This window comes from Macaca thibetana, chromosome 2 (assembly GCF_024542745.1).
Source record: "Macaca thibetana thibetana isolate TM-01 chromosome 2, ASM2454274v1, whole genome shotgun sequence".
In the NCBI taxonomy this organism is placed as follows: domain Eukaryota; kingdom Metazoa; phylum Chordata; class Mammalia; order Primates; family Cercopithecidae; genus Macaca; species Macaca thibetana.
Window position 1 is genome coordinate 81,716,096 of NC_065579.1, and position 144,179 is coordinate 81,860,274.

Sequence of the window (144,179 nt, forward strand, 5' to 3'; positions counted from 1 at the left end):
CTCGCTCTGTCATGCAGGCTGGAGTGCAGTGGCATGATCTCTGACTCCGGGTTCAAGCGATTCTCCTGCCTCAGCCTCCAGAGTAGCTGAGATTACAGGTACATGCCACCATGCCCAGCTAATTTTTGTATTTTAAGTAGTGACGGGGTTTCACCATGTTGGCCAGGCTGTTCTTGAACTCCTGACCTCAGGGGATCTGCCTGCGTTGACCTCCCAAAGTGCTAGGATTACAGGCGTGAGCCACCACACCCGGCCTCAGAAGTTAAATAACCTTTGATAAAATAGAGCATCCCTGACAACACCATACTTTTTATTTGTTTGGTTATTTATTTATTTATTTATTTAGAGACAGAGTCTTGCACTGTTGCCCAGGCTGGAGTGCAATGGTGTGATCTTGGCTCACTGCAACCTCTGCCTCCTGGGTTCAAGTGATTCTCCTGCCTCAGTCTCCCAAGTAGCTGGGATTACAGGCACTGGCCACCATGCCCAGTGCAGCCTCATACTTTGTCTTTATACCTGCAATGGGAATGTGAACTGACCACAGTTATAAAGAGAAGGAGAAGATAAACAACTTCATATAAGTGCTATTTGAACTAAGTCTTTACAATGAATTAGAATTTGCTAACCAGAGTATGTAGAAAAGAAAAATCCAGGCAAAAACAATGACATAGGCAGAGTCTCGGAACTGAGATCGAGAAGGGCATGTTCGGTAAATGGTGAGAAGTTTCTTGTACATGGACTACGGAGGATAGGCAGAGAAGTGGAGAGACACAGACAAGTAGGGGTAGAAATACAGGCCTAGAAAGATAAATTGGAGACATATTATGTATCATAGTTAATCATAAGAGCAGGGGTGGCAATTTGATTGAATGTATGTGGAAGAATTATTCACATATATATGAATAATCTACTGATTGGGAGTAATTAAGGTGGAAGGTAGAGCAGATGGGGACAAACCCTATGTTTTTGGGAGATGGATTATGGGGACAGTTAGCCAAGAAAGGGAACACTGCAGTAGAAGCAAGAAGTAAAATTCATTTTGGATACATTGAATTGGAAATTTCTATGAGGCACCAGGGGCAGTTAACATTTGGATATCTTTTTTTTTAGGCTCACTATCTTTCTGGCTCATCCTACTCAGAATCAGGAAAATGTTGTTAGATTCATTTTCCGTGGTCTAAACTTGATGTCTGAAGCAAAGGGAAACTTGTCTGAAGTGAGGTGAACAAAAATGCTTGTAAACACTAGGATTGTGTACCTTTGGAATACACGAAGGACAAAAATCATTGAGAGTTTTAAGACTAATGACATAGAACATGAAAAGGAATATAGCTCTTGCTTCTCTCTGGCCCTGGGACTCGTGCAAGAGATGACCAGGTAGGACCAGGCTGAGGGTTCCTCAGCCATGTGTTTTCTCACTGTCAGTCCTCCAGGCCCACTGGGGCATAGAGGTGTAAGTCAAAGATTGGCTTTAGAACCAACAAAGGAGCTTCTACAAGTTATGGCTGCCTGAGTCTGGACTTATTAAATGAGATACTTGAGTATCAGGATCAGGAGTATGCTTCCAAATCTCTATAGGTGGCAAAAATGATAACATTTACAATAGCTAACATTTAGCAAACACTTCTGGCAGTCCCTTTCTAAGTGCTATGAATAGATTAATGCAGTTAATCCGCCTTACAACATTGGAACCATGATAGATTCGTTCTAAAGATTTACCCACCAGGGAGGTAGTTTGCTCTATCTCACTCACATCCACTTCTCTTTGCCATAGAAGGTAAGTGACCTTGTGAACATTGTTTGCACATTTTTCTCATATGTGAAGAATATGTAAGTGCTTAGTCATAACATAATTCTTGTGGAAAGTAATAACCACAGAGTGAGAATAATAACATACTGCAGATTTATAAGCACTGCTGCCCTATTGTATTTTTCAAAAAAAAACATTTGTTCAAATGCCTGCTGTGTATTGGACAGCATGCTAAGTGCTTAGGATAAAAAAGTAAAGTAATATATGGTCTCCCTGACCTGGAGGAACTAATAGAAAAAAAAAAAACACCAACTTTTCATTTCATTTGTCACCAACATTTACTCTGCTCTATAAATTTGTATCCCCAAAGGGTCTCATTTCTCTCATGTGACAATCCCATCAGGGAAGAGTTTAAGGTCTTTTAAGACCTAAATTAATTCCTTGATACAAAAGTTATCTTCCCATCACCCACATCATTGCAATTATGACTCCTTCCTGGCTCCTTCTCCCAATAACAAGCCCCAAGACATCTATAGAGAGGAATTAGAAATTATATCAAATATAATAGAACCAGATTGGGAAAGCTAGAACAAATAGAGTTCTAAAAGACAAATATTGATGCCAATCAAAGTCTTAATCAGGTCAAGTGACTAAATCAGTGAAAGTAACCAAGAAACAGAAGGATTATGTAAAGCAAAGTTGGAAATCAAAATCTAGTGAGGCACAGTGGACCAGACACCCAGATAAAGGAGAGAAGCCCCTTAATCACAGAATGGAACTTGAAGACGAGGATTGGTGGGCAGGGGAAAATGAAAAGGTGTAGATGCTTTCTTTATGATGGTTTAATGCAAATAATATTTAGTTTTGATAACATATAGAAACTGGGGGAAAGAATAGAATGCCAAATTAGAAAGTGAGGATTCAAAAAATATTTTGCAAAACTGGGTATTTCAAATAAGAGTGACCAAATGGCAAAAAGCCAGAGTTGTCTCAGAATGCAAGGTCATCGATTTTTTTTTTTTTTTTTTTTTTTTTTTTTTTTTTTGCTATTTGCCCTTAATTAACTCTTGAGAGGGATGAACTGTTTTGAAAGTATCATGATAACAAGTAATCGGACTTTTCCTATTGCAAAAATATGACTAGAATCCAATAGGAAGGTATCTTAGGAAAACAGATTTCATCTCCATATAATGATAATAATCCTAATATGGTAGTTATGTTTACCTATTCAAAAGTATTAGCTAAGCACCTACTATAAGGTGAGGTTCTGCTCTAGGTGTTGAGGATATAGCAGTTAATATAACAGACAAAAATGTCTGCTCTCAGAGTTCTACATTCTAGTGGGGTGAGACAGACAATAAACGTAATGAGTAATTTATAGCATGGTTTGAGGGGTGAATAAGTGAGATGGCAAAAAGTAGAGCAGGCTAGGAGTGTCTGGAGTGCTGGGGGCAAGGAGTGATTGTAATTACATAGAATAGTCACTGGAGAGGGTAAGAAAGCCAACCATTCTGATAACTGAAAAGAGCTTTCCCAATGGAAGCAATGGCTAATGCAAATGATAGAGGCAAGTATGGAAGATTAATAAGAGGATTGGCGTGGCTGGAGGAGAGAGAGGGAGGCAGTGGGTGGTGGCAGAGGAGACTAGATGAAGGAGGGAAGAGATGGAGGAGGAGAGAGGGCAGCTCACAGGTCTGTGTGTTTCCAAGGAATGTGGAATGAAATGAAGAGACACTGGGGAGTTTCAAATATAAGAATAATGTGATCCAACTTCCCTTTTAACATGATGGCTGTAAAACTAGACCATGGGAGACAAAAGTGGCAGTAGGAGTGTCAGATGAGAGTTACTGAGGGTTTACTAAGCTCCTGATCCAATGCTGTAGATTGTGCATCAGATTCAATCATAAGACTCTGAAGAATGCAACTACATTTTACAGATGAGAAAACTGAGGCTCAGAAAAACAATAGTTCCAGATCCCACTGCTGATAAGGTCTGTTGAACTCTTAAAATCATACCCTTAGGTGTTTTCTGTAACAACATTTAGAAATCTATCAAATTAGTAAATATATAATCATAAATTATGACTAATGTTCTAAAGGAAAATGCAAAGTGTGTTATAAAAATGCATAAAAGAATTTATATGGAGAGGTTATGAGAGGAAAGGCTTTGCAACAGAAGTGACAATTAAGTTGAAACCCGATGAAGACAAAGTTATTCAAGAAAAGAAATAAGGAAAGATTATTTCAGGCAAATGCATTAAGGCAGCAAAGAGATTAAACTTCCCAGGAACTGAGGAAAGGCCAGTGACATGCAGAGGAGAGTGATGAGGCATGTGGCAGGACCAGTAGGTAGATGCCAGGTCATGCAGGGTGTGATTTGCCAGAGTTGGGGTTTGAATTTTACTCTAAATGCAGAGAAGCTATGGGTGTGTTTTAAACAGTGAGTGGCATAATTTGATTTGAGTTTTTCAGGATTACTTTGGATTTGTTAGAAGAGGGGTTGTTTGCTCCCTTAAGCTATTCTTTTTCCTAGGGCCATTTTTGGGGGGCTTGGCAGGCCCTAAAGTTAGGACAACAAAATTAAGAAAGAATTTTTATTTTGAAGAAGAACCAGAGATGTTTCTAGGAACAGTAAAAGAAAGTGCATCTTGACAGTAGGGAAAGTCTTCTAATTGATGTTCACCTGCCCTCCCCACTTCCAACCACCAGGCTTATTTTGATAGATGATAATAACCCATAGAACCAAATGAGTATCACCTCAAAGTAGGAAGTGAGGAGCAAACATGGAGAGTAGGGATTGGAAGGATTAAAGGGAAGAGAAGACATGCATAATAGGATAGTTTTGTAATGAATAGGAAAGACATGCTCCCAGAACAGCAGCCATGAAAAGCAGAGACAAAAGCACCCACAATTACTGAGGAGCCATGGAGGAGGATGAGTTGAAAGAGTAGAGGAGCCGTTCTCCTCTACTTTACTGTAGGCCCTACATGGATTGGATGATGGTAAAAGACAATTACTTAAATTAAATTGAAGGCTTCTCAGGTAATAGCAACTACAACAGAAACACTTATTGATGTTACAGTATCGATCATTACTTTGCTAAATTTAGCCAATGTCCAAAGTAATTGCCCGTATTAACTCATTAAAACTCACAGCAACACTGTGAGGTAGGGACTCTTAGAGTCCCTTTTATAGAGGAGTTAATAGAGGCACAATGAGATTAGGGAACTTGCCCAAGGTCTCTAAATTGGAAAGTGGTGTTTATGTATACATCATACTTTCTATTCCCTTTGCAACATCATTATAGTTTTTCCTGCTCTTTTTAGTTTCAGGATTCATGTCCATTAATGGGTTGATTTTTTGAAGTCACACAGCTTCATTAGCAAGAGATTCTGGATAAGACTATAGTTAAATGTAAAGTACAACTGCAGAAAACTGTGTCCTTCACAGCCCTCTCTGATTTGCTTCCGCTCCACTTCAATCAGTTGTGGGAACATGGCTAGCTCCTCAGGGATAATGATGAATTACTAATGTAATTGTGTATTTCAAAGACCAGTAATAGTTCCAGTGCCAGGCAGATGATACCACTCTTACATATGATTGTTTTAGTTTTGACTGATGTTTAATCCTATTTTTATAGTTTTCAGGAAATGTAGCTTTTTTTTTTTTCCCAAGAAATTGTACTACTTAAGATCAACTGATGAAACCGTGGAAAATAGCTGCCATGAAAACAGTCATTCTGTTAGGAAACGTAGAGCATAAATCTGAAATAAAGATCAAGTTCCTCTTTTCCTTATTAAATCATAATTTTGTGCATTGGTTGAATGCTTCCCTGAGTCATTGTGAAATTGAGCCACTTAATGATGTGGAAATATTTAGAATGTTCAAAAAGGAAACATATTACAAGGGGCATCAGCACCTAGAAAAATGTCTATCTTTCATTTCTACAATTACAATTTTCCAATTACAATGTTTTTGGTAGAGATTTCTTATATATTTGAACCCATAACCAATATATTGATTAGAGGTCCATAGTGAATACCACGATACTTGGGTAAGATTCCTGCATTCTTACCCAAGTATCATGGTATTCACTATGGACCTCTAATCAATATAATTTTATCAACAAACATAGCCTCTATTATGTGTAAAACAAGCGCTTGGTACAAGAAAAATAGAGACAACAGATCCTTAAGAATGGCAGAGGGCGAGTAGACCAAGCAATATAATTCAAAACAAATGAAGTAATGCTTATAAAATATGTCGAAAGAAAAATCTGTGAGGCTGCAAAGAAAGTAAGGTTAAGAAGCATAAGGATTTCCTGAAGGAGGTGCTATTGAGTAGAATCTTGAATAGTGATCTGGACTTCAAGTGTATAATATCTGGCAAATATTAAGTCCCCAAGAAATATCGGCTATATGACTAAAGTTAAAAATCTAGTCGGGAATAAAAGAAAGGAGAAGGTTTCAGGGTTCACGAAATGACAAATGGGGATAGTATTTCAGACTGAGACAGATCCTTCGCTGCTCACTCACTCCTTCTAGTAAGAACTTACACCTGTAGTAAGACTTTGAAGAAAGCTTAATTGAAATACATGTTTTGATGGTCAGCTAGTGAAGAAACAATTGGCTGTTATTTGATACATTGAAGAAATGTGGTGTTCAGAAGGATTTGTAGACATAATTTAGAAGATATGATTATTTTCTTTGTCTCAGGGGATGGTTTTACCCTCCATTCAGCTGTGCAAGTGGGATTCCTAGAAATGGCCCCTGGCCCCTGTTTTCCAGGCTTCCATGAGCTCTGTTGATATTATGTCCTAATGCTGCTAAACAATCCACTCTTTTGCATCTTTACCACCTCCAATGCAGTCTTTTCTCACTTTGACTTTTAAAAATTCCTTCTTCCACATCCACCCATGCTCTTTCAATTATGTTTTCCACATTGCAACCAAAGTGATATTTTAAAATAGCCGATTTTTTTTTTTTTTTTTTTTTTTTTTTTTTTTGCTAAAACTTGCAAGAGGCTTCTCCTTAACATGGTATAAAACTCCTCCAGGATTTATTCCCTGCCTATAAATCTGGTCTTACTTTACACCATTTTCCTATATCATTATATGATTTCTTTCACAGGACTAATCACCATTTACATTTGTATATTTTTATGTGACCAATTTCTCCCTTTCTTACCAGGGGAATCCATATACATACTCTGTGAACTCTGATTCTTTGTCCCAGTGGTGTGATTCTCAGAGTTATTTAAACATTATCGCTAGTTTTAAGATCTGAAAGGAGGAGAAGAAAAAAAGAAGTTCTCATTGAGTGGTTACAGATTACATGGACTAATACCTGCAAGAATTCTTAAAACTGTGCCTGACACATAGTACATGCTCAATAGATGAAAAAACTACTAGTTATAGAATGTAAATTCTATCAATACATGTATCAAAATTTGTTTGGCATATCAGTGCTTTGCATAATGCCTAACACAGTTGTTTAATTCCTCAATAACGCTTTGTCGATTAAATAAATAAGGAATATAAACATAAAAGTGAACATTTGATTACACCATGTAATACTTATGAAATTAAAGCTATAGTATGGATATCTGAAATATTGACAAGGGAGTCCAGCTAATTTCTGTTCTGGAGCCTTACAAGATGATGATCTAGGTGTAAATCCTTAACCCACAGGCCAAGAAACACAAATTTTGGCAGTATTCTGATTAAGCTGATTTGGTGATGGTTTTCCACAGTTAGCGTCACAAGAGATGGTTATTAAAATAATATTTGTTTTTCTTTAAAATTAGATATTTATTATTTTATTTTATTTTTTTGAGACAGAGTCTTGCTCTGTCACCCAGACTGGAGTGCAGTGGCACAGTCTCTGCTTACTGCAACCTCCACCTCCTGGGTTCAAGCGATTCTCCTGCCTCAGCCTCCCGAGTAGCTGGGATTACAGGTGCCTACCAACACACCCGATTAGTTTCTGTATTTTTAGTAGAGACAGGATTCACCAGGCTGGCCAGGCTGGTCTCCGACAGCTGACCTCAGGTGATCCGCCCACCTCGTCCTCCCAAAGTGCTGAGATTACAGGCCTGAGCCACTGCACCTGGCAGAGATATTTATACAATGTGAAAAACAATTCATATTTTGGTTAGCACATCCTTTCCTTTCTAGGAAAGTATATGCAAAACCAAATTATTATAAGAAATGTATTCACTGATCCTGGAATAAAGGCAAAGGGAGCGGTTGGATGGCCTTTATAATTAATGACATCAGGCTTATGAAATTGTGATCTAGCTCTCTTCACTTTAGGGATACAGCAACCAATGAACAGAACATCTCTTCCTGGATTGTTCTGACTCAGTCTTCATCTTGGTGATTGCACGTTTTGCTGGACATTATGTAGGCCACTTGTTTGTATTCACATCTTCTTTCTTTTTTTTCCCCTAAACCATTATTTAGATTCTACTCGCTATGGCTAGATTTAAATCCTAAGGAAACAACTTAATCAATTTGTAATAGACTTAGGCATTTCCCAAATTTCTCACAGTTCTACTGATTTGTTTCAGTTTGGCTTTGTTGTTGTTGTTATTTTGTTCTCACCTGAGAACAATGCTCTCACCTGAGCGTTCTGGAGTCATTTACTGATGCCCACAATATGCCAAATGTTACCCTAATGCTCAAAAAACCTGACATTTTAAAAACACCTTCTCATTTCAGTTTTGGGCTAATTTTTATGTAGAAAGCATTACTTAGGTGTTGGTGTCACTGTTGTTTTTAATTTTTACTAATTATGACAATCAAAGAAACCTTTCAAAATTCAATTTGGGGAGGTTTGTAGAATAACTGAGAAACACAAGAAACAGTGTACTGACTTAGTGGCAGCATTTCAGATATACCTAAACTGGAGATTCACTTGCACAGAACCTCAGAGAAAAGCATGGATGCTACTTTCTTTAATTCATGGTCAGTCACAGAATTGAATTTTTTAAAAAATAAAATGAATGTTGCCTTGTTATGAATAAACCTTCACAAATTAACTTAAACCTTTTAATTTTCCTTGCCATTAGATAATAGGAAGAAATGTCATTTCATATTGTTAATGAGTATTCATTTATTTGAGAGGTGGCTTTAAAACTAGTGTTAGGTATAGTAAAATTTCCATCTATTTGGACTAAACAAGGAGAGGAAGCTAGTTTGAATTTAATAAGAGTCCGAAATAATTTTTATTATTTCCAAATGTAGTGGTGACTAAATCAGGCTAACTCCATGCCCTGTTAACGAGATATAGCAAAGGATTTGTAGTTAGCATATTGATTGCCTTAAAATGCCATTAATATCTAAACACGAGCTCAGAAGACGTGTTAAAATAGTTATAGAAACAAATAGAATTCCTACTATTGATTTTTCAGACCTATTTTTCAACATCACACAAAATTACATTTTGTCAAAGAACCATTTCAAATTTTCATAAGTTTCAGATTTGTAAGGTATAATTAAAAGCTTTAAACTAATTTTGTAGGTGGAAAGTTTAAGTAGTTTTTTTTTTAAATAGTAGCTTCGTGTGTTTAATGATCTTTTGGATTTTTAATGCCGGAACATTCCTAATTACGATTACAATTATGGGCTCAGTTAAAGTTGAATGCATGATTATGTGGGAGTATTTCAGGTAATAAGTTGGATATTTTAACTCAGTAATTGCCAGTGATTAATTCTATTTTTTTTCCTAGATTGTTTTTTGTTTGAATTTGAAAAGTTAGCTTATTATTTCCTTGAACTGTAATTGCCTCTAAATTATGCACAAGGTTTTAAGTTCTGAGTTAATTATATCCTAGTGCATTCTTTTAAATCAAACTTAGAACTTTCAAGGTGCACACATCATAAGAATCCGTAAAGTCCTTTAACATGTGCCTGGATAAAAAACTGCCATGCAAGATTGATGACAGTAGGTTTTCTGAAGTTCTTTCAATCCTGTGGTGCCAATCATTAAAGGCATTAGAAATTCATCTCTATTGAAGAATTTATGGAGATTCAAAAAATTAAAATTATGCTGCCGAGTCTCCGGTCAATACCTTTTAGTACAACTTCTTTGAAAAACAACAAGCTTCTGGTGTGGATTATATTTTATAAATGTAGGTATAGAAAGCATCAGGACAAAACCATTTTTTTAAAACCTGCATTCATTATATATCCAGAACCCAAAACCAAAATAGCTTCAAAAAAAAGCAGAGTGAGAAATCTTAAGGCAAAGTTGGGACATGTTATGATGATGTTACAACTGATACCTAAAATAAGTAGGTGACTATAATGAAATGTCCTTTACTTATCTGTTTATTTATTCATTTAAAAAGCAGCATGGAGTTCTTACTTCAGAGAGTAAGTGGAGAAAACTCATTCACTTTCCATTCCTTCTGATTCTGTGTAGAAATAAGCATTGAGATTTTTAAAGTATAAACCCTAAATAACAATATGAACCATGAGACAAAATTGGGGCATGAGAAGGGAGAGAGATAAATATATTTCTGGAAGGCTGAAAGCAGTTGGAAATATATTGACATGTTTAAAGGCAAAATGAAGCCAACTAAACTATATTTCCCAACATGCACAATGAAATTTCAGCAGAGGCAAGAGTCTACCTTTGAGGGTAAAGGCAAGAGAGATTAAAAGACTAAAAGCATGCGGCTAATTGATGCTGTCTTTTGGACAGTTGCTCCCCTACACATCTACTTTTAACTCTTCTATAAATGAAAAAAGACATGATGCTACTGGAATCATGCTTACCAGTAGCATCATTGTTGATAATGTTGATAAATTTTAAAAAATCATCCATTTGGAAAAACAGTTTTAAACACAATTTTTGAGACTTAAGTATTGATCAAGAGTGAAAGCAAAATAGATATTTTTAGACTGTAAGAATCCATAAATTTTACTTTTCCTTTACCCTTTCTGAGAAAGTTATTTGAGGAGGGTACATCAGTAAAATAGAGGATAAAACTAAGAAAGAAGTGTCATGAGATAAAGGCACTAGCTTTGGAATGAGTAGTGGTGATGTTAAAATGAGCGCCTCAAGGCCCGGTGCGGTGGCTCACGTCTGTAATCCCAGCACTTTGGGAGGCCGAGGAGGGCAGATCACGAGGTCAGCAGATCGAGACCATCCTGACCAACACGGTGAAACCCTGCCTCTACTAAAAACACAAAAAAAATTGCCGGGCGTGGTGGCGGGCACCTGTAGTCCCAGCTACTCGGGAGGCTGAGGCAGGAGAAAGGTTTGAACCCGGGAGGTGGAGCTTGCAGTGAGCTGAGATGGCGCCACTGTACTCCAGCCTGGGCGACAGAGAGAGACTCCAGCTTAAAAAAAAAAAAAAAAAAAAAAAAAAATGAGAGCTTCAAAGCCGACCTGGCAACTGGACCTAACTACTTAAAGGGTAAGGGATGGGGCAGAAATTCGTATTCAGAAAAAGAACCTTTCCAGTGAAAGTTAATGATAAAAATAAAGCCTTCGTTGGACACATTTTGATGAAATCACAGAACACAAAAGACAAAAACGTTCAATACTCTTACTCCTTAACAGAAAAAACAATCCCTTCATAAAGTCTTCTGCTTATTTCTACAAGCCTATCTCTGGATATGCATATCTAGTTACATAGTTTTAACTAGTCATATTCCCTCTCATGTTTTGGGTTCCTGCAATGCTAATGCTAATTGCATTTGTTTATGCCACGCTGTCTGTCTACTTTTCTTTTATCAGTGCTTCCTAGATATGTCTGGAGACTATACTATAGCTAATGACCACTTACCATTTAATAGCAAGCTCAGTTGTTGTTAGCTTGAGTTACGCATTCCTCACACTCAGGTTGAGAATGACATCCATTTTCTGTTTCTCCATCACTCCATCTTCTGTAGTAGTGTCCAGATCATAATATATTATTAACCTCCATCAGGGTTGATATCAGTTCTTGGAGGGCAGGAATTGTGTCATGTTTAACAGTGAGGTCCCAGTGCCCAGAATAGTGCAGACACATAGCCAAGGCACAACAGAGGCTTATTAAATTGGAGTAACCCATTTAACACAAAATAGTCAGAAGTAAATTCATTTTTTTCCCTGAACGCTTGTCTGAACCGCCCAGGGCATGCTCCAAACTCTACAACATTGGACCCTTGCTAGTGATCTTTGGTAATGACAAACGTTTATTTAATGTACCTGCTCTATCTTTCCCTCAGAGGGAGACTGAAGCACATTCTTTTAAGTTAGTTAACTATTTTATTGCAACTAAATCTTTGTGTAGGAATACGGTCACATGCCAATACATAACTTCTCAATGGAGGGAAATGAAAGAATATATTTCTTTGTCTTTACACTACAAAATTGTGGAGTTTTCTTTTTTTTCTGTCATGTCCTAGCAAAGTCTTGACAAACGTTAAAAAAAAAATATATATATATATATATATATATATATAAAGGATGTAACTTTATAAAAGTTAAAAAAGAAAAAGTGCAAAAAAGAATTATAGAATGTATTTAAAAGTTGTTAATATTTGATGACATGTACCTAATGTTTATTAGAAAAACAACACAACAGCACCCTTGTAATTTCCTGGCTATCAGCCTCAGTTACTGGGCCTGATTGGTTGTGCTTCCTGCTCCATTCCTAACCAAGGTGTAAAGGTCTGATAAGTAAGCTTGTGCAATTCTCTTTGTCCCAGTGAATAAGCTTTTTGTTAGACACTCACCCACAATAACATACGAGCATGATAATGATCAGTCATATTTGATCACTGTGGTTCATTAAGTCTTAGCAAGTCATTAACATGGGAAATCTGCTTCTTAAAAGAATTCATATTATTTGGTCAAGCGCTCAGGAGAAGCACACAGAATTAAAGCTATTAAATAAATAACTGTTCTGATTGATGGAAAAAGTTTCCCAAAACAAGACCAAGAGGGATTTTTCTCACATTCACCTTTGGCCCTGCTATCTAGAGTAGCTTTGACTTTTGCCTGCTCTTACCCAATAATAAAAATTCCTTAAAGTGATACAGATCTTGACAGTTTACAGATTGCTCTAAAATACATTCTCTTGGGTAACTCACTCAACACCTCTTTGATGGAGGTCGTTTTAATCATTCCCTTTTTATACAGGGACAGGTTAAGGTCTCCAGAAGATAGCTTGGCCCACTTGACTCAAAAACTTTAGTGTTGAGGTGCAAACTAAGACAGGTGATTCCAGAAAGAGGGCACTTTTCCATGAATCAACACTGAAACCAAGCAACTCATGCTGTGCCAGTGGTGGTCAAACTCCAAAGGACTGTTTAAATTTTAGATACTGTAGTATAATACACTGTAAACTATTGGTGAAAAGGTAAAATCATGACTCCTAAAATTTCTTGCTCCTGTGACATGTCTTGGAATGTTCAACCTGTTATTGGTATAAGAGTGGAAGACGAACAACATGCATCTATCAAACTCTGCCACAAGGAGGAGAACCACATGACACTAGGGACGTACTTTAGTCTTTTTTTTTTTTTTTTTTTTTTTTTTTTTTGAGATGGAGTCCCGCTCTGTGTCCCAGGCTGAAGTGCAGTGAGGTGATCTCGGCTCACTGCAACCTCCGCCTCCCAGGTTCAAGCGATTCTCACTCAGCCTCCTGAGTAGCTACGATAACAGGCATGCACCACCACACCTATCTAATTTTTGTATTTTTAGTAGAGAGCAGGTTTCACCATATTGGCCAGGCTGATCTTGAACTCCTGACCTCAGGTGATCCTCCCACCTTGACCTCCCAAAGTGCTGGGATTACAGGCATGAGCCACCATGCCCAGTCATTAATTTACTCTTAATGGGACCTCTGTGACCAGGGTGCAAGTCTTATATTTACTCTGTGCCATAAGAGAAAAAGTAGATTTACTTAGAATTTCTGATATTACCTTAAAAATAGTATTTCTACCAAGGGCAATATTCTCTGTGCACTAATTCTATCTCACATTTATTTTATTGGCAATTGCATGCAACTTCTGATGGAAACATTTATTTCTAGGATTAGTTTGACCAAATTAAAAATGCCTCTAATAGAACAGCTTATACTAATAGATAAATCTCCCTTTCACTTCAAAACCTACTGCTACATGATTTTTAAAGAGCATTTATCAGAAACCCCTAGACAATCCTCCAACTTCAATTGAACCAATTAATTTTATGCAATGAAAAATCTGAAGGAAGTCTCTTGACTGCCTTTCTGACACTTTATATCCTGTGATATTTCATTTTTAGCAATAAGTGATTGAGAGCAACAGACATGGCTTTTTAAAAAAAATGGTATGTGGGACTCCAACCTACATTTTTTTTTTATTTGTTAGCAGTATTCTTCTGCCTAACACCCACTCACACTTTGAAGCCTTACCTCATTGTGTCATAACAATGATGTGCCATTCTTCATTTGGAAAATCTGAAAAAGAAATCAGGTTATCTGAAGAAAGGAATTAAAAATATCCATTACATAGTATAGTAGACTCTTTGGAGGTTTTTATGAACACAGCTTAGCCACAAGTATCTTATTTGATTGGGTGAGTGGGCTTTAAAACCTAAAAGTAAAATGAAAAATTTTTTACATTGTGATGTTGACCCACAAAGTACATAAAACCATTTATCTTTTTCAGGAAATATGTATTTTTAAGATTATAAAAATATGCTTCTCCGAGTACCAAGAAACGTTATGTTTCTGGTTCTGATGGGTGTCAGTTAACATAAAGAGTATCTGTCTCTCTCAGATCTTTGCCTTATAAAGGATGGAGTGCTTGTTATTATTATGTGCTGTTACTGAGCAACTTTTCTATTTTGGTTTCAGTTCTTCATAACTTATTTTATAAAAGCAATGAAACATTTTTATTTTATAAAAGCAATGAAACAATGAAACATAAAAGCAACGAAAAATAAGGTTTGAGGGGCAGATATTAATATTGAGCTATGTGAAAGCTTACAATACTCACTTACTATCATCTGTATGTATTCCCATACTTACTTCTTTCCTTCAATAAAGATAGAAAAAGTGCCTGTTCACCAACATTAGACTAGTTCAGTCACTGTGGGTCTGAATCACATTTCTTTCCACTAAAATTAGCCCTATCACATTCTCTCACCCATCTTTAAGCATTTCTTCTTACCAGTATTTTCCCCAACTGCCTTTAACCAATTCTAATTTCTCAATTAAAGCCAAAAAGGGCAACTAATTCCTTTTCCCATTCTAGTTCACCTAACTTTCTCCTTTCTTTTGCAGCTAATTTTTTTGAAAGAGTACATTATATGCTCTTTCCAATGCTTTGTATATCATTTACTGTTTTAAAAGTTTGTCTTTTGTGTCCTGTAATTTCATCAAAATGTGTTTAGGTAGGGCCTTATTTTTATATATTCTGTTTATATGATGTATCGTAGAGCTTGTATTTTTCTCATACATGGATATAAGTTATTTAATCAGTTATGGAATATTCTCAGCCAAAATCTAATTGAATATTATCTTGCATCCATCTATTTATTCTCTCTTTCTGTAATTCCTATTAGATACATTTTGGACTTCTGATTCTGTTCTCCATCTCTCTCTACGACATTCTGGGTGATTTCCTCAGATCCTCAAATCTGACTTAGGGTCTGTGCTTAAATTCACCTTCACAGAAAAGCTTCCCCTAAAACCGTATCCAAATAACACCTGCTCCTTCAGCACTCTTTATAGTCTTTTCCTAATTTACTTTTTCTTAGCATTTTTCACTTCTGCTTGCCATTTAACCATCTTATGTTGGTTTATGGTTAGATTTATTTTTAAGCTGCTTTAATAATTTTAAATAAAATATTTAATAGTTTGAAGTTGTTAAGTTTTGATATCAGACTAATATTGGCCTCATAAAATGAATATCAAAATGTTTCCTCTTCTTCTATACTCTGAAAAAGTTGTTAAGTTTTAGAACAAATATTTGGTAAGATTTACCAATTAAGCCATCTGGGCCCAGCAGTTTATTTACTGGAAGAGTTTAACTCTGAATTCAAGGTCTTTAAGATATATGGAACTATTCAATTTATCAATTCCTTCTTGAGAATGTTTTGGTAATTTTCGTCTTTCAAGGAATTTGCTAGTTTAAGTTATCAAATTTACTGGTTGTGATGGTTAACATTGAGAGTCAACTTGATCGGATTAAAGGACGCAAAGTATTGTTTCTGGGTGTGTCTGTGAGGGTGTTGGTAAAAGAGATTAACTTTGAATCAGTGGACTGGGAGAGGCAGACCCACACTTAATCTGGGTGGGCACCATCTAATTAGCTGCCAGCACTGCTAGAATACAAGCAGGCAGAGGAACGTGGGAGGACTAGACTGGCTTAGTCTCCTGGCCTACATCTTTCTCTCATGCTGGATGCTTCCTGCCCTTGAACATCATACTTCAAGTTCTACTCTTGAACCTTGGGCTACCAACTGAGAGCTGCACTGTTGGCCTCCCTCTTTTGAGGTTTTGGGACTCAGACTGGCTTCCTGACTCCTCAGCTTACAGATGGCCTATTGTGGGACTTTACCTTGTGATTGTGTGAGTCAATACTCCTTAATAAACCCCCCTTTATACACATCTATCCTATTAGTTCTGTCCCTCTAGAGATCCTGACTAATACACTGGTACAAGGTTATTCATAGTATTCTGTTATTATCCTTTCCGTTTCTGTAGAATATATAGTGATGTCCCCTCTTTATTTCCTATATTGATTTTATTTTTCTTCTCTCATTCTTTTTCCCATGGTTTTGATAAGTTTGGCTATATTTTTAAGTGTTATTGATCTTTTCAAGAAATCAGTGTGGCTTTATTGATTTATTGATTGTTTTTATGTTCTAGATTCTAATTATTTCTGCTCGTTTGTATTATTTGAAAAAATTGTAAAATTTCTTTTCTTTTTTTGTGTTAGATTTAATTTGCCCCTCTTTTTCTAGTTTGAAGAGTTTGATTCAAAATCTCTGTTATTTTCTAATGTCCACATTTAATAATATAAATTTTCATCTAAGCATTGCTTTAGCTGAATCTAACACATTTTTGTAAGTTAGATTTTCATTTTTATTTAAATTAAAATCTTTTCTAATTTCCTTCGTGGTTTTCTCTTTGACTCACATGACATTATGTTGTTTAAGTCCCAATATTTGAGAATTTTCCATATATTTATTACTGGTTGTTAGGTTAAAACTTCTGCGGCCTGAGAACATACTGTGTTTGATTTCAATTCATTTAAATATGTTGAAGTTTATTTTATGACACAAAAGATGGCCTATCTTTCTCAATATTGCATGTGCACCGAAAAAATTATGTACACTACTTTTGCATGGAAATATTCTATAAATTAGATCAAATTAGTTGATAGTATTGTTCAGGTCTTTTATAACCTTACTGATTTTTTAAAAATCAACTTGATCTACTGATTTCTGAGAAGGAAGCACTGAAGTCTCCAAGCATAATTGATTTGTCTGTTTATCCTTCAGTTCTACTGGTTTTGTTTTAGAAATTTATATTCTTTGTTTCTGGGTATATCTGCATGTAAGATTGTCATATCTTCTGGATGGATTGTTAATTAATTATTTATTCATATGTATGTTCCTCGTTGTCTCTTGTAATCTTTCTAGATTTGAAGTCTACTTTTTTGGTATTAATATAGCCACTCTAGTATTATTTTTATTGATATTTTTATGAAATTACTTTTAAACCTTCACTTTTAACCTATATATGCATTCATATTAAAGATAACTTCTGTAGAGCATGTAGTTGAGTATACCTTTGTATTCAGTCTGATGATATCTGCTTTTTAAATGTGATTTTTGGAATGTTTTATTTGACATAATTATGTATGCAGTTGGATTCAAATCTACTACTTTGATAATTGTTTTCTGCTGGTCTTGTCCATTCTTTGTTCTTCCTTTCTTTGCCTTATTTTGGATTATTTTAATTCCATCTTACCTTCATTCATAAGAAGGCTTAATAGTTACATGTATTTTTCACGATTGCTCTAAGGTTTATATTATACATTTTATGTTATCATTCTCTACATTCAAATAACATCACATTTTTTAATGTAAGAACTTTACCATAATCGAATTCTAGTTCTTCTCTTTGATCCTATGAATTATTATTAGCATATTTTGCTTCTACACATGGTACAATATATTGTTTCACTTTTTGCCTTAAGCAATCAAGTATCCTCTAAAGTGAATTTTAAAAGAAAAATATCTTATATTTGTGTTCATTTTTACTGTTTTTAACGATTCTCTTTACTTTGGAAATCTAAGTTTTTATTTAGTACCAAAGTTTCTGCCTGAAGAACTTCCTTTAACGCTTTTTCTAGCACAGGCTAGCTGGCAAAGATTCCTCTCTGTGTTTGTTGGTGTGTAAGAAGAATCCTTGTTTTGTCTTCATTTTGGTATGTAAGAAGAATACTTGTTTTGTCTTCATTTTGAAAGGTAGTTTTATTGGGTATATAGTTCTGGGTTGACAATTTTTTCTTAAAACACTTTAAAGATATCACTCTTCTGTCTTGTCTTCTGGTTTGCTGCATTCCTACATTTGTTTCTTTGCATGTAATGCTTCTCTTTCCTCTGTTTGCCTTCAATATTTTTTTCTTTAATTTTAAGCATTTTTGACATAATATCTAGGTGTGTGTGTCCTCTGAGCTTCTTGGACCTATGGTTTGCTTTGTTCATTTAATTTGAAGAGTTCTCAGTCTTTACCTTTTGAAATATGTCTTCTACCTCGTTCTGTCTTTCTTCTATTGGGACCCCAATCACACGTACCTTAGGCCAATTGATACTATCTCACAGCTTTTGGGTGCTCTGTTCTTGTTTTTCTTTGTTTGTTTTCTTTCTTTTCTGTTTCATTTTGGGCAATTTTTATTTACCTATGTTCTAACTAACTGATTGGGTTTTCAGTAGTTTATGGTCTGCTGGTAAGTTCTGTAAAGGAAATCTTCATCTTTGATAGCATTTTCTCTTTTTATTAGCATGTGTATTTGACTTAAAAAAAATCCTAGGTCTCACTGTGTGATGTAGTTTGGATTTGTGTCCCCACCCAAATCTCACGTCAAATTGTAATCCCCAGTTTTGGAGAAGGGGTCTGCAGGAAAGTGATTGGATCCTGTGGGCTGATTTCCCCCTTGCTGTTCTCATGATGGTGAGTGAGTTCTCAGGAGATCTGGTTGTTTAAAAGTGTAAAGCACCTCCCTCTTCACTCTCTTACTCCTGCTTCTGTCATGTAAGATGTGTCTCCTGGTGGGGCAGGGTGGCTCACGCCTGTAATCCCAGCACTTTGGTAGGCTGAGGCAGGTGGATTGCCTGAGGTCAGGAGTTTGAGACCAGCCTGGCTAACGTGGCAAAACTCTGTCTCTACTAAAAATACACAAATTAGCCATGCATGGTAGCGGGCGCCTGTAATCCCAGCTACTTGGGAGGTTGAGGCAGGAGAATTACTTGAACCCAGGAGGTGGAGGTTGCTGTGAGCCAAGATCACACCACTGCCCTCCAGTCTGGGTGAAAGAGCAAAACTCCTTAAAAAAAAAATGCACCTCCTTTCCCTTCTGCCATGATTACAAATTTCCTGAGGCCTCCCTAGAAGCAGAAGTCTGTATAGCCTGCAGAATTGTAAGCCAATTAAGCCTCTTTTTTTCTTCCTTTTTTTTTTTTTTTTTTTTTTGAGACGGAGTCTCGCTCTGTCACCCAGGCTGGAGTACAGTGGAGCGATCTCGGCTCACTGCAAGCTCTGCCTCCCGAGTTCACGCTATTCTTCTGCCTCAACCTCCCAAGTAGCTTGGGCTACAGGCGCCTGCCACCATGCCTAGCTAATTTTTTTGTATTTTTAGTAGAGACGGGGTTTCACCGTGTTAGCCAGGATGGTCTCGATCTCCTGACCTTGTGATCTGCCCGCCTCAGCCTCCCAAAGTGCTGGGATTACAGGCGTGAGCCATCGCGCCCGGCCAAGCCTCTTTTCTTTATAGCAGTGCAAGAATGTACTGCCTCCCAGGCTGGGGTGCAGTGGCACAATCATAGCTCACTGCAGCCTCAAACTCCTGAACTCAAGCAATCTTCCCACCTTAGTCTCCTGAGTAGCTCGGACTACAGGTGCATGCCACTATGACTGGCTAATTATTTTAATTTTTTGTAGAGATGGGGTCTCACTATCTTGTCCAGGCTGGTCTCAAACTCCTGGTTTCAAGTGATCTTCTCACTTTGGCCTCCCAAAGTGCTAGAACTACACCACTACCTGGCCTATACTTGATTTTTTAAAGGTAGTTTCTATCTGTTGTAATTACTATTTGTTCCTATATATAATCTGTCTTTCCTACTAGATTCCTCAACATACTAATAATGGCTATTTTATTCATCTGATTGCTTTAAAATCTGGGTCATTTCTTTGGTTTTGTGGATTGCTTTTACTATTAACAATTTACAGCTTTTGTTGGGTTTCATTTGTGTGCCTTGCAGTTTCAATTGAATGATTCCATTGTGTGAAAAGGAATTATAGGGTCTGAGGTTAATAGTATTTATGTCTGGAAAAGGATGTGCGTCTTCTTTGGTGAAGTTCTTAGCATGGTGAGTGGATTTAATATAGTTAGTTGTTGATCTGGGCTTGGATTATTTTCCTTGGAAATGCTGTCCTAATGTAGCACTGGCTTTAAATCTTCCAGCATTTGGCTTCCATTAGCGTGTGCTTAGTGTGGTGCCTGGGGTCCTGGAGGATCTTTCTCAGGGCTTGAGTTGTACTCTCCAGTTTTGGTAGAACGACCCTGCATGGCTGTGCCACAAAGGGCGATTCTCTCCTAGCTCTTGATACTGTTGTTGCATGTTAGTCAGTGCTAGGTTTGTAATGAAATGATGGCATTTTTGTTTTGTTTTACTTTCCTGGTCAGTTTTAGGCAGGATTTGTGTGCCTGAGCCTCAGGGGTGGAGATTTCTCTACATCCCTGTTCTTCTTTTTCATCCCAGCCAAACACTGTTTTATATTTTTTGGTGGTCTTAGGCAGGAGTTTCCTGTTCTTCTTCCAGTAATGACAGATCTCTTTGTGTTATGAGTGTAGGATGCTAGGTTCAAGACATTTCTTGCCTTTCCCCAACATCTTAGTACGTTTGGGGAGCTATAACAGAATGCTATAGAATGGGTGACTTACAAACAACAATTTATTTCTCACAGTTCTGGAGGCTGGGAAGTACAAAATCAAGGTGGCATCACATTCAGTGTCTGGTGAGGGTCCTCTTCCTGGTTCCTAGAAGGTCATCTCCTTTCTGCATCCCCACATTGCGGAAGGGTTGAGTGATCTCTCTAGGGTTTCATTATGAGGACACTAATTCCATTTCTGAGTGCTTTACATTCATGATCTGATTACTTCCCAAAGACACCATCATGCTGAGGATTAAGTTTCAACATATGAATTTTGAGGAGATACAAACATTCAGTGTATGGCACCCAACTGGAAGGACTTTTTCTTTTACTTCCATCTCAGTAAGAATGGAGGCTATGTCCTAAGGATGATAAGCTTTTCTACTCCTTTCCCAATAAAATGTTGGTTTTATTCTACTCCTATACCAGAAGCAATGCATCTTTACCTATTAGCTGAGAGTGAGAGAATTCATTGCCCTTCTCTAAAATAGTAAGGCTTTTGTTTTGTAGGAAAGAACAGTTCAGGGAAGTAGGAACAGCTCTGGCCTGGTCACTAGTAACTGCCAATCATCTCCTTTATGCCTGTGCCACTAAGTGGCACTCTGCCCTGTAACTTGCTCATCCTCCAGTCTTTCTTGTAAGCATCTGATAGAAGTCTGTGGAATAGAAAATGTGAGTGTTGGCTTCCCTACATCTGATTCTACCAGCTCTTCTAAACTTATATGCTTGTCTAAACTTATTTGATTGCCTTATATCATGAATTGAGTGTTGGTATCTCCCAAAATTTCATACTTTGAAATCCTAACCCTCAACATGATGGTATCAGAGGTAAGTACTTTGGGAGGTGATTAGGTAATGAGGGTGGAGTCCTCCTGAGTAGGATTAGTGCCTTTACATGAAGAGACATGACACTTTGCTCTTCCTCTATTCTCCACCACATGAGGATACAATGAAATGAGAGCCATATGCAAACCGGGAAAAGTATTCTCACTGTAGACTGGATCTGCCAGCACCTTGGTCTTGGACTTATCTGCCTCCCGACTTGTGAACAATAAATGCTTGTTTTATAAGCTGTCCAATCTATGGTATTTTGTTATAACAGTCCTAATGGACTTAAGATACCTTGCGATCTCAGTTTTCTGATGGGCCAAAGAAAAGTCAACATTTTGTAGATTATATGGCTTTCCTTTTTAAGGAAAAGAGCAATATTTTGCATCTTTTAACATCTTTAAAGAAAAGCAATCTTGAAGTGAATGCCAGTACTTTGGCAGGTGCTTAACAAACTTCTGAAACCATGTTTTCACTGTTTCTCTAGCCCAATCACCCCCCCAACTCCTCCCCTAAAGCTTTTGCTCCCCTTCATTTTTAAAGTCTTGCCAGAAGAAACACTGCCCAGATGGTGAGTGGAAAATGTAGAGGAAGGCTCTGTGCCTCATATAGCCGGAACTATAAACTTGTAAAGACACTGAGTTTTACTTACTTAAATCCATTTTATTTAAAATGTAAATAGAAAATATTTTCTTTCTATTTTGGACAATGTAGTAGGTAGCTAGCATATCAGTAAAACTACAAATAGGGCAAGTGCCAAAGAAGAGCAGGTGGAAGACAACAGGAAAGGTAGGTGTTGACTCAGCCTCACTTATATGATGTAGAATAATTTGGGAAATTGCCATTAGGTTAGGCAACTCTCTCTCTCTCTCTGTCATCACTTTCACATGTGTTAGAGAAAGGGGTGATTTGGTAAAATATGTCTTCAACCACAAAATTTGACAGTTTTGCAGAATAAGATATCTGATATTCAACTCCACAAATGTGGTAACAAATATAAGTGACATTTAGTCCTCTTAATAACATGAATAACACTCACACACAGAGCTGGATTTTCTCCTGGAAAAGATAAGCTTTAAGTTTTACATGAATTTGTTAACTCTTTGCAACTAGACATGGAGGGCACTTGGTTTCCCAGACAATGTGTTAGGAATGGGAATCCTATGTCTGCCAAACCTATTTGAACTTGTTGCCTTGTTGTGAATCTCTACTAGATTATTTGGCATCTCATCCACAATTTTTTAATCTTATAAATGAGAGATTCATGTAAATGTTGAACTTAGTCTGAAAGAAGAAATATTGAAAGGGCAGCCAGGGAGACTGAGAGCAATGTCAAGAGGCAAAATGAGGTCAGACTTATTTCCTTATCTAAAAGGATTTTATACATCAGAACTTCAGGTCTCTTTTCACCCTGCCTGGGGAAGCTCTTCAGCTTGTCTTTAGGGAGACATGCTCTATCACTGCCTCATGGGTGGACTTTCTTCTTACAAGAGCTGCCATGTGAAATACTGGGCTTGGGTTATCATCACAGCTTCTGTGTTTCACATACATTCTGCCTGAGTTACAGCAAATCAATTTCTCTAAAGGGATCATCAATCCAAGACTATAGGAGCAAGCAAATTCTCCTTGGCAAGTCATTTCTAATTATCAAAATGTTCCAGATAAGTGATTACTTCTCTAGGAATGTTCTAAATGTGAGCTCATATGGAGAGGTTTGTGTCTAGCATGGAAGGGATTTTTATTGATCATCTAGCCTTTAGGAATGACCATGAAAGCTCTATTTTGATATCTACTGTTGTGAACTGACCTAAAAAAATTAGATGTAAAAATATTAGCCTCCTTTGAGTAGAAATTAATAGCCAATAGTTTTTACCTGCTCTTATACCATCTTTCTAAGTAACTGAAAATAAAATTCTTCTTCAAATATAGACATTTAATAGCAAGTATACACAACATAAGCTCTACCAATTCTTGGCTTTATTGGTAAGCTCTACCAATTCTTGGCTTTAACTTTTGTGTGTGTGTGTGCTAAGACTGTACCAAGGACGGTAGATTCCCCTGAAGGCAAATGTAGCAAGTGCAATATGATTATAGCAGTAGGACTCAGCTGATGTTCTAGTTAGACTTGGGTGGCCAACCATCCCCCAATCTAATGTCTGGACAGAGGTCTCTGTAGAAATCAAATCTAGGGTGCAAATCTTATAGCTAAATTTTGAAAGGCTGGTTAGATGCTTAAACTATAGTCTTACAACAGACTAAATGCCTCTAACATAGTTTTTGCCCTTATTTGAAAAAATCACTAATCACTAATTTCAACAATGGAAATCTATTGCTAATATTTTGTTAACCTACAAAGGCTACAGTGTTGACTGGCCAGTAAAGATACTTAAAGCACTTGTAGTAGCCACCTCTAGCATGTGTCCCTTAAATTATGCATTGATTTATGCTCATTTCAAATTATTCATCTTTTTATTTCAGCAAGTGTCTGTCTTTGAAAATAGTGAACGTAATGCGTGGTGGATAAAAGGAAGGCTTGCAGGTAACAGTTAGTCTGGGCAAAGGTAGATTGAGGTCAGCTCTTTAGAGTGGGGATTTCACTGGATCCTCTGAGGAACCTGCACTTTTCATATTTCCCTAATAAATGAGGAAGTTTAGGGACTTTATTGCCTTTGAACAATCTATATAAGTCATAAATACATCTTTTTCTTTGATGTAAGGGAATACTAAAAGCAAAAAATACTAATAGTTCTCCAGCCTAAAATCCCATTTGGAGAAAGATAGGCATTAAATATTGATCTGTACCTTCTGCAATCCAACCTCTTTGAATTCTTGTCATAAAAGCAAACCTGGAACTATTTTTGGTGCATTATTTTAATGAAAGAGATCATACAAACTCCTATTAAAGATTTGGTCAAAAGAATCGCATTTAAGTTTTTTCCTGGCCTCCATAAAAATTCAAATTAATTTCCTGTATAATCTACATCAACGAGGATATAAAGAAGTTAAAAAAAAAAAAAAAACTCTCAAAGAAAGATTTAATTGTGTTCATCACAGTAAACTTACATAAACCAGGATGTGGCTCAGTCTATTTTGAAAGGATTTTCAGCATTAAAGATTAAAACAAAAAGAAGCCTCTAGTTAACCTTCAATTAACCATAGCTGCCTGGTACTTTCTATTAATCAAGATTTTATTCCTTCTCGCATTATTTTTATGACATCCAATTTTATTTGGTTTCTTCAATATATTTCTCAGAGGTGAAATAGCTCTATTTTATGGATGAAAATCGAATCAAAATGTGGAAGGCTTACTGTGACCTTCATAAAGTCATCTCCCTGAGGTTTTCTTATTTTTAAAATGACAATAATGAGGTGTACTCCAGTGTGCTGTGTAGGAATGGAAGGAAATCATTCAGAGAGGCAAGGTAGCATTGGAAAGACTAAAGATTTTGGAGTCAGGTAGATGTAGTTTTCACCACTATGAAAACGTGACATTGGGCAAGGAATTGACATTTATAAGCCTCAGTTTCCTTATGAATAAAATAAAAACATTAATCCTCATTGGGACATTGCCATGTTAGATGAAGTAATACTTGCAAAGATCTTAGCATATAAAAGGCAAAATAAGGTAGCTTTTTTTTTTTTTTTAATTGAGAGAAGACCCTGAATATGACTACAAAAAAGTATGAGAACCAGTGTTAGACCTTGTGTGTTTTAATATTGTCTTGTGTCTATCTGGAAATGTTTCTTTCTCTGTAGTCAATATCCATATCATAAACATGTATTGTATGACTAGTTTCCCTCTTGAAAAATTCTTAGCCTATTTTTGTTTTCTTTTAAATCCTGATTAAGGATAAGGTTAGGCTTCTGTGAGTTCTTGTCTCACAATTTTGTTCCTTTCAAAGTAGCAAAAGAATTTAGGTGCTTGGGAGGAAAAGTCATAGTTGTATTTTAAAGCAGTGGTTCTTAAGTCACTTTGAATCAGATTTACCTGGAAGACTCTTAAACAATCCCAGATTTAAGGTCCCCATTCCTGATTCCGTAAATAGGAAGTACATTACTAAAATTTGTATTTCCCTAAGTGATTTAAAAAATTCTCTGTAATCATGGTAAAATAACCTAGTATAAAATTTGCCATCTTAACCATTTTTAAGTGTGCAGTCAATGTTAAGTAAATTCTCATTGCTGTGCAACCACTGCCATCCATTTTCAGAACACTTACCTTACAAAACAGAAACTCGATTTACATTGCACAATAACTCTCCGTTTACCTCTCTCCCCAGCCACTGACGACCACTATTTTATTTTCCATTTCTATGAATTTAGCTATGCTTGGTTCCTCATATAAGTGGAAGCATACATTATTTGTCTTTTTGTGACTGGTTTATTTCACTGAACGTCATGAATTCAAGGTTCATCCATGTTGTAGCATGTGTCAGAATTTCCTTTCTTTTTAAGACTGAATGATATTTCATTGTATGTATGGATCACGTGTGATTTACCCATTTATCTGGTGATTACTCTTCCCCAAGTCATTTTTAAACTATGAAATACTTCACAAATTTGCATATCATTTTTGCACAGGTGCCATGCTAACTTTCTTTATATCATTCCAATTTGAGAACACATACTGCCAAAGCCAAGGACTCCAAATTATGTTTGAAATCACTGATAAGGCAATTTTTTCAGATGCACATTGGTGGGACATTAAATCAATCTAATTTGTTGACCAGTATTTTTTAAAGACATGGAATAGAAAAAAATAAAATAGGTAAAAATTGTAATAATAGGGAAATGTATTATTTTAAGTATTGTATTTCTGTTTGTGTGTTTTTGTGGGAGAGAGGGGTTATGTGCACTAAATCAGGACATACTAGCTGTTCTCGATTTAAAAAGTATAAAGGCCACCTGTCCAGAGAACTAGAATGTAGAATCTAGTTAGATGATATGTAAATTAACATAATGCTCTCAGCTCAAAATGTGTAGAGGTACTATAGTCATGATTTTACTTTTAAGATACTTAAAAATAAGATTGAGGATTCCTGTAAAGGCTGATTCCTGGAAGGTCGTGTCACGTGGAACCTCTTAATCTCAGCATCCGGAGCTCCAGGACGGGAAAATTTCAAGTCAGATAGAATTCTATATATACCATTTCTTTGGAACCTTCAGCCTCCAGATTCCAACATCATGACCTCAGTTTCAACACAGTTGTCCTTAGTCCTCATGTCACTGCTTTTGGTGCTGCCTGTTGTGGAAGCAGTAGAAGCCGGTGATGCAATCGCCCTTTTATTAGGTGTGGTTCTCAGCATTACAGGCATTTGTGCCTGCTTGGGGGTATATGCACGAAAAAGAAATGGACAAATGTGACTTTGAAAGGCCTACTGAGTCAAACCTCACCTTGAAAACCTTTGTGCTATAGAGGCTAAACCTGAGCTCTGGTGTGTGAAAGGTTCCAAGAATCAGTAAATAAGGGAGTTTCACATTTTTCATTGTTTCCATGAAATGGGAACAAACATACATTTATAAATGGAAAAAAAAATGTTTTCTTTCCAACAAATAATGCACAGAAAAATGCAGCCTATAATTTGCTAGTTAGAAAGGAGGTCAAAGAAGTAAAATGGCTGAAATTTACATAAGTAATATTTCATAATCTTAGAATTCTCTCAAAGCATGTGAAAGAGGAAGAAGGAAGTTCTTGCCCAGAATCTTAGGAAATCACCACTCTTTGGTTATAATCACTGCCTCCTGAATCGTTGAGGAGACTTTTCTCCTTTTTTTTATTAGATTTTTTTTTTTGTTGTCTCCCAAGTTAATATTATATTTAGGTATCAGAGAGTCAGCCAAAAAGGAAAACTTTTATCTCTGGGGAAAAAAACATTTAGAAAAGTGTATTCAGTGTATCTAATACTGAAATGCAGAAAAAAATCTAATGTTAAAAAAAAACTATAGACATTGACATGGAAGAGATTTAATGTTTTGAAAAAAAAACTTTATATTAACCGAGTAACATCCTCCTGATGAGAAGTACTATATTAAATATAAACCCATTATGTTATAAAAAAAATAAGATTGAGAACAGCCTTCTATAGACTGATGTGGACTCCATGCTTCATCATAGAAGTCTGTGTATTGCTTATTCATGAATCATTTTCATAACATTGTATTAGGAGTTATATATAAATTTGGCATCACTTTGATACACTAAGCTTTTATAGACTTCAGAAGTAGATAAAGAATTGCTAACAGCAGTAATGGAGAGGTGTGAATGCCACCAGCAATTCAAGATTCTGTTCCAACTCAGGAAACATACTATCCCAATCAAAATTAATTTCCTCCCCCTTTGGCATTTTTCTCAACCATATGTAGTTTTAAAATTATTGTGGTGACTTTTATCACTCTTTTGAAAATATACAGGATGTATTTATCTAAGATAAACATAATTTTACTTAGTATGTTTTCTGAAATGATAGCACACAATATGTATCAGAAAATAAGGCAATTATATGATAACTGTTTGTGAACTGTATTTGATTCTGCCAGATTTTATGAAAGATATATGTTTAACATATGTAAATGTTTATATTAGATCATATGGAATATAATTCTCATATGCCTTTTAAAGAATTACAGAATTCCTGTTCTTCCTCAGAAGAGTGATTTCCAAAGTGTCTTAGATTTTTGTGTATGACTCCACTTCAAATCCTCTATGACTTGCATCATGCTGTATCATTTGACCCAGCAATCCCATTACTGGGTATATACATAAATCATTCCATTATAAAGATACATGCATACATATGTTCACTGAAGCACTATTCATAATAGCAAAGACATGGAATTGACCCAAATGCCCATCAATGATAGACTGGATAAAGAAAGCGTGATACATATACACCATGGAATATCACGCAGCCATAAAAGGGAACAAGATCATGTCCTTTGCAGGGACATGTATGGAGTTGGGAGCCATTATCCTCAGCAAACTAACACAGGAACAGAAAACTAAACACCCTATGTTCTTAATTATAAGTGGGAACTAAACAATGAAAACACTTGGACACAGAGAGGGGAACAACATACACTGGGGCCTGTCCGAGGGGCTGGGGAAGGGAGAGTTTCAGGATAAATAGTTGATGCACGCGGGCCTTAATGCATAAATGGTGGGTTAATAGGTGCAGCAAACCACCATGACACACGTTACCTATGTAACAACCCTGCATGTCCTGCACATGTATTCTAGAACTTAAAATTAACTTACTTAAAAAAAAAAAGACCATAATATTCCCAAATAAGTGAAGTTACTTATGTCTCCTGTTAATTCACAGAGAGAATAGTGGCATAGATGGATGAATAGATAGATAGATAGATAGATAGATAGATAGATAGATAGATAGATAGATAGATAGATGGAAAGTTAATACATGTAAAATAATAACACCTAAATATAGAATTAAAACTTCAAAAATTATAGTAAATGGACATACAATTAGACTTTAAATACATAATGAGAGTTATGTCCAGAACTATAACACTTAGCAGTCTGTAAGAACATTTTACATTGTCTATCTTTTTTGGTCCCCACGATTCTGTGAAAAAAGGCCAAACTATATACATTTTACAGAAGAGAAACCAGGTACCAACATTAACAACCTTGCTGAGTTGCAGGCCGTGGTTACATCGGAGTCAGGAACTGATTTCTGTGGAATAGCTCCAAGTCCAGATGTTATCCTACTAGACTGTGTTTCATGAGACAAGTAGAATTCTTCCCTAAGGTTTAGTTTTCCTTAAAGTCCTTCCAGTTTCAGAATGAGACACTCTTGGCCAAATCATGAAGAATTTAAGAAAGTAAGAAATTATTGATAATAATCATAAATTTCTTCAAAACTGCAGAATAATAATAACTTTATTCTCTCTCTATTTTGCAAACCTACTCTCAGCAGAGATTTCAAACTTGGATGATGCTCAGAATCAGCTTCAGGGCTTTTGGAAGACAGTGATTTCTGGGCGGCACCCCAGACTTAAGGAAGTATTGCCCAGGAATCTCTGTTTTTGTAAAGGTCCACAGCTGATTATGATGCTTAGCTACGTTTGAGAACTGCTGCTTTAGAAAAATATTTTAGAGTAATTTTGGTGGAAAACCTATCAGAAAAATCAAATAGCAGACAGTACATAATGTATTTACATACCATAGTCCACAGTTCTGAAAGAAGTGCAGGTTTTGTGTAGCCAGAAGTTTATACCAATCAGGGAACCTTTTTTTTTTTCTTTTTTTTAAGAAAAAGAGAACATAATTATGAAGATGAAATTAGTTTTTAAAAAATAATATTTACTAAGGATGAGAAAAGTAATCACAATAAATTATACATTTTAAAGAAGCTTAAACCTACCACAAACATTATTAATTGCCTAATGCAACACTGTGCTTCACAATATCCTAGAAATTGCTCCACATTATTCAACAAATAACTTCCTTATTCTATTAAAGGAAAGAATGTCCATTGTGTAGATCTACCATAGTTTATTCAACTGCTGTCTTATAAATGGGCATTTACATTGCTGCTAATATGTTTTGATGACAATGAATGATCGTGTGTGTGTGTCTGTGTGTGTGTGTGTATGTATCTTCATAGCATTGGGTGTGCAACAGAAAAAATCCTAAAAGTGGGATCATTGGGTCATAATGTGAATATATATGTAATCATTTGGATATTGCCAAATTTTATCCCCTAAGGTTTGCACCAATTTTCTTTCCCACTAGCAATATATGAGGGTGCCTGTGTTCCCACAGTCTAGCAAGAGTATTGTTATTCTTTTTAATTTTTACTGATCTGGTAGGTGAGAGGTGGCATCTCAGTTTTGTTTTAATTTGCATTTCTCTTTTCTCATATCCTTGGTGAGGTTGAACATCTATTCATATGCTTAAAGGTTATTTTTATATCTGTCTTGTGAATTGATATCTTTTAAAATAAAGAACTGAAATATTCCAGGGTTTTCCTCCCAGGTGTAATAAATATACTGCAAAATTCTATATGCTGATTTCTACCTCCATAAAATACATTTCACAGTTATTGTAAAGACAGCAATTATATAATTGAACTGTGAATAATGATTTGTTATTTGTTATTGAATGATACATCTTAAAGGTATATATCTTAACTGCCACAATTCATAGCGAGCCCTAGAGGAGGAAAATAAATTGAGCCAATTCCATCAATAGGCATTGGCAATTGTAGTGACATTTGTTACATTATTTCTTACATTGCTGTGTTTGGCCATTCTAGTACCACTGTTTGAAATAATTTTTACAAAATCTAGAAATGTTCCACTATTTCATGTCATGTTGTGCTAAAAGGGACACGGAAATATGCCTCAAACATCATTTCAGTGTTCTATATCAGCATTTACTTGTTTTTATTTAAAACTATCAATTGTTTGCTATTTATTCAAATATTTCCATTCTAGTAGTTGCACAAATACTTATGTGCAAATGATGCAAATGATGTTTCATGTTTTTGTGGTGTGTGTGTGTGTGTGTGTGTTTGTATTATCAACAACCTACATGTTTTTAGTCACAAATATTACATTGTTCCAAACCGATCTGAGAAGATTGGTTGTGAAGTGGATAAGAATAATAGCAAAATGTTTTGTTTGTGAAATTAGAATCGAAAGGGCAATTTTATCTTATTTTATTTTAAACTTTTAAGTTCAGGGGTACAAGTGCAGATTTGCTACATAGGTAGCTTGTCTCATGGGGGTTTATTGTACAGGTTATTTCATCACCCAGGTATTAAGCCTAGTACTCATTAGTTAATTTTCCTGATTCTCTCTCTCCTCCCAACCTTCACCCCTTAAAAGGCCCCAGTGTGTGTTGTTCCCCCTCTGTATGTGTTCTTATCATGTAGCTCCCACTTCCAAGTGAGAATATGCAGTATTTGGTTTTCTGTTCCTGTGTTAGTTTGCTAAGGATAATAACCTCTAGCTCTATCCATGTACAGAAATACCATTTGACCCCACAATCCCATTACTGGTTACATACCCAAAGGAATATGAATCATTCTGTTATAAAGACACATGCATGCCTATGTTTGTTGCAGCACTATTCACAATAGCAAAGACATGGAATTAAGCTAAATGCATATCAATGATAGACTGGATAAAGAGAATGTGGCACATATACAACATGGAATACTATGCTCCCATGGTATTAGTATGCAGTCAAAAGAATACGTATCTTGTTGTCATTCAAAAAAAAAAAAAAGAAAGAGAAAGGGCAGTTTTCATAGTCTCTTTTTCCATTTGAAGAAACTGTAGTGCCAAACACAATTTTCTGCAATGTTCATCCAATAGAAAATCAAGATAAATGATATGAATCATATTGTGTTTTTCTAGAAAATGTTCATATCGTCAGAATGATGCAATGGTAATTATCTGGGATAATATTCTAAAAAAATAGTAAATATCCCAAGTTTTTTAAAAGTGAAATTTTCTGATTTCATGAATGCAGTTTGTCCTAATGGGCAGGCCATGGTTGTATTTGTTGCTTCTGAGTTGGGAAATTGATATGAATAATGTTTTTTTTTATTCCCGCTGTTTTGCTCAGTAGTCAAAATCTTCATTTAGTAAAGAAATTACATGATCAATTCAAGTTTTGTGTTTGACAAAAACAATATTCCTTCTCACTGTCATTATTTTGATCCTTACTTTTCATTTAAAAATATTTTGTAATATTTTGCTTTAAAAATGTTATATAATTTATGTTCATCAGAAGCCTCTTAAATTTATTGTTTTCAGTTTTTAAACAGTTAAGCAGGTAATTTCTTTGGGGTTTTAAGTATTTTCCTTTTAGTTTTTTTCCTTCTTTCAGCTCAAAGGTATTTTCTATTTCAATTATGATTCGATGTATTAATTCACATTGATCGCAAAAATTAGAAAATAGTAATATGGTTTAATTCAAAGTATACAGAATGTGAATATATATTCTTCAAAATGTAAGTTAAAGCAAATGCAAAAAGTTGAAATTGTAAAAGGAGTTTCATGTTATCAAAATTGTTCTTTCAAAAATATTTCAAATTTCCATTAAAGTAAAATAAAATTCATATTTAATATAGGTTAGAATTTTAAGTCAAAATGATTAACACCTGAATTTTAAAATTTAACCTTATAAAATATTTTTATAAATAAAACTATTTGCAATTCTATTTGCCCATATAAAGAATTAGTAACCTGTTTTTATATACATATATTTTCAAAAATTTATAAAAATATAAATTATTTAATATTGTAAAATATTTCAATATTTCTCAGACACTATATGCACCTGTTGCAAATACCATGATGATTTGATGGCAATTACAGAAACGTGATTTAGAAAAACATGAGAGATTGATAAATGACACTTGGCGCTAGTTGGAAACTATTTCACATTCTACCAGAATCTATTTTATTCACATTATCTGAGGGGAAGAATGAATTTTTATTGTCTTTTATCTGAGTGCTGCCACCACTCAACTCTTCCTGGTATTCCCTAGCAGGGTCTGTTCCCTACCTCTGCCTCACAGCAAACATTCATGGAATTTAAGCCCACTTGCTTTTTGTTTTGAGGCCAAGGTGAAGAGCCCTAGAGAAGCATTCTCTGGGACCGAGCAGCATTACAGGAGCAGATCTTTAGCCTTAGTGTTACAGGTTAGTACATTTCTGTTGTATGTCGCAGTGCTCCCTGAAGTGTGGGACTCTGAGAAGGGCCCCTCTCACCTGGGTCAAAGCCTCATCTTGAAGTATAAAGGGAAAAGAATATTAACAGGATTATTTTGACTCCATATACTTTATTAATACCATATGTTTATCACAGTGAGTCTTGAATAATTGTTCTTCCCATTTTACCCAAGCCCTCTTTAATGTAAAGCAGGATTAGTCCCATCTGGCCATCTTCGTTCACTAGATTACATTCCTGTAGCAAATGTGAGTACATTTGCTTTGAATATTGGGAGAAAGAAATCATATTCAACAATCAATGTTTCTTTTTTTTCTGATAATTAACACAGTAGTTTGGAAACAAATATTTTGTGGAATATTTTATTAGCTAATCTGAGCTACTTTCATGCTCTTGATCTAAAAGGTATATCAACTAGGCAACTTACTTTGCTTAGAAATAAGAACAAAGAATGTATTGATATTTTCTCTCTTTCAAAATTCCCTGAGACTTTATATAAAAACTGAACCACTTTACTCTTCTAAAGAACTATGAAAAGACAAAAATTAAAAAATTAAAATTCCTTTTTTACTTAAGATATATTCAGGACAACAAGCTGAAAGGCAAGATTAAAGGCAGTTCATTATTTCTTAGGACGTTTACACAGTGCGGTCATTGATTTGGGTTCAAACACCTGGCTGGGACTTATATCTTTCAAATCTTTCTCTTCTATCTAGAACAGTTAATTAAACAGTTTCCACTTTTGGTGATATTTATAAATGAGTCACTGCTTAAAAGGATTGACTGATATTGATTGAGAATCAAATCTCCAAGAGATCTGCCATTTCTACCTTTTTCCACGCTGCAGACTCACTGGGTGGCTCAGTCGCCGATACTTATATTATTTTAAATTTATAATATTATTCCTAATTTGAAAAAGTTCAGAATACTCAGAATCCAATGTGTACTGAAAATCAGTATTCATGTGCCCAGACTCCTGCTGGATTGAGAGCCGGGGGTTGAGACAGAAATGGAACCTGGAGTTAATATTACTGTCACGGTAGTAGACAGAACAAGTAACAAGCACAGCTAGTCCTTTCAACTGAAGCAAAGAGGCAGGTAATAACTATTGGTTCTGCTGCTCCAGAGGCCAGCAGACTAATCCCAACCTGGAATGAATCTTTGTGGGATCCCTTGTGGTCCCTGAAGTTCAGGGGAAGGTTACTTATGCTAAAAGATTGGGGAAATTATTTCATGGTACTGTGCCTGTCATTGACTTGAGCTGTTACAAAGCTAACACTCTATGACCAATTGCTGCTATAGCAATCGTCTGCAGCAGCCACACTGAATTCGCTCCAAAAGTTGATTCACCACAATGCAAATCAAACAGGAATGAATGAGGCAACCAATGTACCTGAGGTATACTTTAGGAGGCAGCACGAAGAAATTAAAACGGCAGTGAAATTAGATTTGGAAGACATCAGTTCAATTCCTGTCTCTGCACTTAGCTATATGATCAGAATAAGTCGCTCGACCATCATGAGCCTCAGTTTTCCTCATCTATAAGATGGGAAGAACAATAGCTATTGACCTACCTATCATGAACTTAAGAATGCTTTATGGTTCCCAGAAATGAAATGTGTAACTTGAAAGAAACAGAGACATACACAATGCTATGTAGTTTCTCCTACGGTATTTCCATGTAAATATTGTAATAATAGTAAATGTATCCTATTTTATATTATGGAACACATAATATACAATTATTATGAGCCATATGAAAATGAGGTATATAGAGTGATGAAAGGAAAATGAAAAATGGTCAATACTACAGTTTGCACATAGACATGACATATAAATTCTGATGAGAAATAATTAAAATTAATAGTTAAAGGAATGAAGTTAAAATATAACTCTGCAGTCTTAGGTATAGTTCTTACTTTCAATTAATTCACTGGCATTCTGTTTCCTAAAAATATTTTTCACTTCATTGAGAATAATGCTCTGATAAAATATTAAATAATGATAATGACACTCAGATCTTCCAGTGTTTCCTGTGCTGGCAACTTCTAAATAAATGAAAGAACAAAAACAAAAAGAATGCTTTATAAACCTTAAGTGATAAGGTTAAGTGGTTTTATTTTTCTCCTGGAAGTTATTTGAGGGCAGGAGTTGTGTTTTATTCAATATGAAGTAGATTTTGTTGTTGTTATAAGTAAACTTATTTCTGGCAATTCTAGTGTCTTCTTGTTAAGTATACTCTCTTTTTGAGGCAATTGCACCTCTTCAGACTTATTCTTATACTGGCTTTTCCCATCTTTCAATGTCCGCTTTGGAGAAATATACAACCCTAGCCTCTTATATCTTGATCATGACACAGGCAGACACAGGCTGGAGATAGCTATATATCTATATATCTATATATATATCTATATAATGGAGCTCTCTGCATAAGCCAATAGGAAAGAAAGAAATCCTAAGGGAACCATGTTTGAGGAAGGTGTCATAGGCCAGGCCCTCAATGAATGTCCAATGATTAATGAGGGTAGCAAATTCATCCTTAAAATTAGTATGCATTGAAGAAGGTTCTAGAATGTCAAACCCCATTATGGCAGTAATAGCAACATGTTTCAAGGCAAATTATCAGTCTGAAGTGGAGAGATGGTTTGCTTTAAGATCTAGGCCATGAGCAACCATAAATTTTGTGTGGGATTGAGTTCAATTTGTAGTGTGCAAAGTAAACCAAAATTTATTTTACTTGTTTTCAACTTAATGTTTGGTACAATTGTTTCCTTTCAACATGTTCTTGAGTTTCTAAATTATAAAATTTGCTGCTATTTTATTTGCTTTTAAAATATTCACAGTTACTCTATTTATCAAATCTGTTTTCAAATTTAATTATCTTTTGGTCTTGAATTGCATGTTGTCTCAATTAATGTCTCCTCCCTATACCTTTTTTTTTTCCTAAGTTTGTTGATAAATATTTTATTATTTCTTCTTCTCTCTCTCTCTTTTTTTTTTTTTTTTTTTTTTGAGTTGCAGTCTTGCTCTGTTGCCCAGGCTGGAGTGCAGTGGTGCGATCTTGACTCACTGCAACCTCCGCCTCCCGGGTTCAAGCGATTCTCCTGCCTCAGCCTCCTGAGTAGCTGGGATTACAAGTGTGCACCACCATGCCCAGCTACTTTTTGTATTTTTAGTTGAAATGGGGTTTCACTATGTTGGTCAGGCTGGTCTTGAACTCCTGACCTCGTGATCCGCCCGCCTTGGCCTCCCAAAGTGCTGGGATTATAAGAGTGAGCCACCGTGTTCAGCCTTCCTTCTCTTTTCTCACTTTAATTTTTACATATCATTTTGTAGGAGGCTTTGATTTTTTTCCAGTGGGGAAAGTTCTATCTCTTATACAGGTTGCTCAGTCGACTCACAATTATTATTGTCTAGCTGATATTTTGGTTAATTTGTTCATTTTTCTAAATGCTATATAATTTATATTCTTTCCTTATTACTTCCTTTTTATACATGGATTACATTTTGTATAGTTTTACTTTCTTTTGTGATTTTGACTTGCTAAAGTTTCATGTTTTATAATTTTGAATCAAGTCACCTTTTGTCATCCTATATTTCTGAAATCATCAAACTCAAGAATTAAATGATACATTTAAAAATATTATATAATTAAAATAAGAAATTTATTTTACTTTAATTCCTTCTTCCTCTCTCTACCATTGCTCTCCTGATGGTTCCCTTGCTTCACTTTATAATATGTTTATGTGTTATAATTAGGACCCAGATAATTATCATAGAATATCACTCTTACATTAACCATCTTTTATTTTAAGAAATCCATTGATATTTACTTTATACCATATATTAAAATTGTAACTAGATTCAGCTCTATGTTTAACATGCTTGAGTGTTTATCACAGTCTTTTTGAACAGAAGCATAGCCTCGCATTCTTATGTTGATCACCTTTCAGTGAGTTGAATACACCTTCAATAATTTTTTTCAAGAAGAGTCGAGTGATCTATTTCCTGAGTCATTCTATATCTGAAAGTGTGTCTCTACTGACTTCATCTATGATGAAAAACTTAACTGCAGATGAAATTCTTTGCAAAGAGATTCCCTCCTTCAAATATGAGTATATATAACTTTATTTTCTTCTCTATTTATTATGCAAAGAAAAAATTGGAAGCTTTGTTCCTTTTTGTTTTTTAAAAATAGTAGGCAATTTTTAAAATATAACTTTTACTCAACAAGCATTTACTGAATGACTAGTGTAAGCCTCAGGCCAAGCTCTAATCTTGTCACTGGGGACAAGGAGGGAAAAAAACATACAAACATTTCAGTCCTCAAGGGGTTATATTTGTTTTTCTCTTAAATGCTTACATGATTTTAAATTTGATTATTATATTTATTTTCTTCTTGAACATGACTTGTTTGAGCTATTTGTTCATAAATTTTGCCTAGAGTAAAGTGGAGGTAGTTTGCTTAAAATGACAAAGCAAATGTATTTTCAGCTTTGATCTGTGCTTTTTACTTATGCCTAAATTTTTCAAACTCTCTCCCTGAGAGAACCTATGATCCTTAGTTGTGTTTTTATTTTATGTATCAGTTTTCCTAACAAAATTTGTAGAAACCGTAAGGTTTTCATTTGTTTTTGCATTCTGAGAGGGCTCTAAAAATTACTTTATAAAACTCACTAGAGTTCTGAATATTAATTTTACTATTCAATATTTTATTTTCAGGTTTTATCTTTGCTGTTGCCGTTCATGTCATTGCAATTTTTCATTCCCACATTGAGTCCTCTGTGTACCTCTTCCTATTATTTTTTGTCTGCTGATTCATTTTTGCCTCTTTTAGTCATTTTTGTCCCTTTGTATTTTGATATTGAACTAAAATATAAGTACAGAAAAGTGTATTTATCAAAATATACATTCTGATCAATTTTTACATTCTGCCCACACCTGTGTAATCAGCTCCGAAATCAACACTCAGAACATCACCATCTTTCAGAAACACCCTTTATGTTCCTTTCCAATCACTGCTCCCCTCAAAAGTTACCTTGTTGTTTTTACATATCATAATATTTTCCTATATCATTTTTTTTAAAATATAGGTGCCATGTCTATCATATCCTGGGGGGCATATAGAATATTTTTCCTGAATTTTCTCCAGGGTCCTGCAGTCTCTTATCTTCAGAGTTATGCTCTTTTACTAAATTTTCATGATCCTTCCTTCCTTTCTTTCATCAGTAATTTATCATAGCCTCAGCTCCCACCCTGCCTTGTTTTGAGAATATGAGGCAACAATCATCTAAAGCCAGTTTGCTCAGATAGGTTAGGCAGATTTCCTGTAGTTCTCATAAGCACCTGCTACCTGAATCCATTTCTCAGGTCTTCAGCTGATTATCTAAAGAATTTAACTGTTAGTCTATTGTTATCTTGCTCTGCAGTGGTGAGATTTTTTCACTACTTCTACTCTCTCTTTCTGTGATGTTATATACCAATTTAAAGACTTAAAAAATAAAAAACAATTATCTGCACCCTGCTAGAAGTCAGTTTTTAAAGTCCTACCTGCTATGGTTTGCTTGTTGAAGCCACAGCCACTGAGGTATATTTTGTCTGCATTTTCTATACCACTCAGCTTTCAGACCCACTCCATCAACTTGTAGTCTTGATATGGATGTAGAAAGATGGGAATACTGCAATGATAGTACCTTGGTCACTTCGAATGTGATATTCACAAAGTAGTGAGAAGCTTGGCTAATTTACAATCATCTAGCTTCTTTCTACTCATGTATGGTCCATCCACAAGAAACATCAGCATTCACCTGTAGTTTCTTTGAACTCTCAGGCCTCATCTCAGATCTGCTGATCAGGATCTGCATTTTCACAAAATGTCAGAGATGCAGATTCTTATCAAATTAATGTGATTCCTATGCACATTAATCTTAATCTGATAAGCACTGACCTAGGGAACTTTTGAAGAAACATTGATGCCTGGCCTTATACCAAGGTTTTTTTGTTTGTTTTTTTTTTAGTTAAGCTACATATTAGTGTTGGATTGCTACTGTAACATATTACCACACACTTAATGGCTTAAAACTATACAAATTTATTATATCACGTCTCTGTCTGTCAGAAGTCAAGAAGTCCAGTGGACTCAGCTGGTTTCTTTGCTCATTCTCAAGGTCCATATGACGTTGTTGGCAGTGCTGTGTTCTTTCCTGGAGGCTCTCAGAGGCAATCTGCTTCCAAGCTCATTCAGGTTGTTGGTGGAATTCGTTTTCATGCAGCTGTAGAAGGGAGGTCCTTGTTTCTTTCCTGGCGGTGGCTGAGAATCATATTCGACTTCTGGGGCCTCCTTGGATCATGGCCACTTGGTCTCCAAAGCCAGCAATGATGGATTGAGTTCTTCCAGTGCTTCAGGTTTCCTTGACCTCCTTTTCTGCCCTACTTCTCCTGTTTTTTCTTCTACCACATTATCTTTGAATCTTCCGCTTCTCAGGGCCCATGTCATTACACTGGCACACCTGGATAATCCAGGATAATCACTCTGCTTTGAAATTAGTTGATTAGTAGCTATCCTTAATTGTATCTACAAAATCCTTTCACAGTAGTATGTAGATTAATGTTTGATCAGGTGACCAGGCATGGCAATGTTGTGGAGGGGGAGGCAATTTTAGAATAGTCTATCAACCTCAGGTCAGCCCCATGGGCTTCCAATATGTAGCTAGGATGGAGAGCCACTAGGAGAGACCTTGGACTTTTTATCTAGGAAGAGAGAAATGGGTGTTTTTTTCTACCTTCTTTCAGGAATATGAGAATGCTCTGTTTTTAGGAAGTTAAAAAAAAAAAAAGAAAGAAAATAGGCACTAATTTTTTTCTCCATTGACATTTGCCTTATTCTTGGAAAGAATGACTCTGGTGGTTGCCTGTAGGTGTCTGCATTTGGATACCATCGCAGACTGTGTGTGGGTGTGTGCCTAGACTGAATCAGGCAAAGGCAGTCATCATGCTAGCCTGGTACCAAATTAAGCCAGAAACCTCCACATCTTATTGAGGCAAAGATTTTACTACTTTAACTTTGATTTTTTATTTTTCAACCAGGAAAATTCGGGCTTGAAGAGATTAAAAGCTCTTGCAGAGCATATATATATATATAGGACCACTTGGTCTGCTTAAAAAATAAATCCCTTAACATTTACCTTCTGGGGAAATGAGCTATATTTTGTGCAATCCACTTTTATTTCTTTTGAATCTCAAATACATTGTTATAACTTGAGGGGCGAAATACATATTCCAGTCTAAAATATACACTTTTAACAGAGCTGGTCAAATTTCTGCAATGTTAAGGGATGTCTGAGGAGTGGTGAAGTCCTATACGCATTTTATGGAGTCGTTATTAACAAAAGAGTGAAAAGTTAGGTTTGAATCCATTGCAAAAGTTCAGAGTATCCAGACTTTGCGTTTCCTAATTTAGAATCAGTACTGAGCTACTTTCATTCTCCAAATCCCAGAGACAGAATTTCCAGAGAACCATGTGCATTTTTGCCTTTTAAGACCTCTGAAAAAACAGTGAAGCCACAGGCTCCCCTTTTCCACTTGGAAGTCCTCTGGTAATGGCTTCGTTTTGGTTGAGCTTTAAACTGGCATATTTAATGAGCACTAATTCTTGAGGATCAGTGGTAACAGGGAAAGGGGAAAATTAAGACACTTAGAATCCCTTGATAATCATTTTAGCCATAGAAAAAAATTATTCTGTTTCTTCCATTCCTGGTTCTTCAAACCAGTCCTTTTCAGGCATGCCCAGCCTGCTGTAACACAAATGCTAGATCACGACTTTGGAATAACTCGAAAACTTCTTCTGATTCTTTTATTTCTGAATTATTTTGTTTTACTCCTTTCTCTATTGTCCTGAATGTTGACTTCATAATTTACTCTTGGATTTCAGCCTCTGGTCTCACAAAGTTAATTGATCTTTTTGACCTGCTCTCTTGTCACCTTGGACCTTGGAACTATTGCAGTTATACTTATTTATTCCTTTGGCTTTAGTGTCTCTTATTTCTTGGTGTGGATGCCACACTCTGCTTATTATTACAACAGAACATCCCCTAATGGTGACCTGACTTAGAGAGTTTTAGCCATTCTTACAATAGTAAAAGTGAGAAGATATTCAGTCATTGCTGACCAGTGAATTGAATTAATAAAAGGGAACTAAGTTTTATCACTTGTCTCTACTAAATACTCCTTCATTATTCCACTAACAACACTCAAAATGTAGTGTGTAAGAATAAATGGTTCAGAAAAAAACTGCTTGGATAATCATGTAGTATTATTGGCTGTATTCTATTTAATGAAGATATAGTCTATCCTAACATTAACACTAATTCCTAAAATCAGGCTTTTAGAACAAGAAGAATTTTAGTGACTCAGTGAACTAGTCTAGTATTTGGTTCATGAGGGTTCCTTGAGATCCCTGACTCCTCAAGGGGCTACCATAGGAAGTTGGGGTAGGATAAAGATGGATGAGTAAAGATGGAGTGAGTTGGAAGAAGTGGAAGAACACTCACCCTGTTTAAGCAGCAGAATCTCAGCCATTATCTGTTTTGCTTATGTAAGTTCCAAGAAAGATTTTGGTTGAACAAAAACGACTGTGATTTTTAAAATATTGACAATCGTGGATCTGTTCAATTCATCATTCTTCCCTTGAGGAAATAGAGGCTCAAAGAGATTAAGTGGTAAGATTACAAGAAAGCAAAAGTCACACAGTTACTGTCAAATCTCTAACCAGATTGCAGGACTCTAGGCCCCCATGCTAGTACTCTTCCCGTTGACCCACAGGCTGCCTTCCATGGAATGGTTTCCATAACAATGAAATAACAGTGGTCATAACCCTTATACTGCTCTGGGTAACCAATAAATAATGATACATGGATTTCATATTTACGAATTGCTAAAAAAATTCTAATTTCACATTTATATCCCAAGGCTAGAGTACTTTTATTGATTCTTAGAAATTAACATTTCACGGTTTTTCATTCCGTAAACATTTTGGTGGAAGATGAAAACAATACCAAGATGAATGACATGTGTTTCCAGGTCTTTAAAAGTTCATTATTTTATGATAGAATGTCTCTCAGAGAGAAAAGTAATCACAGAACCCTGGAATTACAGTCACTCAAGATTGAAGGGCAGTTCAAAACAACTTGTTTTAATATGATTTAATCAATTTGATACAATTTAAACAAATGTTGCATGAATGAATGAATGCTGTTAACATGAAATCTTTTAATTATATTATCTCAGGATTGATGGTAATTTTTATATTAATACTTGCCTAAAGCAGCCATAGGTATGAAATTATAAAAATGAAATTGTATATGTATTAGGAAGTAAATGCCATGACTTTATACACTTCCATTATTGGAAGTTATACATATTTTTCTTAACTTTTTCTCTATTTAAAAAAAATCACAGAAAATAGCGTATGATTGTCTCTAAACCGCATTTCATATTTCCAAATATATGAGGGCTTAATCTTGGGTCACTTACTATCAGTAGTTAATCTATGCAGTGAATTCCTAAGTAGAAGAAACTCACTTTGTTAACATTGTGTATATATTCATATATGCTATCTTAAGTATTTCTATTACACTAATTCACTTATTTATTCACAAAAATTTACTCAGATCTTGCTATGTCCCAGCACTGTGCTAGGAACTAGATTCCTGGCCCTCAAGGAACTTGTAGCCTAGTAGGAGGTGCTTCTGTTTTCTTCCTCAGACAAAAATAGTAAATTGTGCATTGGAAGAAAGATGGTCTCAACCAATGATTAATGTATAAATACATAATTTAAAAATGCTTTCATTATGAAGCAAACATATTATTCTAGGATAAAATAAACCATGGATGCCTTTTGAATTAGAGGAGAAAACAGTTTTTTGCTAAAAAAAAAAATATAGGGATAAACCCTACAAACTAATATAAAAGCCATAAAGATCCAATTTAAAAAATAGGTATTATTTAAAATGAAATTATGTGTTGGATAGATTTACCAGCCACTAAAGTAAAAGTAGGAGCAACAGAATCTCTGCAACTCCAAATCAATATATTTCCCTTCTTAGTGAAAGTGGCAAAGCGGGCATCATCAACTCATTTTCAAACTTACACATAGTAATTTTGTTTTTGATACTTGCTCTTCCTCACCTCCCTAATACAGCATCATCTAGATTGTATCAAAGTAATCATGCACAGGAGACCACTTTTGAAGGAGTTATGGGGCTTCCCATGAGGGGATTCAAGCTGATCAAAGGAGGGAAAATGATACATTGATTGGTTTCATAATGACATTCATATATCTAGTGACCTTCTATCATGCAATATGATCTCTTTTTTAAAAAAAATGCAATTCTTTAGGTAAGTGTGAAGAGAAAAAAGAAATTAGGTATTATTAAGGAGGCTTTTCAACATGGTATCACCTAGTCAGAGATTTAGGTCATGACAGTGGAAATAACTTTGAGCCCTGGTGCACTGTGCTGCTCTTAGACACAGTCAGTGTGCAGATGTGCCCTCGGCTGGCAGACAGCAAGGTCTATAGTTCAGATTGTTTCAAGAAGTCATAATGAATCCACAAGAGCCTTGTTCTTTATGACAGAAATGTCAGCTCCTAGAAAGTCTCTTAAACTGTAAAGGACACTTCATTACATGGAAGAACTGACTTAATATACTTTGCAAATAACTTCATAACATTCAAATTTGAGAATCATTTTCACTCTTTTATTCACAGTACATAGGGAAATTAGCTGAAATATTTATCTTTGCTCCTCTCTAAGTTTTGTAGCACTAGTCTAAAACTAATTAGACTCTGGAAATTAAATTCTGCATGCATGCCTGTTTTTTTTTTTTTCCTCAAGGAGTGTTACTTGTAATGCAACTTCCTTCCTTTAGCAGAGTGGCCTTTTTAATTTAAAGGATCTCAATTTAGGCTTTTTAAATGCCAGATGTATTCACTTTTTAATGTATATCTGACAGGTATTTCAGAAAAGAGAAAAGAGAGGGAACCAATCACCAAAATCAGTAGGTATTCTAATGAAGCATGATCCACAAAGTAGCTAGAAAGATTTCCTGCTATTCCAGGCCAGTAGGCAAGTAGGAGACCTCTCAGAGATGTCCCTCAGACCCGCTTGCTGCCTCAGGACGTGAGGTATGCTATGGGGCAAGTTCAAGTTTATATTAACCCATAAATTCAGGGCAAGTAGGTTACCTTTCTCTCCTGAAAAAGAGTCTCAAAGTATATATGTCTGCATCACTCGTTCCCTTTGGAATCTTCCTTTTGGCATTACTTGATCTGATTGTGGGCTTCTCGTTTTGTATGACATATAAATTTTGGGCTACTCCCCAAAAGAGGGGACCTTATTGCATTAGGAAGGCTCAGCAGTGTGTTCATTAGGTGAACTCTGTTCTAAGCCCAAAGGGAAAATTCTTTCTTTCCTTTGATGCTTTCCCCCACCGGGGATTACTTTTGGCCACCCCTTGGCAAGATCTTGAGGGCCAAAATTAAGATGTGGATCTGTCATAAAGTGTTTAAGAAAGGTTTTTTTTTTTCCTTTTATTCTAAGTTTTAGACTAAAGGCCTAATATTTTTATTGTGGCTTGCAAGTGATTTGACCCATCTCACCTGAGTTGGGAAATTTAGGGAAGGATTTGTGGCCACAGCAACACAGAGAATGATATTTTGTAGTAGCATGTCTGATATTCAGATTTCCCTTGAAAATCTGGTAGTAGAAAGACACTTACCAAATATTAGAGACATGGAATCCCAGCCACCTTTAACTTTTCCTTCAGAAACTTGGCCAGTATGCATTTTCTCCATTTCAAAATGAAACAATGACAAAGCATGTTACCATAAACTACATCAAACAAATGCTTGGTTGATCTTAGGGTCAGTTTGTACCAGTGAGATAAGGCTGTTTGGTTATGAGCATGCATACATGTAGAGATTTGTAATAAAATGTATGAGAAAAGATAGAGAAGACACTGGCTCTATATTCTATTCATTTATAACCTACTCATAAGCACAGCTGGATATAAGAATAGAGAAAGGCTGAGAAGCCAAAGCTAGAAGCATCATCAAGTTAAAACAATGGCACATTTTAATTTATCCCTTTACTCAATCAAATATTTGTGTGCATTTTATGTAAGGACAATGTATTGATCTTGTAAACAATGCAAAGATAAATTAGACATGATTCAAGGAGTTACTTGTTTAAAAATGAAATTAAATATTCATACAAATAACAAAACTAGTATTTTAATTTTCTAAAAGGGAAAAAATGACTTCTATCTCCCTGTGTTGGGTGGAGAGTTTTGCAATGCTTTGTAAAGAAGGGACTTGAAGTAGGTCCTAAAAGCAAATAGAAAAGCGGCACTTACTTAAAGAGAGCATATGTGAAACCTGTTTGTAAATGAAGAGAACATTTTTGGCGTTTAGAAAGTTCTGTTTTGTTGTGCATGGTAAACAGATTTCTAAACTGGGCACGAAAATTTTTGCTTTCTAGGGTTCATACCCTATGTAATCCTATCCCTTGAGTATCAGCAGAGACTTAGCAAATATGATGGATGCCATTCTGTGATTGGTTTGTATTATACGGAGAGAGTGAAGGGATAATTAAGTCCCTAATTAGTTCACTTTTAGTTAATCAAAAGAGATTATGCTGTGTGGGTCTTATCTAATCAAGTGAGTCCCATAAAAGTGGGTCTAACAATCAGAAACAGAGCAGTACAGAAGCACTCTTGCTGATCTAGGAAAAGCAAATCACCATAAATATTTCAACCGAGGGGAAATATGTTCTGCCAATATCCATGTGGATTCAAAAGAGGACTCTGAATCTTAGATGAGCTGCAACTCTGACCAGAGACCCTGAAAAGGAAACTCAACTAAAGTGTGTCCAGACTCTTGACCCACAAAAGCTGTGAGATAATAAGTGGGTGGTGTTGTAAGCTTCTAAGTATGTATTAAATTGTTACATAGCAACAACAAAAAATACACTCAAATATAGATTATATCACGGCCTTTAAACTGAAATACATGTGCTCCTGCTGTAGACTGAGGCTTTCCAAGGGTTCACAGCCACAGATTTTATGGAATCATTTCTCAGATACCTAACACTTATGTCTTTCCTGAAACTGACCTGAAAATGTGTTGGTTCTCCTTTCTTACCTCCTCTTGAACAATCACCCTTCTTCCATTTTGACAAGAAAGGTCACATCTCTTTCACTCTGATTTACTAGTATGCTGCCCTGTGGTAAAAATACTCTGTGATACCAAGCAGAAAACAAAAATGTTCGAAACAACCAAGGTCTGCAAAGCCTCCAGTAATCAAGGTATCTTCGGTCTGTGGTTGGGCTCCATATCTTCTTCCCATCTTATACATATTTGGGTTGAGGCAAAGCTTGGCATTGGAAGCAGGATATGATGACTTGGATGAAGATGATAGGAATTCAAAAATGTTGTGTAATTGGCCAACAGAGTTGGTGATGGCACATTTTGTTTAATAAGCAAGCTTCTTTCATCTTAAATGTTGTTAAATACTGCATTTCTCCTGAGGATTGGTTCTGATGGTAAGAAGTACTGAAGATTGTGACATCTTATTTTATCTAGACAAAAAGTCATGACAATGCTCAATATATTTCTCTACTTTCGAGTTAGAATAATTAAGATTCATAAAAAACATGCTGGTAAATACCAGTCTCTTTAAAGTGCTTTCTTCACACTTTTGACAATCTGTCTTGAGAACTTGGTAGATGATTTCAGCCACCTGTGTTTCTCTCTGTATCCCAGGGACATATTTTACATGATTTCAAAAAAAGGGAGAACTAACTAAAACTTTACTTCCAATAGCTTATTACATATTTGAGTAAAAGAAACACATATGAGAGGCAATTTAGCCTATTCTATTTCACTGAAAATTTACTCAGACTTCTAGAAGATTATTGCCATTTACTTTTGCCAAAAAATTTCAGATTATTGACTACTTTAATATTTAATGCTTTGTCTCTTGTGACCACAGGGAAAAATACATCTGGATGGATAGTTGTTTCAGAAGCATATGAAATGATCAATAAAAGACTTTCAAGTAGAAAACTACATTAAGACAAAATTCTGAGGGAGAATAATGAAAATGTGAGTTCAAGGAGAAAAACGAGTTATGTAAAAATTCTGACTGTTAAGATAATAAACGTTTAAGAACATTTAAAATAAGTTATAGTGGTTATCAAACTACTATACTATTTAAATTTCATTGAGTACTTATAAAGTAATATAAAAATATGGTAAATTATTATAATGTTTATTAAAGACATAAATATTTAGAATTACATTTTTGTAACTTTTTAAACCCACAGTAAAATTTGTTCAATACCAACTTAAAAATGGATGAGGTTATACATGGCTTTTAAACATTATTTTAGGAGAGTTGTGAACAAAATTTCAAGACCAAAAAGTGAGAGAGACAATGTTCGAAAGTCAATTTAGTGCTTAATTTAATCCACGGGGATAAAGTGCATTGATTTTATTTCATAAGCAATAGGAAGCCAGTGACAGTTTGGGAAATACAATGATATTATTTTGTGTAGGATGCCTTGATTGAGTTCCTCATAGGTGCCATATGCTCTGCAAAGCTCTGTGGTCACAGTTGTGTGCTTCAGGAGAGTCTGGGTGATAAACAAATCAAACTTCATATTCTCAGCAAAAATTTCAGCATTTAATTAATTTGGGAAAGATAACTTTCTGAATTATTTTCTGTTGACCATATGTTTGATTACCCTTATGGATGCACCCAACCCTTCTGAACAACACTGAGAACAATATCAAGAGCTGACTTACCCAGGGGGCCAGAGGTGGAAGTGAACAGCTGTTTCCCCCAGTCCTCAATTCCTGGGCAGCCAACTGGGTGAGTAGAATATACCAGACATGTTAGCTAAACACCTTCACAATTTATTTCCTATACCATTTTGACCACTATCAGTGGAAAAAGCAGGAGGTCAGCAGTACCCAGAGCTGAACTCTCACCTCAACCCTTTTATACATACACCAAATTCTTACTTTTCATGATGTCATTCCCTGTGGCACAGATCCCTTCTATACCTTTCCTCCGACCTTTCATGAAGAAGTTTATGAAGCCAAGTATTTTATTGCCTCGAATTCATTGTTTCTATTTGTATATGCTTTTTCTCATTATAATATCCAAACATGCTATCATTATAATGGATAAGGATCCCCATAGTCACTAGGAAGATAACACCAGCGTTTCATGCTCAGTCAGGCTTTCCTCTTTATTACATAAAATCTATGTGCTGAGAGCATCCCGCTTTTGCAAATGCAAATGTTCTATGGTGTAACCTTCCTTATCCTACCTCTCCAATAGATTTTATTAACTTTACATATAATCCAGAATTCATTCTTTCACAAATTTTATTTTTGCTAAACCCCTCCACACCTTATCAAGTAGTGAATTCAGCCTCTGAATAAAGTCTCCTTTACAAAGGAGATGATTGTAGTGACATTCAACTTATTTATTAGAATATGGTCTACACACCCTGTTGCTTAACAGAGAGCTATCATGGTAATGGAAAGAAAGAATTTGGAAGGCGTTGTTGGTAAAAGCAGCTGGTAGACATTGAGTTTCTCCATGAAAAATGAAATAAATGAGTCCAGTTGCCTTGCGTGATTTTAAAAGGTATGTTTTTACTCCCTATGGACCTAGAACAGAAGTATGCATCTAGAAGTTGAAAAAATAACCTGAGACCCTTTAAAGAAGAAAACATTACTTGAATGTGATTAAAACATGACTGACTTCAAATTTGGGCAAAAGAGTTGTTTCTACTTATGTAGGTCAGGGCTGTTTTCTACATTGGATGCTTTATTAGTGAACAGATTGATTCTTCTCTGGCAGATCCTCATTTGTCTCTTAATTTAACATCAGTCTAATCAAATATTGGTACCTATCTATAAAAAGCCTTCAAGGAAGATTTGTTCACACTCAGCTTAATGAAATAGAATCGTTAGCATAATTGGTTTGTTTAATCACAATTACATATTTTCCCAGAAATTTTCGATGTCATTTGTTGTTCATTTTTCTATTTAAAGATTCACACATTTTCTTATTTCGGGCTGAATATCTAGACATGAAGAAAATACAATGAAATGGGTTATTACCATCACAATCAATGAATTGCCACTTGTGGTTACCAGTATTATTTTCTGACATATGGATCCTAAAAGATTCACCATGCATGATATAAAGAAGATAGAGTTGAATTATTCTCAGTTACTAGATCCCAGAAATCTTTTAGCATCATCTTTTAGCTAGTTATACTTGACAAATCTTTTTCAAAATAAAATTTGGTTTGTTTGCATAAAATGGATATGTATTCTTGCTTCATACTTAATTTTGTGCATATTGTAGACCAGAGTTTTGCATTTTAATTGCCTATTCGTTATAACTGATCAACTAAATAGATCCTCCCCATGTTCATCCCACTAATTGCCTACTCACTTGCTTGTATAAATTGTCTATACGTTTATGTTACCATACGATGAATAAAAAGATTTATTTTCTACTCACCGGATACAAATTGTCACAACTATAGTTGAATAGTTAAATAGATATGACAATAAATGATATTTTATTTTCTAAATTCTAGAATTTAATTTGTCACTCAGTAAATAAAATATTGTTTTACTTATAGACTTTATTAAGGAAAACAGCCCAGGATTTGTTTACATTTTGCATAATGTTACAATCAAAAAAATCAACCAGTACCAATTAATTAATTGATAATTACTTGATTATTTAACAAAAAATTACTTGAAAATGATCCCCCACATTTAATGAATGAAACAAATAAAAATATGGCCAAATCCCAATGCAACGTCATAGAAGGCAACAGTGTTCATAAGAATGAAATTTTATTACTATGCATATAATGTATGCAAAGTATAATTCTCAGAAGCACTAGTTGAAACTGGGTTTATCAAATGTGAAGAATATCACAAAATTGAAGATAGTATGAAAAGAGAGACAATAATATAGGCACTCCATTATCATTCTTTCACTGGGTCCTAGAATTTTCTCGAGCTGCTGGTCAGGACGAGAGAGGAATGGAGACATAAGAATAATTGCTGCTTGATGGAAAAATATAAGACCTGTGAGCACAGGCTAGCTGAACTTTCTTTTCCCCTGTGCCGCAGCAAAATAATATGCCATTTGGTATTTTCCCTAGAGATAGCAAATGATCCATGGACAGAAAGCAAACACTTGTTTTACAATAGTATTTATTGTGAAACATACAGAAAATATTTATTCCAAATTTTATTTAAGTAATGGTTTGCTTTATAGAACAATGTAAAGGATTGATCTGTATCAAAATTTGAAACACTGAAACAAATATCATTGATGAAATTTTTGTTTTATAGTGTTTAACAGAATAAATATGTTATTTTATGTTTTTAGGCAGAAAAATATTACCAACGAATATATGTTGTGAATAAATAAAATGGCTCTTCTGATTCTTCCTCTGCAGATTGGCATCCCAGAGTTATCTTGGTCAACTAAAGACTTAACAATGTGATTTTTACTTTTCCTCTGTAATTATTTGGATGCATGGCATTTACATGTGGATTAGCTTATGGAAAGATTAAACATAAATGTTCTAATAGCTACTATTCTTATGTATGGATTATTTTAATATTTCTTAGGGTTTTTATTTATGTATTGTGCCATGTGAATTAATGTTAACAGCCTGGTTTTTTAGTGACTGATTGTTAAGGGCCATGTTCTGAGTAAAGATTCTAATTTTTGGAAATAAATATTACTAGCTGCCTGTTGATTTTTCTAAATTTTATTATTGAAAAGCACATCTTCCTTTTAAGCAAACTGAAACCCCAAAATAAAATCCAAAAGTCATTGCTAATCCTGAGCATCTAATAGGGCTCCTTCATCTAAACATTTGGATCAGTTTTGTATATTCAAAGGCATTTCTGGGGCTGAGTTCATAAGGTGGGAGCTAAAGAGTGCTGGATATTATAGTGAGAAGCTGGAGTTAGGAATAGTCTGAGAAGGATGGATTGGGCAAAGGAGAAAAAAAATGAGGGCTAAGGGAGAAGAGAGTCAGCAATATCACCAAAACTGGATGCTCCATGGGTTCACATATTTGGTGAAAACCCAGTTGCAGGCTAAACAAAAGGGCTCAGAAACAGGAAAATCCAATGTTCAACTTTCAGTTCTTGGCCTTATGTATATAAATCCCATGTTGATTTCTAACATTTAATGATGACTTATGTTGATATAAAAGCTTTCTGTCAGTGCCTTTCTTTATTGGCTCCCATCTTTTTGTAATTTCTCATTTATTTTTTGTTGACAAATAATTATATATATTCATGAAGTGTTTAGTGATGTTTCAACACACATAATGTATAGGGATCAGATCTAGGTACTCTGCATATACATCATCTCAAAAATTGATCATTTCATTGATATTTATCATTTTCTTTACACCTATCATATTCTATTTCTAGCTATTTGAAACTATATCATATATTATTATTACCTATACTCATCGATTGTACATTAGTATAGAACACTAGAACTTATTCCTTCTATCTAGCTGTAATTTTGTATCTTTTAACAAATCTCTCCCTATCCTTTCCTTCCCCCATTCTTCCCAGCTTCTAGTATCCTCTGTTCTATATTTTTCACTCCCATGAGATACACTTGTTTTAGTTTCCACATATAAGTGAGAACATGTGACATTTAACTTTTTGTTTCTGGATTATTTCACTTAATATCATGTCCTCCAATTCTATGCATGTTGCCTTGAACCACAAAATTTAATTTTTTGTGACTGAATAGTATTCCATTGTGTATATATACCAAAAATTTTAAATGCATTTATCTATTTTTGGACACCTAGGTTGAGTCCATATCTTGGGTCTTGTGAATAGTCCTGCAATAAACATGGGGGTATAGCTGTCTCTTCAGTATACTCATTTCCTCTCCTTTGGATAAATGCCCATTAGTGGGATTGCTGTATCATAGGTTAATTCTACTTGTAGTTTTTTGAGGAGCCTGCATACTCTTCCCATAGTGGCTGTACTAGTTTACATTTCTGCCAACAGTGTGTAAGAGTTCCCTTTTCTCTGCATACTCGCCAGCATTGTTTTTTTTTTCCCCCCCAGTATTATTTCTTATATTTGTCTGCCATTTGTATGTCTTTTGAGAAATGTCTGTTCAGATCATTTGACCATTTAAAATTGGATTGTTTACCTTTATGCTGTTGAGATGTTAGATTTCCTTATATATTCTGTATGTTAATAGTCAGATGAGTAGTTTGCAAATATTTTCTCCCATTCTGTAGGTTGTGGTTTTACTTTGTTGATTATTTTCTTTGTTTTTCAGAAGATTTTTAGTCTGATATGCTCCCATATGTCTGTTTTTGCTTTTGTGGCCACGTTTTTGAGGTCCTATTCATAACATCTTTTTCAAGATCAATGTCTAGATGTGTTTCCCATGTTTTTTTCTAGTAGTGTTTAAAGTTTCAGGTCTTAGATTTAGGTCTTTAAGCTCTTTCGGGTTGATTTTTGTATATGGAGAAAGGTGGAAGTCTAGTTTCATTCCTCTGCATATCCAGTTTTCCCAGCACCATTTATTAGAGGCTATCCTTTCCTCAATGAGTGTCCTTATCACCTTTGCTGAAAATCAGTTGGCTATAGACATATACATTTAACTTCTGGGTTCTCTGTTTTGTTTCATTAGCCTAAGTGTCTATTTTTATGCTAGTACCATGATGTTTTGGTTACTACAGCATTATAGTATTTTGAGGTCTGGTAAGGTGACCTACTGTGTTCTCTGCTCAGGGATGCTTTGGTTATTTAGGGTCTTTTGTAGTTCTATAGAAATTTTAGAATTTGTTTTCTATTTCTGTGAAAAATGTTATTGGTATTTTGATAGGGATTGCATTAAGTCTGTAGATTGCTTGGAGTAATATTGTCATATTAACAACATTAATTATTCTGATCCATGAGCATGAGAATTTTTTTCCATTTATTTGTATCCTCTTCAATTTTCTTTAGTCAGTGTTTTGTAGTTTTCCTTGTAGAGGTGTTTTACCTCCTTGGTTAAATTTATTCGTAAGTTTTTTTATAGTTATTGTAAATCAGATTGCCCTCTTGATTTCTTTTTCAGCTAGTTCATTGTTTGCATATAGAAATGCTTCTGTATATTAATTTTGTATCCTGAAACTTTATTGAACTTGTTTATGGAGTTCTAAGTGCTTTTTGGTAGAGTCTTTAGGTTTTTTTTTTTTTTTGTATGTAAGATCATGCCATCTGCTGTTGGCTTACATTTTAACTAATGACCATAACTGAGTGCCATGTTTGTGTTGATACAGAGAAGAAAAGTCACAACATGCAGAAGACATCCTAACTCTTTTTAATGTAATTGTGTAGGAACATGTAGACTCAGAGGTGAGCATGAGAAACAGTTCTCATGCTCCCTAGAAATTTGCAGAAATCTTTGATGGTACACTGTTCCTTCCTCAGGGCATCAGTAGAGAAAGGGCTTGAGGCAATCATCCCTCATTCTAAAAAGTTGGGTAACTGCAGCAGACACTGTTTCATCAATATTTAAAATTATAAGGAATAATGATATAAACATGTTTAGGAAAATTGAATTCTACTCTCTGCAGTAGCCACAATCTTCCAAAACAAATCCTAGCCGTCGCATTCTAGCATTTTTCCTGTCAGAAATATGCATTCCTTCAACAGTTTGGTAAGTAACTATTACGAGTCTACTTTATACCAGAAACTGTATTAAGTTCTGGAAATGTGAACATGAATAAAATTGTCACTACCCTTAAAAACTTCATAGTTCTGTTTTTCTTTCGGAGAAAAACATATAGATAATTACAATGTGGTGTGATATAAGAAGAATAGAGTTATACATAAACTGTGGTAGGTATCCAAGAGAAATAGAAAGTAATTATTACTGTGACCACTGGCAAATTTTTAGAGTAAAGGCAGAATTTATTGGGAACTTCAGGTTCAAAATGTGGGGGACTGCAGCCTGACCAACATGGAGAAACCCGTCTCTACTAAAAATACAACATTAGCTGGGCGTGATGGTGCATGCCTGTAATCCCAGCTACTCGGGAGACTGAGGCAGGAGAATCCCTTGAAACCGGGAGGTGGAGGTTGCGGTGAGCCGAGATGGCACTATCGCACTCCAGCCTGGGCAGCAAGAGTGAAACTCCATCTCAAAAACAAACAAACAAACAAACAAACAAAAAAACGAGGAGACTGATAGCTACTTTTAATTCTCGTCTGTTCTCAAGTCTCATTGAAGTGACCTAAGAAATCCATAGCAATCCTAAAGAGCTGGGAAGGCTGCCATGAGAAGATCAGGAACTGTGGAAATACTAGGAAGGAAAAACTGATCAGTTTGGATTGGTGTTGAGGGGAGCTGTAGTAATTGAGAGACACCGCTGAAAACATCCAGTGCTGCTTTTCCTAAAGAAACACTGAGAGATGGTAGGATTAGTAGAGTACGCAGAGCCTGATGTTCAAGCACAGGAAAACTGGCCAGTAAGTCACTGAAAGATTTCTAGGCCAGCAATCACCCTTTACAGAGTGCCTACATGAAGTTTTTGCCTCCAGATTATAGCTATCAAATATAGATTTCTAAGTAAAATAGTCTACCACAGTGGACTCCCAGTTGGGCAGCAGGCCTGAAAAAATAAGCAGGACTGGTAACTCCTGTCTTTTACAGTTTATGTCATGAAAATATCATGGGCTTGGAAGGAAGGTCATCGGTCCCTGTGCTGCATTTTCCTTCCCACCTTCGGCTTATGCAATTTTGAGTTATATTTACCGACAGACGAAAAGTGATTTTTCGCAAGTGCTGAGGAAACATAAGCTCCCTATATGAATTAATTCTAGATGCTAATGAGTAACTCTGAGGAAATAACAAAAAATCACTTCAAACAAAAGGAGGTCATAATGTAAACACATAACTAATCTCTGAAGAGACAGTTCATGCATAAAATGAAACTTTAAAATAAGTCTACTTAATATTCTTAGAGTGTTTTATGGGGAGATCATATCCAAACATAAAGTTATAAACATAAAGTGTAATCTGTTGATGGAGGGAGAATAAAGAATTTTAAAAATTGGAGAAATTAAAAATTATTATTATTTATAGAGGGCAGGAGAAAATTTGAATAGCAAAAGGGATATGGCTGATAGCTAAACTATTAATCTAGAAGCGAATATATTAAGAACAAGTGCAATAATACAGAATTATTATTATATGAGAAAAGAGACAAAGAAGACAGATGTAAAACATCTGATGCCAATTTAACAGAAAATCTAGAAGACAGTATGTGAGGAAGAAAAAATAGTGTAGTAAGAAAAAAAATTCAGATCTTCCTTGAGACACAAAGAAATTTTCCAATATTTTAAGATAATATTGTGGAAGAGGAAAATAAAAAATATAGATTTAATAAACATTGGTAAAATTTGTGAATTCCAAACTATAAAGAAAATCTAAAAGACAGAAGAGGATTCTTACAAATGAATTATTAGTTAAACTGGATGCTAAGGATTATGGCAAAATGTCTATAATTTAATAACAGGATTTTGATCTTAGAATTCTATACCAAAATATAACTAAAAATAAAATCAGTATGCTACACGAGCACTTATGGGAAAAAATATTCAAGATAAGGATGCAGTAAAAAAAACAAAAAATGAATTCAAGAGTTAGACCTTGGGTATAAAAAGCAGTGGTGAGAGAAGGAGTCAGTAAAACTTCTAATTAAATTTTGAGTTGCTAATAATTTGGCTATGAAATTTTAAATGATTGTTAAGAAGAAACTCCTGACATATGTGAGACAAAGTAGATAGTAAAATTACTATTAATAGGGAGTTAGAATTCTACATAATATTAACAAAATGTGGGAGGATGGGCAGGGAAAATGACTACGCTGAGCTCATGGGGGTTTTTTTGTTGTTGTTTTGTGACACATGTTTTCACTCTGTCATCCAAGATGGAGAGCGGTGGTGTGGTCACAGCTCACTGCAGCCTTAGCATCATGGACTCCAGTGATCCTCCCACCTCAGTCTCCCAAGTAGCTAGGACCACAGGCATGTGCCAAGATGCCAGGTTAAGTTTTTAATTTTTTATAGAGACATGGTCTCCCTATGTGGCCCCCACTGGTCCCAAACTTCACACTCAAGTGATCCTTCCACCTTGGTCTCCCAAAGTCCTGGGATTATAGGCGTGAGCCACTGTGCTTGACTGAGTGCCTGCATTATACAATAGCTAGAGGTTGTGCATAAATCGTTTTTGCAATTAAGAAGAAACATTTTAAACATACTTTTATAAACTTAAGAAAAACTATCAATATAAAAAGAAACAAGAGAGTACTTCCCTATCATTCAAATAAACAAAAAAATGTAAAAAAAGAAACTTGATCAAAATAGAAAGTTTGGCAGGAAGAAGGTCAGCCTTGATGCCAAAATAAGGCAGAAAAAACTCAGAGTAATGCCATTTATGAATGCAGAGATAAAATTTGAAATATTAAAAGTTAATATTCGGAGTAAATCAAAGTTAACGAGTTCTAGTGTTCTTACCACTGTAGGCTGACTGTAGTTAACAATAATATGTATAATTTCAAAGAGGAGGATATTGAATGTTCCTAACACAAAGAAATAATAAATGTTTGAGATGAGGAGGTATGCTAATTACCCTGATCTGATCATTGTACATTATATGTATCAAAATATAACTTAGTACCTCATGAGTATGTATAATTATTTGTCAATTAGAAAAATACAATTTAAAAATGTTAACAAAAACTAATATTATAATATAATCATGATTTTTATTTCAGAAATGTAAAGTCAACTCAACAGTAGGAAATATATTAATATAAATTCCTACATTAATATATTGAAAGAGGATAAAATCAGTTATGTTACTTTTCTGAATCACAAAGACATTTATGTTTGTAATTCTGCAAAGAAACCAGGAGAAAATTGCCTTAAAATTTGTATCTATACCAACTGCATCAAAACTATAGCTATAAAGTTAAGAAACACTTCAGATTTCCATAAACAAAATCGTAAAGCTAAAAGAAAATACAGTAGGAAAGATTTGAATTGTCTAAATTAATTGCTCCTTAATAGAAAGATTCAGTGTTGTAAAGATATTATTTATCTCAAATTATTATATAATCTCAATGCAATTTCTGTCAAAATTACATAGGACCTTTTTTCTTGAACTTTAAAATTTTATCCTAAAGTTTTCTTTTTTTGAAATGAAAATATTATAATAGCCAAGAAAAAATCAGATTCATCCACTTATTCAATATTATGTATAGTAGCAAAAAAGTCCTAAAGATTGATTACTCAATTATGAAACATTGTGAAAAAAGAATAGTCAGTTATTGAGACATATTATATGATCCTATACAATAAGGAAAATGGGAACAATTTTAGTGATATATGTAAAAACAAAATGTCTGTACTCTATAAGGGCAAACATAAAAATAAGAATATATGAGGACAAAGAAAGGCAAATGCCATGAAAAAACAGTGTGTTAGAATTGAACATAACAACACTTCTTGGTCTCAAAATATCTAATATGGTTGATGTGTCATCTCGCAATATAACAAATATGAAAAATACAGCAGGTGGGATGGTAAATAATTTATATACTCAGAAAACATTAAACAAGAACTTATTTTTCTTTTAAAGTAATTGGTTTAGAATGCCTTCTTTTTTATCTAAAAGAAAGTGATATAGAATTACCGCTTGTAATCCTAGCACTTTGGGAGGCCGAGGCAGGCGGATCACGAAGTCAGCAGATCACGAGGAGGAGATTCATGGTTAGAGACCTGGTAATTTTCTTTCTTTCTTTCTTTCTTTCTTTCTTTCTTTCTTTCTTTCTTTTTTTTTTTTTTTTTTCTGTTGTTTCTGTTTTCTTGAGACGAAGTCTCCTTCTGCCTGTCGCCCAGGCTGGAGTGCAGTGGCACGATCTCAGCTCACTGCAAGCTCCACTTCCTGGGTTCACGCCATTCTCCTGCCTCAGCCTCCCGAGTAGCTGGGACTATAGGTGCCTGCCACTACGCCCGGCTAGTTTTTTGTATTTTTAGTAGAGACGGGTTTCACCGTGTGAGCCAGGATGGTCTCGATCTTCTGACCTCGTGATCCGCCCGCCTCGGCCTCCCCAAGTGCTGGGAATAAGTGTGAACCATCGCACCAGGCCTAGCTTTTGGCTCACGCTGAGCTTGCTGTTCATAAAAACCTGTTGGTCTTTTTCAAATGAATTACTTAAGTTATACTTCATCTGTTCTGCGTTTGAGAAATCATTTTTAAGGCTCAAGGGTAGGCCTAAAATATATCTCTGATTGGCCGGGCGCGGTGGCTCAAGCCTGTAATCCCAGCACTTTTCACGAGGTCAGGAGTTCGAGACCATCCTGGCTAACACGGTGAAACCCCGTCTCTACTAAAAAATACAAAAAACTAGCCGGGCGAGGTGGCGGGCGCCTGTAGTCCCGGCTACTCGGGAGGCTGAGGCAGGAGAATGGCGTAAAAACCCGGGAGACAGAGCTTGCAGTGAGCTGAGATCCGGCCACTGCACTCCAGCCTGGGCGACACAGCGAGACTCCGTCTCAAAAAAAAAAAAAAAAAAAAAAAAAATATATATATCTCTGATTTAATCTTATTAGTTTTTAGTCTGTCAAAAGAATTTTAAATATTGATTGCCACTCTATATGTTACCTGGTTAACTCAATTTTTAGTTATATGTAAATTTAATTAGGATATCATTTATGTCTTCTCTCAAGTTAATAATCAAAATATCAAGTTGGTCAGGATCTCATTGCCATATCACTAGAGCAAACTAGGCTGGCATGATAGGGATGGCTGTCTAGCTAGCTACAGCCTAGCTAACTGTATTCTTGTCCCATCCATACTTTATTACTGTAGTCTCAAAAATATCATGAGAGATTTTGTTATATCTCTTCCTAAAGGAAAAATACTTCATCAGTAGGAAGGCTTTCAGATTGCTGTTTGCTTTTTTAAAGCCAGCATAATTGTCCTTTTTGAATAGCCTTATATGGAGTCTAAATTTATGAAGCATAGCATGGTGGAGCTGCTGTGTTTGAAATGACAGTGGAAAGACGGAAACCTACTCTCATCACACCTGTTTCTCTGAAGCCCTTCCTACCTCTTGGCTGCTCACAAGCCTCAGGGATGCAAGAAAAACATTTGATGACAGTGATTTATAGTGTCCCATCATATTTATCAGCAGAATCAGCTCCACTTTCAAGGAAATAAGGCCAGCTAGGGAGGGAGTAAACTAGGTGAACACATGCTCATGCTTGAATGCCCACTGTTCTATTTGAAGTACTCCTTAAAAGCTGTTTAATACTTTTATTAGGTAATACAATAAAATACTTTTATTTTATTAATAAAATTGTACTAGCAATACTTTCAAGTTTACTAATATATGTGTGTGTGTGTGACATATATATTCTCCTTTTATAATAGTTGAATTATAATTAGTACAAAGGCCAAATCCTGGTGTCTGCTATGTCTTCTTACAATTTTCAGTTAAAATATTTTGAAAGATCAAGAGACAAAAATTGCAATGACATGGGAAACTAAAAATAAGAATAGACCATATGCTACTCTATGAAGGGAATTTCCAATGACTTTGCATGCACATTCAGTTGTAGACACATTCCACTCACTGTACCAGAATTGCACAGACAGCTGCATCTCCTATGTCTGCTCTTTTGTGACTTAAGGATTACGTTGACCAGAAAATCTGGCAGCCGCTCTCATCCTGATGCACAAGAACTTCCATGGAAGATAATTTACTCATTATCCTAACTCTAAAACATACAAAAAGGACAATTCTACTAAAAGTCTTTTTTAAAAAGTGAACATCTACTTGTAAAAGCACATATTTTGATAATTGAAAAAAATTGGAATTATGCACGATGGCGGGGTATAGGCATCTGTAAATAAATAATTTGCGATGATGCATAGAAGCCCAGTATATACATACTAGGTGCATGTTGTTGTTTTCCCCTTTTTCATGTAAAGCCAGACAAAACATATTGTAATATAGCTGCAATTGATTTGGGTGATACATTTTTTATTAAAACAAGCTTTTAAAGACATACGCTTTTGAATTTTACTTATTTATTACCACATTTTGGATTTTATTTTCCATCTTCGTGTGCTGAAACTATTTTTATGAGTTTACTCCTTTGGCATTACATAAAAATTGGAAATTGCATTAATGTAGAATATTCAATATTCAAATTTCATTCAGAAGTTACAATTTACAATTTATAACATAATCAAAAGTAGAGAAAGGGGCAAGTATTGCATAATATCCTGCGTTATGCAATTATCTCAGGAAAAGTCTTGTATGCTGGTGCTGGCTGAGCAAATAAGAATCATTTAAGCCGTTCTCAATGATAGATGTAATTTTGTATGTACTTTCCTTGTACAAAAAGAACTACAGTACAGTCTGACTCTTTATTGTACTAGTGCAGTAGTCTCTTAGTACACTGGAACAAATGACATGACTCTCTATCTATCCATCTGCCTGCCTATCCATTTATCCACACCAGGGGCTGCATACATTACCCCATTCTGAACACATTTCCTCAGAGAGCTCTAGAAACAAAAGCGGTAATTCATCAGTACATGTAGACTAAGTATCTGGATACAAATAACTGATGTAATCTTTTGTAAAATAAAGCATCAGAATAAAGGTCTTAAGGATGAGTATATAGGGTAGTATTAAACAGGATGACATGGGGTTTATGGAAAGGTTTTTCAACATTAAGGCAAAGAAGAACTATCCTGAAGAATCAGAGAACAATATGTTTCTGAAAATAATTTTCTGTGAGTATAAGAGTGAAATGTTTAAGAATATTTGTCTTACTTTCCTACGAAAAGTCCAGTAACACAGCCAGTGTGAGATAGAAACAGGGACTGATATTAGTATCTCTGGCTACAAACAATAATTCTGACATGGGTTCACTTAAGCAACTTTCTCATATACCTAGAAGTATGGAAGCAGAGTGGATTGTCACGTAGGCTCATTACAAAGGTCAACTTGTCATCAGGGCTTCTGTGTTTTTCCAACCTCATTGTGTTGGTTCTCTGTTTTCAGAATGATTTACTGCATGATCGTGAAGGCTTATATGAAGATGGCTCAACACTTTCATGTATCTCTCTGTCTTTCTTTCTTTTCTTTCTTTCTTTCTTTCTTTCTTTCTTTCTTTCTTTCTTTCTTTCTTTTTTTCTCTCTTTCTTTCTTTTCTTTTCTTTCTTTCTTTCTTTCTTTCTTTCTTTCTTTCTTTCTTTCTTTCTTTCTTTCTTTCTTTCTTTCTTTCTTTCTTTCTTTCTTTCTTTCTTTCTTTCTTTCTCTCTTTCTTTTTCTTTCTTTCTTGCCTTCTTTCCTTCCCTCCCTCCTTCCCTCCTTCTCTCCTTCCTTCCTTCCTTCCTTCCTTCCTTCCTTCCTTCCTTCCTTCCTTCCTTCCTTCCTTCCTTCCTTCCTTCCTTCCTTCCTTCCTTTCTTCTCCTTTTCAGAGTTTTGTTCTTGTTGCCCAGGCTGGAGTACCATGGCGTGATCTCGGCTCACTGCAACCTCCACCTGCCGGGTTCAAGCGATTATCCTGCCTCATCCTCCCAAGTAGCTGGAATTACAGGCACCCATTACCACACCCAGCTAATTTATGTATGTAGTAGGGATGGGGTTTCACCATGTTAGTCAGGCTGGTCTTGAACTCCTGACCTCAGTAGATCCACCCACCTCAGCCTCCCAAAGTTCTGGGATCACAGGTGTGAGCCACCGCACCTGGCCCCTAAGTCTGTTTCTTAGGAAAGCAAAACATTATGCAAAAGCAGTCAGTTGACTGTTTTCACACTGACCTCAGTTGGACCATATGAAATTTCCTTAGGCAATTGCTGAATAATCATGTAAAATATAAACAACTATGTAACTATGTAAAATAACTATGACTTGCCTAGACAAATTATCTGAGGAGGTTCTGAAATCCATTACAGGGCCATGGAGAGGGGAAAAGATGGTAAAATAAGAGGTTATAGAAGAGAACTCCCTAAAATAGAAAAATTAAAATCCACATTGGAGACAGTAAAGAGCAGGAATAAAACTGCAAAACTTGAACAAGTAATAATAAACTTAAGAAGCTCTCCCAGTGTTCTAAATAAAAGGATTTAAAACTTTAGAAAATTAAAAATATAGAAAGCATAAAATAGAAACTAAAAGTTGTGCTTATTAAGATAAAGCAGAAAAAAATGTATGAGAGACTAATCAAAAACATAAGACAAAACCATTTTCTTGGTATTGGTCTTGGCAATGGCGGTTTGAATATGACATCAAAAGCACAAGCAATGAAGGTAAAAGTAAGAAAGTGGAACTACATCGAACTAAAAGTTTCTGCACAGCAAAGGAAGCAATCAACAATATGTAAAGGCAACCTACAGAATGGGAGAAAATATTTGTAAACCATATACTGAAAAGGGATTAATATCCACACTATATGGTGATTCACCCAACTCAGTATCGAAATAACAAACAAAACACACATACTACACATGCAAAATAAATAAACCAAAATAAATAAACCAAAACTATCCCTCCAGAAAACTATCCAAATAACCAATTAAAAAATTGGCAAAGGACCTGAATAGGCATTTTTTCAAAAAAGATATATACATAGCCAGTGGGTATATGAAAAGGTGTGCAATATCACCAATCATCAGAGAAATGCAAAGCAAATTGTAATGAGATCTCACCTCACACCTGTTAGGATGGCTATTGTTTAAAAAGATAAGAGATGAGGCTGGGTGTGGTGGCTCACGCCTGTAATTCCAGCCACTTGGGAGGCTGAGGCAGGAGAATCGCTTGAACGTGAGAGGCAGAGACTGCAGTGAGCCAAGATCTCACCACTGTACTCCAGCCTGGAGACAGAGCAAGTCTTTGTCTCAAAAAAAAAAAAAGACAAAGAAAAAGATAAAGAAAGGTAAGAAATGATAAGTGTTGGTGAGGCGTATGGAAAAAAGGGACGCCTTGTACATTGTTGGTGGTTATATAAATTAGCACAACCTTTATGGAAAACAGTAAGTTTCCTCAAAAAGTTAAAAATAAAACTAGTTTACAATCCAGCAATTCCTCCTCTGGGTATAGATGTGAAATAAGTAAAATCAGTATCTTGAGGATATATATGCACCCTCATGTTCATTGCAGCATTATTCACAATAGCCAAGAGACTTAAAGTTTTCACTGACAGATGAATGAATGAAGAAATTGGTATCCAAATACAATGGAATATTATGCAGCCATAAAATGGAGAAAATTGTGCCATTTGAGACAACATGGATGAGGACATTAAGCTAAGTGAAATAAGCCAGACATGGAAAGAAAAATGCTGGGTGATCTTAATTATACATGGAATCTAAAAATGTTGAATTCATAGCAGAGAGTAGAACAATGGTTGCTAAGGATTGGAGAGTGAGAAGGGATTGGGGGAAGTGGGTGAAAGGGCACAAACCTTAAGTTATGAGTTGATTAAGTTATGGGGATCTAATTACAGCATGGCAACTATTATTAATAATACTGTATCATTTACTTGAAATTTGATAAGAAAGTAGATTTTAAGTATCCTGGTAACTATGAGTGGTGTTCGATATGTTAATTTGATTGTGGTAGTAATTACACTGTGTAAATTGTGTAATTATTATATATATAAACGTTATATAGGTACACATATATTTGATGTTATCATTTGATATATAAATGTATATACAAATGTATATATATTTGATAGATATAAATGTATGTACATTTATATATACACATTTGTATATATACACACATTTTATATATATATACACACACACACATCAAATCATCAGGTTGTACACCTTGAATAAACACATCTTTTACTTGCCAATTAAATTTTTTTAATAAAAAAAGGAAACAGCAAGGGTCATTCATTTGCAAAAAATAAAAATAAAATAAAAGCAGAAGAAAGGGAAAGAAAAGAAAAAGAAAATAGAAAAATATTTCCATTTCTATAAGGTAAAATTGACTTGAGGCTGCAGATTTAAAGTGGCCCCATATATTCCAGGAAAAATGAAATGAGTAGTAAGAGACTCACAAATTCTGTATATATTTAGTTAGGAGAAATGATGTACAAATAACATAAAAAAGAACAAATTCATACCTGTCTCAGACTTTAATTGTACAACACTAAATTGTAAACAAGAATGCCTGTAGAATTTTTAGAAGAAAAAATTGCAACCTGGAAATTCTATGTGCAGCATTATTACCAATCTAGTTTGAAAGCAACATAACAACTATGTGTTTATGGCTTCTGAAAATGTACTATTTGTTTTTGCTTTCTGTAACTAAAAATATACTTAAGTTAATTACACAATATAGAGAAAAGTCTGGTATTCTTTTTTTCTGAGGTAAAATGGTAAGGACTCAAGATTCATACACTCATCTAAGATGTCATTCCTATGTAATGACAACAGAAGAATTTTCTTAGGTTTGAAAAGCTCTATTAAACTTGAGACTTACATATTCTTGTAGAAAAAGACATTCTTTAGTCACTTTAAGAAACTAAAAATAGTAATCTGGTAATATAAAAGGACTGATTATCTTTTTAAACTTAAAGCTACATAATTGGATGAAATACAAACAACTGTAGTAGTATTCTTATTCACTTGAATGCAAAGCTACAAAATTAAATGTTGATATCAGAAAAAAATATTCAAATCAAAAATCATTACTGGACACTGGATGGTTATTTTATATTGATAACTCTACTAATACCTTAAAACAGAATAAAAATGTTAAGCATTATATAGAGATGTTTACCAATAAAATGACTACTGACTCATACAAAACTCTTCTACCTTACTGAGATACAAATATAAATCAAAATAACCATATATCATTTTCACCCTTAAATTGCAAAATCTTAAGTAATTTTGTGACTCCATTCATTTGAAGATCCCATGGGAAGGAATTGTTGTACATGTACATTGAATGAAACTCTGAAAAGCAGTTAAATAATGTACATAGAGTCATTCTATCTCAAATCATAATGAAGGAAGGAATGCTAAGGCAACATCTAAAAAATAATAAATACTTCTGTGTAATGATGTTCATCATAGTTTATTTATAACGGTGCAAAACTGGAGACAAATATCACTGGAAGAGAAGGGTTAAAGAAATTACTTTCCATATACAAAATGCATCATTATGTAGTTATTAAATAGATGTTTTTGAATAGTTATCATTGCATTGAACAATGCTTACAGTTTAAGACAAAGCTGATTAATCCTGCTGAATAATTTTATAATCATACTATCACTACGTAAAAGTACATATAAAATGTCAGGAAGAAAATATGTTGTGGTGACCACAGTTGACACTGAAAGGTAAAAGTACAAGTAATTTCTTTCCTTCCTCTTAATACCTTTCTACATGCTCTAATTTCCTACTTCCGATGTGAATTATCTTAATGAATATAAGATATAAATAATTAAAATGAAAGAAAAAATTACTTTTTTTCATTTCCAATTTCTTCCATTTTTAAGGCATCCTCAAAGATTGTGGTGGTTTTGTCATTGACTCTCAAGTTCTTTTGCTCCCCTGATATGTGATTTTTCTGAGACTGGAGGATTACAAAGGCTTTATATTTTCACACTATCTCCTAACCTGTCTTGCTTTTCACCTTCCTCCTAACCACGTTTGCTATCCTTTTGCCATTTTGGAGAACATTCTCTTGGTTGGAGAAGGTGGAAGCTAAATAGGAGTCAATTAGTTTTCTTTTCCTTTTGTCATCTGTTACTGTTGTACCATGTGTTACCCATAGCCTGCCTTCCCTCATCTTCTTCTGACTCTGAATTTAGCAAAAAGAAGAAAGGTCCACTATTTTGTCTTCAGAAAGTTTTGCAAACTTGAACTCACTTTGAATATTCAACCTCCTTCTTAGAGATTCAAACCAATCTTCTAATTTAATCCTTAGTTTTATTTTCCTAATTTCTCCCTGAATCCCTTTCCTGTGTTCATTGAAAATCTGAGCCCATCAAAGAGTGTCCTTTGCAACTACAATGAGTTTTGTTGTTGTTGTTGTTGTTGTTTTGTTAATATGTGGCCCTTAAAACCAGATCAGTCCATTCACCAATCATTCACCATTGAATGATTATACTTTGGGGCCATATTTACCAACTGTTTTCTCTCTTTGGTCACTTCCTTTTATGCTAACTGCTTTGTATCTTATGTTACTTTCCCAAACTCTGGGTGCTTGTACATGGTTCACATACATACCTTCACAGGCCTAGCTGGTAAAAGGTGGAGAACTGGAAAGCCCAAAGCACACTTACAGGGAAGGCAGTCATTACTTACCCATTACTTAGCCACCTCCGGCTCATTGCCATGCAGGACTGATGGTCCATTGTGGTAAAATCCTCTGATTTTAAAAAAGATGCTGAAAATCTGAGTGTGTGTGCCCGCACGCCTGTTTGTGGGGAAGAAAGAGAGAAAGAGAACAAAAGGAGAAGAAAGAGAAAGAGAAAGAAAGGAAAGGAGGAAGGAAAGAAGGAGGAAAAAATGAAACAAGGAAAGAAAAAGAAGAGAAATCTTTATAATTTTAATATAAGTAGTTAATAAATTTTTTTTTCATGTCAACTGTCCACAGAAATTACAAAAACAAAACTTTGTATGCTAAATTTGGTTTGAGACCTATAGGTTTTAACTTCTTATACCTACTTGAATTTATTTTCCTACTCTATCCCTCTTAGTCCTGGCATTTGGATTTCAACTTTCTTAAAGTATCTTCCATAGCTCTATATCCCACAACATCTTGGTGTCACCAGCTCACAAGGCTCATCTGTGTGTGTGTGTGTGTGCGTGCGTGTGCGCATGTGTATATGAAGGAAATAGATATAGATATTGATATTTGACTTGTTTCCCAACAGTGTCCTCTTGCCTGGTATCTTTATGATCACAAAGCAAGAACTTACTTTTATTGAGTATCCACATATACAGGATTCTCAGTCACAGCATGGCTCAGGACATAAAACAGGTTATGGAAACACGAACTCTCAGGTGCTAGAGTGTCGTGGACCCTTCATCTTCCCTCCCACCCTTGCTGCCATGGCCACCTCTGTTCTAAGGTCTACTCATTTCTTCATTGTTTATCTTGACCCTAACCTAGCACCTGAATCTTGTTAACTGAATTTGGTCCCCTCATTTTGACCTTTGGTCTTTTCTAGGGACATGACCTTTAAATTGCCTCTGGGTGCTCACTTTTCTTCATTATTGTAGGTTACTACAGCAACCCCGATTCCAGTACTGGATGATGTGGATGATTTCATAAGTGAATATACTCTAACATCCAGTGAAAGGAGATCCCTCCCAAAATCTTCAGTAATCAATTCTGTGTATATTAGAGAATGTACCTTTCCTACAAATTTTTCAAAAATGACTTTTCTGAAATCCAAGGTACAAATCAGTTCATATTATTGTTATTAGGTTGCGTATATTTTTGCTAACCGCTGTCCAAAATGCTTTATAAGTAGTAACTCATTCAATTTCAAGAACAACCCAATGAACTAGTTATGATTATTTTCAGAAGTAGAAACTGAGGCACTGAATGAGTAAGTAACAGGCATTCAGCTAGCATCAGAGGTAGAATTTGAACCTGACAAGTTGGGCTTCAGAGGCATAGTCTTAACAACCACACAATATTATCTATCTCTCCCTACCTTGTTATAAACTCAAAGATGACATCATTACTTTCTCCCCAGGTTCCCATCATTTCTACTGCTTTCATCAGTTCTCGTGCAGCAGAATGAGGTCCCAACAGGGTTTTCTCTCATTGCTGCCTCCACCCTCTGCCTTGTGAGCAATGAAACTAATCAGCTCAGTAGGGCGTGCTAAGAACTTTTTGATGCTCCACCTTTAGCAGAATCAGGCTTCCAGCAGCTATATTGATAGTTGAAGCTACTTCTACTTGCTTCAGCACCAGTTTTGTGCTTTATTGATTATTTACTTTTTATCCCATAGCTCTAAAGTGTTCTTCGAAAACTGCATTGATATATATACTTTTATTTTTAACTCAATCCTACTCTTCTGCTCTATACATTGTCATTTATGTCCAGGTTAAACTGTGTTTATACACAATGCTACTTCCGCCCTTCTTTATTTCAGAGTCTCTCTGACAGACCTTATTCACTTACTTAAGGTTTAAATGGAAACATATTTCTGTGGTTTCAAAATCTTTATTTCTGAGTCCACATGGAGTCCCAAGCTGCACACGAACTCGTGGAAGTAACTCCTGGCCCTATTTTCCCACAGGCACCTCAAATGCAACACTTCCACAACTGAACTCATAATCTCTCCTCCATAACTGCTCCTTTTTTCTCCCAAGTTTACCAACTATCTGGTTGTCTCACCTAAAAATATTGGCTCCATTTCCCTGCCCATCTTCATGAGAAACACATGAAAAGAGTAGTTGGTGATCATCACACCCATTTTCACATCTCACACACTGTTCTTTGCTCAAGGAGACCTGGATAATCACCTAACTACAACAGTGAGTGTCACCAATACCTTCCATGTTGCCAAGTCCAACAGTCACTTTTCTGTCCTTATGTATTTTATCTCTTAGGCACCTTCGATGTACTTATTCACTTTTTTTCCCCTCTTGATTGTTATGATGCCACACTGTTGAATTTCTTATTCTCATATTGGTTGCTCATTTCAGGTTTCTTAGCTGACTTTTCCTTGCATTGACCTCTAAATGTTTAAAGTTTCTCCAGCTGAGTCCTTCAGTTTTATGTTTGTTTGTTTTTTAATTGTTGCCATAAAAAAATTGCCACAAACTTAGTGGCTTAAGACAGCATAAATTTATCTTACTGTTCTGCAGGTCAGAAGTCTGACCCAGACCTCCCTGGACTAACCTCAAGGTGTCATCAGAGGTGTGTCCCTTTCTGAAGGATCTAGAAGAGAACAATTTTCTTGTATTTTCCTGCTGTATATTCAGAGTTAGCAACCAAATACCTATATATTTAACTTTAAGGATCTTACTTAGGTAAACGCCTAATAGTCACACTCTATTAGAGTGGTTAACAGAAATATAACTAAAATGATGACTTTGTCTGTACTTCAGGTTTTATATATCTATAATTGTTCAAAATAAATTAATTAGGTACGTATAAATAGAATAATTATGTTTATAAATAAACTTTTGATGTAACTCAAAACCTTAAAATTATGTTATGCTAAATTAAATGATAAATACTAATTAGATATCTGAGTCATTTTCAAATAAGACAAAATACTAAAACATAAATTATCAAACACAAATATAAGTTTGTTCTTGGCTTCTTAAATTTCACAGAAAGACTAAATATATTTGGTTTTTATTAATACATGTAAAATTACGTTATGGGAAAAACATATTCCTAAAATTATAAAATAGCCCTCACATAGAAACCACTGACATGTGACAGACAATTCAAAATTTCTTGCTTCCTAAGTTTTAACTAAAAATTAAGATTGCCAAGAGTTAAAAATTAAAATTAATATAGAATTCTGTATACAAAATGTACCCGAAAAAGATGTGGTTTTGGCTTTAAAAACTATTTAAATAGACATAAAGTATGTATTTTTAAAAAACAAAAATTTTGTCTAATTCAGAGGTTATTTAAAGGTTGTTTTTAAAATATGGGTTTACAAAACAAATAAAAACAAGATTTAAGAAATCATTAAGTAAAAGGAAAAGATAAAAATGTTATATGTATGAAAATATATTTTGGGTATCAAAAAAGGTTGTAGAAAGAAAATAATTTAAAATAAACAGTAATAATATATGATAACTTTTTGTCCTAATGTAAAATGACTGGTCAAATTTTAAAAAGTATAGGAAAAAACAGAAAATACACACATGTCATGAAAAGTCTAAGTCACAAAAGGTTTGGAAAGGACAAATTTATAGAGGAAATTTTGTACATGATCAAGTTGCCTACAATTAAAAGGAAATTATTTTTTTCTTTCTAAATATTGAGCTTTGATATTAAAACTACACTAATACTAAAGTATAAATTTGGTCCCCTATATTAGAATAGCAAGGTTTTCCTAAAGTATTAATCTACTCAGTAAAACTTGCAAGAGGTTTTGATTTAATTCTAAAGTCTGTTTTTTAAAAAATAAACTTTTCAACCATCTCCTAAACTGTGGATTTACAGTTACAAGCAATGTTTTTCTTGATTCTATACTCTTGGCTTCTCTTGATGTGTCTAAATTTTTCTATGTAAGCAGGAAATTTCCCACGCATTTACTAAAAGCCATGTATTTCCCTACTTAAGGTACTACTTTTCTTGTTTGCATTCTTCTGTCATACGAGATACACTAATGACCTTTGGACACACACTCTTCCTATGTCTGATTAAATTCATCAGGTTTGACTTCCAGATTGCCTAAATGAAATTCTCATAAAGAGAAGCATCACACTACAGGAGGTATTTCTGAAGCCTCTTTGGTAACTGGTCTAAAAAACAGATTTTTATGCTTTATCAGAATTTCCTGTGTTGTCTTTATTGATTACTTAGGAAAACTGAGATTGGAAAGGGTTAAGATATTAGAAAATATATATCCATGAAATGTCTGTGTTACATTTAAAGTCTTTGGTTATCACTCTGGTTAAATACATGGCTATTACTTCATAGGGACTTATGCTATTTTGATCAGGTGTTTTAAACATTTTGGCATCTTTGACAGACTTCCTCAGTATCAAAATTCTAAGTTACGTCTTTCTGATCTAAACTTAACTTTGGGATTTTCCAGTTGAGCCCCCGGAAAGCCTCAAAGGATATATTTCTCATCTTGTAAAAATATTGAATGAAGAGGTTTATTTGGTAAATTGTATGGAAAACATTGTCAAATGAAAAGTAACGCTATATTTTCTTTTGATTACATTTATGAGTATGTTCTTAATATAAACGTCCCCAAATTATATAAAACTCTTAAAAATCTAATATGCCATCAGTCATAACTCTGGTTGTGATGTTGATTGCCACATAAATAACTCAATTTCCTTGTCAATTGATGATTGTAATGAACTTCCATCAGATTTTTAACAATGCTATTCTAAGTCTCTGTCATCTAGTTTTAATTCCTCTCTAAAAGCATTTACAGTCAGATTCATGGAAAAGACTCTAACAAGTATGCTTAAGTATAGATTTCTAATAAGTTTAAAACCAATGTACTAAATAAAAAAATTTCTAAACTCTAAGAACAGATACATTCATAAAACTGAGTCAAAATCAAGCAAAACAAAAATTAGATGACATTTTAACTGGTGAAGTTAATGTTTTTAAATGAAGGCTTTCATTTAAAACAGAGTTTATGACAGTTTTGTAAATCATACTTTTGTGAACAAAGGCAAAAACATTTACTTTTTCTCCCTATTTGATCTTCCTAAAATTCAAAAACTATTTTTGAACATCCTTATGGCAATATGGTTATTTACATAAGTTCAATAAAAATCAACTGTCTTTTTCATAACATGTTACAATTGGAAACATCGGTTATATTACCAGGGTTTTGACTGAAATATCGTATTTCAAAATGCACATAAAATGCCCAACTTTAAGGATTCTCAGCCTTACAGTAAGAAAATAAAAATTGTCACTTTCTGACAGATCCAGAAATCTTAAGACTGTAGATGAAATCTAAAGTCAGCCTTGGTTTGGCTTTCTAGACTCAAGAGGTTTTTAAATCTGAGATTCCTATGTGATCAATATAAAGGAAAAAGTTGTCTCTTTTAAAAAAGCTATATTATATCTGTTATTAGATTGTTTATTAAAATAAACCTCTACACATTGTTTTCAAGTTCTTGCTATCTAGATTCTGAATTCTTCTAGATTCCTCAAACTCATCTTTTTCTACAAAATTACCAAAAATGGAAACTGCTCCTTTCCTGAAGCTCTAGGAGCTAAAATTAGATAAATTTTAAGGGATAAGTCTTGCATCTGGCATATGGACCACATAAAAAGTTCACCAAACCACACAATGACATAACCAGAGATATTCAACCTCCAAACAAAATGAGAAGTTAATGGCTTCATGCTATAGATGACATTTCCAAAGCCTTCTAAGCAAGACTGCATATCATGAGACTCTTACTCCTCTTAATCCTTACCTTTTTCACATGGAAAGATAATAGTATAATTAAAATTTTACAATCAATAGCTTCTGCTGGTAACTTGACAACACCTGACCCAACAGATCCTTTAGTTCTCTTAGTGGGTAACTTTGGCAACATACCTAAGACAATTGTTGTTCACTTTCTGCTTTAGTTTAACTCAGTCATGAGATACTAGAAAATAAAATTCTATTATTGATTGGTTAACATTTTAAAGTCTGAGCTATTACTAATGCTACATGCTGTACCTGAACAAATTTCTCTGAGAAAAGAATATACACAAAATTTAAAACATTTAGGTCATGTCTATTGCCTTTGAAAGTGCCTGGCCACTGCTCCTACCATTATTATTCACACTGCATTTCATTGCAGCTTGTCTGAACAATGCTGGGCCAACACTGTGCTGTTCTTAAGCTGCTCTGCTTTGCCAAAAATTGCCGTGCCTCTGATACATCAGTTCTCCTGATGTGGCAAGATCAGCTTGCATTTTCTGCTAAACTCTTCTTCCTAACCTATGTGCTACATTTCTGTATATGGGTCTTAAAACATTGTTATTTTAAACTACCAGTTTCTTAAGAAAACAGTTATTTCTGATTTGCAGCTTTCTCTCTCCAAGCAAAACTTGTTAACCAGAATCTTTGGATCATTGCTCCCCCCGCCCCTCACAAGCATCCTTACTGGGAGAATAAGTTGAGGAGTAGATGATGTTCTATACTCAAAATTATCCCCTTCTAGGATGCACCCATGGTAAATGGACCACATGCACGTGTCTGAATCCCTCTTTTAATAGGAATGCTCTTCCAGAAAGCCCCTCAGTGCCACGGGCTTCCCGACTCTCCTTCCATTCATGCTCAGCTGTTCTAGCTCATATTTAACAAAACCGTTGAAAAAGCTGCATGTAATCCTCATTCTATCACGTGGAATCAGTTGCTACTGATGAATTCCTTTTTTTTTTTTTTTTTTTTGGTAAAGTTCAAGGGTGATTCATCATATTGTTTTGGACAGTTTTTAGCTTAAATGCATTCTAAGTGACAACTGTGGACAATAGTCTGGTTATACTGGGTAAGTAGTACCTACTAAGGAATGATGCTATAAGCCTTTTATTCCTCCCTCCTTCACTCTCTGTCTCACTCTTTCCTTTTCCTCCTTCCTTACATTTTTCTTCTTTGAATAAATAGTTTGTTGAAAGCAGCATAATTCCACATTAGCCTTGTCGGCCATATGAATGGTTAACACGGTTGCCTCAATATGGAGTCGTCTACCACCCTGTGAGTTGCTTTTTCCTTGGTTGGTGATGGATAACTCCCATACGCTAGAATCTGTGGGTCGTCACTATTATTGTGGCAATGCTGAAAGAAGCCAGTGTTTCTTCAAAGGTTGAACTTCACCCTCTATGATGTGTTTCTCAATCTTTCTTTCATTATCATGCTCCACTTCCTGCCCACTCAAACCCCTAGAAGGCTTTTTAACTTTTTATTCCCTAATCACTTCCCTTCTCCCCCTTGAAATTTTAATACCACAATATGTTACATATCTGTTGGTTTATGCAATGTTGTCTGCCAACCATTGCAATAAATACGTTTTATTTATTTCACCACTCCTTCCTACCTCTGCTAAGAACCAGTTTTTTACCCATGGGGCAATATTAATCTTCATAGAGAATTTATGCTTTCTGGAAAAAAAAAACAAAAAAGCTCTGATAATATTGTCTTTTTTTCTTCTTTTGGGAGAAAGGCAGTTTGATATAATAAAAGGATTAGAGACTTGGGAGTCAGAGAAGATGGGGGTTCTGTTTTTGCCATTACCAGCTGTGTGATCTTGGGAAAATACCTCTAAATCTTATTTCATAAGCAGTAAAATGTAGGAAAGTATACTTAATTCATAAGGCTGTTTGGAGATTAAATTTGGAATTCCTGTGCTATCTTTAGCATAGTGACACTCACATAAGTATAATTCCCCAGTAGTTACTCTAGGTTATACCGGTCAACTCATCAATTTCTCGATGCCGATTACCGTCTATCTTCTTGAAATCATGTTATTCCTGGATTAATTCACACACTATCGCATATTCATTTCCATAAGATGTTACAACTTAGTATAGACATTCTTCAAACTGGTTCATTTTCCCTCTGGAAGGAAAAACAGCTTGCATTTAGTTAGAGCTCACAGAACCCAGATCATGTTGGGTAGAAAGTTAAACAGAATGCACACTCTGTAGGTTAAGGAAAAAATTCCACAAGTATTCGTATTTCCTGGGTCTGGAACTGAACAATAACTTCTTAGATCTTTGCTAGAAATTTTGGAGTCTGCTCAGTAAAATGGACACTATGGTAGTCCCTCCTTATCCATGGGGGATACATTTTAAAACACCTGGGATACTCCCTGAAACTGTGCATAGTACCAAACCCTACATAAACTATGTTTTTTCTATGCATACATACCTATTATAAAGTTTAATTTATAAATTAGGCCCAGTAAGATATTAGCAACAATAATAATAAAATAGAAAAATTATAACAACATACTGTAATAACAATGATGTGAATGTTGTCTCTCTCTCTCTTAAAATATCTTATTATACTGCACTCACCTATTTTCAGACCTAGGTTGACTGTGGGTAATTAAAACCTCAGAAAGTGAAACCTTGGAGAGACTATTGTGATTCTAGGAGTTCTTAAGGGTATGCCTTTTCAAACTTCTTAATCCTTGCTACTGAGACTTTGATTCAAAGACCAGCAGCTCCAGCATTCCCTGGGAACTTATTAGAAATGCAGAGTCTCAAGTCACACCCAAGAACTACTGAATCAGGATCTTCATTTTAATAAGGTTCCCAGCTGATCTGTATGCATTGTAAAGTTTGAGAAGCACTTTGCATAATCACTTTTCTTCCTCTAACTGCATCCGATAATCTTTTAATTAACACTATTTGAAAATATTACTACTTATTCATACCTATTAATGCTATTAACTAAATACTAAGCCTAGCCTTCATCAGTAAATCTTGTACCGTAAAAGTTGTACACTGGCTACACCCATAGAGTGATTCTAAATTTTAGTTATGAGGGTGTGCATAGGGGCTCATGCCTGTAATCCCAGCCCTTTGGGAGGCCAAAGCGGGTGGATCACCTGAGGTCAGGAGTTCGAGACAAACCTGACCCATATGGTGAAACCTTGTCTCTACTAAAAATACAAAAAGTAGCCAGGTATGGTGGTGGGCACCTGTAGTCCCAGCTACTCGGGAGGCTGAGACAGAATTGCTTGAACCAGGTGGTGGAGGTTGCAGTGAGCAGAGATTGCACAACTGTACTCCAGTCTAGGTGACAGGAAGAGACTTCGTCTCAAAAGAAAAATAAGTAAATAAATAAATAAATAAATAAATAAACTTTAGTTATGTTTATAACTTACCTGAGAAGCCTACTAAAAATGCAGATTCCAGGAGACTACCCACAGAAATTAGTATTCACTAGATTTATGATGATGTCCAAGAATATGAATTTTCTATAAACATGTAAGTTTTTTTTTAATGCAAGTGATTTGTGGACTGGACTGTAGTTGATGATATATGGCATCACACTATTTAATTTAAAAAGGATCTTGCTGTTTCTTATTCCTTTAATCATCATGAGAGTTGCTGGTCACTATGCAGGCATATCTGGTGGGTAGAGAGCTTAGGCAATGTAGACAAAGCCAATTTCTTAGAATACTTACTCATCTCACTGTAATATTGTTAATATTTTCTCTGATGTTTTAACACTGCTCTGGGAAAGAACATGTGAGACTGGCTGAAGCTGCAGAAAATGTATTGCAATACTTATTAGTGAAGGGGAGAAATTTTCATCATTTAGTCCCTCTTTAATCAATGACCACTGCCAAGACAACTAATATTTATTATAATATTTATAACTTCTCTTGTAAGTATGTAGGGGAGGGGATTGTTAAAAATCCAGATACATCACAATGCTTTGAAGAGAATTTCAAAGAACGTCTTACCTAGCTGTAAATATTATTTTGTAAATGCTGGGCAGTAAATGGTTAATTCATAGACATAGCATTTTCCCATAACATTTTGTGCTAGAATTAAGGTATCAGGTAAAACATATTGAAAGTCTTTCAGAAATTGATGCACAAAGCAGAAAACACATTAATAGGAGTACAAGAGACAATTTTAGAGATAGCAGATCATCTTTCCCATCTTGCTTGAGAAACAGATGCTGAATAACCATCATGTTACACAAAGTCTCCTTCAGAAACACTAAATGTAATTAGGAGTAACTGCTACTTGGAGAAGGAAATAGTATAATAATAAGAGGGTTGGTGGCACATATTAAATGGAAGAATTACATAATCCTCTGTATATTTAATATTACATAAAAGGTTTTTATGTGCAGTGAGAGAGCCCATCAGATAAGAGAGCTTGGTAAATGAGCACATTTGACATTGAACCATGTTGAGGGTCGATATCGAGAATTTGACTTTGTTTATTGTTGTTATTTTCAATTTTTGTGACAAACATTGAACTACTGATTACACGGGGGGCATTATTTTTTGTGTTTTTTAAAAAATGATTTATTTTAACTTTTATTTGCCTTTCAACATTCCAGCCACCATTGGGGTTTCTTAGATATCAGAACTAGACTTAATCAGTAGAAATTATGAAAATAATAACTTTTGAGTATCTGTCTGTATCTGTTATCTAACTATCATCTCTCTCTCTCTCTCTCTCTCTCTCTCTCTCTCTCTCTCTCTCTCTCTCCCTCCCTCCCCCTATCTACCTAGCTATCTATTGGAAGGAATTGAAGATTCCTCCAAGGTCCCTTCTCCACTTCAAGCCAATTTGATTAATAAGATTCTGAGGGCATTTCTGGAATCTATTTTAAAGGTAATATGGCAGCAAAAAGGAAAATGTAATAATACCACAGGAAGTAATATAAGGCTAAGTCAAGAAAGCTGTGGGTCATAGGAGCAGATGGACTATTTAGGAACAGACCTAGGAAGGAGACTATAAGCCCCAAGAAGGAACGTTTTCCATCATTAGTTGTTAATGAAAAGAGAGTAAAAATACTCTTATGCATCATCCCAGTTCCCATGATGTTTTGATTGTCTTTTCTATAAAGAGACTGTTTTAAGAAGTAAGATTACTAGCAGTGCATCCAAGGGACAATAGCTGGTTTACCTAAATCTTACTGTGATTGGTAAAAAATCACACAAGGTCCAGGGTAAGTAATGAGGTTGACATATCTTTAGGTGCATCTTTGTTACAAGTTTTGGATCAGCTTTAAAGAAATTGTCCTTACCTTGGCTAAACAAAGAGACAGTGTTTTATCTTTTTATTTTCCAAGGTACGTGTCTTTTCTTATCCACAGCTAATCAAACAGAACAATTACATCAGCCTTGCAGATTTTTAAGATGCTAGGCTTTATACCTTCCAAACAACACTTTTTGTCACCAGTGATGTTTACAGTAAGACTAATAGTGGGGAGCTTAACGGAGAGTTCTTTCATGGCCTCTCATATGTCCTTGCTTACTGGCTATCAGCGTGACCAAAGAGACTCCAGTACATTATTGCTGACACGGCTTCATTCAAACTGTAGAGATGAGATGTCTCCATAGGCACACCAGCTACAAATATAAACATCTGTTGGGTCTATGCAGAAGATAAAGTAACCTCTTAACAAAGCAAAAAAAAAAAAAAAAAAAAAAAAAAAAAACTCCAAACATATGGGTAAGGTGTAGATCTAAGGAAGCCCGAATAAGACAGTTTAAAGTTGGGTTTTTAATTAGATTGGGTTTGTTTAGAACATCCTTAGAGTGGTTCACTAGGTGAATTTAAAAATAGAAGTATGATAAGATTGGGTAATATTAAAAAAGAGACAGAGCAATGAGACTGAGACTCAGAGAAATTTAGGACACTTTGCTAACTGTATATAGAAAGTAGCTTTGGAAAAGTACATAGAGTTTCTCCTACAGTTCTTGGCAGTCTTCCAAAATCAGACTCAGAGTTCTTCAAATTTGGAAAGAGAGGATTGTTTAGAGACAGGGTGTCTGTGGGGCCTCTGGGCAATAGGAATACTTTACTTTTCAAACAAGAGGTGATATGACTCTGGCATATCCATATATAGTTAGGTATCACTGTGTTGTTACAGGGAGTACTTTAAGACAGAGTCATGCTAGAATGAAGAATGGTTAATCTAAGGAATGGAACCTACAGATGAGGGTGCTAAAACAGTTTTGGAAGAGAAAAAAGAGAAGCCAAATTAAAAAGAGACCAGCGTAAGTAGCTGAGGCTATAGAAGGGCTCATGGTTTATAAAGAAATTGAAACTGAAAAAAAGCAATTACAAAATAAGCTTCACTGCAAGGCCACACAGCTCTATCAGAGGATACAAATGCTATTGAACTCATGGGGTAGTTTAGTTTTATACAATAAGGAAATATTGCTTGCCTTTACTTAAATCTGATATTATTTACCTCATTTAATCGCTAGTTTTCTAGGAGAGAGTCAACAGTAAATGATTAACGTGTTGTGGCATTTGTCCTCAGCAAGCCTTGACCACTGAAAAAAGCAGTGGGTAACTTCCATTAAAATCAAAGCGGCAGGCAAAACCCCAGAATGCTTTCATAGGAAGGGGCTGGGAAGCACAAGCACCATCAGTGAGGACCATCCTATCAAGATGGGGAGCATACTGTGTTTCTCTTTTCTTCCTTGATGCCTGGTACAATGCATGGCACATAGTTTTTGTTTTGTTTTGTTTTGGTAATGATTTGTGTATGTGTGTGCCCTATGATGGGTCAGCTTGATGATTTCTTGTTAATGCTCAACTGAAATCTTAGTATAATATCCTTTAAAATGTTCTTTGTGTTCTCTTTGCTGCCCTCCCCCCAACAACACATTTAAAATGGGAAAGGTATAAATAAAAGGAAAAGGAAAATAAATTAGAGTACCAAATAAAAAGATAAGAGAAACCCCGAATAAGAGTAAGTTTCTGGATAAGAAAACAAAATCACATGAGTCATAGCAGGAGCATTACATACTTAATTAAACATGATGTTTAAAAGTGGGGCAATGGGGTAAATTGGAACACGTGTGTTTGGCAAAAGGAATTCATTTGTATGCAGAAATCAGGATTGTCCTCAACTGCTCTTATAGTAAGTCTAAATTTCCATCTTTTGCCTTTGTACTTTTCCATTACACACAGGACATTATAACCAGATCAGCGGGGCAGCCAAGAGAGCAGAATTTATATTTCTAAATGAAAGTTGATAGTTAATAGCCTAGCTGCATAATGAGCCACATTTCTTGTGCAGAGTCCAAGCTTACACTGATTGTCCAAGTCTAAACAGTGACCCTCCCAAGGCTGATGATTTCCTCAGTAATCCCAGATGGCCCATGCTATCTGAGGCCCAATAAATCAACCCTATCTACAATACTTTTGCTGGGTACACGGAGAAGCAGCCACACTGGGCTTTCTCTGTGACAGTGAGGGAGGCGTGATATATACAACTTAGCTTACAGCATGTTTCCATTCATGGAGGTGTCAGATACATTTAAACCACTTTGCAATTCATATTTTAAAATGAAAAATTTACCTTAGCATAGATAATTTGTTGAAAAAAAGCAATTACAAAATAAGCTGCACTGCAAGGCCACACAACTCTATCAGAGGATACAAATGCTATTGAACTCATGGGGTAGTTTAGTTTTACACAATAAGGAAATATTGTTTGCCTTTACTTAAATCTGATATTATTCACCTCATTTAATTGCTAGTATTCTAGGAGAGGGTCAACAGTAAATGGTTAACGTATTGTGACATTAGTCCTCAGCAATCCTTGACCATTGAAAAAAGTAGTGGGTAACTTCCATTTTCTTGCATAATGTTTTCTTGCACAATGGAGGATGCAGTGATGAGAAATACAGTAATTGAGGGTGAAATTCCTTGTAATGGTGATAGTGTATGTTTATTAAGTGCTTTCTGGGAGCAAAGCATTAGGTTAAGCCCCTTTCATGCATTATACCATTTAATCCTAACAAAATTCTGATGAGTTAAATGCCACTGTAATTCTTATATTAATGAAACAGAAACTGAGGTTTATAAAGGTTAAATAACCTGCTCAAGTAGCAGAACCAGGATTTGAACCCTAATCTTGTCTGATGCTAAATCCCATGCTTTTACCACAGTATATTTACTTTGCTTCAAAATATAATTGAGCAAAAGAAACCTAAAATTTGTTTGTAGGCTCTATCTGGGTAATACTTTAATATCTTGTATCAATATAACATGCCTCTTCTAAAATTCAGCAAATTCTAAGACTCATCTTGTTGAATCCCTTTTGCTCCCGTGTGGAAAAGAAGAGAATAGGGGATGAACCCTCTTCAGTGGTAAATGACTATCCTCTTTGCCTCTCACATTTGACCTATCTCTTCAGGCTCATGATAAATGCCATCTTTCCAAAGTAAACTCTTCCGGAACTACACTCCCACCAAAGTCAATATTAAGCATTTTTTTCCCACACTGTCCCCACCATGCTTTATGGATATATTCTCTTCTCTGAACCTCTCCACAGATTTCTAGGGGACAATGTCTGTATCTTACTTGTAGCGTTATTACCAAAACATAATGACAGGCCAAAAAGAGATTTCGAAATTGAACTCAATCTTATTTAGAATATTCTGCTTCTATTTCATGTACTTTAGTGTTTTTGTTTGCAATTTTAAAGTGCCCAAGAAGTGAGAGGAAAGAACAAAGGCCAACTCAATTGGTCGATTTGTACAAAATAACTTGAGCCCTGGCCAGGTGTCTATGCTGTTGAATCATTTGTCACATGGCTCCCAGGTGAGAGTACTCTGATGATTCTGTTCAAATTCATCACAATAGGGTGGAGAAGCACCACAGAGCACAAGTTGTGCTGATGATGGTTTTTCAATGCATCGTCCTTCATATTTGCCAGAATTAATTCAAGCAGTCATTCAACAAACATCATTTGTGCATTGAACAACACTAAGTTGGAGAGGGATTAGAAGACATGGTTTTCAGGAGAGGAAAATTACAAAAATGAACATAATGACAGAAGTCTCTGTTTTCAAAGACTTATTTTCTATTAGCAAAAACGTGGAAGTTTGCTCCCTCCTATATTTAGTATTTATTTTGTTCGGCTTATCACAAAAGCAATTTTTATATGGATAACACTTGACAGTTTACAAAGCACTTTCACACTCGTTTATTGTTTCATTTAGTTTTCAAGATAGATCCTAATCAGCATCCTGCTGATGCTGAAAACCAAACACACTTTGTTATTTCTTGCATCCAGATTGTAGGATTTAGAGGCAACCAATGAATGGCCATGCTAAATTAAGGTCATGCTGATGACATAGAGAAAGTGCTATTCTTTGGTTGCAGACATTAGAAGATACATTTCCTAGGCTAGACTTCTGTATCTTTATAAATCAGTCCCCACTTCCATTTTTAGATCGTAGCCCAAGGAAAACAATAAACTATTTCCTGCCTTAAAAAACACCCACTTGAAATCGCAACAATTATTTCATGCTAGATCACAACTTTAAGTTTTAATTTTAATTTTACTTTTTATTATTTTACTTTAAGTCCTGGGATACATGTGCAGAATGTGCAGGTTTGTTACATAGGTATATGTGTGTCATAGTGGTTTGCTGCACCTATCTACCTATCATCTAGGTTTTAAGCCCTGCATGCATTAGCTGTTTGTCCTGATGCTCTATTCCCCTTGCCCCCCGACCCCCTGACAGGCCTCGGTGTGTGTTGTTCCCTTCCCTGTGTCCATACGTTCTCAATGTTCAATTCCCACTTATGAGTGAGAACATAGGATGTTTGGTTTTCTGTTCCTGCATACATTTGCTGAGGATGATGAAATCCAGCTTCATCCACATCCCTGCAAAGACATAATCTCATTGATTTTTATGGCTCATAGTATTCCATAGTGTATATATACCACGTTTTCTTTGTCCAGTCTATCATTGATGGGCATTTGGGTTGGTTCCATGTCTTTGCTATTGTAAATAGTGCTGCAGTAAACATACATGTGCATGTGTCTTTATAGTAGAATGATTTACATTCATTTGGGTATATACCCAGTAATGGGATTGCTAGGTCAAATGGTATTCCTGGTTCTAGATCCTTGAGGAATTGCCACACTGTCTTTTACAATGGTTGAACTAATTTACATTCCCTCCAACAGTGTAAAAGCATTCCTATTTCTCCACAGCCTCAACAGCATCTATTGTTTCCTGACTTTTTAATAATTGTCATTTCGACTGGCATGAGATGGTATCTCTATGTGGTTTTGATTTGTATTTCTCTAATGATCAGTGATTTTGAGCTTTTTTTCATGTTTCTTGGCCACACAAATGTCTTTTTTTGAGAAGTGTCTGTTCATGTCTTTTGGCCATTTTTTGATGGAGTTGTTTTTTTCTCGTAAATTTGTTTAAGTACCTTGTAGATTCTGGATATTAGACCACTGTCAGATGGGTAGATTACAAACATTTTCTCCCATTCTGTGGGTTGACTATTCATTCTGATGATAGTTTCTTTTGCTGTGCGGAAACTCTTTAGTTTAATGAGATCCCATTTGTCAATTTTAGGTTCTGTTGCGGTTGCTTTTGGCCCTTTTGTCATGAAATCTTTGCCCATGCCTGTGTCCTGAATGGTATTATCGTATTGTTTAGGTTTTCTTCTTGAGTTATTTTGTGTGTGTGTGTGTGTGTGTGTGTGTGTGTGTGTGTGTTTGGTTTTGGGCTTTACATTTAAGTCTTTAATCCATGTTGAGTTAATTTCTGTATAAGGTGTAAGGAAGGAGTCCAGTTTCAGTTTTATGGATATAGCTAGCCGATTTTCCCAGCATCATTTACTAAATAGGGAATCCTTTCCCCATTGCTTGCTTTTGTCAGGTTTGTCAAAGATCAGATGGTTGTAGATGTGTGGTGTTATTTCTGAGGTCTCTGTTCTGTTCCATTTGTCTATATGTCTGTTTTGGTACCAGTACCCCATGCTGTTTTGGTTACTATAGCCTTATAGTATAGTTTGAAGTCAGGTAGTGTGATGCCTCCAGCTTTGTTCTTTTGCTTATGATTGTTTTGGCTGTATGGGCCCTTTTGGTTCCATATGAAATTTAAAGTAGTTTTTCTAATTCTTTGAAGAATGTCAGTGGTAGTTTGATGGGAATAGCATTTAATCTATAAGTTACTTTGGGCAGTATGGCCATTTTCATGATATTGATTCTTGCTATCCGTGAGGATGGAATGTTTTTACGTTTGTTTGTGTCCTCTCTTATTTCCTTGACAAGTGGTATGTAGTTCTCCATAAAGAGATCCTTTACGTCCCTCGTTTTCTGTATTCCTAGGTATTTTGTCCTCTTTGTAGTAAATGTGAATGCGAGTTCATTTATGATTTGACTCTCTGCTTGTCTCTTGTTGGTGTATAGGAATGCTCATGATTTTTGCACAATGATTTTGTATCCTGAGACTTTGCTAAAGTTGCTTATCAGCTTAAGGAGTTTTTGGGCTGAGGTAATGGGGTTTTCTAAATACAGAATCATGTCATCTGCAAACAGAGACAATTTGATTTCCTCTCTTCCTATTTGCATACCATTATTTTTTCTCTTGCCTGATTGTCCTGGCCAGAACTTCCAATACTATGTTGAATAGGAGTGGTGAAAGAGGGCATCCTTGTTTTGTGCTGGTTTTCAAAAGGAATGCTTCCAGCTGTTGCCCATTCAGTATGATATTAGCTGTGGGTTTGTCATAAATAGCTCTTATTATTTTGAGATAAGTTCTATTGATACCTAGTATATTGGGAGTTTTTAACATGAAGGGATATTGAATTTTACCGAAGGCCTTTTCTGCATCTATTGAGATAATCATGTGGTTTTTGTCATTAGTTCTGTTTATGTGATGAATTATGTTTATTGATTTGTGTATGTTGAAACAGCCTTGCATTATAGGGATGAAGCCAACTTGATCATGGTGGATAAGCTTTTTGATGTGCTGCTGGATTCGATTTGCTAGTACTTTATTGAGGATTTTCTCATTGAAGTTCATCAGGGATATTTGCCGGAAGTTTTGTGTGTTTGTGTGTGTCTCTGCCAGGTTTTGGTATCAGGATGATGCTGGCCTCATAAAATGAGTTAAGGAGGAGTCCTTCCTTTTCAATTGTTTGGAATAGCTTCCAAAGGAATGGTATCAGCTTCTTGTTTTACCTCTGGTAGAATTTGGTTGTGAATCTGACTAGTCCTGGGCTTTTCTTGGTTTGTTGGCTACTAATTACTGCCTCAATTTCAGAACTTGTTATTGGTCTATTCAGGGATTTGGCTTCTTCCTGGTTTAGTCTTAGGAGAGTGTATGTGTCCAGGAATTTATCCATTTTTTCTAGATTTTCTAGTTTATTTGCATAGAGGTGTTTATAGTATTCTCTGGTGGTAGTTTGTATTTCTGTGGGATCAGTGGTGATGTCTTCTTATCATTTTCTAATGTGTCTATTTGATTCTCCTCTTTTTTTTTCTTTATTAGTGTAGCTAGAGGTCTATTTTGTTAATTTTTTTCAAAAAAACAGTTCCTGGATTCATTGATTTTTTGAAGGGTGTTTTGTGTCTCTATCTCCTTCAGTTCTGCTCTGATCTTAGTTATTTCTTGTCTTCTGTTAGCTTTTGGATTTGTTTACTCTTGCTTCTCTAGTTTTTTTAATTGTGATGTTAGGATGTGGATTTAAGATCTTTCCTGCTTTCTGATGCAGGCATTTACTGCTATAAATTTCCCTCTTAACACTGCCGTAGCTGTGTCCCTGAGATTTTGGTACATTGTCTCTTTGTTCTCATTGGTTTCAAAGAACTTCCTGATTTCTGCCTTAATTTCATTATTTACCAGGAGTCATTCAGGAGCAGGTTATTCAATTTCCATTTATTAGTGTGGTTTTGAGTGAGTTCCTTAATCCTGAGTACTAATTTGACTACACTATGGTCTGAGAGACTGTTATGATTTCAGTTCTTTTGCATTTGCTAAGGAGTGTTTTACTTCCAATTATGTGGCCGCTTTTAGAACAAGTGCCATGTATTACTGAGAAGAATATATATTCTGTTGATTTGGGGTGGAAAGTTCTGCAGATGTCTATTAAGTCCACGTGATCCAGAGCTGAGTTCAAGTCCTGAATATCCTTGTTAATTTTCTGTCTCATTGATCTGTCTAATATTGACAGTGGGGTGTTAAAGTCTCCCACTATTATTGTGTGGGAGTCTAACTCTCTTTGTAGGTTTCTAAGGACTTCATTAATGAATCTGGGTGCTCCTGTATTGTGTGCATATATATTTAGGATAGTTAGCTCTTCTTGTTGATCACTTTACCATTATGTAATGCCCTTCTTTGTCTTTTTTGATGTTTGTTGGTTTAAAGTCTGTTTTATCAGATACTAGTATTGCACACCTGCTTTTTTTTTGTTTTCCATTTGCTTGGTAAATTTTCCTCCATCCCTTTGTTTTGAGCCTATATGTGTCTTTGCATGTGAGAGGGGTCTCTTGAATACAGCACACTGACGGGTCTTGACTCTTTATCCAATTTGCCAGTCTGTGTGTTTTAATTGGGGTATTTAGCCTATTTACATTTAAGGTTAATATTGTGATGTGTGAATTTGATCCTGTCATTATGCTAGCTGGTTATTTTGCACACTAGTTGATGTGATTTCTTCATAGTGTCACTGATCTTTATATTTTGGTGTGTTTTTGCAGTGGCTGGTACCAGTTTTTCCTTTCCATATTTAGTACTTCCTTTAGGAGCTCTTAAAAGGCAGGCCTAGTGGTGATGAAATCCCTCATCATTTGCTTGTCTGAAAAGGATTTTATTTCTCCTTTACTTATAAAGCTTAGTTTGGCTGCATATGAATTTCTGGGTTGAAAATTATTTTCTTTAAGAATGTTGAATATTGACCCCAACTCTCTTCTGGCTTGTAGGGTTTCTGCTGAGATACCCACTGTTAGTCTGATGGGCTTCCCTTTTTTGGTGACCTGGGCTTTCTCTCTGGCTGCCCTTAACATTTTTTCCTTCGTTTCAACCTTGGAGAATCTGATGATTATGCATCTTGGGGTTGATCTTCTTGTGGAGTATCTTAGTGGTGTTCTTTGTATTTCCTCAATTTGAATGTTGGCCTGTCTTGCTAGGTTGGGGAAGTTTGTCCTGGATAATATTCTGAAGTGTGTTTTCCAACTTGTTTTCATTCTCTCTGTCTCTTTCAGGTACTCCAACCAATTGTAGGTTTGGTCTTTTTTTATAGTTCCATATTTCCTAAACGTTTTGTTCATTCCTTTTCATTCTTTCTCTAATGTTGTCTGCCTGCCTTATTTCAGCAAGATGGTCTTCAAACTCTGATATTCTTTCTTCTGCTTGATTGATTCAGCTATTGATACTTGTGTATACTTCACGAAGTCCTCATGCTGTTTTTTTCAGCTCCATCAGGTCATTTATGTTCCTCTCTAAGCTGGTTATTCTAGTTAGCAGCTCTCTTTAATCTCATGTCCTTTTATCAAGGCTCTTAGCTTCTTTGCATTAGATTAGAACATGCTCCTTTAGCTCAGCAGAGTTTGTTATTACCCACCTTCTGAAGCCTACTTCCTTCAGCTCGTCCATCTGATCCTCCGTCCAGTTCTATGTTCTTGCTGGAGAGATGTTGCGATCATTCGGAGGAGAAAAGGCACTCTGGCTTCTTGGGTTTTCAGCATTTTCATTGATTCTTTCTCATCTTCCTGATTTTGCCTATTTTTGATCTTTGAGGCTGCTTACCCTTGAATGAGATTTTTATGGGGACTTTTTGTTGTTGTTGTTGATGCTGTTGTTTTTAAATGCTTTCTCTTTGTTTTTCTTTAATGGTCAGGTCCCTCATCTGTAGGGTTGCTGCAGATTTCTGGGGGTTCACTTCAGGCCCTATTCATCTGGTTTGCTCCCTCACCTGGAGATGTCATTCCAGGAGGCTGGAGAATAGAAAAGATGAGTGCCTGCTCCTTCCTCCTCCTCTGACCCCGAGCGGCACCTACCTGATGCCAGTAGGAATGCTCCTGTACAGGGAGTCTGACAACCCCTGTTGAAGGGTTGTCATTCATCTTTCCTTAAAAGAGGAAAAGCTAAAAGCAGTTATCTAGGCTTTTGATTGGTCTCTTTTCTTCTTCTAGCACCAAGGAAACCAAAGACTATGAAGTGCTATCAGTTGAGCAGATGAATCAGAGATTCAGCTCATAAAATATCAGCTAAAAAGTAAAATTAAGTCATTTCTGTTTTGAAACATAATTTCCTATAGAAGAAGGGATATTCTGAGGATGGTGACATTTTCTCTCTGACTGGATTCAGAAAAAATAAGCTGACAAAGCATAAGCAACTTAGATTAGAATAAGGAAGACTTTCTTGATGAGGACAGAATGCCCAGTGGTTGAGGGGGAAAGTCTTGAAAAATGGACTATAGTTTCTGTTGGAATGGGTATAGTTGCAGTTCTGATAGGTAGAGTTGAAGATTTTTTAAAAACAATCTTTCAGCCCCCTAACTGTTCTTAAAATTAACATTTTTATTATGAAATAACTATACTGACATGCAGTTGTAGGAAATATTACAGAGAGGTGCCACTCTTTACACAGTGACTCCCAATGGTAACGTTTTTCAAAACTGTAGTACAATATTACAACCAGGATCTTGATGTTGATACAGTCAAGACACAAAACAGTTTCCTCACCACCAGAGGGTCCCTCTTATACCCTGGTAGTCATACTCACCTTATTTCTCCTTACCTGTTCCTGACCCTTGGCAACAACTAACTGGTTCTTCATTTCTAAAGTTTTGTGATTTCAAAAGTGTCTTATAAATGGAATCATCTAGTATGTGACATTTTGGTATTTTTTTTTTCTCAGTGTAACTCCCTGGAGATTCATCAAAGTTGAAGTGTATATCAATTGTTTATTCATTTTTATTGCTGAGTAGTATTCTCTAGTATGGATGTACTGCAATTTAACCATTCACTCATTGAAAGAAATCTGAGTTGTTTACAGTTCTTGGTTACTATGAAAAAAGCTGTTAGAAACTTTCATATACAGGTTTTTATGTGAAAATAAGTTTTCATTTGTCTGGGTTAAATGTCTGGGAGAGCAATTGCTGAGTTATATGGTATTTGCCCATTTAGTTTTGGACAAAACTTCCAAACTATTTTCCACAGTTGCTGTACCATTTTACATCCTCCTCTACCCCCGCAGCCATATATGAGTGATCCTGTTGCTCTGCATTTCTATACACCAGCATTTGCTGCTGTCACTCTTTTTTAATTTAGCTATTCTGATCGGTATAGAGTAATATCTTATTGGGATTTTACTTTGCATTTCCCTAATAGTTAATGAGATTGAACCTAATTTCGGCTTATGTGAATACCATCTCTCTAGCCCCTTTGGCTAAATGTTTGTATGTGTCTTCTGCCCATTTTCTAATTGGATTATTTATTGCTGTTGTTTTTTAACTGTTGAGTTTTGAGAGTTCTTTATGTATTCTCGTTACTAATCCTTTTTCAGGTATGTAGTTTCAAAATATTTTCTCCCATTGGGTAACTTGTCTTTTCTTTTTTTTTTTTTTTTTTTTTTTTTTTTTTTTGTCTTGCTCTGTTGCTCTGTTGCCTAGGCTGGAGTGTAGTAATGCAATTACGGCTCAAGGTTAACTATAGTTTCAGCTTCTCAACCTTGTGAACTCAAGCAATCCTCCCACCTCAGCCTCCCAAGTAGCTGGAACTACAGGCATTTAACACCACACGGAGCTAATTTTTAAAAAATATTTTGTAGAGGCTGGGTCTCATCATGTTGCCCAAGCTGATCTCACACTCCTTGGTTCAAGCAATTCTCCTGACTCCCAGATCCTGGGATTACAGGCATAAGCCTCTGCACCTGGCTTTTTTCTTCCACTCAAGAGCTTTTTTAGAATTCAAATGGCTTGAAGTTTTATTGAGATTAAAGTGATCAATTTTTTTTCTTTCTATTTTTGTTTGTTTGTTTATGACACAGTCTTACTCTGTCACCCAGGCGGGAGTGCAGTGGCACAATCTCAGCTCACTGAAGCCTCCACCTCCCGGGTTCAAGTGATTCTCATGTTTCAGCCTCCTGAGTAGCTGGGATTACAGGTGTGTGCCACCATGTCTGCCTAATTTTGTATTTTTAGTAGAGATGGGATTTTGCCATATTGGCCAGCCTGGTGTCGAACTCCTAGCCTCAAGTGATCCACCTATCTCAGCCTCCCAAAGTGCTGGAATTACAAGCATGAGCCACTGCACGTGGCCCAATTTTTTCTTTTATGGTTCAAGTCTATGCACTCTTTTGTCTATGCTTAGATCCTGCAAATTTTTTCCTAAAAGTTTTACAGTTTAACATTTTACATTTAAGCCCATAAATCATTTTGAGTTAATTTTTGTAATAAAGTGTGAAGCTTAGGTTAAGGTGTTTTGTTTTTGTTTTTGTCTTTGTTTTTGTTTGTTGTTGTTGTTGTCATTGTTATTGATGTCTACTTGTTCCAGTACCATTTGTTGAAAAGACCGTCTTTTCTCCATTTATTACTTTAATTTTGTAAGCCCGTAACTTTTAACATCAAAGAAGACACAACTTTATCTATATTTTCTTACATCTAAGAAAAGCCATAGTTTTTGTTTGGAGAGTGCTGTGTGCCAAAGTACTATCCTAAGCTTCTTATATATCATTACCCATTTCCTTGCCTCAATGACTCATTACTCATTTAGTTGTCTTAATAACTCCTTGAGGTAAGTATTATTGTTTCCATCTCACAGATAATGAAACTAAAATTTTGCCACGTTAAATGATTTGCTCAAAGTCACAAAGCTAGTGAATTGGAAAGCTGGGATTCAGACCCAAGCGATATTCCCCTAGAGATTGTGGTGTTAACCTTCATGAATGCTGCATTAGTCACAGTGTGCCAGATATTTAGCAAAATACTGAACATTTTGCCATTTTTCTCACTGTTATCACAAGGCATTTCAACTAACGTAGTAATGAAAGACTCTCCTCACATCCTTTTTTTTAGGTTTCATGTGTTTGATGTTTTATTCATATCAAAACCCTCATATCCATGAAAATACAATTTAAGAGTCAAAAAGCATAAAATTCTATTTCCAAATTTGGAGTCTGTTTCACAAGCTGAAGTGCACAGTTTTGACCCCTTGACAACCTTTCTGTTACTTGCAAACCAACTCTATTTCTTAGGGTCTAAACACACACATACACACACACACAGACACACACACACACCCACTGGGGAATCCCAGTGCTATTGTTATTAGGTGCTAATAGAGCGTAGGATTGTTTACTAAGATCAACTCCTATTTCCTTTTTGATTTGTTCTTTCAGTTTGTTTCCTGGATTCTTAGAATAAACACAGCAAGTATTCATGATAAATGAAGGCAGTATGGAAGGAAACAACGCTAGCTGTGCTGTCAGAGAAAAATCGAAAAAAAGTGGCAATGCAAAATTTCCAACATTTAAATATTTTCTTTCATATGCAGGCAGAAAATGGGATTTTAAAATAAGAGCCAAAAATAGATTATTTAAAATTTTCTACTCAGTAAAAATGAAAAAACAAAGAAAAATCTCGTTTTACTGTAAGGGCATTTTGGAATCCTCATTTACAAAAGCATTTCTGAAGTTGCAAAATCTGACACAGGTGAAAGATAAAAGAGACAGAAGTTCCTTCTCACATGCAAAATCAAACTGACTTGGGTTACAGGAACGCTGTTAAACTGAGTTTGAACAATCCTTTATGATTGTGTTTATCTATCCATGAAGTAACTTGTCATGTTCTTCTCTTGAGTAAGAAGCACTATCCTAAAAATGGTACTCGTATAGTTTGCCTTATTGAGAAGAAGAAGAAGGGATAAAATCTGGTCCGAATGGTTTGAGTTCCAACATGAGAGCTACTCAGTATAACCCAGAATTCCCAAGATAGTTTAAAATTGTCATCCTGATTTTCAAATTTGTCTCCAAACTAGATTTCCAAATCTTCTGAGATGTTTTTGTCACTGAAGCTGGAGAGATTGTACATGATAGACATCCAGGAGATTGGTTAACAATTGCTGGGTACTGCGTCTACCACCGATGAAGCTGCTAGCAGGTAGAGATGAAAGCGCTTATGGAACATAAACCACATAGATAAGTGAACTGAGATACAGCACTTTGGAATCTTGGTATGCACCTGCCCCTCCCTGTCCCATTTCCTTCTCCTCAACACTCTTGGCCTTTCTTCTGTTCTTCTTTGTTCCCTGTTTCACATTCCATTTGTGGAGAGTTCATATCATGTATTAAAATAATACTAATAGTTGGTGGTTCTTGTCTGCAATCCCACTGCTAAGGGAGGCTGAGGGGGGAGGATCACTTGAGGCCAGGAGTTTGAGATCAGCCTGGGCAACATGGTGAGACCCTATCTCTACCAGAAACAAAACAAAACAAAACAAAACAAAACAAAAAAACCTCCCCAAACAATAATACTAATACTTAATGAAATTTTGGATTTACACATATTTATACCTAAGGGAAATTGTAAGCTACAAATTTATTTGGTGTAAGGGTCCTTGATGAAGTAGAAAGATGGAATGAACACTGTATTTATAATTTTTAAAGGATTCTCAGAACATTAAAGAAAGCAAAATCAAAGCTGTTCTTGTTGGCTCAGGCTATATAAAATTTAGGGCATTCAGAAAAGGCCAGCTTTCAAAAAAATGAATTTTTTTTCTGTTTTGCTTCTCTTCAGATAAAGATATGCAATATTGCTGCAAGACATTTAACTGTGTAGGTCATTTGTGTTTTGTGTTTCATTATAAAAATCAAAAAGGGCAAAAGTAAAGTAAGTAATTTGTGTTTTGAGCTTCATTATGAAAATCAAAAAGGGCAAAAGTAAAGTAGAGTGTAGTACCTGGAATCATCAGTGTCTCTGAGACTCAGTGGTGAGACAACTTCAAGATAAAGAGGAAATAGAATAATCTGCCTTTTTTCTCGAACCATGTACAATCATGAACTTCGGAATAGCCTACTATTCTTTACCAGATCCCCTGAGCTATCTTTTTAAAGGTAAACCAGATTATGTCAGCTCAAAACCCTTTGGTGGCTTTCCATCTCACTCAGAATAAAATCCAAAGTCCCCTCTTGGCCTTCCAAGGTCCTGTACATAGACTGACCTCCAACTACCTCTCTGATCTCATGTCTTCTGCTCCACTTTTCTCTTCTCAGCGTCGTCAAGTTGTCTCATTCATCTGCCTGGACTGTGTTTTCCCCAAATGCCCTGTGGCTTGTTCTCTCACCCTCTTCAAGTCCTCTCACAGAGACCTTCCTCGGATGCTTTTCACAACCACCCTCTACCCTTACTTCTCCCATTTCTCATCTCCGTTGGCTTTATTTTTCTCCTTAGCATTTATTTTCAAAATATAATGCTAAATATCTTAAATATTTATCTTGTTTCTTGGTTGTTTTCTTTTGCTTTTTAAAATCCCCTACTAAAGTGTAAATCCAAGAAGTGCAGGAATGTTTGACTTTAAGTAAACTAACATATGTGGTACATACGCACAATGGAGTACTATTCAGCCATAAAAAGAACGAGATCCTGTCATTTGCAAAAACATGGATGGAGCTAGAGATCATTACGTTACATAAAATAGGCCAGGAACAGGAAGACAAACATTGCGTGTTCTCATTTATTTGTGGGATCTAAAAATCAAAACAACTAAACTCAATGACAGAGTAGAAGGATGTTTACCAGCGGCTGGGAAGGTGTTGGGAGGCTTTAGGGGAAGTGGGGATGATTAACGGGTACAAAAAATACAAAGAAGGAATAAGTCCTACTATTTGATAGCACAACACGGTGACTATAATCAATAATACCTTAATTGTGCATTTTAAAATAACTCAAAGAGTGTAATAGGATTGTTTGTAATTCAAAGGATAAATGCTTGAGGGGATGGATACCCCATTCTCCATGATGTGCTCATTTTATATTGCATATCTGAATTAAAACATCTCATATACCCTTTCTATGTGCCCACAAGAATAAATATATATACCTCCTATGTGCCCACAAGAATAAAAAATAAAAACATATAAAACAGGTCCTGGCATATAGCATGGTCTTACTACTATGTACTATTGGTGAATGCCTAATAGACGGACAAGTCATGCTTCAAGAAGCTGAAAGAAAATTGTTCATTTCTCACTTGACATTTATAAAGAAATACAAAATGGGGGAAGCAGAATTGGCAAGGTCATTGGTTGGATATCTACAATTAAAGTGTTATTTAAAAGGTTATTTATGTAGTTTGCTACTTTAGGGTGTAATCATGAGAGAGGCCTACAGGTCTACTTAAATTACTCAGTCAACTAATTGAAATCTCTATTTTTATTTTGCTGTAGGGGAGAATCCAGTTATAGTGTCTCAGCCCACAGAACAGTGCCACATTGATACAATAAAAGAGAATTTGGTTTAAATAGGGATTTTCCCCCCTCCCCCAACCCCTGTTTATGCTGGATGAGAAAAACTAAGCAGCTTTAAGCAGCTTTGAAGTTTTTCAGACTTTGGTTTGATTCCCACCTCTGCCAGTAATTATCTATGATAACTTGGCTAATTTGGTGACTCTTTCTTAACTTTCATTTTATTTTTTTCTTCCTTAAGAAATGGGGATACGTTAGATGTTGTAGTAGTTTCCTGTGACTGCTGTAACAAATTACTACAAACTTGCAACCTTAAAAAAAACAGAAATTTATGCTCCCAGTTCTGGAGGCCAGAAGTCCAAAGTCAGTATCACTAGGCTGTAATCAAGATGTCAACAGGACTACACACCCTCCAGAGACTTTGGGGTAGGATCATTTCTTGACTCTTCCAGCTTATTGTGGCTGCAGGTGATCCTTGGATTGTGGTCACATCCCTCTAACCTCTGCTTCTGTCTTTACATTGCCTTCTCCTTTCTGCCTGTGAAAGATCTCTGTCTTCCTCTTATATGGACATTTGTAATAACATTTAGGACCCACTCAGATAATCAAGAATTATCTCGTCATCTCAAGATCCTCAACTTAGGCACATTCACAAAGACTTTTTTTCCAAGTAAGGTAACATTTACAGATTCCAGAGATTCAAATACATACATATTGGTGGGGGCATTTTTCAGGCTATCATAGGTGTCCTCTTAGGATTGATGTTACGGTGACTGGCATATTTAATGAATTCAATAACCTTGCTCTTATTTTGTCTTTCCTTTCTCTTCCTCCAGACCTCCATAACGTTCGCTTGTAGAACTAACTCCCACCCCTACTATTATGAAGCAGGTTATGCTTGCCCTTAGCATCACTCCTGCCTTTTAGTTTGTACCTGCATTATCTAGTCTAAAACAGACTCTGGGCAGCTGAAAAAAGAAAAAGAAAGCTTTCCTATTCACAAGTAGCTTCCATTCTGGTGTGGGAGATGAACAGTTAAACAACCAGTTGCAATATAGGGAAGAAGAATATACAATTTACACAGACTCATCTGCAATGCACCACAGGTTAAAAAAGGAATTGGTAATTATTATTGAGAGGTAGGAGCTAGTGAAATCTTGGAGCCAATAAAATTTGAACCGAACCTTGAAGATAAGAATATCAATGGGTTAATGATGTTGGAAGAAATTTCCAGACAGGAGAAGGGCACAGAGGAGAGCTCTCCCTTGTTTCTCTCAAAAATCAGTACCTTCCCACCGCCCTTTACTGCCCTGTACACTCCCCCGGCTCTGCTCCAGGCAGCCCACCCAAACCTGCTCTTTCCTCAATGCTTCATGTGGCAAAGTGTCCTCTTCTCTCAATCTCCTACCAATTAGCAGCTTTAAACTAGCTGCTAAAAGGAAAAGAATATGCTTAATCTAACTTGCTATATGGTGTGTGTGGCTGATAACTCCTAAAATCTCCTAGAACAAGAAGAAGAGTTTCTTACCATAAATAAATCTCTCCTGGGATTGTATTCCATGTGTAAAATTATATGCAGGAAGAGTATATTTCTAAATCACATGTATTAAGGAACATTAAGAAAATGATAAGCATAGAAAATATTTTTCAAATGATAAAAATGCCTAACTAGGCAGCAAAGATTTTGAGCTATAGACGACCACTCTTTTTATTCTCCATGATGCCAGTGTTGTTAGGAGAAAAGGATTCTGCCTCTCAATCTTATCCATACCCCACCCCCAAAGAAAGGAAAGAGAAAAACTTATTTTTCATTTTCTCTTCACATTTTCTAAGACACTAGTTGGGAAGCAATGGACAGAAACAAATCACACAACCCTCCCTTTTTTTTTCCAGCTAATTCAGAATGAATTGAATTTACACAAGCAACAGTGCTTAAGCAAAACCGTTTCTATGGTTACACAGAAGGCTTTCTAAATGTGGCACAAGATGCAGGCAGCCAAAATGACTTGACTGTTTATGTTAAATATGAAGTCTATTCCCTATTGAAATTTAATGATCTACTAGCTGCATTTTAGCAGCTTGCACCCTGATAAAATTAACATTTCGAATACATTTGGAGAGATAAATTGCTTTAGCAATTGGCGAGTATTCACTCATATTTATTTGATCACATCAGTGATTCAGATGAAAGCATTTCCTCCTGAACTATTAGAAATTGGGTCTGCAAATTATCCTCATCTCTGGGCCTACAGGTCCCCAAACACATTCTATTATCTTTTTGTAGGTTAGCTGGTGCCAGATGTTAGTCCTCACACTTGACGAGAGAGCACAGCAAAATGTATTTATTTTTTCCTTTTATAGCAACTAGACAGAATCAGCACTGTTTCTTGTGGCATTGCTCAAGTCATCCAGTGGTTCTCAAATATTCAACAAGGTGAACAGTTCAGACAGGGTGAAGTCTGTTCCTCCACCTCCTTCTACTTCACGTCCTGAATGAGAAAGACAATCTGCGTGTTTTAAAAAGCTGGCAGGAAATTGGATCTTGGAAAGATATATTCACTGCATATTTTAGCTGACACCATTCAAATTTGCTACATAAGGGCGTTCCTTGATGTCTGTAAGTAGGAACCTCCCATTCAGCAAAAATAGAAAATGAAAACAGGCTGCAGGATGCCACTGTCTCGTATTTATTTATATATTTAGTTCAATTTTACTAATACTTATAAGCTTCTTATGTAGTCTAAGCATGATGTAAAGGACTATGGATATAAAGACAAAATATATATTTCCTAAACACAGATAGCCATTGGTCAAGTAGAAAAGATGGGCAATCGATACTGCTATGCCAGGTATTTCTTCTCAGTAGCAATCTATGTATAGTTCTATACCATGTCACCATCCTCTGCAAATGTAATCACGCCAAACATAAGATTTTAGTCATCAGGAAAGGATACTGCAACATATGGCCTGGACTATCTCCATAACTCATGCTCCCCCATCTCTCCTATGCAGGATCACCCACTGGGAGTTTCATCTTCTTCACTGTTTCTCTCTAGAGCTCCAATTTGTTCGTTTCTTTCTCGTTCCTCCAGAATCTCCTTGCTTACATAGATTTAGGTTCATAAATGGTGTCTGCTTTTCTACTACCCAACACCTAAATCTTTATTTTCTATAGCCCAGAAGTATGAGCTTTGAGGTCTTGATAGATAAATTCTATGAAATTCAACTATCACACATTAAAATCCTCAAAACACAAATTTATCAAAACTTCTCTAGCCTTTCCTTGTTAGTGTCAAAATATTTCATTCTAAAAAGCAAGCTAGAAAAGGCAGACATTTAATAATACTTTAATTCTATTTATCTCTGGAGATGAATGTACTTACATCTGACACTTGAGAATTTCAGTCTGTGTGAGGAAATTTATTTTGAATTGGCAAGTAGAAATACATTAATCACATATTGATTCCCTTGTCAGGTTAGTTTCTGAGTTAAGGTTACCTCTTACTGTTCTAATTAGTAATTCTAGAAGTGATTCTTTATGATCATTGTTATTAATATTTTTGGTGAAAATTTTAGTAAATTTCTCCCTTTATAAAATTCATTAGATAAATAGAAGATGGAACTTTGTCTTTCCATTTTTGAAAATTATTGACTTAAGAATCTATTTTTTCTTTCAGAATAAGTTTCAAGGGACTACTGTCGCAAATATTTGAGGCTTGTTAAAATACCTTTATACCTGTAGATTTTACAGATGATGTCACACTCTAAAGTGAGTTCTAAAGGTAATCCATACCTTTATAAGAGAGTCAGTCCTAAAACTGAATATAGTTCAGAGGAATTCTCCTCTGCCTTTTGTAGCTGGGGTATATTTTAGAGGAACCCTAATTTCCCACCCTGTTTCTCTAAGAATGTGGGGATTTCTGTAAAGGCCTTGATATTTTGGTAGATAAATTACAGAACATTCTCTCAAAATGCAGCTTTCAGGCCACCACTTACTTACAAAAATTCAATTTTTAAAATTTCTAATGAGTCTATAACTCTCTAGCATAATGGTATGATTGAGAACTAATTTCAAGATTAAGTTGATCTAGATGCAAATTACTTTTTTCTCACAAGATAGGTCTTCACACAGAGCTTCATAATGGTCAGCCTCCAGTACAAAACTAAGGAGCGGATCATTATTCTGTAAAAATTGTGTATGTGGGAGAAGAACACTTTATATTAGGAGAGAATTATTGAGTAGGGAAGTGGAATTATTGAACTTCACTTTGGGAGACGATTATAGAGGACGTCACAAACTTAACGACATGGACCCACAGACAAGAACGCTATGTAAGTCAGTTAGCTGCATAATCTTAACTGCAAGAGCCAGGTATTTTTATGTACCCAAATGTCAAGAAAAGTATAGGCCCACAAAATAGTTGTTTTTCCCAGAAATGAGGAATCATTTTCCTATCCTAAACTCATCATTTCAAATTCAAACAGGCATATTTATTACACAGTATTTTGGAAGACATATCTACTCTTTCCATTCTTGTTCTCTTTCCCTTTTTTACTCAGAGAGAGAATAATTGCAATGAGTACCAGATGGATTTTAAAATATTGATTCTAAAATATTGTTGCCTCAAGTGTACATATAAGGGATTTATTTAATAATATTTCTAATATACAGTTTAAGAGATTTAAATAATACATTTTGTGTGGTTGAGACAGTTAATTTTTCAGTGCTAACTTCCAGAGTTCACATTCAACAGCTCATGCATAACATAATGTAGGTGCATTTAAATACCCAAAAGTAATTTCATCAGGCAATGAACCACAGTGTCTTTTCCGTGTGTTCTTACTCAGAACACATTCACCAGTTCACTTGGCATCCATCACTTTTATTTGGTATCCAATACTCATTGTCTGAAGTAATAATGAATAAGTGATCCGAAGAATAAAGTATTGCTTTGAACTGCTGACACAGTGCAGAGCGCTGTATTATGCAGGACTGTGCTACTAGCCAAAATACCCGTTTAGCTCAGAGCTCTTTGCAGAAAGCATGCCATTGCCCCCACATTTGTGTGTTATAGATATTCTATGGTGAGTGATTAAAAATGGAATGTTGCCTGTTGTGTTCAGTAGAATGGGAAATGGTATATTGCATATTTACTTTTAATCCTATCACTCCATAGACACATTTTTTCATGAAACACATTTGAAAGTCTGCTTTTTATTTCTTCAATGGAAAATGTAAAATTGAAATAGTAGACAATTTGAGACAAAAAAAATGAGAGAACACTTTTATATTTTTATCAGAATTGTTTGGGATGCAAACTTACATACAATTAAAATTTTCCAGGAAAAAAAAAAAAATGTATCCTACTAAAATGCCACTGATTAATCAATAAAGAATGGAGTCCAAGAAGTAGTTTCTATTTTGTCATACTACAGAATCAAATAAATAAGTGAATTTCTAGATATGTAATTAATTTCATACACACTCATATTCAATGCAGTAACATAAACCAGGCAAGGTCTGCCTATAATATGAAGCCATTCACATGAATATTGTGGCAGGGTGGACCTAGTTTACTGTAAAAAAAGAAAAAGTCATTTCTTTCTCATTGCCATGTAGACACAAAAATATGAGTGCATTTTGAAATGCTGGAAATACAAATTTTTATATACATATATGTATGTATGTATATATGTTTATATGTATATCTTAAAAATGATGTCTTAAAGCCTCAATTAAATGGAGTCTTCAGGGAGGTGGTGGTGTGTTTTTCTTAATCAAATTTTTAAATCACCAAATTGTTAGTGAGAATTGCATTGACCTTTCTGTGAGCAAGGAGCCAAGGACCATGACTTAGCATCCTCTTTCCCCTCACATAGTAAGACACAACATATTGCTTTTCTTTGCTGCCTTATTGCATACAACTATATCTGTATCTTTGATGATTTTAGAATTTGAATTTCTTTGGAATAATAACCGTGTCCAGTAGCCTAGATCTAAGTTTCTCTTTTTAAACTACCCTGCAGATCGTGGAAGTGAAAGCAAGATGGGGAAACAGGCCAAACTACAACTGTTGCTGTTGAGTGAGATAAAATGAAAAGGGATATTCAATGTTGTAAAACTGTCTGAGTAGCTAAAAAATACTGGTCTCTATACTTAACATTGTGGGAGATTACCTACAGTGAATACTAACCTGATAGTGCTATGCTTGCTTTTATAAAATACTAGTATTATAATTTACCTTTCCTACACTAAAGAATGAATGTGTCCATTATTCCAATATGGTTTATTGAAGGTTCCTTTTAGTTGAATTATAGACAGTTGATGCATTTCTATAATTATACTTATTAAAAAGTTCATAAACATAAATATATTAAAAATTCATAAACATTAATGGAGCTAAGCACCCATTGCTCTTTTGAAATTCACTGAGTATCTTGTAGAAAATATATTATATTACTAATTGTAGTAATAGCTATTTAGATATCAACCACACAAGCTTATTTCTTTACCTGTGACATCAATTACAATCATAGTTGGATATTTTGCTACATAACATAAAATGAATATATTTCATTAGTTTTTATTTTGACAATGTTAGAATGTTTGAAGGCATGTTTCTCTGAAATTCACTTACTTTTTCAGAACTTAAGACCTGCTATCTCTTTTCCTCTATCATGAAGAAAATTCTCCTGGCCTTTATATTAGGAGAGGATGATGATATGACTTTCTCATCACACGAGGATGCTTACTTCTTTCTCCATTAGTGTGAATGGGTTCACGCTGATCCATTTTCATTCTCTGATTTGTCTCCCTTGTGACTGAAGGCACCATTTCTCAATCTTTGACCAGAGTAAAAGGAGCAGTTTAGATAGATGAGTACTGCCATGTTCTCTGGTGGAAAGTGATCAGACTTAGTATTATCTGGTTATTTGGATAGATTACTTAACCTGTCAGCCCTCAGTTTTCTCCTCTTAACTGAGATACTTGGAACAGATTATTCTTTGTTCATATAGAATACTTTTTTCTTTCTTTCCTCCCCATCCCCCATCCCTCCCCAGATGAGACCTTCTCTGTCACACATACTGGAATGCGGTGGTACAATCACAGCTCACTGAAACCTCTGCCCCCAGGCTCTAAGCCATCCAACCACCACAGCCTCCCAAGTAGCTGGGACTATAGGGTCACGCCCCCACGACGGGTTAATTTTTGTGTTTTGTGTAAAGACGAAGTTTCATCATATTGGCCAGGCTGGTCTCAAACTCCTGAGCTCAAGCTATCCACCAGCCTCAGCCTCCCATAGTGCTGGGATTATGGGCATGAGCCACCGCTCCCAGCTTGTTTATTTAGAATTGTAAAAAGTGTATATGGGTCATGTTTTTGTTTTTCCTTTCTCCCAATTTTACTAAGAAAATCTTTGTATATAGAAATAGATAAAAGAACAGTAGAATGCTCAGGTTTATACTACTAACCTAAGTTATAAACTTAACATTTTTCCATATTCTTTTTATTTTTTATGACCCAGTTGAAAGTAATTTGCAGATATCTTACTACTCTTAAATATTTTGGCATGAATCTCCTAAGAATGAAGACATTCTCTGACATAACTGTAATACCTCTATCACAAATAAAGCAACAATACTTACCTGATAGCTTCTTTTATCTAAGTCATATTCAAATGTCCCCATGTGTCTCAAAATTGAATTTTTAAATTTCTTTTTCCACCCTCATCTGTGATTCAATCCTATTTCTTGCATTACATATAACTATTATTCAAGACAACCTGTAGTGTCATAGATTATGTGGACTTTCATATTACGGTAGTTTTTCCATTTAGGATCACTTGATTGAGAAAATATATGGCAAAAATAAATCTCTGAGTGAGTAAACATACCTAGTACATGGTAGTTGTTTAACATTTCCTTGTGGAATACATGAATTTAGTTATGTTTTTAAGTGAGAGTGCATTTTACTAAGCACAATTCTAACTAAATATATTGGAAAAACAATACTTTTCCATGTGAGAGGCAATTTTAAGTTCAGTCCATAGACTCTAATTATAACTCATGTGATTTTGAGCATTGATTTTGTACTTTATATGGAGCTGAGCACTGAGTATTAGCTCATTTGTCACAACAAAATCATGGTGTATTATTTTTCAGAGTAAGAGGCTAGCCAAATTAAGTATTTAAAGATTTCAGAGTTATTAAGAGAAATGATCTATAGATAAACTGGAGGGCTTATCACATATACTATAGTGCTTTGCATGACAAAGCTGGGTGGGTGCTCCAGGAGAGCTTATTTACTCCCTTGCAATCCTTCCTCAGCCTCACCTAGCAGCCCAGTTCATTTCTGTCTGCATGCATTTCGACCTTCCCAGCTGAAGCACTGTCTAGCATTCTGCTTACTTATTGCTCTGGCCTTAAGGGAACTTAGATCTCTGTGAGGAAGCCCTTTGAAATCCAAAGAATTGGTGTACAGTTTTTCTGTACAGAGAGAACTTTGAGCAAGGTCATATCTGTTTCCTGAATGAACAGGATTAGGATAGGAAAACTGGAGACTTTCCCAGCTCAAAGGGAGCCAAGTTTTCACTGTGACATTTCATTATTCTCTTTGAAGTAAATTCCCAGAAAAATCAGATGCACCCATATTAAGCTTAAATAGAAAACACATCTCAAAGCCAAATGGGCATGATTCAGGGAATTTGCTACCATTTTGGATTGCCTATGCTTTTGTTCCCTTCAGTTAGTGAGGATAATCACATTTTTTCTGCAACTTCATAGGGTGCAGATTAATCCAGTGCAGCCATATTCCTGCAAAGTATCCTGAATTATACAGAGGATAAATCAGGAAAAGGAAGAGATCAACTTTACCAAACATCTGATCCTATTATAGCGTCAGAATTGAGTTAGGTTTGTTCTTTCAACCTGGCAGTGGAGACTACCTTTTATTTTTGTGATTTCATTTCCCATGAAGTGAAATTTCTACTGATTCTGTAAATCAGTGGTCTATTCACATAAAATAGATAGGTCCACACTCTTAGAGAGAAAATCCTTCCTAAAAATCTGAGTAGACAGATTTTTAAAAATAGCCCCCAGAAAAATATCTGGCTAGCAGTTGGTCTCCTTTGTGGGATTAACTTTAAATCTGCGAACACATTAAAAAAAAAAAAAAGAACTAAATTATATGTCAACAAAAAGTCAAAATTAATCAATACTGTGCATGAGAGAGAAAGATTTGTTCTTATAGATTTCAAAACACTGTGTATGAGATCTGTATTTCTAGATGCCTTATAAACTAACCCTGTGGAAAAGAAATCATACCAGGTTTGCACACCAAGTAATGAAATGTGGAATCGGTCCCACAACTTTCTAGCCACCCAACATGTAAGCGTCCTAAATGTCTCTCATTCTGGGCACTCAATAAATACTAAACAGGGGCACCAATTTCCTTTCCTGTCTAGTCAGGGTGTCATTATTTCTGTAAAGTCTCTGAGCTAGTGAGCACATAGAAAAACACAATCCACCACAACCTGAAATATGCCTTTGCCCTCCCACCTTCTCCTTTTCATGTGGCTTAAATTGCTGTGTGACCTACTGGAAAGCTAAGAATATTAGCTCTCAGTTACTACTTATTCAACCTTAACCTTTCCTCTCCCAAATGCCAAGAAGATATAGCAGGTCTAATCAGCATATTTTATTCTGCCCTTTTCAATAAGCTGTTTAATGATGTTGATTTACTGTTGGGAGAAGTCTAAAAAAAAAAACCTCCTATCTTTTAGACATGTCTCTGTCCCTTAGGGAAAATGGCATTTTATGTCTCTGCTTGTCAGGGTGTTTTCAATGTTGTTTTCTCCATTTTGGAGGTCCTTTGGGAGAGTTCACTTGGACCTTTCTTATGTCCTTCATTCATTAAAATACAAAGTAAGTGAGAGTAACTAACACCCAAGTATTTATTATTACCCTTGGCTATGAACCTTCTTTCATGCTACCAAATAGCCATCTCCATCACTACACACCATGAGATAATCCTATGCCCAAAACATTCACCTGGCTTCCAGGATGCCACACTCATTTTCCTACTACATCACTGGCTGTTCTTTTTCAGCCTCCTCAACTGGCTCCTACTCCTCTATCCTCCAAACATCAATATTAGGGTAGTTTAGGGTTCCATTCCCCATCTAGTCTTCTCTGTGGATAGTCACTGCCTGGGAGAGCCTCTCCATTTCTTTGGCATTAGATATCTAAACACTGATGGTTCTCAAGTTTTTATGTCCACTTTAGAGCTCCAAGCTTCAGATTATTATACCCAACTCCACATTTAACATCTTGACTCTGATATCTGTGAGGTTTTATAAACTTACCATGACAAGAGAACTCCATATATTCTCCAAATGTGCTCTTCCTGTAGACTCCACATTTTAATAAAATGCACTACTATTCAATCAGTTGGCCAGGCCAAAATCATATGGGGCATCCTTGATTTCTCTATTTCCTTCATTTTCCATACACAGTAAAAGTCTTGCCAGCTCTGCTTCCAAAATATATCCTGAAGTTGTCCTCCTCTATCCACACTGATAGGACTCTCACCCACACTACCATTTTTATTTTCTATTGACTACTGAGATAACTCCAGGATGGTTTCCAGCTTCCAAGTTTTCTCCTCTATGGTCTGTACTTTACATAAGAGAGTGATTTTTTAAAAAATGTACATACGGTGATACAACTTCCCTGTTCAAAACTGCAGTATCTTCTCATTATGAGTTAAGTAAAGTATGACCTCCTCACTGTAACCTACAAAGCCCTGCACCCTTCCGTGCCCTGATCTCCCACCATTTGCCCTTGTTCTTCAGTGCAGCCACCCTGGCCTACCTGCTTTTCTTAAAACTCACCAATGCAGTCTCGGCCTCATGGCCTGTCACTCACTGCTTTCTTTGCCTAGAAGACTCTTTCCTCCTATCTCCGTATGGATCCTCTTTCACATCATTCAGAGGATTTTCCCTATCCCTTTCTCCCTCCAAAACAGCTTTTCCTGCCTTATCTCCAGTGCCGCTTCACTCTTTTTCAAGGCATTTATTACTACCTGAAAAGATTTATTTTTTAAGTTATCCATTGCCTGACTCCCCTACCAGAATGAAACCTCAGTGAGAAAGGTGACTTTGTTTTGTTTAGTCCGATGCCTTCAGCACCTAAGACATACAATAGTCTTTTAATAGTATTTGTTGAATAAATGGGTGAGTGGTTAGGAGTCCTTAGTAAACAGGATAATTTAATGTATTATGTGTCTTATTTGTTGCCCTTCATGAATCTCTTTGTTTTGCTTTATTTTGTTTTTATGTCAATGGTCTGCTAACTTTAAAAAGGATAGATCTATATTCTTACACAGAAATCCTTCCTAAAAGTCTGGCTAGATGGGATTAAAAAAAAAAAAAACTGTTACTGAAAAACTGGATTTATATTGTCACTTATTCACTTTTAAGGGTTTTTTTTTTTTTTTTTTGGTCCAAATCTTCAAGAGATTATGGCAACGAGCTTCAAACTTTAATGTTTATAGCAATCGTCTGGGGGCGCTGGCTAGTAAATCCAGGACTGGGTTCTAAATCCTGATTTGTTAATAAGCCCCTAGGTGACTTTGATGCAGCTGCTCCTTAAACTCCTCTGAAAAATACTGGGCTATGGGGTTTTGTAATTTCTTTCATAACTTTAGAAAAATAGATACATGCCTGCCTGATTTACCTCTAATTGAGAATCAGATTTTGTTGCTTAGGTGCCTGATGCTAAGTTCCTGAAGACCATAGCTCAGTCATATGAGATAATCTGTCAACCATGGAGAAGGTAGGGATGAGTTTAAATTGAAAGTGGAATCTTCCTAACACATTCTATTGTCAGAACCAAGTGGAAAGCACAGGCAAGAAAGCAGAGACAGAGTCCAGCAGGTCAGAAGCCCAGGAAGACAATAAGAGGGGGACGAATGAGGCCTAGAATGAAAGTAGAGAGTTCCCTAGATGGAATTGGAATTCTTCACAAACTGCCTGTTTGAAAGTGTATGGACAGGTTAAACTTGCCCAGCTGGTTGCAGAGGGAACACGCAGAATTTTTCACTTCCCAGAGGTAAGTAAAAAATGTACCGTAACAGTATACAGCAAAGCTTTCTATGATGGTTAACAAGCCCTCCACACAACTTTCAATTACCAGGTCACGTAGTGTGATTATTGGCCTAAGAGTTTTAGCCTGTAAGACAAAGTCCTTAATGTTTGCAGCACATGCACATATTGTGATATGGGAGGCAAGCTTGGAGTAAGGTAAGACATAGAGAAAGAAAATTCTTTGAGTTTGACATATATTCTGTAATTTCAATTTTTGAAAGCATGCCATTTAATGTTATTAATTCTACTTATCATCATTTTTCAATTCCATAAATGTAGATAGAATAATTTAATTGCTTCCTATTTTTGCTTTCATATTATAAAGATTTCCTGCAATTGGTTTTTGGTTCTTTAAAGTATAATAGTAATTTTAATCAAACAGTTATTAATGACATTCATTGAAAGCCTATAGATGAAAAAACTGAGGTTCCAAGAGCTTGAGTAATTTTCCCAAGTTCACATAATCATGAAATATCAGAACTGAGATTCAGAGCTTGGTCTGATCAAAGCCTGTGCCCTGGATGAGCTTCCTGACCTCAGTGCTAGTAGTCCTGCCTTGCTTCTCCTCTCTAACATCTGCCTGGTATGTCCTATACACCACAAGCAAAGGGTGCCTTCCAGAAGTCTCATCTAGTCACCAAACTATTGAATTCTAAGGAGTGAGCAGAGGCATTCATGGCCGGACATAGTGAGATTGTGCTTCTTGGTCCTGAAGGTAAATATTCTGGTCTGACTGATGAAAGGGGCATCAGGCTGAGGCCCTCCCATCTAGCCCATCTGTGTTTGGCACAGTCTGCCTGCCTGGATATCTGATTACTTCTTTCTTTTTTATTCCACTCTCTCTAAAAACAGCCTCATCCAGAATTCTAGGCAGGGAACCTTGGTTATCTGACACTTTTGTCTAGTTGTTTATGATAATTTTCCCCAGTGACAGTCACTGATTCCAATGTCATACCAAATGATTCTACACTGACTTCTCTCATCCATACCTTGGACACCTACTGTTTGCCAATAATTAACCCTGTTAGAAACCCTGGCACCACCCCTGCCCTGCCCTATCAGGGTACATACATCAATCACCCATTATGCCTAGGATTCCCTACACTCTCACATACTGTGATTTTGCACTGGGGACCCATGCCTTTAAAGCTGACTCATGTGCAAGAAGAGGTCAAGGATGGAGTCTTGGTTATGATTTGTAGTTAACTTGCCCTAGTAAATAGGCCAGTCGTACTGTTTTCAATGACTCAGGTCAACAAGAATAGGGATCTGGAACTCAAAAGTATTTTACAATCAGGTTAAAGATGAGTTTAGATTTCTGGAGGGATACACTTCAAATAGTGTTTATGCTCTCTGGATATCACGCTCAGGAAACTGAATTAGGAAGAAACCTGCTTCCTTCCACTGCCTGGCTAAACAGATGGGACACAAAAGGAAATCCTGATATAGAACCATTCCTGTTGCAGAGAGGCACAGAATCCTAAGTAGAAAATGGAAAAAGATTTTTCCATTTTATGCGTTAGCAGAGTTTATTTTAGTGATTTATTTAATTGTTAATCTTCTCTGTAATAGTGTCATTCCTGGAAGGGCCACCAGGTCTCTCGTGCTCATTTGATCCAGTAGGCGACACATCAGCTGCTGGAAGCAATAAATTTAGGGAATATCTAAAAAAACAAAAAGACCCTTATGTAAGCAAATAAATGACACTAAAAGAAAGACAGGTCTTGACTGCCTTACCAGATATTCGACAGGATGCCCTTAAGTCTTGTGAAAAACATCTACACGATAATTATGAGTGAATATAATAATGGTAAGCAGTAGAACCTTACACTTCATATTCACATTGCACTTTTCAAATCACAACTGTAACATTTCTTGCTCAAGTCCTCAAAGCTCAGAAATAGTTATATTTGAAGTCTGTGCCAACGAAATGGATATATTAAATACACTGCTGGCTAAAAGCCATCTAAAAACTCTCTTTTCATTTTTCCTTCATCTTCTCTCTATCTACGTAAGGAAAGACCTAGGTATCATCGTGCAAAATTCTAGTATAATATCACTCTTGGAATTACCTGGTTTTGGAACATTGTACATAACAGTTCTAATGTAACAGCAAGAATTTTCCTCTTCCTGTTTATTTCTCTGAAGCTGTAATAAGCAATCCTGTGTGACATTGCCTGTGGTGCGGTTGCCAGGCAGCAGAAAGAGATCTGCAGCAGGAGGCGGGAGAGCGGGGGAAGAGAGAAGAGAAAAGCAAGAGAGGAGGAGGGGGGATGGCTGAGTGAGTTGGGGGCTGGGTCTGAAACTGCTGAGCCAGAATTCCATCTCCTTGTCATCCTTCATGTTCCAGGCACATACTTAGCCAATAAGCTGGGCCTTAGAGGGGAAATAAAGATGGAAAAGAAACAATTGAATGTTGCCATTAAATAGGGTGTCAATAATGTGTTTTTATTTTGTGAAGAAAGGGTTTCAGCTTTTTTTTTTTTTTTTTTTTCTCATGAACTTTGCTTCCTGGTAAATGCAGCTTTACAAATATGAAAGGGACAGCTTCTCAGTGGGCCTGCTTTGCTCTCAAGCAACAAACAATTAACACATAATATCTTCCAGCACTGTGCATGGAGAGCATACAGTTATACCCTGAAAGGTTTCAACTCTTCCCAAATCTCATGGTGTGGAAAAGTAAATTACAGAGAAAAGGTACCCCACCCTTTATAGAATATGCAGTACTGAGAGATATGTTTGTACCTGAGAGCTGAGAGGTCGTTCAAGATATTTCAAGAAGCTGGCCTCCTCATTGTGAGGCTTTCTTTAGTTTGTGAAACTGGGAGCTGCAGCTAAATCTCATCTCTTGGCTTGACAAGAATCTTGTTCTAACGAGATTAAAATGATAGGACTGGGATCCGAGCAGAAGTGGTGAGGGCAGATGGCACACAGGTCCCTCCATGCCGGCTTGGATGTCCCCCAGCACAATGCATCGTGCCTTTTGCCAGCCTTCCAAGCTGTCTGTGACTAGGTTGGACACTCTCCAGTGGTAACAGACAATGATTTTTATTTAGATGTTTGATTATTCTTATTAATCAAATAGAAAAAGGACAGAAGGTTTGTTCAAAACAAACAATGTACTTACAGATAGTTTTGTGTGGTGGATGCACATTTCAAGGCTCTGAAGTTGTTAGTTCTCTCAGAAGACTCAAACTCACCATCTGGGAGAGAAAATGGGACAAAGTATGTTAAAATGGCAAGTTGATCAGAAAGAACTTGGAATTAATGTAATGATGACTAAGTTTCTTTTTTTCACCTTAGCAATGGGAGTGAGAAAAAGGGAATGTTAAATTAAGATGATCAACCTGAGAATTTTGAGGAATAACATATGGGAATCCCGTTTCCGTCCCCGCTGCATATCCAGGCATATTTCTTCTGTGCAGAGACTGACTTTCCAGTCCCTACTAAGGTCGTGAATGAGTCAGTCAAGGATAATCAGTGATTTTCTGCAGATTCTAGGAGGAAGATAATGTGTCAGAAGAACAGTACTCTTTGGCATATACCACATAAAGAGAGAAGTAGAGACAGACAGGGGATTAAGCAGACAGACGGAATGATGAGAATAAGCAAGCAAACCAAGGCCACCAAGAACCAGGGCTAGGTGCAGGAACAGTCTCACTCTGCTGTTTTTTAGAAGGCTAACACTTTTTCCTAAGGAACTGCAAAATATTTACAGACACTTGACAGTTCTCTAGGTAGCACAGTTGGAATATGGACACTCAAGCTCTCCAGAACATCCTGTGATTGAGGTTTTGTCTATACTGAACAGCAGGAGGAACTAATCAGGGAAGCTGCTGGTTTGCCTGACCACACTGGTTAACGACAATCTCCACAGAGCCTCCCTTGGAGCTAGAGATGAAATATCACACTATTTCATGTGAAACTGCACTTTTAATCAAAGCAAGAGGAAAAAAATCTTCTAGAGTCCCATAGTTGTGCCACAATAGGAATTTCTACCAAAGTCTACAATCATTCTTCGTTTTTCACTCTTTAAACATTTATCTATTACAATTTAGTTTTTATTTTATCAAAGTCATACATGATTTACAAGATGTTAATGAGGCTTTTGTTAGTCTCCTTTTAGATCCCAATGTTGATAGTTGATAAATGATAAAACACCAACATTCTAATGGGAAAAATAAACCATCTGTACAGGACATTTCAAGAGGTGGTCAGCATCCAATATTGTGACCCTGTGTCTAGATACAAGAGACTTCTCAGATAATGAAAGGCCATTTTTCATCTCTTGTTACCTGACTATCTAATGTGAAAGCTCTAGCATTATCCTTTCATTTAGTTATTCTTGTCTATCTCAAGGCAGGTAGAAGGATTCCGTGGTATTTATGTCATTGTGGGCATGGGACATGAGAGAATTCTCGGGGAAAACTGACCTGTGTCTCCTGAGGTATGGGAAGCCATGAGTTCCAAGAGCAGCTGCATTTGGCATCATATTTATCCAAAGTCCTGGAACATGAAGGAGTTAACACAAGAGGACAAAAACCAGGTAAGTTACTGACTTTCTGTGGTTAAGACAAAGGTTTTGGACCAATTGAAATTCAAAGTGAAATACATTTGGTGCATTTAATTCAGTCGGAATAGATTAGACAGATTCCATTTTCTACGTGCTGATAATACCAAGGGAAGGACTGAGGAATGGAAGATCAAACACACAACCTCCTTATAAACACACCTCTGTGCAGCATTTATAATGTAAACACAATAGCCAACATATCTTTCCTCGTAAGGTTTAGATTGTTGAAAAGGTGTTAAAGCAATTTACAATGGGGTTGTGATTTTTATTTGCAGTGCAAATAGGAAAGGACTTTTGATGCAAAACCTTGTCAATGCAGAAGCAAGACATAATTTTCATAGTAGGAAAGATAAAGAAAAATAGAATCTGCATCTCCCTTTGAAGAATCTAGCCCTAGCTGCCAAGGAAAGCAAAATAACAGAGCAAATAGATTCCTGTGAGAGGATAAGCACCTTTTCGATCCTGGGAGCTTTGTCATTTTTCAAAACTAGTACATTTTTCAGTGTGCCACAGTGATCTTCAAGTGGATAAATGGATATAGTCAGAAGCAAGTTAATTCCCATCCAGTTCCTTTTTTAAGAATAACAGATAACTTCAAAGAGAAGTGGCACAAAGCAATGGTAGATGAAGAAAATAAAAGCACAGTTTGAAAATGAATGGGTTCAGAAACTAATTAAAATAAAGTATGGCTTTAAACGATTTCTTAAATTATTCACACGTCACATTATTGGAAAAGCAATGGTTTCTCAAAACATTTCTTCCTAAATGTTTTGTTTTTGTTTCCAGAAATAACAGGTTTAATTAAATGTGCAATATATACTCAAGTGATCCAGACTAATGCACACAGGGCTTTTGAAGTCACTTAGAAGATTTTAGGAGAGATTTGGATTTGCCGTGTTCAGATGCTAATGGAGAAAGCTGGTCTTCAGGGAAAGAGCATGCATGAGCTGTGTATGGCTTTGTCGCTGCTGTCAAAGCTAGTTATTACATTATTAGGAAAAAAAAGGTTTTGAAAATAGCAAACATTAAGCAAACTGGAAAGAAAATTAAGCTTTGTTAAACTCCTTATACGTGTCAGGATAATTTCACATGCATTATTTCAATTAAATCTTAAAAATCTCAGAGGAAGTGGCCATCATTGCCCCATTTTTAAGATATATAAGCCGCCGGGCGCGGTGGCTCACGCCTGTAATCCCAGCACTTTGGGAGGCCGAGGCGGGCGGATCACAAGGTCAGGAGATCGAGACCACGGTGAAACCCCGTCTCTACTAAAAATACAAAAAATTAGCCGGGCGCGGTTGTGGGCGCCTGTAGTCCCAGCTACTCGGGAGGCTGAGGCAGGAGAATGGCGTGAACCCGGGAGGCGGAGCTTGCAGTGAGCCGAGATCGCGCCACTGCACTCCAGCCTGGGCGACAGAGCGAGACTCCGTCTCAAAAAAAAAAAAAAAAAAAAAAAAAAGATATATAAGCCAAAACTTTGAGAAGGCCAAGATTCTTTCAAACCCAAGGTACTTGATGGCAAATCCAATCCCCTTTCAATTATATTTATTCATATCTCTATGCTAATGAAGATGCATTGTCAATAAATACTGTTTCTGATCAGGAGATCAAGATGTCTAGTAATGCATTAAAGGCATTCTGCCCATGTAATCTGGGATAATCATATCCTTAAACAGCCCAGTTAGAACACTTTTGTATGCTTATGATTACAAAGCAATATCAAGCCTTTAATAGGATTCAGTAAGAATGGTCACAAAACGTTGACAGTATGATTTACTGAAGTTGCATACAGATGCTAGTTTCAGGAACACAGAATTTTTTTTCTATGAGAGCAAGAGAGAGAGAGTTGCAAATCAATCAAGGCCACTGGAGCTAGCTCATTGCCTCAATATGTTGCTATTTATTTTGTGATTACAAATTTGAAAACAAACTAAATAAAGGTCTTCAGCTTTAAAATGTAAAAGTGCATTATACATTTCATGACTAGCACTGTCTTTTTTCTATAAACTACAAAGGAAGATAATGAATGCAGTTGAGCACATACTGTGAGTAGGCTGGTCCAGCCTATGTTTTATAGGCTGTGCAGAATAGTACCCTTGTAAATCAAATGGATGTTGAACATTGGACTTTGAGTCAGGAAACATGAGCCCTAGTCCTGATATCACTGTTGAGTAGGCCCATGAGGTTTTTCCAGTGAATTAGTCTCTTTTGGCTTCATTTTCCTAGATGTTTTGTATAAATGTACTTTTAACATATCTCAGCATTTATGAATATTTAGTAAGCACACACATATTGCCTGTTAATTGAATTGATAAAGTAAGAAATTGGGTTTGATTTTTTTCTAAAGTTTTATAATGTTCTAGCTTTTTATTTGTTGAACATGTCCAGGTACTGGATTCTTTTAGAAGTTATTCCATATAAAACACAAGAATAAGTGGGCTTGTCTAAGTTTTCCGCCAAGGACACAAGGCATGTCAAAGTCTTTCAGCTAAAGAAATGTGACCAGAAATAGGATATGATATGTTAAAAGAGGATAGATTTTAAAATAAGCTAACACATTTTCTAAGACTTCCCATTAATAACATGTTACATTTTAGAAAAGGCACTACGCAAGGAATCAGCAGATATATGGGATTTATTAACCATTTTAGCACTAAATACCTCAATTTGGCTGTCACTTACTCTCTCTGGTTCCTGGTTTCCTCAGCTGTGAAATGAACTGCCGTATTGTGCTGTGAAGGAATAATGAGGATTAGGTCAAAACATCCAATAGTCAGTCAAGAAAAAGCAAGCATTTGGGGAAATCCGTATCATAAAAAAGCACCATATTCAACCAAACAGAAAAACTGATACCCAAATCATCAATGTAGCAAACAGAAGTGTGTGTGTGTTTCAGAATGTGTTTTAAAAAATTCTAGAAACTTGTCCCTCAGTGGCCAAGATGGCTGACTATAAGCAACTAGGGTATGTGGCTCTCACAGAGAGAACAAGAGCATTGAATAAATACAGCACCTTCAACTGAAACATCCAGTTACTTGTATTGGGACTAATCAAGGGAACAACTTGACCCACAGAGAACAGAAAGGCAAGGCAAAAGGATGGCCCACTCAGGAGTGACATGGAGCCAAAGGAACATCCCCTGCCAGGGAAGTGGTAAGTGAACGTGTGATCCTGGAAAACCACACTTCTCCCATGGACTCTTGCAACCCCTGGGTCAGGAGATCCTCTTGTGAACTCACTCCACCAGGGCCTTCAGTCTGATACACACAGCAAAGTGGAGTCTTGGCAGATCAGCCATTTATGCACACAGATAGACCTAGGTGCTTTATATATTCCTGCTCTGGGTTTCCCAGCAAAAGTAACAGCAACCCCAGCAAAGTGGGAGGTGAGACCTCTGTACATACCACTATGAATTCAGCAGGCTGAGCAGTGATGGTCTGCAGGCCCCATTTCCACAACATCTCACAAGATAAAGTCCACAGGCTTGGAATTCCAGTCAGCTACCAGCAACAGTGTTGCACCTACTTGGGACAGAAATCAAGGGGTGGGGAGGGGCAGGACTCCATCTCAACTATTTGGAAGACTCAGCCATTCCAGCCTGTGGGTGGAAGGGATCTCCCAACATAGCACAGCTGCTCTACCAAAATGTAGCCAAACTGCTTCTTTAAGTAGTTCCCCAATATGTTTCTCCTCACTGAGTGGGACCCCCACCCTGAACTAGGACCCCCTAGCCACTCCTGCTTATGTTCTCTGGTCAACAGAGATTTGAAAACTTCATAGGACAGAGCTCTCAGAGGGATGAATGGGCCATGATCTTTGCTGTTTGGGTGACTTAGCCATTCCAGCCTCCAGGCTTTGGAGAGCCTAAGCTGACTGGGGGTGGAAGCAGTACTCCAGTACAGCACAGCTCTTCTGTGAAACTGTGCCCAGACTGCTTCTTTAAACAGGTCCCCAGTCCCATTCTGGCTGACTGGGTGAGGCCAGTGGGTGAGACCTACCCAGCTAAGGTCTCCAGCCACCTCCTATAGGTGTGTTCGGGTTGGCAACAGGTCCATTCCTCCCTAGGATGGAGCTCCCAGAAAAAGGGGCAGGCTGCCATCTTTGCTGTTTCACAGCCTTTACTGGTGATCCCTCCAGGTACTGGAAAATCCGAAATGACTAGGGACTGGAGTGGACCTCCAGCAAACCACAGCAGCCCTATGGAAAAGTGGCCAGACTGTAAAAGAAAAAATAAAATCCAAAGGTAAGCATCCTCAAAGATTGAAGGTAGATAAGGCCACAAAGATGAGAAAGAATCAACACAAGAATGCTGAAAACTCAAAAGCCAGAGTGCCTTCTTTCCTCCAAATGACTGCATCACCTCTCCAGCAAGGGTTCAGAACTGGGCTGAGGCCGAGATGGCTGAAATGACAGAAGTAGAATTCAGAATATAGATAAAATCGAACTTCACTGAGCTAAAGGACCATGTTGTAACCCAATACAAGGAAGGTAAAAATCATGATAAAACATTACGGGAGTTGGCAGACAAAATAGCCAGCCTAGAGAAGAACACAACCAACCTGATAAGAGTTGAAAAACACACTAAAAGAATTTAATAATGTGAGTACAAGTATTAATAGCAGAATAGGCCAAGTGGATGAAAGAATCTCAGAGCTTGAAGACTAACTTTCTAAAATAAGACAGATATATAAAAATAAAGAAAAAAGAATCAAAAAGAATGAACAAAACCTCCAAGCAATATGGGATTATGTAAAGAAACTGAATTTATGACTGATTGGTAGAGAATGGAACCAATTTGTAAAACATATTTCAAGATATCATCCATGAGAGCTACCTCAACCAAACTAGACAGGCCAACATTCACTTCAGGAAATGCAGACAACCTCAGTAAGATACTCTGTGAAAAGTTCATCCTTGAGATACATAATCATCAGATTCTCCAAGGAAAAAATGAAAGAAAAAATGTTAAGGGAAGCTAGAGAGAAATGCCAGGTCACCTACAAAGGGAAACACATCAGACTAACAACGGACCTCTCAGCAGAAACCCTACAAGCCAGAAGACAATGAGAGGCAATATTCAACATTCTCAAGAAAAAGAAATTCCAATCCAGAATTTTATGTACAGCCAAGTTAGCTTCATAAGCCAAGGAGAAATATGATCCTTTTCAGACAAGCAAATGCTGAGGGAATTCATTACCTCCAGACCTGCCTTACAAGAACTCATAAAGGAAGCATTAAATATAGAAAGGAAAGACCATTGCCAGCCTCTACAAAAGCATGTTTAAGTAGGCAGACCAGTGATACCATAAAGCAACCACATAAAGAAGTCTGCAGAATAACCAGCTAACATCATGATGATAGGTTCAAATCCACACATATCAATACTGACCTTAAATATAATGGGTTAAATGCTCCAATTAAAAGACACAGAGTGGTAAATTGGATAAAGAACCAAGACCCATTGGTATGCTGTCTTCAAGAGCCCCATCTCACATGCAATGACACACATTGGCTCAAAATAAAGGGATGGAGAAAAATCTACCAAGAAAACAGAAAACAGAAAAAAGTACAGGTTGCAATTTTAGTTTCTGACAAAACAGACTTTAAGCCAACAAAGACAAAAAAAAAAAAAAAAAAAAAAAAAAGACAAAGAAGGGCATTGCATAGTGGCAAAGGGTTCAATTCAATAAGAATGTCTATCTATCCTAAATATACGTGCACCCAACACAGGAGCACCAAGATTGATAAAGCAAGTTCTTAGAGACCTTCAAAAAGACAGACTCACACACAATAATAGTGGCATACTTTAGCACTTCACTAACAATATTAGGGAGATCATCAAGACAGAAAATTAACAAAGATATTCAGGACCTGAACTCAGCACTGGGTCAAGTGGACCTGATAGATATCTGCAGAACTCTCTACCCCAAAACAGCAGAATGTACATTCTTCTCATTGCCACATGACATTTACTCTAAAATGAATTACAAAAATGGAAGTAAAACACTTCTAGGCAAATGCAAAATAACTATAATCATAATAAACAATCTCTCAGACCACAGCACAATCAAATTAGAACTCAAGACTAAGAAATTCACTCAAAGCCATACATAAATACATAAAAATTGAATAACTTACACCTGAATGACTTTTGGGTAAATAACAAAATTAAGGCAGAAATCAAGGAGTTATTTGAATCCAAGAACAAAAATACAATGTACCAGAATCTCTGGAACACAGCTAAGATAGTGTTAAGAGGGAAATTTATAGCACTAACTGCCCACATTGAAAAGGTAGAAAGATCTCAAGTTAACAATCTAACATCAAAACTAAAAGAACTAGAGAAGCAAGAGCAAACAAATCCCAAAGCTAGCAGAAGACAAGTAATAACCAAAATCAGAGCTGAACTGAAGGAGATAGAGACGCTAAAGACCATTAAAAAGATCAAGAAATCCAGGAGTTGGTTTTTTGAAAAAAATAATAAAATAGACAGTCAGCTAGACAAATAAAGAAGAAAAGATAGAAGATTCAAATAAACACAATCAGAAAAATAAGGGGAATATTACCACTGATCTCACAGAAATATACACAACTATCAGATAATATTATAAACAACTTTATGAACATAAATTAGAAAATCTAGAAGATATGGATAAATTCCTGGACACATACACTCTCCCAAGACTGAACCAGGAAGAAATTGAATTCCTGAACAGACCAATAATGAGTTCTGAAATTGAGTCAGTAATAAATAGCCTACCAACCAAAAAAAGCCCTGGACCAGATGGATTCACAGCTGAATTCTGCAAGTTGTACAAGAAAGAGCTGGTACTATTCCTACTGAAATGATTCAAAAAAAAAAAAATTTAAAAGGAGGGATTTCTTTCTAACTCATTCTATGGAGCCAGCATCATACTGATACTAAACGCTGATAAAGAGAAAATGAAAGGAGAAAACTTCATGCCAATATCCGTGATGAACATCGACATAAAAATGCTCGATAAAATACTGGCAAACCAACTCCAGCAGCACCTCAAAAAGTGTATACACCACAATCAAGTAAGCTTCATCCCTAGATGCAAGGTTGGTTCAATGTATGCAAATCAATAAATGTGATTCATCACATAAGTTGAACTAAAGACAAAAACCATATGATTATCCTAATAGAGGCATAAAAGGCCTTTGATAAAATTCAGCATCACTTCTTGTTAAAAACTCTCAATAAGCTAGGTACTGAAGGAACATATCTCAAAATAATAAGAGCCATACATTACAATCCCATAGCCAACATCATAATGAATAGGCAAAAGCTGGAAGCATTACCCCTGAAAACTGGCACAAGACAAGGAAGCCCTTTTTCACCACTCTTATTCAACATAGTATTGGAAGCTCTGGCCAGAGAAATCAGGCAAGACAAAGAAATAAAGGCATTTAAATAGGAAAAGAGGAAGTCAAACTATCCCTGTTTGCAGGTGACATGATCTTATATTCCAGAAAACCCCATAGTCCCAGCCCCAAAGCATTTTAAGCTGACAAACAACTTCAGCAGTCGCAGGATACAAAATCAATGTGCCAAAATCACTAGCATTCCTAGACACTAAAAAAAGTCAAGCCAAGAGCCAAATCATGAACAAACTCCCATTCACAACTGCAACAAAAAGAATAAATTTAAAAGGAAAAAATTTCCTAGGAACACAGCTAACTAGGGAGGTGAAAGATCTCTACAAGAAGAACTACAAACCACCCCTCAAGGAAATCAGACATGACACAAACAAGTGGAAAAACATTCCATGCTCATGAACAGGAAGGATCAATATTGTTAAAATGGCCATACTGCCCAAAGCAACTTACAGATTCAATGCTATTCCCATTAAACCACCATTGACATTCCTACAGAACTAGAAAAATAGCTATTTTAAAATTTATGTGGTACAAAAAAAGAACCTGAATAGCCAGGGCAATCCTAAGCAAAAAACAAGGGTTGAGGCATCATGCTATGACTTCAAACTGTACTACACTGTTACGGTAACCAAAACAGCATGGTATTGGTACAAGAACAGATACATGGACCAATGGAACAACATGGAGAACCAAGAAATAAGACTGCACACCTACAACTGTCTGACCTTTGGCAAACCTGACAAAAATAAGCAATGAGGAAAGGAATTCCTAGTCAATAAATGGTACTGGGATAACTGGCTAGCCATATGCAGATTAAAACTGGACCCCTTCCTTAAACCATATGCAAAAATAAACTCAAGATGGATTAAGAATTAAATGTAAAACCCAAAACTATAAAAACCCTGGAAGACAACCAAAGAAATACCATTCAGACCATAGGCACAGGCAAAGATTTCATGAGAAAGTCGCCAAAAGCAATTGCAACAAAAGCAAAAATTGATAAATGAGATCTAATTAAATGAGTTTCTGCATAGTCGAAGAAGCTATCTACAGAGTAAAGAGACAACCTACAGAATGGGGGAAAAGTTTTGCAAACTATACATCTGACAAAGGTCTAATATCCAGCATCTATAAGGATCTTAAATAAATTTACCAGAAAACAAACCCCATAAAAAAGTGGCAAAGGACATGAGCAGCCACTTTCAAAAGAAGACGTACATGCAAGCAGTCCACAATCATGTGAAAAAAAGCTTATCATCACTGATCAGAGTGATGATATTCTGCAAGTTATCAGTCAGAGTGGTTACTGCTAAAAAGTCAAAAAATAACAGATGCTAGTCAGGTTGTAGAGAAAACGGAACAGTTATACACTGTTGTTGGGAGTGTAAATTAGTTCAGCCATTGTGGAAGATAGCATGGCAATTCCTCAAAGACCTAAAGATAGAAATATCATTTGACCCAGAAATTACTGGGTATATACCGAAATAAACATTAATCATTGTATTATAAAGACACATGCACACATATGTTCACTGCAGCACTACCCACAATAGCAAAGACATGGAATCAATCTAAATGTTCATCAATGATAGACTGGATAAAGAAAATGTGGTATATACACACCATGGAATATTATGCAGGCAAAAAAAGAACTAAATCATGTCCTTTGCAAGGACATGGATTGAGCTAAAAGCCATTATTCTTAACAAACTGATACAGTTTGCCTCTGCGTCCCCAAGCAAATCTCATCTTGTAATTCCCATGTGTTATAGGAGGGACCTGGTGGGAGGTGATTGAATTATTGAGTTATGGGGGTGGGTCTTTCCTGTGCTGTTCTTGTGATAGTGAATGGGTCCCATGAGATCTGATGGTTTTGCAAATGGGAGTTTCCCTGCACAAGCTTCTGTTTCTTGCTGCTGCCATGTAAGGAGTGCCTTTTGCATTCAGCCATGATTGTGAGGCCTCCCCAGCCACGTGGAGCTGTGAGTCCAATAAACTTATTTCTTTTGTAAATTGCCTAGTCTTGGGTATGTCTTTATCAGCAGCATGAAAACAGACTAATACACAAACTAACACAGAAACTGAAAACCAAATACCGCACATTCTCACTTGAAAGTGGGAGCTAAATGATGAGAATGGATGGACACATGGAGGGAACAACACACACCGGGGACTTTTGGAGGGTGGAGGGTGGGAGGAGGGAGAGGATCATGAGAAATACTTAATGGGTACTAGGCTTAGTACCTGGATGATGAAATAATCTGTACAACAAACCTCCATGACACAAGTTTACCTAGTAACAAACCTACACTTGTACCCCTAAACTTAAAATAAAAGTTAAACAAAGAAAAGAAACTGGTCCCTACTGGGGAAGCTATTAGGATTGGATATTTGAGTAAAGGAATTTATGTAAAATGGATTTCCACATTGACAATTCATAATTTGCATAGTATGAATTGCACGCAATACGAATATATGCATTCATCACATTGTGTAATATTGTGATATTTGAAAATAATTTTAGACACATAAGAAAAGAAAAAGAAAGTAAAAGAGGAAAGAAGGAAGGGAGGGAGGGAAGGAGGAAGGAAGGAAGAAAAGAAGGAAAAGAAATACAGGAAAAAAGAGAAAATGTGGGTTACAGAGTCAGATAACACTGGGATTTATACTAACCGTATTACTTATTAGCTCAGTGTATTTGAATAAGTTAATTAACTTTTCCCACTAAAGTTTTCTTATCTATAGAACAGAGATTAAAATAGGTACCTTACCATGTTGTTATAAGGATTAAAGATAATGTATGTAAAGTACCTGTAATATATTCAAAATTTAATAAAGTGTAATTATTATATGAAGAAGATAGATGAGATAATCTTGGTTTTATTTTATGGATCAATGAAATGGATTCTTGTTAGAATCCTTTACTGCTGATACAACTTCTACTCCTTCCCATCTCCCCAGTTAAAAAAGAAATTAGAGAACTGGAAAGAAGACTAAAAGGCAGTGATAGAATAGATGCTATTTCATTCTTCTGGTAGCTACAAAGCCTTCTCTGGTAGCTGTCTATATGTACTGCATATTACAAAGAATGTATAAAAGCTTTCAGGGTATTTGTTCTGAGAAAACTGCAGCCTAAAAAGCAGCAGATGGAAGAAGTAATGAAAGGATGTGTACAGACATTAGATAGTCTAGGATGCTTCCTAGAGGCAGATTTCAACATCCCATTGCACAATTCCATTCCTCCTCATATCCCTTTCTGCCTTCTTTCCTTACTTCCCCTTGGAGATGAACTTGGCATGAAAGGAGAGAGGCTGTGATTTCAGGCAGCTGGTCGTGCAATGAGTCTCAGCCAAACCATCAAGATCAAACTGTGTAAAATCCCTTTCCATCTTTGAGGCAGTCCTGGCAGGAGAAGCAAATGCAGTACAACTGACAGCAAAGTGAAGAGTCAGGGGTACCCTACTGCCTGAAAACTGTTGCCATGTGACTCAGAAGAAAGGCTGGAAGGAAAAATGGTTGAAAAGTCAAGACCTATTTAATATACCAGGACAAATAGGTATTTTTCTTTGGGTTTTTAAAAAGCAACAAATGAAAATGGTTCAAAGATCCTCTACTTAAGAAATGGAGATAATCCAGGTATATATATGGTGATTCACCCCCTCCATTCTTCTTGGTTAGGATTCCAGTTTGGGATTAAGATACATTATTAATCAAGTCTCTCATGATTTCTACTTACTTGGGGTCAGCCCTAGCTCATCTAATATGTAAAGAAAAACACCCTGCTTCATCTGGACAGTTGAGCCTCTGCTTTGGAGCATGGCTGTGCGAGCAGATTAAGGGCTGGCTTTCAGCTCCACTTGCCCCTTTGGTCTGGCATCCTTGTTCAGTGAACAACTTGCACACTTATGTGTAGTAACCTTGCTCCCAAATATCAATTGACCTAGAACACATACCACGTTTCCCAGAACACATACCACGTTTCAAGGCCCAGTAATGGTGTCGAGAAAATATGAATGACCGACTAATTTATATCCCAAACAATCCTATGAGTTAGGTACTATTATAATCTACTTCTTCCAAATGAAGAAAACCAAGGTTTGAGAACCACTCAAATTACTTACAGAAGGTCACACAGATAGTAACAGAGCCAAGATTTGAACCTAGGTTTGCACGGCTCGGGACACCAATCCTTAACACTACACTCTACTCCCTTTGTAATAACAAGGTATAATTAAAATTCAAGCAATGTAACGTAAAATAATAAAAATGTCAGTTACATATCTGCATAAAGAGAAAATGTCTCTCTGTAAATCTCATTATGAAGTCTTTAGAATTGCCAAAATACAGGTCATTATTGTAAGTAATCATAACACATTGAAATCTTATAGAGACTAAAAGGAATTCATAGAGCCTGCCTAATGATGGACAGTGATTACAGTTTACACTAGTTTCCAATGCAGGATTCAAATAGTTTTTCCTGCCATCATTGAGAAACTCAGTTGAATTGATCTTCAGTCCCTGAGTTAAGTACTTCTGTATGTCATCATCTTGGCCCCTGCATTGGTTAAGACAGAACTAAATCCTCCATGTGAGCTGTGTCTTAACTCTAGATCCAGGAAGGACAATGAGACTACAAAATGAGCCTCTTGAATTGCAGAAAAAATTTTTTTACACCTTACCTCTTCATCAAAACTAATTCTGACACTGAATTATTAAATAAGCTTTGAGGATATGAAGAAACGAGCCTCGGAAATTTTTTTTACATACTAATTTCCAACCCAAGATCAAAGAAGCTTATTCAACCAGAAAATAGTCAGATTGCTGGGACTGTGGTTTAAAGTAATTCTCCATCTGGTCCGCTTTTGAAGGAACAGTGAATTAATCACATGGAAGTGTGAGTTAACAGAAAGTATAAAGCTATCCATAAACAAACAAATGAACATGCAAAAAAAATCCACGTTAGACACAAAATAGAAAGCAAAAGAATGGAGGTAGCTGTAGGCAACTCTGTACCCTAAAACATCTTTTTTACATAAAATGGAAAATTTTAGAAAATGGAGTTTATCTTTTCTTGTGAAAATGGAGAGCGATGTTTGCCAAATATTGTCAGTTCTCTGCCCACCTGTGCATGTGACAAGACTGTACTTTCATTCTTGTGTAGTTGAGTAGATCCAGGTAACTAGATTGCACCAATGAAATCTGCTCAGAAGTGATCTGTGTTATTTGGGGGCTGAGCATTTAATTGAGTATGGCAGAACTTGCAAAGCTCGCATTTTACTCTAGCAAAGGACTGGCAATAACATTTTCAATGTTGGCTGATTCATCACTCTGAGTCCCTGTGTGGCTATAATGAGTAGACCCTTACTGCCAACCCAAGATATTTAAGCACTAAAATATATGTTACTATAACTCTTACTGATAATATCTTTAATGAGCACTGTGCACACAAATCTAGCGTTGGCCAGATACAAAGATAAATATGTTGTAGTCTGGATTGCTAAGGCTGCTGGATATACCTTAAAATTTAGACCACTGACTTCAAATGCAAAGTTAAGTAGCTCCTACATTCATGGCATAATGTCACCGTCATTCAATGTAATTCTACTTTTATTTTTAAAAAATATGAATGAGTACATCACATAGTGGAAGGAAATGCACTAAAATTTAAATATGGATTTTACTGGGAAGTGGCTTTTACTTTCTTCTACGTTTGTTTTACCAGTTTTCTGTAATATTTATAAAAGCATGAAATATTTTTGGGATAAAAAAGTAAATTTTGGCTACACAAAAGTAAACTTAAAAAAGTTGTTATCAGTTCTATTTTTTAGAATTTATGTAATTTTACTGAAGTATATAGATGTAGTATAATTCTCATTCCAGATTACAGGACTAATCATTCTAAACAAATCAGTCATACATAACATACTTTTTTAGTATCAACCTCACCCTATCCCATCTAGCTGCCTAAAGTGTTTTGTATTTCATTGTTTCAGAAGCATTCTGGTGAGCAAAATCATGTACATGGAATACCTCACCAAATTCTGTCTTAGCAAGGCTGATTTCTTTAAAGTATGCTGCACAAATACACTTTTATGGCTCTTCACTTCATGCAGTCATCTTCAAGGACTTAGTATTTACTATGACCTCTTTCTCCTGTAAATATGAAAAATCCATTTCAGATTACACAGTCATTTTCCGTGATTTTAATGAATTATGAAAGTCTGATCTTATAAGACTCTTCCACCCATATCTTCCTCCAGTTCCCCACACTTTGCATTTCCTATTGCCTCTGGGCCTGAAGTTTCATTCATTTGAAAACTATTCTTGGAAAGATCTCCCCTCCTCCAGCTGTTAATCTGTCATTAAGGGACCATAAGTCATTCAGATATACTACACTATTATGCAACCTCAACAGAGTGGAAAAAATCATTTGCCTCACTGTCAACGGAAAAACTTTTATCTTCTTTGACAGTTTTATTTAGAAAACTTCAGCTTTATTTTAATTTGATTCTAATGATGGCTTTCAGAAAATGATTTGAGTAAGTAAAAGTTTAGTGCAATGACAGCTGTCATGATTTCTGTGGTGGTTTCTCTCAAGGAGTATTTATTGAAAAGATGCATTTCAAATACAGTGCATCATTTTTTGGCACAGTGGATGGGAGTTAATTATTCAGAGCTGGTAATGTGGTAGTATTTACTCAGTGGGGAATTTAAGTAAGAAAGGTCCATTTGTTTTATCTTCTCTCTCTTTCCTAGCCAATGCTTCCTTGAGCAAAACTGAGATTCGCAGAAATTCCCATGGCATTTGAACGTACGGTAATTGCTGTTGATTGTCCTTACAAGGTAAAATGGCCATCACATTTTCTAATAATAAAAATGATGGCTTGAAATGAATTCAGAGTGCAGTGGGTAATGAATGGATTTTTTTAGTTCAATTTTTTATGTGGGCTGCTGTGTGGAAATAAAGGGTAGAGGTATTTATAACAATCTGAAGCTGCTTTATTTTGGAAGTATATTGATGGAATTAAGCATAATTATGGCTCTCACTAAATTTTCAAACTCATTTTCATGTAGTGGGGAATACTAACCACATATGACCTTGGAAGTCTGGAATGAATTTATCCTTGGTTGGTGGTGGTTGAGACACAGAGACCCAAGTCTTCATTCTGAAAATAATTTTATTTGGAAGTGTCTATATCAGCTTTCCACAAGGCCCAAATAATGGACCAACTCAACAATGGCAGTTCATTGAGGTATCAATAATTTTGCTATAGAATATCTTGCCTTATAGAAATAAGGGCACAATACTGAGAGCTGAAGAAGCAAAAGTATGGATATCTGCATATCTTCAGTCATAAAGATGTATGTGTAAGCAATCTGAAAAAGCATCACTGTACAACTGCGAAATTAATAACACTTTAAACAATTTTAAGATTGCATTGTGGTTTCAAAGAACAACAAGTTAAGGTTAGCTCAGGAATGAACATTTAATATAAAATGTGTGGTGGATTTTTTTCTCTTAAGGCTTATTTTATTTCAGAATTATAATGCTATAAAATGACTAACAAGTAAAATACAAGTCAAAGAGAAATAATCCTCTGCTTGCTTTGTTTGTCTGGATGCAGAGAGGGCTGAGAAAGTGTTGCTCTGCAACTCTTGAAGAGAAAGCCTTGTAGAAGAGTGTCTTCAGATATCACAAAGATTTGTTTCAAATAGTTATTGAAGCAATGCATTGTCTCTGGGGAAGCTGAGATATTCCAATAAGAGATGACACTAAACATTAGGCTTTACATTTTGTAATTTTTTGGTCAGGAATTAAGTGAAAGGGTGAAAGTTCTTTCTTATTTCTTCTTTTTTCCAGATTGCATCTTTATGCTAAGTTTCTCAGCCTTCACTGATGAGAAAGCACATTAGTAAGAGGATTATGTTTACCATTCTACCTTAATTATTTTAAATGGAAAAGTTCAAACTAAACAATGAAGCTTTTCTAAATCTGAAAATGTTTCCAATCTGAAGATCCAAAAGCCCCAATATATAAGCTCTGTCTGCATAATTTAGGCATGATGGTAAACACAGCTTTGAGAAATTTTAAGCCATGCTTTCTGGACAGCATTAGCTTTTATCCTCACTAGATGAAATCTTATAATACCTTGCTGAATTGCTCCATTGTGTTTAAACAAAAAACATACAGATTTGGCGAATGATAAAAAGGACATTAATTTCAAAATATCTGAAAGAAGACAATTCACTACTTAATAAAAAGTTGCACATTGGGCCACCATCTAATCCGTGTAGATAAGTATTTTGTTAGTTAACACCAGTCTAAGTTTATTCAGCAGACATATAAAAGGCTGGATGGTATTCCAAAATAGTAATCCTGAAAAGAGGTACTTTGATGTCTGCTATAATTCATATGTTTGTTTGTTTAACTGCTTGCATTTAATCTTTCTTTTTGTATGTGGGTCTATTTGGCTTGGGTATGGGTAATTTATAATTGTGCCATATGTCCCTCCTACGCAGGAAAAATGGGCTCTACAAAGTCAATCCTCTGGACCTCATTAGCAGACTTTGGACAGAGTGAGAGGGATGAGGGAAAATCATTCCTTCTCTATGCACAGACACAGTGATGTTACCCAGCTGGTTCACCCAGACATGACAGGTGCACACCAGTTCCCCAGCTGGGCATTTCCAGGGTCAGAGCCAGCAGACATGGAAATAAGAAAGACTCGTTACCCATCCAGTCCTTTGGAACCAATTCTATATTTACATACACAGCAAGCTCAAGCAATCATACTATTTTGATTCCTTCTGGGGTATTTTTAAATATTATTCAGGTGTCCTAAGAACCTACTTAAATACTTACAAATGTTTCAGTCCCATTTGCTTTTGTTTGTAATGGTTCAGAATTTGTTTTCAGGTAGTTCAAAAAGTGAAAACTCTAGTTTGGAATTTAATCAAGCTTATAGGAACTATTGAGCTATTCACTGCCAATGTATATGTTATTAAAACCACAAACTAAAAGTGCTTGTTGGAAGAGGCACCATTAAATAAACAGATTATTGTTTAATGTTTAAATAAAACTCCTTGGAATAATGTCTTTGAGGCAATGCAGAAGCCATTGTAATCTTAACAATTCTCCGCCCTACCCTGAAGGACATTATCTTTCTTTTACACAATCAGACCAAAATGAAGAAATATAATAAGAATTGTTCAGATTTATTTACAGACACTATATCTACATTACTTAATTTAATTCTAATAATAAGCATATAACACTGTTTTTATCCTTTATTATAGGCCAACAAACTGAATCTTAAGGAAATGTTGAGATTATAGTCTGCCTGGCTCCAAATCCTGAGCTTTTAAACAATTTACTACTACATGAGGTTTCTACACAAAGAAATATTCTGCTAAATAACCAAGTCATTCCATCTCTTCCTCCCTCAGCTCTCTCCATGTCTGGTAACAGGTATGACACTTGTGTTTTCTTTTTCAATTTGCTACTTAAATAAGTAAAAATACCATATGGTGATTAAGATCATGCTGCTTAGAGTTCAGTTAAGCCTGAGTTTTAATTCCATCTCCTCCTCTTACAGACTTTGACCTAGGGCAAGTTACTTAATTTTTTTGAGTATTAGCTACTTTTATTTATTTATTTATTTATTTATGTACTTATTTATTTTTGAGACAGGGTCTCATTTTGTCACCCAGTCTGACGGGCAGTGGTGCAATCACAGCTCATTAGCTAGGACTACTGGCACCTGACAACATATCCAGCTACCTTTCTTTGTTTTTTGTAGAGATGGTATCTCACTATATTGCCCAAGTTAGTCTCAAACTCCTGGCCTCAAGAAGTCCTCCTGTCTCAGCCTCCCAAAGCACTGGGATTACAGGTGTGAGCCACCATGCCCCAACTTAAGCATTAATTTTTTGGTCCATAAAAAGGGACATGACAATTCTTATCTTCTATGGTTGTTTTAAAGATTAGTTGAGATAATGTATGCAAAGCATTTAGCACAGTGCCTTGTATATAATAAATCCTGGATAAATGGTAGCCAGTTTTGTTGATACCATATAATTTAAATATTGCTGTGTGTTACAACTCCAATATCACCCTATTTCTATTGTCATCACATTTAATTTAACTCCCATGCCTGGGCTGGAACTCATATCTGTATACCAAGCCTTCATTTCTCAATGCCAGGAGGTTAGCGCCAAGTGGCTGGAACAAGGCATGCATATGTAGTATGTGCAGAACTGATCTCAGTAGAGCTTTTAGTAAATCCGAATCAATGATACCCACAGTCCATCCACTAAGGGCGCAAGTCCTAGGAGTCACTTAAGACTCCTCACTGTCTTCAACCCCCACTTGTGATCAGTCACCCTGTTCATTCTGTCTCCCAATGCTCACTTTATAACATTGCTCCAACCTTAGGTCACACACCAACCTTCTCTTTTCTGCTCTATTGTTTCCTCCTGTATTCCTGCCTCTAATCTCAGCTCTGCCATGAGACAGATGACAATTGTATGTATTTAATTCTGTAACTCCTTCTTATAATGGCTCTCTAGTCTATCTAGCAGGACTCCTGCACGAAAGAACTCATTGGAAGTTAAGAAGAAAGCATTAGAATTAGCATTAGAATTAGAATTTTCTTTTTGTTTCATAATGTTATTCTTTCTAAAATATTTTTGTATATGTCTGTAATATATATATTTTATAATGTACGTGATATAGTAGTAAAATAGATACATGTGTGGTGGTTCATTTTATGTGTTAAGTTTGCCTAGGCTACAGTACCCAGATACTTGGTCAAATGCATCTGGATGTTACTATGAAGGTATTTTTCAGATGAGATTAACTTGAAATTCATAGACTTGCAGTAAAGCAGATTACCCTCAATAATGTGGTTAGGCCTCATCCAATCAGTTGAAGTGCATGAGAAAAAGACTGACTTCCCCTGGAGAGAGAACTCTCAACAGACTGGCTTCAGAGTCCCAATGTAACATCAACTCTTCCTTCAGTCTCCAGGCTGCTGGGCTGCCCTGTAAATTTCAGACTTGCTAGCCTCCACAATCATATGAGCCAATTCCCTAAAATAAATCTCACTCGCTCTCTTTCTCACTTTCTTGAATATATGTTCATTCTATTGGTTCTATTTTTCTGGTGAACCCTGAGTATTACGACATATTTTACAGAAACACATGTAACATGCTCAAAAGGTTTTCAAAAAAATTTTAATCTTGACTCAATAATTTTACCAATGGGTAGCATGTCAAAATAAATCTCACTCACTCTCTTTCTCACTTTCTTGAATATATATTCATTCTATTGGTTCTACTTTTCTGGAGAACCCTGACTATTACAACATATTTTACAGAAATACATGTAACATGCTCAAAAGGTTTTCAAAAAAAATTTTAATCTGTGCTCAATAATTTTACGAGTGTGTAGCATGTCCCCAAATTTTGGAGACTAGCTGTCTCTATGACAAAGTCTAAACTCCTAAGTGTTTAGACTCATGAGGGACCTTCATGAGCTGACCCTTGCCTGGCTCACTAGTCTCCTGGGCTGCCATGCCACCACACACATACCAAGCACTTACCATTCAGAAGGGTTTGTGGCTCTTGGAATCCAACAGATTTGTGGACATTTTTACATTTGCTAGCATTTCACTCTGCCCATAGTTCTACCCCCAAACTTCTGCTGCATTTGTCTTATAAACTACTGAACTTTTGTTGGGCTCAGTTCGTGTGTCCCCTCTTCTGAGAAACTATCTCCCCTAGACATATTTAGGTTCTCTTTTCTTTCTATTTCTAAGTGCCCACTATAGACCTAAATATGTCAATTATCCTATTATTTTGTAACTATTTATTGGCATGTCTTTTCACTAGACTGTGGGATTCTTAAGAAGAGATTGTTTTCTTATATGTTTTTATATTTCCAAATCTGAACAGAGTAGATAGCAAATATATGGTGAATTGAGTCACCATGGCTGGACTGCTGTTCAATATACACCCAAATACTCAATTTTGCATGCAAGAGAGTATGAAGCTGAAAAGCATCTCCATGTTCTACAAATCCAAACCCTTGAGTTTACACATGAGAATAACTAAGACCCAGAGGGATAACTTGCCCCAAATCACAAAGCCAGGAAGAGGCAGAGCCAGAAAGAGAATACAGTTTGGTTTTCATGTTGTCCAGAACACTTTTCACTACTCCATATGGTTGAGTGTGATATATTTCAGGTGCACATACATGTTTTCTGAGTATCTGCGTGTTTCTAAAACACAAACATAGGCAGTATGGAATATGTAATCACAAACCAGTCAACACTCATGAGAAGATGATGAAAACCTAACTGTGATTTTTCTTGACCACCAGATAACAGCTGTTACAATTTCTTGCCCCATGCTTCCAAAAACAGAAGAGACTTTATGGACAAATTGATCTTTTTAGACACTGGTCTTGCCACTTGGTTATGCTGTTTTCAAAGAATAGTGCCAATAAGTGACATCTGATTAATTTTTAAAGTATAATTTCTCTTTTCACCATTACTGTTTTGAGCGACAAGAAGAATCCAATGGAAATGTTTAAAGAATATACACCAACAACTACAATTTACCTAACTTTACCTAACTCCAAAGCAAACTTAGGTCCATCATTCATTCCTTCATTTTGTCACAGAGGCTCAATAATACTATCTCTCAAGCCACTGTCTCAAACCGAATATCAATAGCTTTCTGGATATTCCTACATGGTGGACTGGCATGGTTTTGAAATAATTGTGCCCATTTCCTTTTCTCAAATATAGTTTTCTCCTGTTTTTGTTTGGTATTTTGAATCATCATGGGTGAATCGCTGTATAATACATACCCAGATACTCAATTTCGAATGAAAGTGATGAATTACTGTACAATATGCGCCCAGATACTCAATTTTGCATAAAGGAAACCTCACCTCAGTTCAGGTCATCATCAATTAGTTTCTTTTAACTGAGTGTCTGTCTGAACAAATGAAACTAACTCATTTCATTTCTACCTCCAATACAGACCTCCCTTCACAATAATTTTTCTACCTCTAAAAGTGGCACCATTATTCTCTCAGATTATCAAGGAAATTTTTGAAATCAGTTTTCCTACCAGGATTAGACTTACACCCCAGTTCCTCCTACACGTCCATATACATTGTCCCTCAAACCTTTTTCTGATTGAATCTAATATCTTGCTGTGAATTCTGTCAGTGGTTTGCTCATTATGACTCAAAAGTATTGACAAAGTCCCTCTGCCTATGTTATTTGACATGGAATCTTCTATCCCTTTTGACTGAAAAGCCACCTGTCTGGCTACCTCTTCTAATTATTCTGTTCATCATTTGAGGGAGAAATTGCTAATGTGATTAGTCAGAGCTTAACCACATTTGTGGTGAGCATGGTTATTCTGTTCTAAAGATTAGTATGTATGAGAGGTGTTTCCTTTTATACTCATTTCTCCCACATGATAAGTATACCCCCAAGGAGGGCACAGATTTGAGGTAGGTCTGGCCAGGTATCTCTGTTCTTATGTTATCTCTTCCATGCTAACAAATAAGTGATGAGTTAAGCTTTGGTCTACTCTGCAGACAGAGTCACTGCAAATAGAAGAAGGAATCAATAATTTTGCTTTAAGTTATATATGACAGTTCAGTTTTACAAAGATTCTGTATGTTGAATTTGAAGCACTGATTCAGCTATTATAGACACAATTTTTCACATTTGATGAAAAATGCTAACATGAGTTTAAGAAGTTAAACAAAAACCCATTTAAGTTAGGTCAAAGTAAAGCACATCAAGGCATGTCATAGTCAAATTTCTGAAATACAATTATATAACAGAAAATCTTAAATAACCTAGGGAAAAAAACATTAAATATAAGGGTCCAATGATTCAAATGAGGGCTAAATTTTTATGTGAAACCATGGAGGTCAGGAGACAATGGGATGACATTTTTAAAGTGCTAAATGAAAAGAAAAACTGTCAACCTAGAATTTTATATGTAATAAAAATATTTCTCAGATTGGAAGGCAAAACAAGGTCATTTTCGGACAAACAAATGATGAGCTATCTGTTGATAGTAGGTGAATATTAAAAGAAATGTTAAAGAACATTCTGTGGGCAGAAGAATAGATATAGTAGATGCAAATTTGGATCCACACGAAGAACTGTTGAGATCTGCAAATGATAAATGTGTGAATAAATATAGTTTTTAAAATTTTTTAACTTTTAAAAAAGATAATTTAACTTCTTAAAACAAAAATAACAATATATTGTGGCTTTAAATACATATGAAAGTAAAATATGTGCAACAAAAGCACAACAAAGGCGGGATAGGTAATGAAACCATAGTGTTGTTAAGTTTATAGATTATATTTGAAGTAGCAAAATATTATTTTAAGATATAATGTGATAAAGACACATGTAGATTGTAGAGAAAACATATACACACACAACAAGCAAAGCAAAGCAAAGAGTTGTGACTAATATACCAATGAAAAAGTGGAGGAGAGTACTGAAAAATATTCAAAATAAAGCTGTAAAAGAAGGGAGATATCAAAGAACAGATGCATACATAGAAAATCAATAGCAAAATGGCAGGCTTAAACCAATCAGATGAACAATTGCATTAAATGCAAATAAACTAGGGCCTCTTCTGTAATGACTGAGTAGTTCATAGAGGATGATGCCCTGTCACAGACAATGATATAAGTTCTAGACAAAATGCAAACCAAACAAATAAACAATCAATAAGTAGTGATTGACGGCAACAAAGAGCTAACAACAAACGTAGCCAGATTCTGGAGGGAAGCAGACACTTGGAAAAACGCAACAACAGAAGATGAGTTAACAGGTCTTACACCTTTTATCCTGAGGGCAAATGAAATTTAGCAACATGTCGGGATTAAATTTTTAATGGAAAAGTTTATAGTCTTTCTAGTCTGAAGAACTATAGGACAGTTTGTGGAAATCACAGCTGCATAAAAGAAGTGTGTATACTGATTAAGAGAGCCCTGATTTCTTTGTGTAAACTCAACCCAAATGTCTGACTTACCTTTGAAACATACATGTGTGGGACAGACTACAGCTAAGGATAAAAAATTGTGCTAAGAGTTGAGCTGCTTACAAGAAAAAGAGTTTGCAGTTTAAGACCAACTAGGAATTTCCAGAATCCAGAGTCTCCACAATATAACGTTCAAATGTCCAAGATATAAATTACTCTATTTATGAGGTGCTGGAAAAGGTACTCATTAGTGTAATAAAATAGCAATCAAAGAAGACCAACACTGAGATGATCCAGTTCTTAGGATTAATGTGCATGGATTTCAAAGCAGTATTAAAATAATTAACCTTAAGGATGAAATAATATATGCCCACAATAACTGAAAAGAAAGGACATCTCATCAGAGAGGAATAAAATGTAAAAAACAACCAAATGGGAATTGTAAAGCCGAAAAATACAATACATTAAAACAATTCCACTGAGATGATCAGTAAGAAGGGAATGACCGAGAAAACAGGCACTAAATTTGAAAATAGATCAACAGACGTTATACATTTTGAAATCCCCCCCCCCAAAAAAAGTAGACTACGAGGAAAAAAAAAAGACTATCAGCAGTGGGAGAGAGTGAGAAGAGGAGAGAGAAAATATTTGAGGAAATAATGGCTGAAAATACCCCCAATTTTTTTTTTTTTAAAAAAAGAGAATTTACAAATCCAAAAACGTATTGTGTTTTTGGAGTATGAATAGTACAAAGTACAAAGTACAAAATATAATGTACAAAGCAGGAAAAGTACAAAATATAATGGCAAGAGACTATAATAGAGTCAAACTTCTAAAAACCTAAGATAAAAGGAAAAATCCTGAAGCAGCCAAAGAAAAATGACACCGTATAGAGCAAACAATAAGTTAAAAAAAAAAAAAATGAAGGCAAGAGGCAGTAGGGAAACATCTTCAAAATACTTTTAAAAAAAGTCTCTCCCCAATTAAACAAAATTTTTTTTAGAGACAGGGTCACCTTATGTTGCCAAGACTGGTCACGAATTCTTAGGGTCAAATGATCCTCCTGCCTCAGCCTCTCCAGTAGCAGGGAATACAGGTGTGTGCCACCAGAGCCAGCCACAAATTCTATGTCCAACAAAATGCTTTTCAAGAAACAAATGAAAAAACATATGTTCATGGTGGGGGGAAAAGAACTTATCCTCAGTATAGCTGCACTATAAGACATACTAAACGAAGCTGTTCATGAGGAAGTAAAATAATACAAAAGGAAAACTCTGGTTTTCAGACAAGAATTATCATTATAAAAATGTTGAATATATGGATAAATAAAAGAGACTATCTTTATCTTAATTTTAAACAATACCTAGGACTGATTAAAGCAAAAATTATAACATTGTAGTGTATGTAATGGATTTAGATGTAATGCATAAGACAACTACAGTGTAAGGGAATTGGGAGAGATAAATGAATCTATAATGTTGCAAGGTGTATAGATTTTTCAAGAACTAGTACAATATTTACTCTAGGTAAACTTTGAAAAGTCAAGGATACATCCTGAAATTCCTAGAACATCCAATAAAATTAATAAAAAGAGGTATAGCTAAAAAGGCAATAGGTAATTAAAATTACTTTCCAAAATATAAATAGGCTATGTACTCTATTTACAGGACAGATTGCCAGGTGAAATAAAGACGGTAAATACAAAATTTTTCTGTGTGTGAGTTACATGTAAATATAAATAGTTAGCTGGGTGCAGTGCCTTACGCTTGTAATCCCAGCACTTTGGAAGGCTGAGGCGGGTGGATCACCTGAGATGAGGAGTTTGAGACCAGCCTAGCCAACGTGGCAAAAACCCATCTCTATTAAAAATACAAAATCAGCTGGGTGTGGTGGCACGTGCCAGTAATTCCAGCTACTTGGGAGACTGAGGCAGGAGAATCGCTTGAACCTGGGAGGAGGAGATTGCAGTGAGCTGCGCCACTGCACTCCAGCCTAGGGGACAGAGTGAGACTCTGTCTCAAAAAAAAAAAAAAAAAAATATATATATATATATAAATACATTATATATAATTATATAGTATAGTAATATTATTACATAATATATAATATGTTAACAATGTATTTAATAATAACTATATGTGTATATATAGTTATTATTTTTTGAAAGTACCACGCAATGGGGAGATATTGGTCAAAGTTGTACCCTTTGCCCAGTTTTAGTTAGACAGGAGGAATAAATTCTGCAGATATGTTGTTCAAAATTGTGTCCATAGTTAATAATAAAGTATTTTATATTGAAAACTGCTAAGAAAGTATTTCTGAAATGTCCTCACCACGAAAAAATAATAAGTATATGAGTTGATTGATATGGTTTGGATATTTGTCCCCTCCAAATCTCATGTTGAAATTTGATCCCAGTGTTGGAGGTGGAGCCTGGTAGGAGGTATCTGAGTCATGGGGCAGATCTCTCAGGAATGGCTTGGTGTCCTCCTAAGGTAATGGGTGAGTTCTCTTTCTACTAGTTCTTTTGAGATCTGTTTATTTAAAGCAGCTGGTCATTTCCTCCTCCGTCTTGCTCCCTCTCTTGCCATGTGATATTTGGGCTCCCCGTTTGCCATCCACCATGACTGAAAGCTTCCTTAGACCTCACTAGGAGCAGACACCAACCCAGGCTTCCTGTACAGCCTGCAGAGCTATGGACCAAATAAATCTTTTATTTCTTTTTCTTTTTTTTTTTTCTTTCTGGTTGAGACAAGGTCTTGCTATGTCACCCAGGCTGGAGTGCAGTGGCATGATCTTGGCTTACTGCAACCTCCACCTCCTGGGCTCAAGCAATTCTCCTGCTTCAGCCTCCTGAGTAGCTGGGACTACGGGTGTGCACCAATATGTCCGGCTAATTTTTGTATTTACTGTAGAAGCAGGGATTTGGCATGTTGGCCAGGTGACCATGAACTTCTGGGCTCAAGGGATCTGCCTGCCTTGGCATCCCAAAGTGCTGGGATTATAGGTGTGAGTCACCACACTGCTCCCAGCCATCTCTTTTCTTTATAAATTACTCAGCTTCAGATATTCCTTATAGCAATGCAAAACAGACTAACACAGTGATGGATATATGTTCATCAGCTTGATTTAATCGTTCCACTATATACATGGCAATAGATAAATTAATATGTAAACATCATATTGTACCTCATAAATATATACAATTATTTGTCAATTAAAAATAAATAAAAAAATTTTAAATAAAAATTTAAAAGTACCATGCAAATACCAATCATAAGAAAGGTAGAGTTGTTATATTAATATACCATGGAATGAAGGTTTCAGGGAAAGAAGTATTATCAGAGATAAAGAGGAATAGTTAACAATGATTTAAAAAATAATTCATAAAGAAGTCCTAACAATAATACATGCATATGTACCTAATAGTATAGTTTCAAAATAATTGAAGCAAATATTGACAGACAGTAGAGAAACAGACGAATCTATAGTTATAGTAGGAGATTCTAAAACTAATCTTTCAGTAAATAACGGACCTACTTGAGAGAAAATCAGTAAGAATACAAACAACTTGAAAACTTTATCAACCAACTTGATCGAATTGACATTTAAGGGGCACTGCAGCTAACGGCCTGCAGAATTTGAATTCCTTTCAAATTCATACAAGACATTCTCCAGGACAGGGCATATCCTGGGTCATTTAAAAAGTCTGAATTCCAAAGGTTGATATTATACTGAGCATGTTCTCATACCACTGTAGAATTAAAGTAAGAATCGATAAAACAGAAAAATAGAAAAGCCTCAAATATTTGAAAATTAAGTAACCCAGGTCTAAGCAATCCATGGGTTAAAGAAGAAATTACAAAGAAAACTACAAAATATTTTAATAAGAAAAAAATGATGAAAAATTGTGATTTGTGAAATGCAATTAAAATAGTGCTTAGCAGGGAGTTTATAGCTCTATGTGCTTATTTTAGAAAAGAAGCAGGGTTAAAATCATAACTTTCTAACCTAAGAAGTTGAAAAAAAAATCAGATTCAAGCCAAGGAAAGTAGAACAATGAAAATAATAAAGATAGGAGCAGATACTAATGAAATAAATTTCAGAGAAAGAAACCAAATGTGGCTCTTTGAAAAGATTATATTAAAATTGGTTAACTCTCTCACTATATTGATTATCAATATCAGGAATGAAAGTGAGGATGCTAGTATAGATCTTACAAGTATTATAATGATAAAAAGAAATATTAGAGATGATTTGAGCCAGCCAGTAAGTTCAACAGTTTTGATGAACAAATTCCTTGGGAGAAAAATAACAAACTGATTTTTAAAAATAGAAAATGTAAATAGCTAAATATCTACTAATGAAATATAAATAGTAATTAAAAACATTACCTAAAATATAATTAGAGCAATGGAGTAAAATGGACATTTCAGAAATAAACTTTACGTTTTTCATGAAATAAGTTTCAACAAAGCCCCCAAATTGAAATGATGGGGGAAAGAAGCATCTTCTCAACAAACGGTGGTGGGACAACTGGATAGCCACATGGGGGAGAAACCTTGCCTCATCTCTCTCCCCATATACATAATTTAACTTAAGATGGATCTCAGAACTAAAAATAAAAGCTAAAACTATATAGCTTCCAGAAGAAAAAAATTGGATATCCTCAATACCTTGAGATACACAAATATTTCTTAGGATATAAAAAGCAAAATCCAGCTGGGCACGGTGGCTCACGCCTGTAACGTCAGCACTTTGGGAGGCCAAGGCGGGCGGATCACGAGGTCAGGAGATTGAGACTAGCCTGGCCAACATGGTGAAACCCTGTCTCTACGAAAAACACAAAAATTAGCTGGGCGTGGTGGCACATGTCTGTAATCCCAGCTACTCGGGAGGCTGAGGCAGGAGAATGGCTTGAACCAGGGAGTCAGAGGTTACAGTGAGAGATCATGCCACTGTACTCTGCCTGGCAACAGAGAGCGAGACTCTATCTCAAAAAAAAAAAAAGCAAAACCATAAAAGAAAAATTGTTACGTGATCAAAATTAAATTTGTTATGCTAATTAAAATACCCTGTACAGTAATTAAATAGATAAGCCACAAACCGGAAGATAATATTGTAATGCATATATCTGACAAAGGACTTATATCCAAAATACACCAAAAACTTCTACAACTTAATAAACATAAAGACAACTAGTCATGTCAAAACATGAGCAACATATTTATGGTTCCTTTCAGGAAAGGATGATTATTGACTGGGAGAAGACAGCAGAATTTCTCTAGGGTATTAAAGTGTTCTGTATCTTGATCTAGGTGTAGACCACGGTGGGGTATGCTCTTGTCAGAACTTATCAAATGGTGCACTTAAGATCCGGTGTCTCTCTTTTTATGAATTGTATCTCAATGGAAAAAAATAAGTGTTACTTTAATTTTCAAATTTGCTACAATACCAATCCTGTAATAATTTCTCTTACATCATGACAATTAATAATTACAAGTCAAATTATTTATTTTGATAAAAATGCCACTCATTTAAAAACACTTGAATGTGACAATATGTCCTTAAATCTAGAAAGCTGATATGCTATAGGATATGTGGGAAACAAATCTGTCCTCTGAGCTCACTTTATGGTAAATACTATTTTGCTGCAATTAATGGAAGTGTTTTTTTTTTTTCATTTATAAAGCAAAAGAATGTACACCCATTAATTTTTCACTTGCTAATGCAATAATAAGGCAGCATTTTAAGATGATGAAAAATGATTCTTCAGGCAGCATGATACAGCAAAAAGAACAACGGACTGAAGTCAGGAGGTCTGCTCTGTGTTCTTGGCATTGCCACTTCATAACTGTGCATTGAACCCTGGAAAAGTCCCAGCATCTCTAGGTCTTTCTCTCCCTCATCTGCAAAATGAAGTGATTGAAGTGAACGACCTTTGAGACCCTTCCTGCCTCTAACATTCTAAGATCTATGATCCATGCCTTGAACTATGACTGCAGGTGTCCTCTCTTTTGACATTTTAATATGCCGAGGCACTTACATTTATTTTCATTCATTCTATTACTATGCAAAGATCAAATTCAGGAAGCTATTTTAAAAATATGGGAAAATTTAATTAATTTTAGGTGATATTTATGATTCTGTTAGCACATTATTTGTTATTAAGGTCACATAAAGAACTAATCATTTCTACTCTGATTCCAGAGGCATAGTGTGTATTACAATAACATAAATCATATTAGTGTGAATGTGAGATTAATTTCAAAAAGAGACAAATTACATGCTTTGCTTAGTATTTACATATTGGATGTTATGAATTTATTTCTTATTCATGGTAATAACATTAATTACAATAAATTTGTTTTATATTCATGTAAATGTCACACACTTCTGGAATTTGGCATCTATAATACATGAATAAATGGCCACTAGCTTTTTACTCTCATATTTCGGATGTAGTTACTCAAATGAATAGTCACAAAATTAACAAGCTATGAAACCAGAAAAAAAACTGATAGTTGAATTTTATTGATTTTTGTCACAATATCAAACTATATAATTTCTTACCTCTGGAACTTATTTAGTAATTTTATGTAATGAATTATTTATTAACAGCCAGAAGCCTAACTGGGAATTACTTTGATCTAGGTTCAGCACTTGAGGAAGCTGGCTTAAGAAGGCTGTGTACTCAGTGAAACCAACATTGCTACTGAAACATAGTCTGCCTCTATATTTGTTTCCCTTCACCTCTACTAATCTTGATGAGAGATAATGTGATATGATACAAAGAATTATAATCGAAGAGGTAAGACACCAGAAAACCTGGGTTCAAATTTCAATTGTACCACTTAAAATAGGCTTATCTTAAGCAAGTTTCTCAACTTATGTAGATCTGTAAAACAGAAACTATTTAAATGTCATTCAATTTATAAATATACCTGGAACCCTCTAGGCAATTAACATTAATTGGATATGGATTTGTATCCTATGCCTTCCGTCTAACTCCTACCTTCATTTTCTTAATCCTTTTAATTTACAATTGCTTTGTTAGATAAAAATCTCTTTCTTTATTGTGTCCCTCCGTGTTCTCATTAATTTCCTATGCAGACCAGCCATCTACATCTTTACTCTGTCAACTAGGCTCCCAGCTCCTTAACAGTGGGTCCAGTGGTTCCCACCACTCAGAGCAAACCATCCTATGTTTTCAGCCTCTTCTGGAAGCAGTTTGGCTGCCTCACTTTGATGGAAACCTTGCTCTTCCTTAATCACACTGAAATCCTCAAAAACCCGCTGAAGAAAATTCTTTCTTCTCCAACCCTTATTACCACTTAATGAACCCCTGAACCAGCTTTCTCATTCTACCACAGCCCATCATTTCTACTACCACTTGGTCCAGCCTCCTGAGTCATTGCTGATATCATTCTCTGGTTTAAAAATCCTTGTTGACTGGGCACAGTGGCTCACGCCTGTAATCCCAGCACTTTGAGAGGCCGAGGCGGGTGGATCACCACAGGTCAGGAGTTCGAGACCAGCCTGGCCAACATAGTGAAACCCCATCTCTACTAAAAATGCAAAAATTAGCCGGGCATGGTGGCAGGCGCCTGTATTCCCAGCTACTCGGGAGGCTGAGGCAGGAGAATCACTTGAACCCGGGAGGCAGAGTTTGCAGTGAGCTGAGATTGCACCACTGTACTCCAGCCTGGGCAACACAGAGCAAGGCTCTGTCTCAAAAAAAAGAAGAAAAAAATTCTTATTGACTATTTGGGGCCAAAGATTTGTTATGACAAAGTCTAAGCTTATTTCATGGGCTTTCAAGACCTCTATTAATCTGGCCCTAATCTATCTTTCTAATCTTAATCACTACATCTGTTTGCAAGCCTTTTATTTTAGTGAAACTGAACTGTTGCTTATACAACTCTCCCTGTTCTTCCTAGACATGTTCACATTCTGTCTACCGAGAATAGTTTTCATCCTAGCCCCACATGTCCAATAATACCCATTTTCCACATACAAACTCAAGTTCTACCTCTTTCTAAAATTGTATTGGGTCACTGTGGGAAATCATCTCTTTCCTTATTGTGTGGGCTCCGTGCCTCTCATGGCCATCACACGTTTCTACCATGCATACTACCAACTTACATATATGTCTTTTTCTCCCCATATATTCTTTAATTGCAGGACCCATATATAATTCATCTACAAATTTCTAAAAGAAAAGCACAATGGTTTGTAGAAAACAAGTTCTTCAATATGTGAGTGAAATAAAGTAGTTTTGTATTATTTAAACAAAACTGTACTTCCCTGAACTTTGCTGGAAGAGTATTTGCTGCAGAAAATAGAAATTTATTATTTCTAAAAAAGAACCCTTGTAGAACAAAATTTGGGGAAAAAAGACTATATATATTATAAAGGTATAAGGGCATCTCAAGAATGTAAAGTCTGGGAATTAGCAGGTTTTTGTGGATGGAGTGTAATCAAAGGGTGGTACCCTCTGGGGATGCTGGGACATCATATCTTTCCATCCCTCATTTGTGATTATTTCTGGGTGTCTGATGTTGTTTGATCTTTCTCTCTCTCTCTCCCTGTCTCTGAAAACTAAACTTTTTGCTTTTCAACCCATATTACAGATCTTGATTGCAACAACTTTTGAATTTTCACTTTTTCTATTAAAGCATATCTAGATTGCAACTCAAATCTCTAAGTTACAATTCCACATTCTCAAACAAGGACCCTAATATACCTGGCAGGAATCAACTGCCCATATTTAGGCTTGCCACCTTTGATTAGAGAGCAAAATTACACTGTCAGACATTTTTGGATACACTAGCGCTTCTTCAAAATGGACATGACTATAGTATGCACCAAGACTCCCTGTTGCACCCAGGGATGTTTATAATCATTGGCATCATTGGAAACAGTAACTTCTCCAAAAAAATGTGTGAGTGGCACAGGCTACCCAGTAGGTGCCCTTGCCCGTGGTTCGACTTCTGAAGTAATCTTCAGATTATAAAAAATTATTCTCTAGTTTTAGGCCAGGCACAGTGGCTCACATCTATAATCCCAGCACTTTGGGAGGCCAAGGCAGGTGGATCATGAGGTCAAGAGATCGAGACCATTCTGGTCAACATGGTAAAACCCCATCTCTATTAAAAATACAAAAATTAGCTGTCTGTGGTGGCATGCACCTGTAGTCCCAGCTACTAAAGAGGCTGAGGCAGGAGAATTGCCTGAACCCAGGAGGCAGAGGCTGTGGTGAGCCAAGATCGCACCACTGCACTCCAGCCTGGCAACAGAGTGAGACTCCATTAAAAAAATATATATATATCTAGTACAGCTGCTAGTTCTTCAAAAATATTTGAAGTACTGTGTATTTGCATTTTGTTCCAAATAGGATTCAAGTCAGAGTTATAGTTTTGATATAAATTTATGAAATCATTTTGACTCCTTGAGGCTCTTTATCTTCGAGATTGGCAAAAGAACACTTTTGAAACTGAACCAGTTTATGAAATAGTTCTTCATCTGAAGATGAAGATAGAGTCATCTGGTAAGTGAAAAGACACATTTTTCTTCCATTGGCTAGAGAGCGACTGATTCAACACAGGATTTCAAACGTTTGAAAGGAAAGATGAATCATCCTACTTTAAATGCAACTTTTGGCCATTACAGCTCAGTTGGTTTGATAACAAGCTTGGAAATACATATATATATTTTTGCCCCTAAATCTGTTGGGTTCCCTTCTTTGACCAGAAGAAGATCAAGTTACGTGATCAAAGGGGTCATGTGTCAGAGGAAGGGGCAGCTTCTACCTCCATAAGGTAGAAGTATGAGGGAAGAGACTGATAGCATATTCAGGAAGCTCTTTTCTGGAACCGAATGAAATAAAAGGAAGGAAAGCAAGACTCAGCTGGTACTAGGTAAAGGACTAGAGCCTAGACCTGATCCAACATTTACAGCTGATTGCACTAGGAGGGAAGGGGAGTGATATGTTTTGGTCTGTGTCCCTACCCAAATCTCATGGTCAACTGTAATCCCCAGTGTTGGAGGTGGGGCCTGGTGGGAGGTGACTGAATCATGAGGGTGGTTTCTAATGGTTTAATACCCTCCCCACCTTGGTGCTTCTTTGCGATAGCGAGTTTTTGTGAGATCTGGTTATTTAAAAGCATATAGCACCTCCCCACTCTATATCTTGCTCCTGCTCTACCCATGTGAACTGCCTGCTTTCACTTTGCCTTCCGCCATGATTGTAGGTTTCCTGAGGCTTCCCCGGAAGCCAAGCAGATGTCAGCATCATGCTTCCTGTATAGCCTGTGGAACCGTGAGCCAGTTACACTTCTTTTCTTTGTAAATTACCCAGTCCCGGGTATTTTTCTGTAGCAATTCAAGAACTGCCTAATACAGGGAGCTAGGTAAGAAGGAGACTAGAGAATGAAGGGCAGTGTAACAGATAAGTGGGTGGTTGTCTGTAGACAAACCAAGATTGCTTATCTTGGTTATTTACTCAGCTAGCACAGTCTTGCTCTGGTTAGTCAGTATATTTTGTTAAAGGTCTGGAACAGTATTGTATTAGAGTTCTCTAAAGGTACAGAACTAATAGGAAAAATGAATATACAAAGGGGAGTTTATTAAGGAGTATTGACTCACATGATCACAAGGTGAAGTCCCACACTAGGCCATCTGCAAACTGAGGAGCAAGGAAGCCAGTCAGAGTCCCAAAACCTCAAAAGTAGGGAAGCCAACAGTGTAGCCTTCAGTATGTGGACAAAGGCCCGAGAGCCCCTAGCAAATCACTGGTGTAAGTCCAAAAGTCCAAAGCTGAAGAA

The 144,179-nt window shown here is 36.0% G+C and overlaps 1 protein-coding gene, 2 long non-coding RNA genes and 1 other non-coding gene across 4 annotated transcripts; 2 read left to right on the forward strand and 2 right to left on the reverse strand.

The window, feature by feature from the left end:
* The first annotated feature begins 16,049 nt into the window (after positions 1-16,049).
* LOC126947552 (uncharacterized) lies at positions 16,050-90,965 on the forward strand. The gene is made up of 4 exons (XR_007723121.1): positions 16,050-16,309; positions 68,351-68,444; positions 69,472-69,523; positions 89,411-90,965. It is a non-coding gene; the product is annotated as an uncharacterized LOC126947552 (long non-coding RNA).
* On the reverse strand, positions 26,267-26,374 carry LOC126949450 (U6 spliceosomal RNA). Its single transcript, XR_007723748.1, has one exon. It is a non-coding gene; the product is annotated as a U6 spliceosomal RNA (small nuclear RNA).
* Positions 26,750-27,791, forward strand: LOC126947551 (small integral membrane protein 30). The gene has a single exon (XM_050778300.1). It carries the CDS (start codon positions 26,915-26,917, stop codon positions 27,092-27,094), a length of 180 nt encoding a protein of 59 aa, XP_050634257.1. The 5' UTR covers positions 26,750-26,914; the 3' UTR covers positions 27,095-27,791.
* A 16,981-nt stretch (positions 90,966-107,946) lies between the features above and the next one.
* Positions 107,947-109,744, reverse strand: LOC126947488 (uncharacterized). Its single transcript, XR_007723093.1, has 3 exons — positions 109,694-109,744; positions 109,474-109,549; positions 107,947-108,010 (listed from the first exon to the last, which is right to left on the reverse strand). It is a non-coding gene; the product is annotated as an uncharacterized LOC126947488 (long non-coding RNA).
* Between the last annotated feature and the right edge of the window lie 34,435 nt (positions 109,745-144,179).

Bases quoted from the DNA above. Each gene is read 5' to 3' on its own strand.
- LOC126947551 (XM_050778300.1), top strand. From the start codon at position 26,915: ATGACCTCAGTTTCAACACAGTTGTCCTTAGTCCTCATGTCACTGCTT.